Genomic DNA, 121,896 nt, shown 5'->3' with positions numbered 1-121,896 from the left:
ATGCCAGCAACTGTTTCTTGAAAGGCGTACAATTCTCCACTGTGGGCCTGACCTTACCTCAGCACCCCAGAGATATGCATTGTGATTCTCCCCCTGGAGCTTGCCTTTACTCCACATTTTTTTTTAACAGATTTATTTTGCTATAACTTACATACCATAAAACTCACCCCTTTTAAGAGTGCAATTCAGTAATTTAGTAAATTCAGAATTGTGCATCTATCACCACAATCCAGTTTTAGAACATTTCTATCACCCCCAAAGAGATCCCTTGTGTCCATTGCTGTCAATCCTCATTCCCACCCCCAGGCCCAGGCAACCACTAATCTAGTTTCTATCTTTATAGATTTTCCTTTTCTGGACATTTAATAGAAATGGAATCACACAATATGTGCTATTTTGCTTCTGGCTTCTTTCATTTTACATAATGTGTTGGAGGTTCATCCATGTTGTAGCATGTATCAGTAGTTCGTTCCTTTTTATTGCTCGGTAGTATTGCATTACATGGATATACAACATTTTGTTTGTTCATTCATCAATTGGACATTTGTTTCCACTTTTTGCCGGTTATCAATATAAATACTGCTATGAACATGTCTTTGAGTAGACAAATACTCTTATGTCCTTCCCCTTCCCTGTATCTTTTAAATGCCTGAAACATCTCACGGACTAGGGTCTTTCTCTCCACTGAGACATTTTCCCAGGTCACCGCTGGTCAATAATAATGCCATGGATTATCCTTGATTGTTCCACTCAGGCAGCGAGTTAGTTTCCAAACCATCTTACTGCCTATTTTCTCATACCATTCCCAGTACCACTATTATCAGTTCAGGTCCTCTGAGAAGCAGAAGCCAAGGTGAGATTAGACAGCTATTAGGAAAAACACCTGTGAAAGATAAAAAGGGAAATAACATTAATAAGCACAGAAAGTGTATAGATCCCCATGTGCTGATACCTGTGAAAGGAGAGAGAGAAGACAGAATTGGGTAGGAAGAGCCTGGCTACAGCTCAGTTCTGAGAAAGTCTTGGCCCCATCCCAGAGCAAATGTGGCCCACTTGGGGAACTCTGTGTTAGACAGTAGTAGGCTGGCTGTAGTACCCCTGCTGTGCTCAGTTTTTGGCTGGGAGTAGTGGGAGAAGCGCAGCCTCCTAGTGAATTCCATGGTAGATCACTGAAAACTGTTGGTAGGCTATGTTCCCTGCAGCAGGTTCTCTTAAAGGAAATCTCAGAATACCTCCATGGCCACTGCAGTTGATTCAGGGATGTCGAATATTTAAGTATAGAAATTAATGTTGATTTCTGGCTCTTTTAATTCACAAGAAAATTTTCTTCAAATCACTGGAAGCTCTTCTAATTGAGGAAAACCAAAAAACTAATGATACATTTTTTAAACATTGTGCTTTAAGTGAAGGTTTACAGAGCAAGTTCATTTCACAATCAATAATTTATATACAAATTGTTCCATGAGGTTGGCTGCAATCCCCGCAATGTGTCAGCACTCTCCCCGTTACCATCCTGAGTTCCCCGTTTCTATTTTTCCAGTTTTTCTGCCCCTTCCTGTGTCCTAATCTTTCCTTTTGGGCAGATGTTGCCCTTTTGGCCACATATAGATAATTGTTCTAAGGAGAAATTTCCTCAAGGGTGTTATTGTTTATTTTATAAGCCTGTCTATTATTTGGGTGAAAGGTTATCTCTGGGGGTGACTTCAATTTCAAGTTAGAAGGGTGCCTAAGGGCCATAGTGTCAGGGGTTCCTTCAGTCTCTATCGGACCAGTAAGTCCATTCTAACCAAGACCTTCTATTCTGATCCCAGTCAAAGTGGTTGATAGTGGTAGCCAGACACCATCTAGTTCTTCTGGTCTCAGGTTAGTGGAGGCTGTGGTTCCTGTGGTCCACTAGTCCTTTGGACTACTTGCTTTCCTCAGTCTTTGTTCTTCTTCACTCTCTTTTGTTCTGGACAGAGAAAGATCAATAATTGTATCTTAGATGGCTACTTGCAAGCTTTAAAAACCCCAGACGCTATTCACTAAAGTAGGATGTAGAACATTGTCTTTATGAACTGTGTTATGCTAGTTGACCTATGTGTCCCCCAAGATTATAATCCTTAGCCTTCAAGCCCAGTCCCATGAGGTGTTTAGTTATGTCTAGGAAGTTTTCATGACTGTGCCCACTGTGGGAAACCCTGGTGGCATAGTGGTTAAGTGCTACAGCTGCTAACCAAAAAGTCAGCAGTTTGAATCCAGCAGGTGCTCCTTGGAAACTCTATGGGGGAGTTCTACCCTGTCCTATAGGGTCACCATGAGTCGGAATCTACTCGACGGCAACAGGTTTGTTTTTTGGGGTTTGGTGCCCCCTGTGTTCTCTATTATATATATGAACATACATGCAACACATACAAATATGTATGTAGAAATATCCGTAGCCAAACCTGTATACGCATGCGGATGTATTCCCATGCGCCCTCATACACCTTGCAGAACTGTATAGGTTATAGTATTTACCATAAGCTGCCTTTTATTCTTGCATACCTCTCAATGTCTCCCCGTGCCCTGGTCATGTTGTGCTGACTTCTTCATTGTTGTATATTGCCTTTCACTTCACCAAAGTTAACACATGTCCACTATCTAGTTAGTGATTTTCCCTCCCTCCCCCTTCCATTCCTGATAGCCACCAAAGGATGTTTCTTTCTGTGTGTGAAGCTTGTCTTGATTTTTTATAATAGTGGTCTTATACGATATTTGGCCTTTTGTGATTGACTTATTTCACTCAGCATAATGTCCTCCAGATTCATTCATGTCGTGAGATGTTTCATGGATTCATCAGTATTCTTTATCGTTGTATAGTGTTCCATTGTGTGTATGTACCACATCTGTTTATCCATTCATCTGTTGATGGGCATTTAGATCGTTTCCATCTTTTTGCTATTGTGAACAATGCTGCAATGAGCACGGGTATGCCTATGTCTATTCGTATCACAGCTCTAGTATTTCTAGGATATATACCTAGGAGTGGGATTGCTGGATCATGTGTATTCCTATTAAGTGTATTTCTATTTCTAGCATTTTAAGGAAGTGCCCTACTGTTTTCCATAGTGCTTGTACCATTTTACATTCCCACCAGCAGTGTATAAGCGTTCCAGTGTCCCCATGACCTCACCAGCATTTGTTGTTTTCTGTTTTTTTCATCAGTGCCAAACCTGGTGACATAGTGGTTAAGTGCTACAGCTGTTAACAAAAAGGTCGGCAGTTTGAATTCACCAGGCATTCCTTGGAAACTCTATGGGGCACTTCTACTCTGTCCTATACTGTCACTATGAGTCAGAATCAACTCAAGGGCACCAGGTTATTCTTCCTGGGGAGGGGGGCGGTGGGTGAGATGGCATCCCATTTTAGTTTTTTTATAATTTTTATTGTGCTTTAAGTGAAAGTTCACAAATCAAGTCAGTCTCTCACACAAAAACTTATATACACCTTGCTATATACTCCCAATTACTCTCCCCCTAATGAGACAGCCCGCTCCCTCCCTCCACTCTCTCTTTTCATGTCCATTTCACCAGCTTCTAACCCCCTCTACTCTCTCATCTCCCATCCAGGCAGGAGATGCCAACAGAGTCTCAAGTGTCCACCTGATTCAAGAAGCTCATTCCTTACCAGCATCCCTCTCCAACTCATTGTCCAGTCCAATCCATGTCTGAAGAGTTGGCTTAGGGAATGGTTCCAGTCCTGGGCCAAGAGAAGGTCTGCGGGCCGTAACTACTGGGATCCTTCTAGTCTCAGTCAGACCATTAAGTCTGACCTTTTTATGAGAATTTGGGGTCTGCATCCCACTGGTCTCCTGTTCCCTCAGGGGTTCTCTGTTGTGTTTCCTGTCAGGACAGTCATCGGTTGTAGCTGGGCACCATCTAGCTCTTCTGGTCTGGGGCTGATGTAGTCTCTGGTTCATGTGGCCCTTTCTGTCTCTTGGGCTCATATTTACCTTGTGTCCTTGGTGTTCTTCATTCTCCTTTGATCCAGGGGAGTTGAGACCAATTGATGCATCTTAGACGGCTGCTTGCTAGCGTTTAAGACCCCAGACGCCACTCTTCAAAGTGGGATGCAGAATGTTTTCTTAATAGATTTTATTATGCCAATTGACTTAGATGTCCCCTGAAGCCATGGTTCCCAAACCCCTGCCCCTATTACACTGGCCTTTGAAGCATTCAGTTTGTTCAGGGAACTTCTTTGCTTTTGGTTTAGTCCAGTTGTGCTGACCTCGCCTGTATTGTGTGTTGTCTTTCCTGTCACCTAAAGTAGTTCTTATCTACTATCTAATTAGTGAATACTCCTCTCCCACCCTACCTCCCTCCCCCCTCTCTTAACTATGAAAGAATATTTTCTTCTCTGTTTAAACTATTTCTCCAGTTCTTTTAATAGTGGTCTAATACAATATTTGTCCTTTTGCAACTGACTAATTTCACTCAGCATAATGCCTTCCAGGTGCCTCCATGTTATAAAATGTTTCACAGATTCATCACTGTTTTTTATCGATGTGTAGTATTCCATTGTGTGAATATACCATAATTTATCCATTCATCCGTTGATGGGCACCTTGTTTGCTTCCATCTTTTTGCTATTGTAAACAGTGCTGCAATAAACATGGGTGTGCATATATCTGTTTGTGTGAAGGCTCTTATTTCTCTAGGATATATTCCAAGGAGTGGGATGGCTGGATCCTATGGTAGTTCTATTTCTAGCTTTGCAAGGAAGCACCAAATTGATTTCCAAAGTGGTTGTGCCATTTTACATTCCAACCAGCAGTGTATAAGTGTTCCAGTCTCTCCACGGCCTCTCAAACATTTATTATTTTGCATTTTTTGGATTAATGCCAGCCTTGGAGTGAGATGAAATCTCATTGTAGTTTTGATTTGCATTTCTCTAATGGCTAATGATTGTAAGCATTTCCTCACGTATCTGTTAGCTACCTGAATGTCTTCTTTAGTGAAGTGTCTGTTCATATCTTTTGCCCATTTTTTAATTGGGTTATTTGTCTTTTTGTAGTTGAGTTTTTGCAGTATCATGTAGATTTTAGAGATCAGGCGCTGATCAGAAATGTCATAGCTAAAAACTTTTTCCCAGTCTGTAGGTAATCTTTTTACTCTTTTGGTGAAGTCTTTGGATGAGCATAGGTGTTTGATTTTTAGGAGCTCCCAGTTATCTAGTTTTTCTTCTGCATTCTTAATAATGTTTTGTATACTGTTTATGCCATGTATTAGGGCTCCTAACATTGCCCTATTTTTTCTTGCATGATCTTTAGCGTTTTAGATTTTACATTTAGGTCTTTGATCTATTTTGAGCTCATTTTTGTCCATGGAGTGAGGTATAGGTCTTGTTTCATTTTTTTGCAGATGGATATCCAGTTATGCCAGCACCACTTGTTCAAAAGACTGTCTTTTCCTCATTTAACTGCTTTGGGGCCTTTGTCAAATATCAACTGCTCATATGTGGATGGATTTATGTCTGGATTCTCAATTCTGTTCCATTGGTCTATGTATCTGTTGTTGTACCAGTGCCAGGCTGTTTTGACTACTGTGGCAGTATAATAGGTTCTAAAAACAGGTAGAATAAGGCCTCCCACTTTGCTCTTCTTTTTCAGTAATGCTTTACTTATCCGGGGCCTCTATCCCTTCCATATGAAGTGGGTGATTTGTTTCTCCATCTCATTAGAGAATGTTGTTGGGATTTGGATTGGAATTGCATTAAATGTATAGATCGCTTTTCGTAAAATAGACATTTTTATAATGTTAAGTCTTCCTATCCATGAGCAAGGTATGTTCTTTCACTTATGTAGGTCTCATTTGGTTTCTTGCAGAAGTGTACTGTAGTTTTCTTTGTATAAGTCTTTTACATCTCTGGTAAGATTTATTCCTTAGTATTTTATCTTCTTGGAGGCTACTGTAAATGGTATTGTTTTGGTGATTTCCTCTTCAATGTTCTTTTCATTGGTATAGAGGAATCTAACTGATTTTTGTATGTTTATCTTGTATCCCGATACTCTGCTGAACTCTTCTGTTAGTTTCAGTAGTTTTCTTGAGGATTCCTTAGGGTCTTCCGTGTATAAGATCATGTCGTCTGCAAATGGAGATAATTTTACTTCTTCCTTGCCAATCTGGATGCCCTTTATTTCTTTGTCTAGCCTAATTGCTCTGGCTAGGACCTCCACCATAATGTTGAATAAGAGTGGTGATAAAGGGCATCCTTGTCTGGTTCCCGTTCTCAAGGGAAATGCTTTCAGGTTCTCTCCACTTAGGATGATGTTGGCTGTAGGCTTCGTATAAATGCCCTTTATTATGTTGAGGAATTTTCCTTCTATTCCTATTTTGCCAAAAGTTTTTATCATGAATGGGTGTTGAACTTTGTCAAATGCCTTTTCTGCATCAATTGATAAAATCATGTGATTCTTGTCTTTTGTTTTATTTATGTGGTGGATTACATTAATTGTTTTCCTAATGTTGAACCATCCCTGCATACCTGGTATGAATCCCACTTGGTCATGGTGAATTGGTTTTTTGATATGTTGTTGAATTCTATTGGCTAGAATTTTTGCATCTAAGTTCATGAGGGATATAGGTCTGTAATTTTCTTTTTTTGTGGTGTCTTTACCTGGTTTTGGTATCAGGCATATGCTGGCTTCATGGAATGAGTTTGGGAGTATTCCATCCTTTTCTATGCTCTGAAATACCTTTAGTAGTAGTGGTGTTAGCTCTTCTCTGAAAGTTTCATAGAACTCTGCAGTGAAATCGTCAGGGCCAGGGCTTTTTTTTTGTTGGGAGTTTTTTGATTACCTTTTCAACCTCTTCTTTTGTTATGGGTCTATTTAGTTGTTCTACCTCTGTTTGTGTTAGTTTAGGTAGGTAGTATGTTTCTAAGAAATCATCTCTTTCTTCTAGGTTTTCAAATTTGGTAGAGTACAATTTTTCATAGTAATCTGATATGATTCTTTTATTGTCAGTTGGGTCTGTTGTAATATCGCCCATCTCATTTCTTATTCAGGTTATTTGCTTCCTCTCTTGTTTTTCTTTTGTCAGTTTGGCCAATGGTTTATCAATTTTGTTGATTTTTTCCAAGAACCAGCTTTTGGTCTTGTTAATTCTTTCAATTGTTTTTCTGTTTTCTATTTCATTTAGTTCAGTTCTAATTTTTATTGTTTTCTTCTGGTGCCTGAGGGTTTCTTTTGTTGCTCTCTGTTTATTTGTTCAAGTTGTAGGGATAATTCTTTGAATTTGGCCCTTTCTTCTTTTTGGATGTGTGAATTTATTGATATAAATTGACCTCTGAGCACTGCTTTTGCTGTGTCCCAAAGGTTCTGATAGGAAGTGTTTTCATTCTCATTGGATTCTATGAATTTCTTTATATCATGCTTAATGTCTTATATACTCCAGTCTTTTTTGAGCAGGGTATTGTTCAGTTTCCAGAGTGTTTGATTTCTTTTCCCTGCTTTTTCTCCTATTGATTTGTACTTTTATGGCCTTATGGTCAGAGAAGATGCTTTGTAATGTTTCAATGTTTTGGACTCTGCTAAGGCTTGCTTTATGACCTAATATGTGGTCTATTCTAGGGAATGTTCCATGTGCACTAGAAAAGAAAGTATACTTGGTTGCTGTTGGGTGGAGTGTTCTGTATATGTCTACGAGGTCAAGTTGGTTGATTGTGGCATTTAGATCTTCCGTGTCTTTATTGAGCTTCTTTCTGGATGTCCTGTCCTTCACCAAAAGTGGTCTGTTGAAGTTTCCTACTATTATTGTGGAGCTGTTTATCTCACTTTTCAGTGCTGATAGGGTTTGTTTTATGTATCTTGAAGCCCTCTCATTGGGTGCATAAATATTTAATATGGTTGTATCTTCTTGGTATATTGTCCCTTTAATCATTATATAGTGTCCTTCCTTATCCTTATGATGGTTTCAACCTTAAAGTCTATTTTGTCAGAAATTAATATTGCTACTCTTGCTCTTTTTTGATTGTTGTTTGCTTGACATATTTTTTTCCATCCTTTGAGTTTTAGTTTGTGTCTCTAAGTCTAAGGTGTGTCTCTTGTAGGCAGAATGTAGATGGATCTTGTTTTTTAATCCATTCTGCCACTCTCTCCTTATTGGTGCATTTAGTCCATTTACATTCATGGTAATTATGGATAGGTATGAATTTAGTGCTATCATTTTGATGTCTTTTTTTGTGTTGTTGACAGTTTCTTTTTCCCACTTAATTTTATGTTCTGAGATTTTCTTTATATATTGTCTTTCCTCATATTCATCGTTGTTGATTTTGTTTCTACTGAGTCTCTATTTTTTTCTTGTATTTTATTTTGATGAGAAGGATAGTTTGTCTCCTTTGTGGTTACCTTATTATTTACTCCTATTTTTCTAAAATTAAACCTTTTATTTTTTTGTATCGCCGTATCTTCCTTTCCATATGTAAGATCTATGATTACATTTCTCAGTCCCTCTTTATTGTTTTAATGTTGTCTTCTTTTATATAATAACATTGCTGTCACCCTGTTTTGAGCTTTTTTTTTTTTAAATCTTGCTTTGTTTTTTTTGATTTCCCTGTCTTGGTTGACTTCTGATTGCTCTGCCCAGTGTTCTAGTCTTGGGTTGATACCTGATATTATTGATTTTCTAACCAGAGAACTCCCTTTAGTATTTTTTGTAGTTTTGGTTTGGTGTTTACAAATTCCCTAAACTTCTGTTTACCTGGAAATGTCCTCATTTTACCTTCATATTTAAGAAACAGTTTTGCTGGATATATGATTCTTGGCTGGCAATTTTTTAAATATGTCATCCCATTGCCTTCTTGCCTGCACGGTTTCTGCCAAGTAGTCCGAGCTTATTCTTATTGGCTCTCCTTTGTAGGTGACTTCGTTTATCCCTAGCTGCTCTTAAAATTCTCTCTTTATCTTTGGTTTTGGCAAGTTTGATTATAGTATGTCTTGATGACTTTCTTTTAACATCTACCTTATGTGGAGTTCAATGAGCATCTTGGATAGATATCTTCTCATCTTTCATGATATCAGAGAAACTTTCTGCCAACCAATCTTCAACAATTCTCTCTGTATTTTCTGTTATTCCTCCCTGTTCTGGTGCTCCACTCACTCGTAGATTATTTCTCTTGATAGAGTCCTACATGATTCTTAAGGTTTCTTCATTTTTAAAAATTCTTTTATCTGATTTTTCTTCAAATATGTTAGTGCCAAGTGATTTATCTTCGGGTTCAGAAATTCTGGCTTCTACTTGCTCAATTCTGCTCCTCTGACTTTCTACTGAGCTGTCTACTTCTGTAATTTTATTGTTAATCTTCTGAATTTCTGATTGCTGTCTGTCTATGGATTTTTGCAGCTTACTGAATTTTTCATTATGTTCCCAAATAATCTTTCTAATTTCTTCAATTGTTTTATCTGTGTGTTCCTTGGCTTATTCTGCGTACTGCCTCATCTCCTTCCTGATTTCTTGAAGGGTTCTGTATACAAATCTTTTGTATTCTGGCTCTGGTAATTCCAGCAATGCACTTTCATCTAGAAGATCCCTGGATTCTTTGTTTTGAGAGCTTGTTTATGTGATCGTGGTCTGTTTCTTTATGTGACTTGATATTTACTGTTGTCTCCGAGCCATCTATAAATTTTTGTATTAGTTTATGCTTGCTTACTGTGTCGTAGCTTCTTGCTTTGTTTTGTTTTGATATGCCCAGATCAGTTGCTTGAGTCAGCTAGGTTGATTATTTTCACCTTTGGAGGTCTGATGTCCTGTCCCCAGATGGCTAGAGCTGTAATCAGGTATATCAGTCTAGGAGTCTAGGAGTCCAGGAGTCCATTCGCTTTTCTTGTATGAATTCAGCTCCGGTGTCCAGGTAGCTGATCATCAAGTGTGTGGCACAGGCTCTGTCCTGGAGTCTTAGAGGGACAGGGGTGATTGGTGTATATACCAGTATCTGATTGCAGCAGGGGGTCATGCTCTGAACAAGGCAGGGGGCTGAGAACCAACCCCTGAGTGTCTCTGAGGAAAGCACATCCCTGTTCCCTAGAGCTTGCAGGTGGATGGGCTCTGTAGACGGACCATGGGCAACCAAAGTTTTTAGGTGTAAGGACTGGGAGGTACCAGTTATCCTTAGACCCCTGTTGCAGGTGGCTGGGTGACCTAAGTGGAGCTACCAGTCCTAGGTCCCTGATGTGGGTAGGTGAGGACCTTGTTTAACAGGCAGAGCAATGTCAAACGTCAAACACCCACCTCTCCACTGCACAGCTGAAATGGCTGGAGTCTGCCAACAAGGGCCTCTTCTCCTGAAATAGGCCCACACAGGTCCATGCCGATGGGAAAGGTGCTCAAAGTCCACAGACCCTTTATGCCTGGACAGGAGCCTTTTCTGTCCTGGGCTCCCCTGGTTAGTGGAGCTGGTAGATTATCTTTTCCCCTAAATGCAAATTTTTTCCTTCTCTAAGGCCGGGAGGATGGCTCTAGGCGCTCAACAGTGCCTATCTCAGGCCCAGGGAATTCAGCCGCTGAAGCTGGCTTGGGGGTGGGGGGCACGGTAAAATATACGCAAGTACTTAGCTTTTGCCAAGAGTGCCGTTCTTCTCAGGTTCCGGAGGTGTGAGTAGGCTGTGTGGCTGGCTGCTTCTCCCCAAGGAAACTGTGGCTGAGCGCTAGTACCAGCCCGTTGCCACCCTGGGAATGGTGCCTGAGGGCTCCCTGCGATTTAGGTCCGGCAACTCCTCTCTGCTTCTGGTCTCTTCCTCCCCCTGCCCCTCAGTTCGTTTTCTAAGCTTGTCTTTGAAGCTCACGTCTCCCAGCTTGTCACAAATATACTCGTTTCACTTGTTTTTTGGGGTCTTTGTTGTAGAGAGGGATCGCCAGAAGCATCTGTGTATTCCGCCATCTTGGCTCCCCTCATTGTAGTTTTGATTTGCACCTCTGTAATGGCTAATGATGACAAGCATCTCTTTGTGTGTTTGTTAGCCACCTGAATGTCTTCTTTGGTGAAGTGTCTGTTCATGTCCTTTGCCCCTTTTTAAATTGGATTGTTTGTCTTTTTGTTGTTGAAATGTTGAAGTTTTCTATAAATTTTAGAGATTAGACCCCTGTTGGATGTGTCATAGTCAAAATTTTTTTCCCAGTCTGTAGGTTCTCTTTACTCTTTTGGTAAGGTCTTTTGATGAGCGTAAGTGTTTAATTTTTAGGCATTCCCAGTTATCCAGTTTATCCTCTGCTGTTTGAGCATTTTATGTTTGATATTCTATTTGTGCCATATATTAAGGCCCCTAGCATTGTTCCTGTTTCTCTTCCATGATCTTTATAGTTTTAGGTTTTACCTTTAGGTCTTTGATCTGTTTTGAGGTAGTTTTTGTATATAGTGTGAGGTATGGATCTTGTTTCATTTTTCTGCAAATGGATGTCCAGTTTTGCCAATACCGTCTGTTAAAGAGACTGTCTTTTTCCCATTTAATGAACTTTGACCCTTTGTTGAAGATCAGCTTTCCATAGGTGGGTGGATTTACTTCTGGGTTCTCAACTCTGTTCCACTGGTCTATGTGTCTGTGGTTGTACCAATACCAGGCTGTTTTGACTACTATGGCTGTATAGTAGGTTCTGAGGTCAGGGAGTGTGAGGCCTCCGATTTTGTTCTTTTTGAATAATATTTCGCTTCTCTGGGGCCTCTTTCCTTTCCATATGAAGGTGGCGATTAGTTTTTCCATCTCATCATAAGAATGTTGCTGTCCCCGACACCCTTTTAACTCAGAACTGAAGCCACTCCAAAGTTTATCCTTTAGTCAAAGATTAGACGGCTCTATAAAACAAACAATAACACACTTGAGGAACATGTTTCTTAGTTCATTCACGTATATGAGATCAAAAGGGCAATACCTGCCCAAAAGCAATGATGAGAAGGAAGGAAGGGGCAGGAAAAATGGACAAATGGAAATGGGGAACTGGCGTGTATAAAGGGAGAGTGTTGACATATCATGGGGACTGGAACAACGTCACAAAACAATTTGTGTGTAAATTGTTGAATGAGAAACTAATTTGCTCTGAAAAGTTTCACCTAAGTGCACATACACACACACAAAAGAATGTTGCTGGTATTTGGATCAGGATTGCATTATATTTGTAGATCACTTTGGGTAGTATTGACATTTTCACAACGTTAAGCCTTCCTATCCGTGAGCATGGTATGTTTTTCTATTTATGTAGGTCTCTTTTGGTTTCTTGCAGTAGTGTTTTGTAGTTTTCTTTGCATAAGCCTTTTATGTCCCTAGTTAGATTTATTCCTAAGTATTTTATCTTTTGGGGGGCTATTGTAAATAGTATTGTTGTCCTGATTTTCTTCAACTAATGATATTTTTCTGGTGGTTATATTCATAAAACGCACTGCTGTCGAGTCAATTCTGACTCATAGCAACCATATAGGACAGAGTAGAACTGCCCCATAGGGTTTCCAAGAAGTGCCTGGTGGATCTGAACTGCTGACCTTTTGGTTAGCAGCCATAGCACTTAACCACTATGCCACCAGGATTTCCAGTTATATTCAATACTGATCATAATTCATAACTGAACATTCATAGCCAAACATAATCAGGTAAACACACACACACAAAATTAGAGATTTAACCACTTGGTTTGACTTTTATTTTTATTATTTATAATAATATATATATTATTTATTATCGATATAATGAAAACATGGGTATTTTTTTTTATGGGATGGATAGAAAAATTATATCAACAAATAAAAGTCAAACCAAGTGGTTAAATCTCTAATCTCTTGTGTGTGTGTTTACCTGATTAGGTTTGGCTACTACTTTTTCAGTTCTTCCATTCATCTGTATTAGAAATTTTCGGGTATGTACCTGAAGGCACAATGGTCCAAGAATGAGGTAATTTAGGCCTTTAAGGTACAAAGATAGGCAAAAACCAAACCTGTCAGTAGCACTCATACAGGATAAAACAGTTTAAAGTTTATATAAGAAGTATTATATACACCTCCTATATAAACTTTATGTTATATAAAGAGAGCTTATGTTAATGGGGGGAGGAATAATTTGGAAAAGGACAGTGAGAATGGTTGAACAACTTGAAGAATGTAATTAATGTCACCAAATTATACATGTAGAAATTGTTGAATTGATGTAAGTTTTGCTGTTGCAGTGCAGTGAATTACTTAATATGGTCCTCCTAGCCATGCATGGTCTTGTGATTCCTTCAAAATGATTGGGTGGGAATTTGTAAATAAGGTGCTTGTGGCCCATCAAGGGGATTGGACGGCATTGCTAATAATGCAAATAAGGTGCATGGAACCCTATGGGAGTGGGACCATGCAAATAAGGTGTATGAAACCTAATGAAGGGATTGGTCAGTTTTACCATCCCACTAGGCTTAAAAAGAGCCAATGCCAGAAGTGAAAGGGGGTACTTCACTACCACCAAGAAAGAAGAGCCGGGAATGGAACATGTCTTTTGGACCTAGGGTCCCAATGCTGAAAACCTCCTAGACCCAGAAGACAGAGAGCTGTAACATCGGAGATGGCGCAAGACAGGGAGAAGCAGCAGCAGAGAAATAGCAGCAACAGAACCAGGAGACAGGCGAGAGATGGTATGGTAGGCTTCCTGGCCCACGGAGCAAGGCAGCTGCAGTGGGCAAGCTGATCCACAAGCAAGAGAGCTGAGCACCTTTGGGCAGGAGACTTCCTGGTGGAGTAGGGTGCCCCTGGGCACTTATTGGTGAAGGTGAAGAGCTTTGTAACACTTGCTCAGCAAGGAAGAGGCCAGGCCAAGGGCTGAGTGAGAAGGCCTGTCCTGAGGGGGCCGAGAAGAGTCTGTCCTCAGGGGGCCAAAAGGTGCTCTGTCTGGCCAAGAGGAGCTGAGACAGCTGTCTTGCACTGAAGAAGGAAGACTTTGCCTACATGCTCCCTGATTCTGATCCCAAGTTGTAGCCTGTTGATCCTGATCCTGAGTTGTAACATGTTACTTCCATAACAAACCCCGTAACTGTGAGTATGGCCTGTGAGTTCTGTGTGGCCATTTCAACAAATTATCAAACCCAGCAGAGAAGCTGAGAGTGGTATGGGAGGGTAGGCTGGTGTCAGAACTGGTAAAAAGCTTGGAGAGAGGAGGTATGTCTGACCTCCATTTCATAGAAATCAGCCTTGGGCTGATGTTGATGGTGATTCTCCCCCATCGTGAAGTTAGACAAGGAGGACAGATGTCATCATTATGCCATTTTTACAGCTGTGTATATTTTCAACAACAATAAAATAAAACTAAAAAAGAGGTATCACTGCAAAGTGGCAAAGACTAATTCTAACTGAAGATTGATTTTCTTTGTTTCATTGGTTGTGTTTTTTTGTTTGCTTGAGTTCTGGGTTTTTGCTTTGTGTGTGAGGAGTCCTTTTAGAGGCTGCCAATTGTCTTGGTCTTAGATGAGCTAAAATTAGGGAAAAGTACTTTAAGAAGATGCATGATAAATGATTTTAGGAATAGTAAATAGTTCATTAATGCTGAAAAACTGGAAAGACTTGAATGCTAAGAGCTAGTCTCCTTTTCTTAGGTTCATATTCTTACCTCTTGGGGCCAGAAAAGGGAACATTTACATTAAATACAACAGAAAGATTTTAAAGGTCTAATTCCATCTGCATCTTGAATTTTATGGCTTATCAATTTAAAGGATGGAAAACATTTCCTACTCCTTTTTTCTCAGAAAACAAACTATTCTAGGATACCAAATTTTTGAAACTCCCCAAATGGAGATAGAAGGACCCTAATAGGATATGAGGCTTTGTCTGACATACACTTCACATAAAACTGGAAACAGCAGCTGACTAATCAGTTGTTCACATGCAAATTGTCCCCCCTAGGACTGACAGCAATCACAACCAGTGTTCTTACAGTTATGTGAAGCAAAAGACCATGGATGTTTCTCCTCAAGCATTTGTATCACAGTAAAAATAAATACCAGTCAAATATTGCAAATTACAAAACATAATGTAAAACAGTTGCCTTTACCTTTGGAAGTCTAACTTTGTTTTGATCAATGATGAACTTATCTTAAACTTAATGGGAAAGACAGATGCAAATGTTGAGGCTTTTCTTCACGACTACCAAGAGCTGAAGGAATCCTGGTGGTGCAGTGGTTAAGAGTTCAGATGCTAGGCAGTTCGAACCCACCAGCCCTTCCAAGGGAGAAAGATGTGGCAGTCTGCTTCCATAAAAAGATTACAGCCTTGGAAACCCTATGGGGGCAGTTCTACTCTGTCCTATAGGGTCACTATGAGTCGGAATTGACTCAACAGCACACAACAGCAACAGCAACAGGAAAGTAATGAAACTGATAAAGAACCTTGAAAAATAATTAGAGCAGTGAGCACATACCTATGCATCTCTCTTTACATAAATGCAATTCTGGATGCTGGAAACCACAAACCAAACAAACCCAATCCATTGCCATGGAGTCAATTCTGACTCATACAGACCCTATAGGACAGAGTAGAGCTGCCACCATAGGGTTTCCAAAGAGCGGCTGCTGGATTCAAACCTCAGACCCTTTGGTTAGCAGCCAAACATTTAACCACCGCACCACCAGGGCTCTGGATGCTGGAACACCAACCAAACTAAACCCAGTGCCATTGGGTCGATTCCGACTCATAGCGACCCTATAGGACAGAGTAGAACTGTCCGATAGAGTTTCCAAGGAGTGCCTGGCGGATTCGAACTGCCGACCCTTTGGTTAGAAGCCATAGCACTTAACCACTACGCCACCAGGTTTCCGGATGCTGGAAAGGGATCTACAAATCTAGTATTCAAGAATGAATCCTCTTTTTTTAAAAAAAATAATACTTCGATTTATTGGCATTGTCAATCTATCAACAAGACAGGCATTTTCCCCCCCCATGGAGTAAAAAAAAAAAAAAAAAAAAATCTTTTTTCAGGGAGTGAGATCATTTTTAATCTGCCATAACATGTGCCTACACACCTTCACCTTGGAAATGCAGCATTTTAAGCTTTAGTCAGGGTAGATGATTCCTTTTTCATTTTCACAATTTTTATGCTGTGCCCACAAGTATTCTCTGCATTTGCCTTGAACTCAGTCTTCAGTGCATCCTTTACTGCTTTTGCACAGATCTGGGGATAGCACATGTAGCTGAGCCCAGCCTGTCATCAATATGCCACCCTGATGTCATGAGCGGGCAGCCATGTTGGTCCAAATAGCGAGGACACTGTGACACCGTCAATGTCAGAGCAGCCAGCTGTCCAGTGGCAGAAGGTCTGAAATGAATCCTCTTGTCAGGGAAACTTTTTGAGTTCCCTGTAGTGTGAGTGGAAACCCTGGTGGCGTAGTGGTTAAGAGCTATGGCTGCTAATCAAGAGGTTGGCAGTTCGAATCCATCAGGCACTTCTTGGAAACCCTATGGGCAGTTCTACTCTGTCCAATAGGGTCACTATGATACTGTCATTATGAGTCGGAATTGACTCGACAACAAATGGGTTTTGTTTTTATAGTGTGAGTGGAGCAGTGGTTAAGAGCTTGGCTGCTAACCAAAATGCTGACAGTCTGAATCGACTCGATGGCAATGGGGTTTTTTTTTTTTTTTTTTTAATAGTTTGAGTAAGTTGGACCAATAAGCAACATCATGATTAATGGAGAAATGACGAAGTTGTTAAGGATTTCATTTTACTTGGATCCACAGTCAACGCACATGGAACATCTGTCAAGAAATCCAAGATGCATTGCATTGGGCAAATCTGCTGCAAAAGACCTCTTTAAAGTGTTTAAAAGCAAAGATGTCACCGTGAGTACTAAGGTGCGCCTGACCCAAGCCATGGTCTTTTCAATCACCTCACATGCATATGAAAGCTGGACAATGAATAAGGAAGATGGAAGAAGAATTGATGCATTTGAATTATGCTGTTAGTGAAGAATATTGAATATACCGTGGACTGCCAGAAGAACAAACAAATCTATCTTAGAAAAAGTACAGCCACAATACTCCTTGGAAGCAAGGATGGTGAGACTTTGTCTCATGTACTTTGGACATGTTATCAGGAGGGACCAGTCCCTGGAGAAGGACATCATGCTTGGTAAAGTAGAGGGTCAGTGAAAAAGAGGAATACCCTCAGTGAGATGGACTGACACAGCAGCTGCAACAATGGGCTCAAATATAGCAATGATTGTGAGGATGGCACAGGACCAGGCAGTGTTTCATTCTGTTGTGCATAGGGTCACTATGAGTCAGAACCAACTCCAGGGCACCTAACAACAACATGGTGTGAGTTATTGGATAACATTTGTATCTTCCTAATATTCAAGTTCCTTAACTTCATAGTACCAGCCTAGAAAAGAGCAAATAGTTTAAAAGCAGATAGCATTTGTGGGATTTTTCTGTGCCAAGCACTGTTAGGCACTTTACAAGGTATTCTCACAACCCCATGTGGTAGGTGCTATTAGCATACCTATTGACAGATGGGGAACTTGAGGGAAGAGAATAACCAGATAGGTTCTTCTCACACCGCTGCAAAGTAGAAGAGCTAAGATTTAAACATAAGGAGTTTGACTCTCTTTACTACCCTATACTCTCACCATATGTCAAAGACATTCTGGCCTCTGGAAGCTGATGAGTTATTTAATTATAAGATTATTCATGTATTTAATCTAGTACTGTCCTCAGCATAACAAGGGCTTTATCAGTGATCTGCCATGATACTTTAAGGAAAGCCTAGGATGGCTACGTCAAGGTACTTTTAAGGAGATCTTAGTGAGATCTATTCTCTTCCACCTTCCCTCCTTACCTTTTGCATCCACTAAGATTAGATGACGGAAGGGTGCTTAATGCCGTGCATCGCCTCTTAGTGTTGACCTATATTCTTTATGTATTTCCACTGCCTCACGTGTCTGTCAGTTTGTCATACTATGGGGGCTTGAGTATTGCTGTGTTGCTGGAAGCTATGCCACTGGTGTTCAAACACCAGCAGGGTCACCTGTGGCAGACAAGTTTCAGCTGAGCTTCCAGACTAAGGACAGACTAGGAAGAACAACCCAGTGGTCTACCTCTGAAAAGAATTAGCCAGTGAAAACCCTATGAGTAGCAGCGGAATATTGTTTAATATAGTGCCACAAGATGAGACCCTCAGGTTGGAAGGCACTCAAAATACGACTGGGGAAGAGCTGCCGCCTCAAGGTAGAGTTGACTTTAATGAGGTGGATGGAGTCAAGTTTTCGGGGCCTTCATTTGCTAATGTGAGATGACTCTAAATGAGAAGAAACAGCTGCAAACATCCATTAATAATCAGAATGTGGAATGTACAAAGTATGAATCTAGGAAAATTGGGAATGGTCAAAAATGAAATGGAACACATAAACATCAATATCCTAGGCATTAGTGAGCTGAAATGGACTGGTATTGGCCATTCTGAATTGGACGATCACATGGTCTACCATGCCGGGAATGACAACTTGAAGAGGAATGGCGTTCATCATCAAAAAGAACACTTCAAGGTCTATCCTGAAGTTCAATGCTGTCAGTGGTAGGATAATATCCAACCACCTACAAGGAAGACTGGTTAATACGACTATTATTCAAATTTACACACCAACCACTAAGGTCAAAGATGAAGAAACTGAAGATTTGTACCAACTTCTGCAGCCTGAAATTGATCAAACGTGATCAGGATGTGCTGATAATTACTGGTGATTGGAATGCAAAAGTTGGAAACAAAGAAGAAGAATTGGTAGTTGGAGAATATGGCCTTGGTGACAGAAACAATGCCAGAGATTGCATGATAGAATTTTGCAAGGCCAATGACTTCTTCATTGCAAATACCTTTTTCAACATCATAAATGGCAACTACACACATGGACCTCACCAGGTGGAATACACAGGAATTAAATCAACTACATCTGTGGAAAGAGACAATGGAAAACCTCAATATCATCAGTCAGAACAAGGCCAGGTGCTGACTGTGGAAGAGACCATCAATTGCTCATATACAAGTTCAAGCTGAAACTGAAGATAATTAGAACAAGTCCATGAGAACCAAAGTATGACCTTGAGTATATCCCACCTGAATTTAAAGACCATCTCAAGAACAGATTTGATGTGTTGAACACTAATGACTGAAGACCAGATGAGTTGTGGAATGACGTCAAGGACACCATACATGAAGAAAGCAAAGGGTCATTAAGAAGACAGGAAAAAAAGAAAAGACCAAAATGGATGTCAAAAGAGACTATGAAACTTGCTCTTAAACGTTGAGTAGCTAAAGCAAATGGAAGAAATGATAAAGTAAAAGAGCTGAACAGAAGATTTCAAAGGGTGGTTCAAGAAGACAAAGCAAAGTATTATAACGACATGTGCAAAGACCTGGAGATAGAAAACGAAAAGGGAAGAACATGCTTGGCATTTCTCAGGCTGAATGGACTGAAGAAAAAATTTAAACTCGACTTGCAATGCTGAAAGATTCTACAGGAAAATATTAAATGAGGCAGGAAGCATCAAAAGAAGATGGAAGGAATACACAGAGTCACTCTACCAAAAAGAATTGGTCAACATTCAACCATTTCAGGAGGTAGCATATGATTAGTATGGTACTGAAGGAAAAAGTTCAAGCAGCACCGAAGGCATTGGCGAAAAACAAGACTCCAGGAATTGACAGAATACCAGTTAGATGTTTCAACAAACGGATGCAGCACTGGAAGTGCTCACTTGTCTATGCTAAGAAATTTGGAAGACAGCTCCCTGGCCAACCGATAGTAAGAGATCCATATTTATGCCTATTACCGAGAAAGGTTATCTAACCGAATGTGGAAATTATCCAACAATATCATTAATATTGGTAACCCTAGTGGCATGGTGGATAAGACCTATGGCTGCTAACCAAAAGGCCGGCAGTTTGAATCCACCAGGCGCTCCTTGGAAACCATATGGGGCAGTTCTACTCTGTCCTATAGGGTCGCTATGAGTTGGAATCAGTGGGTTTGGTTTGGTTTTTATCATTAATATCACAGACAAGTAAAATTTTGCTGAAGATTATTCAAAAGCAGCTGCAGTAGTACATCGACATAGAACTGCCAGAAATTCAAGCCGGATTCAGAAGTGGATGTGGAACGAGGGATATCATTGCTGATGTCAGATAGATCCTGGCTGAAAGCAGAGAATACCAGAAAGATGCTTACCTGTGTTTTATTGACTATACAAAGGCATTTAACTGTGTGGATCATAACAAATTATGGATAACATTGTGAAGAATGGGAATTCCAGAAGACTAAATTGTGCTCATGAGAACCTGTACATAGATCAAGAGGCAGTCGTTCGGACAGAACAAGGGGATACTGTGTGAATTAAAGTCAGGGAAGGTGTGTGTCAGGGTTGTATCCTTTCAGTCTACCTATTCAATCTGTATGCCGAGCAAATAATCCGAGAAGCTGGACTATATGAAGGAAAATGGGGCATCGGGATTGGAGGAAGACTTGTTAACAACCTGCATTACGCAGATGACACAACCTTGCTTGCTGAAAGTGAAGAGGACTTGAAGCAATTATGGATGAAGATCAAAGACCACAGCCTTCAGTATGGGTTACACCTCAACATAAAACAAAAATCCTCACAACTGGACCAATAAACAACATCATGATAAATGGAGAAAAGATTGAAGTTGTCAAGGATTTCATTTTACTTGGATCCACAGTCAACACCCATGGAAGCAGCAGTCAAGATATCAAAAGATGCATTGCATTGGGCAAATCTGCTGCAAAAGACCTCTTTAAAGTGTTGAAAAGCAAAGAAGTCACCTTGAAGAGTACAGTCCGCCTGACCCAAGCCATGGTGTTTTCAATCACCTCATATGCATGTGAAAGCTGGATGACGAATAGGGAAGACCAAAGAGAAATTGAAGCCTTTGAATTGTGGTGCTGACGAAGAATATTGAATACTGCCAAAAGAATGAACAAATTTGTCTTGGAAGAAGTACAACCTGAGTGCTCCTTAGAAGCAAGGATGGGGAGAATGCATCTCACATACTTTGGACATATTATCAGGAGGGACCAGTCCCTGGGGAAGGACATCATGCTTGGTAAATAGAGGGTCATCTAAAAACTGGAAGACCCTCAATGAGATGGATTGACACAGTGGCTGCAACAGTGAGCTCAAGCATAACAAGGATTGTGAAGATGGTGCAGGACCCAGCAGTGTTTCATTCTGTTGTACACGGGGTCACTATGAGTTGGAATCGACTGGACAGCACCTAACAACAACAGTATTTTGACTGCAGGGTGCTTGTGAGGAACTTCCTAGTGCTATCTGCCAATTAAGACTCTGACATTTCAGTCCTTTTTCAGACTGTGGAACTTAGAGCTAAGATCTTTACAGTAGTGAACTGCTACAATGCAACTCCCAAGAGGGGCCATGTCACCTCCCAGAGGGTATTTTGCAAACTCATGGGAGCAATTTTAGTTATCACAATTATTGGGGGAGGTCACTACTGGCCATTATTCAACAAGGGCCCAGAATGCATTGATAGCCTGACATAATGAATACAGCCCAAAACAATTTACGTGTAGGTTAAAAAAAATTGCTTAGAATTTGAACTTGGAACTTCACTATCATACTGACTGTTAATGTTGTTGTTAGTTGCTGCTGAGTCAATTCCTACTCATGGCAACCCTAGGTGTGCAGAGTAGAACTGCTCCACAGGGTTTTCAAAGCTGTGACCTCTGAGAAGCAGATTACAAGGCCTGTCTTCCGAGGCACCTGTAGGTGGGTTCAAACCACCAACCTTTCAGCTAGGAGTCAAGCACTTAACCATTTGCACCACCCAGGGACTATTATACTGGTTAAGGGATACTAAATTTTCCAAGAATGCAACCTCTCAAGGGGAGATTAACTACTGGAAAAGTTCTGAAAACAAAGTACATTCACTTCAAAAAATCATTAAAGACAATGCCACTGTTGCTACTTGAGTGCACTTGTATTGCACTCAATGTAGATGTCATATTATGGAGTTTCTACATATAGGTACAAGCATTTGATTATTTCATTACATATTCTGGTGTAGTTGCGTCTGAGAATTTACATAATAAAGTGCATGTTCAATTTAATCTTATTTTACTTATCAAAAATTATCACACTCCTAAAAACCTGTTGGAGAGAAAACTCTTGGATGGCAGGAATCAGAATAACATCATCTGAATGGGAAAAACAATAAGGCATTCCTAGCTCTTCCCAAAACCCCAACCAGCTTCTCCAAATGTCACTAAAACACCCATAAACATCTATATAACAATACACCAAGGATTTTTATGAGAACAAAGTTAAAACACCAATAAACTAGCTCACCCACTAATGATTTTGTTTTAAGCATATGTTTTTACAGTATCAGCAGTACAGTACTTGATAAGAATTAAGATCTTTCAACACTAGCAGAAAAGAACTCTAAGACCCACAAGGGGATAATCACTCAGGAAAAGTGGGGTAGATGATGGCCATAAAGCACAATACCTTTAAATGTGAGCACAAGGTATGACCCTATTGGTGGAATAACTAAAATGGCTCTTTTTTGAGTAAGAATGTTTACAAGTTAACAAAGAAAATACTCGAAACCTGACTCTATGACTTACTAGTCCTTGGCTTTGGCAAGGTTACTTCACCTCTTCAATTCTTTCATCAGTAGAAGGGGATACTACCCCTCTGAGGGTGTCTGAAGGCCAAATGAAAATGTATAAAATAGCTCTGGGAGAAAGTAATCTCTGCAGGGACTAATTTGACTTTCATAATGGTGATCTACAAGTAGTCAGGTAAGATTATAATAAGGCATCGCCCACTAAGAGCACTTTGATCCTAGACCTTTCTAATACTTACCACCATACAATAATCCTCTTTAACCAGTCCAGACTTGCTTATGGTTGATTACAGCTGGGGTTGTCCAGAGACAGACAGATGGGAACTAGTAGGACAAGGTGATCCCATGCCTTTGGAAGAAGGGGTCCTCTTTCATACAGCTATGTTTTCTACATAAGGAAAGGAAAGCCAGGTGTTTTGGTGAGCTTCAAATTTTTTGCTGTGAAAGCTCATTCTGGTGTTAATGTTTGGGGAGCTCCAAAATGACTCTTTCTCTCACATATATACTAAAAAAAAACCTTTTTATTAATAGCTTTTTAGTGGTAGAAATAAGATTGTACTTCTGGGAGAAGGGAGCCTGCCTCCTGCCTTTTCCAAACATCTGAGGATCTTGGGTTCTGTTCTTGGCCCTTTCTGCAATAGCTCTACCTACTCCCACTGGTAACCTCACCCACTACCGTGGCTTCAGCTCCACTATATACGCTGTTCCCAAATCTATTTCTTTTGCCCTAACCTGTTTTGAGCTCTATATTTCCATCTATTGGACATTGTTGTTGTTAGTTGCTGAGTCGATTCTGACTCATACGACCCCATGTGTGTAGAATAGAACTGCTCCATAGGGTTTTCAAGGCTGTGTGTGACCTTTCCAGAAGCAGATTGCCAGGCCTGATTTCTGAGCTGCATCTGGGTGACCATTTGCACATGCAGAAAATCACGAATACCACTGTATTGTACACATGAAAAAATGTGGAATTGGCAATTGTATGCATGAAAAATGTGGAATTGGCAAATGTTTTATATTTTTTTTAATAACAAAAATGCATTTTGGGAAGTTAGTAAAGAAAATCAGGAATACTTAAATATTTGAAGTTGAGAAATTTCTTGCCTACAGGATAAATTCCAAAATCCTTAGCATGGGATACATTTTGACCCTAAACTGTATTTCTGGCTTTATTTCCCAGCACACAACATCAGGCATACAGAATTTCTTGCCATTCTGATATTCATCCATTCAACAAATATTTACCAAATGTCTACTATGAGCCAGGCACTTAGCTAAACTTTGGAGATATAGTTGTAAATATGAGTCCCTGCTATAAGGCTTACATTCTAATGGGAAAAACAGACATTAAACAAGTTAGAAAGTAAACAAGGTAATTAAAGATGCTGATTTAAGTTCTGTGAAAGAAATAAACAAGTTGAAGCATAGGAAAGTAGAAAAGACCCTGAAATGGGGAAAAGTGTGCAAGCCATAGTAGAGGGAAAGTGTAGCAAGAGCTTAACAGATGAGGGGAACAATGGTAGTGGCGGAAGAGGCTGAAGACATACGCAAAGCAGGGTGTGTGACTTTGAATTTTATTCTAAGTGCAACAAAAAGTCAAAGGTTTAGTACCTTCAACAAGTGCTGCTGGCAAAATTGGATTTCCACACTCAGAAGAATGAAGGGGGACACATACCTCATACCATACACAAAAATGAATTCAAAATGGATCAAGGACATAAATGTTAAAACTGAAACTATAAAGTTCTTGGAAGAAAACATAGGGATAAAACTACAAGACCTAGTTTTTTTCAATGATAGACTATCAAATACAGTAACAAATGTACAAAGAACAGAAGATAAAATAGATAATTGGGGCCTCATAAAAATCAAATACTTGTGTTTATCAAAAGACTTTATCAAAAGAGTAAAAAGACAACCTACAGACTAGGAAAAAATATTCGGGTACCACATATCCAGTAAGGGTCTAACATACAAAATATGTATAAAACGTCTACAACTTAACAACAAAAGACAAATTGGACAAAGAACATGAACAGACACTTCTCCAAAGAGGATATTCAAGTGGCCAACAAACACATGAAAAGATGTTCACTGTCATTAGCCATTAACCCCTTGCCATTGAGTAGATTCCGATTTATAGCAACCCTATGGGACAAAGTAGAACTGCCCTGTAGGGTTTCCAAGGAGCAGCTGGTGGATGTGAACTGCTGACGTTTGGGTTAGCAGCCAAGCTCTTAACCACTGCACCACTAGGCTCCCATTAGCCATTACAGAGATGCAAGTAAAAACTACAATGAGAGGACAATGGGTTGGAGAGGGATGCTGGTGAGGAGTGAGCTTCTTGGATCAGGTGGACACTTGAGATTATGTTGGCATCTCCTGCCTGGAGAGGAAATGAGAGGGTGAAGGGGGTTAGAAGCTGGTGAAATGGACATGAAAAGAGAGAGTGGAGGGAGAGAGCAGGCTGTCTCATTAGGGGGAGAGCAATTGGGAGTGTGTAGCAAAGTGTATATGGGTTTTTGTGTGAGATACTGACTTGATTTGTAAACCTTCATTTAAAGCACAATAAAAATTATTAAAAAAAAAAAAACTACAATAAGATATCATCTCACCCCTACTAGAATGGCAATGATAAAAAAAAAAAAAAAACAGAAAATGTAAGGAAGAAGTAAAAACATCTGTTTGCAGATGACATGATCTTATACACAGAAAACCCTAAAGAATCCACAAAAAAGACTACTGAAACTAATAGAAGAGTTCAGCAGAATATCCAGATACAAGATAAACATACAAAAATCAGCTGGATTCCTCTACACCAACAAAGAGAACATTGAAGAGGAAATTGCAAAATCAATACCATGTACGATAGCCCCCAAGAAGATAAAATACTTAGTCATAAATCTAACCAGAGACAGAAAAGACCTGTACAAAGAAAACTATAAAAAACTGCTGCAAGAAACCAAAAGAGACCTACATAACTGGAAAAACATACCTTGCTCACGGATAGGAAGACTCAACATTGTGAAAATCTCTTTTCTACCCAAAGTGATCTATAGATACAATACAACCCTGATGCAAATTCCAATGACGTTTTTTAATGAGATGGAGAAACAAATCACCAACTTCATACGGAAGGGGAAGAGGCCCCAGATAAATAAAGCTTTACTGAAAAAGAAGAACAAAGTGGAGGCCTCACACTACCTGATTTTAGAGCCTATTATACAACCACAGTAGTCAAAACAGCCTGGTACTGGTACAACAACAGACACAGAGACCAATGGAACAGAATTGAGAATCCAGACATAAATCCATCAACATATGAGCAACTGATATTTGACAAAGGCCCAAAGTCTGCTAAATGGGGAAAAAAAGTCTCTTTAACAAATGGTGCTGGAGTAATGGGATATCCATCTGCAAAAAAGTGAAACAAGACCCATACCTCACACCATGCACAAAAAAGCTAACTCAAAATGGATCAAAGACCTAAATATAAAATCTAAAACGATAAAGATCATGGAAGAGAAACAATAGGGACAATGCTAGGAGCTCTAATACATGGCATAAACAGTACACAGAACATTACTAACAATGTACAAACACCAGAAGAGAAACTAGATAACTGAGAGCTCCTAAAAATCAAACACTTATGCTCATCCAAAGACTTCACCAAAAGAGTAAAAAGACTACCTACAGACTGGGAAAAAGTTTTGGCTACGACAAATCTGATCAGCATCTGATGTCTAAAATCTACATGATACTGTAAAAACTCAACAAAAAAACAAATGACCAAATTAAAACAATAGGCAAAGGATATGAACACTTCATCAAAGAAGACATTCAAGTAGCTAACAGATACATGAGGAAATGCTCATGATTATTAACCATTAGATAAATGCAAATCAAAACTATAATGAGATACTTCTCACCCCAACAAGGCTGGCATTAATCCAAAAAACACAATAGAATAAATGTTGGAGAAGTTGTGGAGAGACTGGAACACTTATACACTGCTGGTGGGAATGTAAAATGGTACAACCACTTTGGAAAACAATTTGGTGATTCCTTAAAAAGCTGGAAATAGAACTCCCATATGATCCAGCAATCTCACTCCTTGGAATATATCCTAGAGAAATAAGAGCCTTCACATGGATAGATATATGCACACCCATGTTCACTGCAGCACTGTTTACAATAGCAAAAAAATGGAAACAACCAAGGTGCCCATCAATGGATGAATGGATAAACAAATTTATGGTATATTCACACAATGGAATACCACAAAACAATAAAGAACAACGAGGAATCCGTGAAACAGCTAATAACATGGAGGAATCTGGAAGGCATTATGCTGAGTGAAATTAGTCACAAAAGGACAAATATTGTATGAAACCACTATTATGAGAACTCAAGAAGTTTAAACACAGAAGAAAATATTCTTTGATGGTTACAAGGGTGGGGAGGGAGGAAGAGGGGTATTTACTAATTAGATAGTAGACAAGAACTATTTTAGGTGATGGGAAAGACAACACACAATACAGGGGAGGTCAGCACAACTGGACTAAACCAAAATCAAAGAAGCTTCCTGAATAAACCAAATGCTTTGAAGGCCAGAGTAGCAGGGGTGGGGCTTTGGGGACCATGTTTTCAGGGGACATCTATGTCAACTGGCATAACAAAATGTATTAAGAAATCGTTCTGCATTCCACTTTGGTGAGTGGCGTCTGGGGTCTTAAACACTAGCAAGCGGCCATCTAAGATGCATCAATTATTCTCAACCCACCTGGAGTAAAGGCGAATGAAGAACACCAAGGACACAAGGAAAATATGAGCCCAAGAGACAGAAAGGGTCACTTAAACCAGTGACTACATCCGCCTGAGACCAGAAGAACTAGATGGTACCCAGCTACCACCAATGACTGCCCTGACGGGGAACAAAACAGAGAATCCCAGATAGAGCGGGAGAACAGTAAGATGTACATCTCAAATTCTCGTAAAAATATCAGACTTAATGGTCTGACTGAGACTGAAGGGACCCCAGAGGTCATGGCCCCTGGACCCTCTCTTAGCCCAAGACTGGAACCATTCCCGAAGCCAATTCTTCAGACAGGGATCAGACTGGACTATAAGACAGAAAATGATACTGATGAGGAGTGAGCTTCTTGGCTCAAGTAGACACATGAGACTATGTGGGCAGCTCCTGTCTGGAGGCAAGATGAGAAGGCAGAGGGAGACAGGAGCTGGTTGAATGGACACAGGGAAAACAGGGTAGAGAGGAGGAGTGTGCTATTATATTAGGGGGACAGCAGACAGGGTTACATAGCAAGGTGTGTATAAGTTTTTGTATGAGAGACTGACTTGATTTGTAAACGTTCAGTTAAAGCACTAAAAAAAAAAAAAAAAAAAGCCAAACCCATTGCTGTCAAGTCGACTCTGACTCATAGTGACCCTATAGGACAGAGTAGAACTGCACCATAGAGTTTCCAAGGATCACGTGGTGGATTCAAACTGCCGACGTTGTGGTTAGCAGCTGTAGCACTTAACCACTACGCCACCAGGGTTTCACTTAGAGCACAATTTAAAAAAAAAAAAAAACAGAAAATATCAAATGTTGGTGAAGATGTAGGGATATTGGAACCCTTATCCACTGCTGGTGGGAATGTGAAATGGTAAAATCATTGTGGAAAACAGTATGGCGATTCCTCAAAAAATCAGAAATACAGCTACAATATAATCCAGCAATCCCACATCTAGGAATATAACCTAGGGACATAAAAGCTAAAAGTAGGGACATGAACAAACATATGTATGCCAATGTTCATTGCAGCGCTGTTCGAATAGCAAAAAGATGGAAACAACCCAAGTATGTCCTTTGGACTCAGGTCCCTGCTCTGAGAAGCTCCTAGACCAGGGGAAGATTAATGACAAGGACCTTCCCCCAGAGCCAAAAGATAGAGAAAGCCTCCTCCTAGAGCTGGTGCCCTGAATTCAGACTTCTAGTCTCCTATACTGTGAAAAAAAAATAAATTTCTCTTTGTTAAAGCCATCTACTTGTGGTATTTGTGTTATAGCAGCACTAAATAATTAAGACAGATAGAGTAAAACTGCCCCATAGGGTTTCCAAGGCTATAAATCTTTACGGAAGCTGACTGCCACATCTTTCTCCCTTGAAATGGCTGGTAGGTTTGAACCACTGACTTTTCAGTTAGCAGCTGAGTGCAAAACTACTGTGCCACCATGGTACCTCCTTATTGAGACTAGGAGACACTAATCCACTCTCCATAGTAGGGAGAGTGATCCTTTAAAAATCTGTTGGTCACACGCCTACTAAAACCAACCCCCCCCCTTTTTTTTTGTAAAAATATTCACAACAAAACATATATTCAACAATTTTTACATGTATAGTTCATAATGATTACGTACTTCACGTTATGCCACCATTTTCGTTATCTTTGCCCTAAAATTAAACACTTATGATCGTCAAAAGACTTCACCAAAAGAGCAAAAGAGAACCTACAGACTGGGAAAAAAAATTGTGGCTATGATATATCTGACAAGGGTCTAATCGCTAAAATCTACAAGACACTGCAACACCTCAACAACAAAAACACAAATAATCCATTAAAACGTGGACAAAGGATATGAACAGACACTTCACCAAAGAAGATATTCAGGTGTCTAGCAGATACATGAAGAAATGCTCATGATCATTAGCCATTAAAAAAAAAATCCAAATCAAAACTACAGTGAGATACCACCTCACCTGGACAGTGCTGGCACTAATCAAAAAAAACCAAAATAATAAATGTTGGAGAGGTTGCAGGGAGACTGGAACTCTTATGCACCACTGGTAGGAATGTAAAATGGCACAACCAGTATGGAAAACGATATGGCACCGCCTTAAGAAGCTAGAAATAGAAATATCATATGATCCAGCAATCCAACTCCTAAGAATACATTGTAAAGAAATAAGAGCCATAGCACGAATAGACATATGCACGCCCGTATTAATTACAGCACTATTCACAATAGCAAAAAGATGGAAATAACCTAAGCACCCATCAACAGATGAATGGATAAACAAATTATGGTACATACACACAATGGAATAGTACACAACGATAAAGGATAATGATGAATCCGTAAACATCTCACAACACGGATGAACCTGGAGGGCCTTATGCTGAGTGAAATAAGTCAATTACAAAAGGACAAATATTGTATGAGATCACTATTATAAGAGGTTTACACACAGAAAAAAAAATCTTTGATGGTTACGAGGGAGGAGAGGGGTGTGGAAGGGAAATCACTAGTAGACTAATGTTAACTTTGTTAAGGGAAAGACAACATACGCTATAGGGGAAGTCAGCACAACTTGACCAAGGCAAAGTCATAGACGTTTCCTAGAAACATCCAAACACCTTGAGGGACCAAGCTGCTGGGGCTGAGGGCTGGGAACTATAGTAATGGGGACAACTAGGTCAACTGGCATAACATAATTCATAAAGAAAATGTTCTACATCCTACTTTGGTGAGTAGCATCTGGGGTCTTAAAAGCTTGCGAGTGACAACCTAAGATACATCTATTGGTCCCATCCCATCAGAAGCAAAGGAGAATGAAGAAAACCAAAGACACAAGAAAAATATTAGCCCAAAGGGCTAAAGGACCACATGGACCACAGCCTCCACCAACCTGAGCCCAGAAGAACTAGATGGTGTCTGGCTACCACCACTGATCACTCTGACAGGGATCACAATAGAGAGACCCAGAGAGAACAGGAGAAAAATGTAGAACAAAATTCAAATTCACAAAAAAAGACCAGAGTTACTGGTCTGAAAGAGACAAGAAGAACCCCTGAGACGCTGGTCTCTGGACACACTGCTGACTGAGAACGGAGCCATTCCCGAAGACTACTCTTCAGACAAAGGTTAGACAGGCCTAGAAAACAAACAATGACACATGGGAGAAACATGCTTCTTAGTTCAATTAAATATAGGAGAATGAATGGGCAACTCTGCTCAAAAGTAAGAAGACAGGAAGAGAGAGGAAAACTGGACAAATGGACACAAGGATCCCAGGGTAGAAAAGCGGAGAGTGCTGTCACATTCAGGGGTTGCAACCGATGTCACAAAATGTGTATAAATTTTTGAGAAACTAACTTGAGCTGTAAACTTTCACCTAAAGCACAATTAAAAAAAAATGTAGGGTTGCACAGCCAATTTATGTAATTGCTACCAATAGGTTGAACACCCATAAAAAGTTGAATTGGCAAAAGTTGTGTGTTACATCTATTTACAAAAAAAAGAGAGTAGCTGTCGAGGCTGCTTATGTACAACCAGACACCTCATGGGATTTGGTTCCTTGGTTTGGAGGTTTAGGGTCATGGTTTCATGGACAACCTCGTAAGTTGGCCTAAGATTGTGTTTAGTGCTTCTGTTCTACCTCCCAGTTCATTGTGTAGTGCCTGGGGTTTAAAAAGCTTGCAAGGGGGCATCCAAGGCACAGCGATTGGTCTCTATTCACCTGGAGCAACAAAGGAAGAAGGAAAGTCGGAAATAGGAAGAGAAAATGGAATGCATGGCTAATTGCCTCCATGAACAACTGCCTCCTTTGCCATAAAACCAGAAGAACTGAATGGTGCCTGGCTACCGTTACTGAACATTTTGATCAAAGATTCTAGAGAAGAATCCTGGTCAAAAGGAGGAAAATTCTGAACAGAATTTCAAATCCTCATGGACTCCAGACCTTCTGGAGCCTTGGAAGCTGGATGAACTTCTGAAACTATTGCCTTGAGATAATCTTTAAACTGAAAACCAAAAATATCCCTAAAGTCTTCTTAAAACCAAACAGTAGTTTAGCTTAACTAGTAAAGAATGTTTGCCTTGAGCATTATGCTTTTTTAAGATCTACCTATATGGGATCAAATTGACAACAGCAACTGGAAAGATAACAAACTTAGGGGGCAGTGAATTTATGTTAATGGGAGAGGAACAACTCATAAAAAGGTGAGAAAGGTTACACAACTCTAAGAATGTAATGTGTCACTGAATTGTACTTGGAGAAACTGTTGAACTGGTGTGTTATACTGTATATATCCTCAAAAACAATGAAAAAAATCAATTAAAAAAAATTAGTAAGTGAACCCACAGTCCATTAGGGTCGGGGGACAGCCCCAGCAAGGAAAGACCCTCACTGTGCGTCCTGGCAGATAATCCGAAGAACTGACATGTAGCCCTTTAGATTCATGCATTCAGGGAAACTTACATGGGCAAGCAGATGCTCTCCAGTGGTGGCCGGCTGGAGTATTTTCCACAACCACCTAGCAAGAGACCCAAGCTTATGTACCATTCCAGCTAGGACCAAGGCTCATTGTTTTCTCCCACATCCTTGGGCAGTCAGTGTTCCCAGGGACTTCACATCCAGGCCCAGGTGTTTTCCTTCTTGTTGCTAAGGCATTCCTCGGCCTTGGCCGCTGGCCCAGTCATTGCCACTCCTGGCCTTGTACCTTAGCCTGAGTCCATCCCGAATTCATCCCCAGCACGCTTTGGCAAAGAGCAAAGCTGTTTCCATTAGGGAGGGGATGCATATAGCTGAATAGCATTACCCTACAACTGGTATTGAAGGCTACATTGCATTCCACAATTTGGGGAAATATGGGTTTTTCCTCAACTCCTAGGTTTTTACAGGTGAAATGACTGCACCATGCACAAAGAAAGCAAAAGCCTATTTCATTTCAGGCCATGAATTTCTTTTAAATTTTATTGCAGTAATATATATATCAAAAATTTTATCATTTTTAACCATTTTTAAATGTAGAATTCAGTGACATTAATTACATTCGTCATGTTGTGCTAACATCACCACTATCCATTTCCATAAGTTTTTCATCACTGTAAATGCAAACTCAGTACCCCTTCAGCAATAACATCCATTTCCTCCTCCCCCAGCCCCTGGTAATCTCAAATAACATTCTTAGTATGCATCCTAGATATTTCATGTAAGTGTGATCATACAACTTGCCCATCTGTGTCTGACTTACTTCACTCCACAAGTTTTCAAAGGTTCGTCCATGTGGTAGCATGTATCAGGATTAAATTTCTCCTCATGGCTGAATAGTATCCCATTGTATGCATATGCCACATTTTGATTATCCATTCATCTGCTGGACACTTCGGTTGTGTTCACTCTTTGGCAACTGTAAATAAACTGCAGTGAACATTGGCGTTCTGTTTGAGTCCAACCATGACTTTTTCCCCCTTAAGTCTCAAGAGGTGGTAGGGAGTAGTTTATCTTTTAAAAAATGTTAATACCTTTCTGATAATTGTATTTCAACAGCAACCCGACCTTTTAATTTCTTAAAAGAGATGTATTCCGTTCTGCAATACGTTCCAAAGCAACTTTTTGAAACAACATTGCTCACTGAACTTTTTTTTAATAGTTCTATCAGATAGCTATCAGATACCTCGTAACAAGGTACAAGACCTCGAAGTATTCTTCCATCCTCATTTCCTAGATAGGATGGAAAGCAATCTTTTAATAAAGAAATGAGGTCAGACTTCACTGTCTGCAGCTGTCCTCCGTGGCCGTAGTGAAGGTGGAGTCCCTGACTCCGCCTACTCCCCCATAGTTTGGCCGTCACAACGCGGCTGAAGCTGCCTCACGACCTGCCCAAGCTGGCTACCGGATCACTTCCGTCATCTTCCCGGCTAAGACCCGCCTCCGTTTGCGTATTTTCACTGCGCCGGATAAGGAATTTAGAGTTGGCTTCTGATTGGCCAACTTGACTGGCGACCTTTCCCCTCCGCGACAGTTTCCCGAGGTGCCTAGAGCCTGGGCGGCACGGACGAGAGCAACAACGAAAGCAGGATGGCGGACGTGCTGGATCTTCATGAGGCCGGGGGCGAGGACTTCGCCATGGATGAGGATGGGGACGGTGAAGACAGCGGAGACGGCTGCGGGGAGCGGGGGAGGAGAGAGGGAAGGGTGTATTACTAAAGCATAGTCTCCTTTCTCCCCGGCAGGGAGAGTGGGCGCTGGGGTCAGAGGCTCCACCCCCTATGGGAGGACTTGGGGTGGGACCGGGAAGGGACTGGGACTGCAGACAGTGGGATCCACACTTTAAATATTGTTTTGGTAAAAGGCCAGTTTTTACAAATGGGTTTTGCCTTTGTTACTCATTCCCTTTTTTTGCTTGGTTCCAGAGAGCATCCACAAATTGAAAGAAAAAGCAAAGAAACGGAAAGGCCGCGGTTTTGGTTCTGGTGAGTATTCGTTGAGAAAATGGGGTGGAGTGGTCCAGGAGGGCGGGAGCTACGAGTTTTGGAGACCCCCATGGGGAACGGTGGGGTAAGAGGGGAATTCCTGGTGATCTGATGTGCGTTTCTTATAGAAGAGGGGTCCCGAGCTCGGATGCGTGAAGATTATGACAGCGTGGAGCAGGATGGCGATGAACCCGGACCACAACGCTGTGAGTGAAGTGGAACCTGTGGGGTTCTGTGTCCTTAAGCAGTTAGGACCTATAAAATAAAACCGTGTAGGAACGGGGTCAGAGATAGCCTGAGAAAATACTGAAGTCTGCAGCCTCTTAGCTGCCATAGCTCAGCTTAAAGTTTTTTTTATGTCATGTCCTCAAAACCATCTACGTTCATCTCCCTCCCCCATCAACAGCTGTTGAAGGCTGGATTCTTTTTGTCACTGGAGTTCACGAGGAAGCCACTGAAGAAGATATCCATGACAAATTCGCAGAATATGGAGAAATAAAAAATATCCACTTGAACCTGGACAGGCGTACAGGATACCTGAAGGTATCCAAAATCAAATCTCATTGCCTTCCTTCCCACAGACCATTTTTTAAAACTTATAGTTTTTTCTGTCGAAGTATGAGTTTAGATTTGAGGAAAAGGATGTCCAGTAAGTCTTGGTGATGTAGAAGGGTTTTGATATTTGTTTTTTCACATCCTCTAGGGGTATACTCTAGTTGAGTACGAAACATACAAGGAGGCCCAGGCTGCCATGGAGGGACTCAATGGCCAGGATTTGATGGGACAGCCCATCAGTGTAGACTGGTGTTTTGTTCGGGGTCCACCCAAGAGCAAGAGGAGGTAAGGTGGAGAAAGGAGTGACTATCTTGGTAAGGGAATGTGAGCAGAAAGAATAAGGGCTTTATCAGACGTCACTCTGATGGACCCCCTTCTCTCCTCCTTTTCCCTAGAGGTGGCCGAAGACGCAGCAGGAGTCCAGACCGGAGGCGGCGCTGACAGGTCCTCTGTTGTCCTCCTGTTCTCTGTCAAGATTCCATTTGACTGTGCAGCCTGGAGAAATTGGGATGGAACTTACTGTGTTTATATTTAATTTCTTAGCCTTTGTCTGCCTTATGTTTGAGTTGTGAATAAATGTCTTACTTTTATTTTCTATATTTAAAATTGTTTCTCTGCACCAACATTGAAAGCTACAAATTAGTTTTTACAGGAAGGCAGTATCAGTCACTTGTGCAGGTACTCCTTGCAGGGACTGAGTTCCATGTGAGTTTCTACATTGGTCATTGTTAGATTGGAGACACTAATTTTTTTTTTTCCTCCGGACAGCTAAAAGATCAGGCATAGCAGCGAGACGTGCTTATAGTATTAAACACTATTTTTTCTGTTCCTATATATTCTGTTCAGAGCAAATGGATATTGTAGGAATGTCTCTTTAGTTTTTCCTGCCACATTTATTTGTGCTTTCATCTGTCTCAGGAGCATTCTGCCAGACCCTCCCTCCTTGAGGACTCTGTGCCTTCTTCAGCAGCCAAGTATGAAGGCCCCATAGAGTAGAAGATCCAGAGGAGTATTGAGGAGGCCAAAGAGGAAAAGGATGTGGCTGAGGCTGGGGGGAACTTCAGGTAGCATGGTGGGGGAGAACCAGTACCACTGACCCAGCAGGTAATAAGGCATCCAGCAGAGGAAGAAGGTCAGCAAAACAAGGAAGGCAAGTTGTGGGGCCTCCAGGTGGACACGAGGGTGACTAAGAAGCCGTGGAGTGCAAATCCACTGGCATCTTCTGAACTGAATATAGGATGAATTGATGGAGGAGCAGAGACAGTGAGATGGATCTCTCTCTTTCCACCATTGGAAATAAATGCTGCAAACTCCACTCCCCTTCCCAACCTAGGACTCTCTTACCCTCTCCACATATGGATTATGACTGACATGGTTGGAGAAAGGGTTTTCATCGAGGTGCTGTATTGTATATGAAGCCCTTAACGTTTATCTCCAGACTTTACAGTGTCAAAGAGTAAAGTAAAATACAGATCACCCTCCTCCTGAATCCTTGCCCAGCTAATTTGACTTCAGAGGACTAGAGACTGCTTAGATCAAATGCATTCAGTGAAATGATCAGCATCAGATGGTGGAGATGAGGTGAGGTCTCACTTTGGATTAGTCACTGATTGCCAGGTGTCAGGGAGAGAGCTAGGTAATCAGGCTAGAGGCAACAGCTTTGGGTGTGAGGATTAGGGCCTGGGATTAGAATCTCATCATGGTCCCCTTTCCTTGTCTGGAACTTCAACATACTGATGACTATGTGGCTATAGCAGATGGCCATGGCAGTCAATGGGTGTTGAAAGCAGCAGCAGAAGGTGAAGAGGTTATAGGCGGTCACTTGCCATCAAGCCTTTAAACTACCTTTGGTGACACACTGGGGGAAAGGGAATAGGCCAACTTGGCAGATGGTATTGAGTAAGAACAGTTAGAGTGGAGTCCTCAGATAAATAGAAATGATTCCCCACTGCCACCCTCTTAAACAGTTGTTATTGGCCCCCAACTTACGGTGACCCCATGCACAACAGAAGGAAATATTGCCTAGTCTTGAGCCATCCCTGTGCATCAGTGTGATTCAGACCTTTGTGATCAATAGGGTTTTTACTGGCTGATTTTCAGTAGATCAGCAGGCTTTCTTCCTAGTCTTAGTCTGGAAGCTCCATAGAAACTTTAGATCATAGCCACACATACACCTTCACTCATTGACTATTGGTGGCTATATGTGATCTCCCAATTCATCCGTAATCCCATATGAGTAGTCCTACCGTTGTCAGTTGCTGTTATTCATCTCTGACTCATAGTGGCTTTATGTGTAACGGAAACATTGCCTGGTCCTATACCTTCCTCGTGATTGTTGCTATGTTTGAGCCCTTTGTTGCAGCCACTGTGTCAGCCCACCTCATTAAGGGTCTGCCTTTTTTGGGTGACCTTCTACCAAGTGTGATGTCCTTCTCCAGCAGTCCGTCCCTCCTGCTGACATGTCCATAGTAAGTCAAACAAAGTTTCACCCTCCTTGCTTCTAAGGAACATTTTGTCTCTACTTCCTCCAAGACTGGTTTGTCCATTCTTCTGGCAGCCCATAGTATTGTCAGTATCCTCCACCAACACAACTTCCATATGTCTATTCTTTGGTCTTCCTTTTCCATCATCCAGTTTTCCCATGCATATGAGATGATTGAAACTACTATTCTTGTGTCAGTGAGCTGTGCGATGCTGAGCAATGGTTCATCCTTAGTGCCCTTTTTAAAGGTTAGAATTGTATCTTGAAAATCCATCTCTTCCACTTAATCTTGAATATGGAGCTGTCTATTAAGTTTGTTAAATCCTGAAACTCGAATCCAACTTTTCAAATACTGTTCTAACACCGTACTTTATGTAAAAGAATGCTATCTTCACCACCTCACCAACACTTCTAGCTGAAATGATTTTCCTGGCATGGCTGTGATGAATTCTATGGAAAAAGAAACCTTGTATAAAATAGGTGGCCCTTAGATTTCAGACCATTTTGCAGCCACTTTGTGAAGTATCCTTTAGTAATAGTCTTTTGTTTAGTAACTGTAATAGTGAAACAATGTTAAATAAACGTTCACATTTTCCAAATGCTGTTGGCTGCCTCTCTCTCTTTTTGGTAAGGTGCTGGATTTTTTTGTTTCAATCAGTAGGGTATTTTTTTTCAGTTTCAACCTTCAGGGTTAGTACCTTCATTCTGGTAACGCAGACTCACTATTCCTTTGATAAAAGGCAGGCTCAGTAGGTACCAGGTTCCTAGGTCAAAGGCATTTGGGGGTCATTTCAGGAGGCATGAGGGACTTTTAGGACAGGTGAAGAGTATCAGCCATAGACATACGCATTTTATGAACGACTTGGAATTATCAGTCTGCTCTGACCAACTTGGGTAGTGGTCTCTGATAAGGGCCTTTCCTCATCGCTATCTTGAGTTCATATATTCCTCTATCATGAGTTCATATATATTGTTTTATTTTTGGTGCTATGCCTAAAAGAGGAAACCCTGGTGATATAGTGGTTAAGTGCTACGGCTGCAAACCAAAGGGTAGGCAGTTCCAATCTGCCAGGCACTCCTTGGAAACTCTATGGGGCAGTTCTACTCTGTCCTATAGGGTCACTATGAGTCGGAACCACTTGATGGCACTGGGTTTTGGGATGCCTAAAAGTACTAGAGATGTTAGAAGAGCTACAAAAAGAGTGAAGGCTTCTGGACTTCAGTATGGTCCAGTGTCCTCTTATTTCTGCTTTTTCTTATTTTATTTCAAGTTTACTACCTACTTTCAAGTACATGTGATACTTGGTAACTTCAGCCTACAAAAATAAATCATTTCCAACTACCCACAGTACTCCCTCACATGATTATACCACATTTAAAAAAAAAAAAATTTTTTTTATTGACACTCTATTTTAAATATAGTTACAGCATATGGATAATGCAAAATTTACCCAAACCAAACCCACTGCCCTTGGAACTGATTCCGACTCACAGTGACCATAAAGGACAGAGCATAACTGTCCCATAGGGTTTCCAAGGCTGTAAATCTTTACTGAAGCAGACTGCCACACCCTTCTCCCACAGAGTAGCTTGTAGTTTCAAGTGCTTACCCACTGTGCCACCAGGGCTCCACAGTTTATCGAAGAAGACACTAATTTGGAGACAAAAATATCACCTTTTGTATGTGTATCACACTTGACACCACCGGTCTGCCATTGAAGCAATTATTGTCAGATTGTCAGGCTGTAAGAAAGAATGAAATTCATCTATTCCATCATCTTATGGCCCACAGATTTCAAGTGACTTTGCCAAAGTCAAAATAGCTTGTTAGTAGTACAGCCTAGACTGGGTGGGGGGGGGGGGAGTAGGAAAAAACAATAATGTAACAAAAACAGGCTTTTAATTCCCAGTCCATACCTAAAATTTGCTTCATCTAAACAAACCTTACTGTGTAATTCTACTACACTGTGGCAATAGGCTTCTTAAAGCTTGGGGTAACAGAGGTCCGTCTGTAGAACATACTGTTAGGAGTATTTTTTTTGTCTTACAGCTACAGTCAGACTGTATTTTAGTAGTTATATTTCTGTTTTTGAGGTTTTAAGGATGCAATCTTAAATCTGAATTTACCTATAGTACATTCTCATTGTATAGACTGAAATTAATACCCTTCTTAGCTTCCTTCCAGACCTAAGAATCCTCATTCTGTAGTCTCAGAGATGCTGCTTGTTCTATCCATACCTGCAACAGCCCTTTGTGACTCTGGTGGTGGTTTTTGTTTATAAGGACTGCTTTAGACTTAGCTTTTTCCTACATTTCTAGCTCCTTTTCAAGATTGAGATTCGAGCTATTCTCTGCACTTCTAGCTCCTTTCCAAGATTGAGATTGGATTTACTGGTCCTCAAGGTGAGGGGTTCCCTTTATATCCAATTTTGACATCCATTCCACAACAAAGCCAAGGTAAAAAGTACACATCTGATTATATCACTCTCTACCTTTTAATTGTTTAAGTTTCTCCACGGCCCTCAGTATACGGTACAAGTTTAATATATATGAGCTGGCCCTTCCCCTCCAAGCCCATTACTCACCATTTTTTTTTTACCTCACACACCTCCAACTTCCTCAGCAACCACTTTGAAATGCTCTATCCTCCACTCTCCCCAGCATTCTTGCTTTAACTTGGCTAACACCTATCCATTTTTCAAGAAGCAAATTTTAACATCTTGGCGAAGTTTTTCCTGACTGTTCAAGTCTGGGTCAAACATCCTTCCATTGTTCTTAGGCTCCTTATGCTTACCTTTAATTTTATACTTTTTCAACTGCACACAATATTGTAAACATCTTCTCATTTGTCTCCTGCACTGTTCCGTAAATTTTTTGAAGACAGGACTCTGTTGCTTATCAAAGAAATAATTTCACTGGACCATATGAAAACAGGCAAGGATGACTTTTATTCAAAAAGGACTATTGTAACGGAGGGGAAAGGAATAAATGGGGAGAAGATGGAGCACTGTGCTGGGGGAGGATCACCACAGCGGGAAGGGTGGGACACCAGAACTAAGTGTGAGCTCCAACTCCGGAAAGACAAAGAACTAAGTGCTTTTAAAAGAAAGTTGGGGGGACTGACTGCTGGGATGGGTGAGTGATTTACTAAGGTTGAGATTAGGGCCATTTTGTTCAGAATGTTTACTTTCCTTTTGACAAGGTCAGATGGATCCAGAAGACAGAGGTGGAGGGAGAAAAGAGTGAGGCTGAAGGAGACAGGAAGGTTGAGATAAGAAAGAAAAATGGCTCTTCTAAAGTTATTTAAAGAGATTAAGTCTCTCTTGCTCAGCTGGCTAACACCTATCCATCTTTCAAGAAGCAAATTTCACAGTAACATGCACAAGAGTGAGGGATTTCCTTAATAAAGGTCTCATATAAAATTCAACTTTCTCAGTCCCCCCTTTTGTTCAAAACAAGGATATTCATACCTTGTTGAATAATCTAGAGGGATTATAGATTTCTTGACTGGAGCAAGCAGGGTTTAAGAAATAGTCTCCTGATGACTCTTGCTGGCACTCAAAGAGGACAGTCCCTTGAAGCACAGTTAAGAACATACTTTAAGACTCTGTATATTTTTGAGGCTAGAGTCCCAGGCTTCTTGTAAGGTACCATCAGTTAAGAACACGGGAACTTCTCATTTGACAGAACAGTGCTTCCTCCCGCCCCCGGGCCAATATATCTACTGGCAAAACTTTACTAAGGTCTCAATTAATTTCAGTGGCCCCCTTTGGGCTTCTGGAACATTCCCAAACTAATCCACCTAAGAGAAGCCCTGAAACAAAAGGGAGCAAAATTTTTAGATGTACAGTGGTCTGCTTACTTGCCTGGTATAAAGGAATCCAAGAAATAGCTCAGTAAGTCAAACCTCAACAACCCTACTGAGGCTCTTAAAGTCTTCAGAAAAACTTTTCTGAGCCTGAATCCTCTCAAGAATCCTCCACAGCTCCCCCTTATTTCTACCCTAATGTCCCCTTATACGCCCTTCTCCCAGGCCCTACCTTCTGCAGATGAGGCTCAGGGTATGACTGGCACTTGCTCTCAACCGAGGCTGATGGAGAAAATAACATTTAAACCTTGGTCTCAATCTGAACTTCACGCCATATCCCCAAGAGGAGAGGGAAATATTTGCTGAACAATTTAGAATTGTCCTATGAGCATATTCTCCAGGATTCCTTGGTTATTACTGGGCCTGAAAATGCTTCCCTGTGGTTTGAAGAAGCCAAATGGACTTCTATCTCTGGGGACCTTAAAGGATCTCAGACCACCCGAGTCCCATCACAAAGTGTGAGAATTAACAGAAAAGTATATAGATGTCATCCCATCGGTTTACTCCACTAAAACTGATTGATTGCGTATTCAAATTATAAGCAACAAAGGGATAAAACTGTGGCAAACTTTTGACACCGCCTGGAAAACATGTACCAAGAGCATTCAGGGCTTGAACTTAATCAAATAGCCTCTGCTCTGGTCACAAGTTTTTTAAGTGATTTCTAATCTGAGCTTCGTGACACATCTGTTGTTGTTAGAAGCTCCTGATTCCAACTCACAGCAACCCCACGTAAAACAGAACAAAACACTGTGCAGTCCTGCTCCATCCTCACAATCACTGCCGTGTTTCAGCACACTATTGCAGCCACTGTGTCTATCTTGAGGGTCTTCCTCTTTTCTACTGACCCTCTATTTTACCAAGCATGATGTCCTTCTCCAGGGGCTGCTCCCTCCTGATAACATGTCCAAACTATGTGAGACTAAATCTCATCATTCTTGCTTCTAATGAGCATTCTGGCTGTACTTCTTCCAAGTCCATCATATATTCAATATGCTTCACCGACACCATAATTCAAGGGCATCAATTTCTTCTTCAGTTTTATTTCTTGTCCAGCTTTCCCATGCATATGAGGTGACTGAAACACCATGACTTGGGTCAGGCGCACCTTAGTCTTCAAAGTGACAGCTTTGCTTTTCGACACTGTAAAAAAGTCTCTTGCAGCAGACTTGCCTAATGCAATGAGTGGACTGATTTCTTGACTGCTGTTTCCATAAGCATTGATTGTGGATCCAAGCAAAATGAAATCCTCAAGAACTTGTCTTTCTCTGTTTATCATGATGCTGCTTACTGGTCCCATTGTGAGAATTTTTATTTTCTTTATGTTGAGGTATAATCCACACTGAAGGCCGTGGTCTTTGATCTTCATCAGTATGTGCTTCAAGTCCTCTTCATTTTCAGCTAGCAAGGTTGTGCCATCTGCCTATCACAGGTTTTTGAGTCTTCCTCCAATCCTGATGACCCGTTCTTCATATGGTCCAGCTTCTCGGATTATTTGCTTAGCACACAGATTGAGTAAGTATGGTGAAATGATACAATCCTGACTTTAAACCACACAGTATCCCCTTGTTTTGTTCGAACAACTGCCTCTTGGTCTACATATAGGTTTCTCATGAGCACAATTAAGTGTTCTTGAATTCCCATTCTTCGCAGCATTATCCTTTTTTGTTGTGAACCAGTCAAATGCTTTTGCACAGTCGATAAGACACAGGTGACACATTACAGAACAATTATGTTGACTGGCAAAATACAGATTATGTCCAAGCTCCAGATTAGCCCAGTGTGCCTTCCTCCAGCATCGTTTAAGGTTATGGGCTCTGAGATGACTGGAGGAAGAATCAAAAGACACAAAAGTGGTCATGCCGGAATGGATATTCTACTGTAGGGCTGAAAAACCTATCATATGATGCTGTTCAAGACAGTCCAGTGAACAATCTTTTCCAAAGCAACAAAAAACACGCTAATGAGAAGGGAACCAGCAACACTGAAAAACTCCATCATGGCTGTCGCATGGGCCAGTCCGGAAAATAGGAGACGGCATGATAAATCTGGACTTCCCAAAAGCAATGGCGAAGATATAATCCAGAAACAGGAAGCCAGGTGCTACTGCTTAAACATCACAAGCAAGGTGAGGATAATTATAATGAGAGGGAAGATCACAGTGGCAGCCAGAACGCTGAGTTGAGAAAATGGTTAATAGAACAAGGCATCCTTAGGGGACAAGATAAATAACAGGCAAAAACGGCAAAGTTCAATCTACGCAATCAAAAGAAATCAAGCATGGATGATCAGAAGGCTGAAGGCAGCCATGATTAAAAAGAAAAAAAAAAAAAAGCCATGATCTCTTGGCAAAGTTTCCAAATTTAGCTGTTTTTCAGACTTGGAATATAAGGACTCAGACAGGGTCCCCAGGAAGGACCCTGTAACACCATGGCAACTGTATATGGTAGAGATTTTCCCACTTCTTTCACAAAATGACCTAAAGCCATTTATCTGGCTACTACACACTGGGTATTTCCCATTCGCTAAACATTTCTACACTACTGGACACTGTATCCATACTCAGCGTTGAGTGGCCCAGGGAGCAGGTGTAGGCGATGAGCAGCCAGGTTAAACGGGGAGCAGAGACCAATGGGCTAGGATCATAATGTTTGCATGAAGCAGTCAGAGAGGCCAACGAGAGCCCAGAGCCATAGCCAGAGAGAAGCAGTGAGGAGCGCTGATCTCAGTCTGTCTGCCTGCTTTTGACTCATAAACTCTCCTGGCTTCTGTCAATGTCATGTACTCAGAGCCCCAACCACAGATGATCCCCTTCCTGTGTTTGGATCCAGATGTCTAACCTGTGGCCCTCTGCCATGCAGATGCACAGCTGTGTTTCCACTCCTGTCCTGAAATCTCATTGACAGACATGTCTGGAGGGTCAGCTTACTCTTCCACATCATCCCTCCTACACATCCTCCTCCCCAAACTGAGGGACAAAAGAGGGAGAGGGCCTTTCTGCAGCCCCAGCATAACCATTCCTTTCAAATTCTCCCATAACCAGGGCCACAGGGAGAACAAGAGAGGGCTAGGTACCACTGTGTCTGAGTCTCTTCTTGTCTTTCCATCTCTTCTTGACTCCCAGTGTCACTGTCACACTCTCTCCAATGTTTCGGTCTCTGGTTGATCCCAGCCCTGGAAACCTCAGTGGTAATTAAGTGGGTGGGGCAGCTTGCCTGCCCACACATGTGGTTTGCCATCCTTCCTTGCCAAGAGTCCCACCGCCCCAAAGTTTCCCACGACCCTCCTCCTTTCTAACTCACCCACCCTCCCAACTGCCCCTCTGCCTACCTCCATGGCTTCCTCAACCCTTGGCCCCCTCTAAAGGGCCCCGTCATGTCCTGGCTGATTCTTTCTTTCCCACCCCACACCTTTAAACTCAGAGCTGGTATTTTAAGAAACAATCTACAGGGCACTGGGGAGGAAAAAAATGCAGGCCTTCTTGTCCCTCCCAGGGTTCTCTCCCCCACTGTCTTACTGCTTCCTTTCAAGCAACCCTTTCTCAGGCCACCACCATAACCACAACTGGCTATAGCTCTATCCCAAGCCACATCCATTTTCAAAAGAATGTTCTGAATGTGAAATTTTTGCATCCGGGATACTGACAAGGGATGTATGACCAGCACTGTTGCTAATTGGTTAAATAAACTCAACAGTTCTGACCACATCAGTAAGGATGTCATGCCTCAGGCCCCTTGGACCTCCAAAAAACCTTTGCCACTGAGTCAATTCCAACTCACAGTGACCCTATACGACAGAGCAGAACTGCTCAATAGGGTTTCCAGGGCTGTAGATCTTACAGAAGCAGACTGCCACATCGTTCTCCCGTGGAGAGGCTGCTGGGTTGTAACCACTGACCATCTGGTTAGCAGCTGAGCACTTACCCACTGTGCCACCAGGGCTCCCTAGAATGCGGAAATAGGGAGGGAAGGGTAGACAACAGAAATCAGAATAGCTGCATGGAAGGTCTTTTCCATTTCTTCACTCCTCCAGGACTTAGAACAAAAATTTTAAATAACTGGACACAAATCTTATCCCAGAACCTAGACAGCTTCAGACCCCTGCTAGTTTCAATATTAAAGCCATCAAACGTGTGGGCATAAGACCCCAAGGTTGTACATGTACCAACACACATACAGTCTATAAAAATACAGAGTCACTGTTGACCTCCCACCCTAACGCCTAGAGAATCTCAACCCTAAAGGTCCCAATGCCAGGCCCATACACCTTCCACTCCCAACAGAAGCCAAGAATTAAGCTCCGTCACCGGTCAGGAACATCAGCGGCAAGGACAGGTGAGGCATGAGGGGGAGCTCCATGCCTGGATGTTCTTCTGTCCGTATGAGAAGTCTTCTGTGCCTCTGTCCCTCTCATTTTCTGTTTTCTTTACTTTCCCTCCCATCCTGCCCCCTCCCATTGGCAGCTAAAAATAAAGCTGGAAGGAATGGGAGGAGTGATGGTGGGGAACTGTGGGAAGCCCCAGACCAAGGGAAGCAGAACTAAGTGCTTTCAGTCTATAGTAGTCCCCCCTTATCTGTGAGGGATACGTTTCAAGATCCCCAGTGAATGTGTGAAACTGTGGACAGTACAGAACCCTAGGTATGTTTTTTCTATACATACATACCTACGATAAAGTTTAATTTATAAATTACACAAAGAGATTAACAATAACATAATAAAACAGAAGCACTTTACGTCTTCTCCTTGACGTGTCTGAAATGCCAGCACCTTTACTCTTGCTCTTTGGGGCCATTATTAAGTAAAATAAGGGTTACTTGAACACAAGCATGAACGAGGTTGACCGTAGGTAACTGAAACCACAGAAAGTGAACCACGGATTAGGGAAGACTATTGTATTTCTCTGCCTTGGTGCCGAACCCCAGAGGTCTCATCGCAAAATAACAAAGAGAACGCACTTCTTGACCACGTCTGCTGTTTCTTTCTTTTCCTGTTTTTTATCCTTTGTTGCTCCCAATTCAATAATGATTTCCTCAGATTTGGAATAGAAGATAGGAGCAGTAGATTCTGCAGACTCTTGTTCCATCAGTCGGCCAATCTCACAGGCATCCTGACTCAAATTCATGATAAGGGAAAAGAAATAGTACCTGGGATACACAGGGCACAAGGGTCAGTGAAAACATGTATACTTACTTTAAACATCCCCACTTCAACATTCTCTTTCCCCTTAGTGATGGAAGGGATTACACCAGAAACACTAGAAGTGAATGTTATTGCCCACTTTTAGAAATGTTCTCCCACCTCCCTAAAATTAACAAGTGTCTATGTGTACCTTAAGATCCTGGCTTAAAATTACCGAGTACTATCACATTAATATTTCTCTTTTTCATTTTAAGTATTCTTCTTTTAAAATGTCCCATAGAGGGTCGCTATGGGTCAGAATTGACTTGACGGCAACAGGGTTTTTTTTTGGTTTACAGTTAAAACAACTGACCTCTGCCACCACCAACTAGTTTTGTGCAAACAATGCCACCACTAGTCCTCAAGAGACTATTTCTTAAACCGTTTCGCCCCATCAACAGATGTATAATCTCCCTAGGTTGTTCAACAACAAATGAGCATCACCCATTTTGAACAAATGGGAAAGTGACAACATTGAATTTTACCTGAGCCCTTTGTGAAACAATTCCCTCACTCTTCTGTCTTCTTTAGAACAGGCCTTTCCTTTCCTTTCCTCTCTCATTCAGCCTAATACTTGTCTTCGTATGATAAAAAAAAGTATTGGGGATAGTTAATAAGTACTTATTTTTGTAATATCAAGTTCCCAAGTATCAGAAGTATTTGAGAGAAAGCTTTTTACAGTACATGGTAAATCGCAAATAAAACGGGCGAGAGGAATACTGTGACACAGCAGGGTAGGTGGAGAGGGAGACCATTTATAATAGTCTTCAACTCCACTCTAGCTGTTCCTGTTCCATACCATCCAACTAGCTAGCCCAGTCCACTTCAGTGTGGCACCAAGGGCAGCTTTAAGGCTGAATGGTAAGAGACCACCTATAACCTCTTCACCTTCTGCTGCCGTGGCCATCAGCTATAGCCATGTCGTCCTCAGTGTGTCCGTGCTCTGGACAAGGAAAGGGAACTATGGTGAGATTCCAATCCCAGGCCCTAATCCTCACCCCCAAAGTTGTTGCCTCTAGCCTAATGACCTAGCTTTCTACCTGACAGCTGTCAGTCACTAATCCAAAGTGAGACCCTCACCGTATCTCTAGCACCTGATGCTACAGGTCATTTTACTAAATGCATTTGATTCTAAGCAGTCTCTAGTCCTCTGAAGTCAAGTTAGCTGGACACGGATTCAGGAGTAAAATGGTCTGCATTTCCCTATACTTTTTAACACCAAAGTCTGGAGGGAGTTGTGGGGACTTCACATATAACACAGCAACGTGATCAGAAACCATTCCTCAGCATGTTGGCCACAATCCCTGGGGGAAGGGGATCACGCAGTCTCAAGCTGGGAAGGGGAAGGGGTGTTGCAGTATTTATTTCCAGTGGTGGGGGGAGCTCACTCTCATTGTCACTTCCCCTCCACTAATTCATCTTATACTCCTTTCAGAAGCTGAGTGGCTCTGAACCAAGGATATTTTCTAGATTTTCAGCCCCTTCCAATGGATCTGCGCTCCACTGCTCCTTAGACAATCACCCTCATGTCCGCCTGGGGGCCCTGTGACTGGCCCTCCTTCTCTTGCTGACCTTCGTCCTCTGCTGTACACCTTATTACCTGCTGGGTCTGTGGTACTGGTTCTCTTCCACCATGCTAAGAACCCCCAGCCTCAGCCACATCCTTTTTCTCTTTGGCCTCCTCAATGCTGCTCTGGATCCTCTACTCTATGGGGCCTTCACACTTGGCTGCCGAAGAGGGAACCAAGAACCGGGCACAGGGTCCTCCAGGGAAGAAGGGTCTGGCAGAATGCCCGAGACAGCTAGAAGCACACACGAATGTAGCAGCAAGTAGGGCATGAGAAACAAACAAACAAAAAAAAACATTCACTACAACATCCATTTGCTCAGGACAGACTATACATGAACAGAATAAATATTCTCTAATACCACAAACATATCTCACTGCTACTCTTGGTTTTTTAACTTCTAAGAAAAATATACCCAGCAGCGTCATTTAAGACTACATCCAATGTAAAATCTCGCATGGAATTCAGTTCCCAGGAGAAGTAATTTAATAATCACCCATACTACCTTATTGTAAATAGCACCCCAGAATTTTCACTTCCAGTTACAGCAGAAAACAACTTTAAATACAAAAAACAAAACTGGGACATTTATTCACAACTCAAACACAGGCGGGGGAGGGTGAGGGATTAAATATAACCACAGCAAGTTCTAGCCCCGCTCAACTTCCTCAAGGCTGCATGATCAAATGGAACCTCGGCAGAGAACACCTGGACAACAGAGGACCTGTTAGCACCACCTCCAATCTGGACTTGTGCTGTGACTTCGGCCACCTCTAGGGAAAAGGGGAGAGAAGGGGGCGCATCAGAGTGATGACATCATATAAAGCCCTTGTTCTGTTCCACTCACATTCCCTTACCAAGACAGTCACTCCCCTCTCCACCATACCTCCTCTTGTTCTTGGACAGACCCCAAACAAAACGTCTATCGACACTGATGGGCTGGCTGTCCCATCGAATCCTGGCCACTGAGTCCCTCCACGGCAGCCTGGACCTCCTTGTATGTTTCATACTCAACTAGAGTATATCCCTGGGGGATGTAAAAAGACAGATCTCGAAACTCTCCTATGTCACCAAGAATCACTGGGTATCATCTTCCACATATTTAAGTTCAACTTAAACAGAAAAATCTACAAGCTTAAACAAATTAACGTATGTCATTTAACCCTGTTGTCCATGTAACACATTTGTTTTTCTGTATCTGTTTCTTTACCATGCCTAAAACAATCAATTTCCGATGTCATTTCCTTCAACTTTTCTCTTGGTGAAGCGTATCAAATACAAAGGAACACGCCACTAATTCTAAGGGTTATATGGGAAGGCAGGCAATGAAATGTCACACACCTTCAGATATCTTGTTCACCTGTTCAGGTTGAGGTGGATATTTTTTATTTCCCCATATTCTGCAAATCTGTCATGGATGTCTTCTTCGGTGGTTTCCTCACACATTCCAATAACAAAGACAATCCAGCCTTCAACAGCTGTCAGTCTGGCAGTGGGGAAGACAGAGATGGTCCAAATGCAAGGAAAAAAAAAAACTCTAGATAAGACTGTGAGAGTAAAGACACTGCAGGCTCCACTGTTTTCTTACGCTATCTCTGACCTCATTCCTACACGGTTTTATCTTACAGGTCCTAACTGCTTAAGGACACAGAACCCCACAGGTTCCACTTCACTCACAGCACTGTGGTCCGGGTTCACGCCATCCTGCTCCACGCTGTCATAGTCTTCACGCATCCGAGCTCGGGACCCCTCTTCTGTAAGGAATGCACACCAGATCACCAGGAATTCCCCTCTTATCCCACCATTCCCCATGACTCTGCAGGGGGGTCTCCAAAACTCGTAGCTCCCGCCCTCCTAGACCACTGCACCCCATTTTCCCCACACTCGCTCACCGAAACCAAAGCCGTGATCTTTCCGTTTCTTTGCTTTTTCTATTGATGGTCACAAAAAACAAGAGAATGAGTAACAAAGACAAAAACCATTTATAAAAACTGCCTATTTTTCAAGACAATATCTAAAGTGAGAATCCCACCGCCTGCAGTCCCAGTCCCTTCCCGGTCCCAGCCCGTCCTCCCAAAGGGGGTGGAGCCTCTAATCCTGGCTCCCACTCTCCCCTCCGGGGAGAACGGAGACTATGCTTTCCTAGGACACTCTTCCCTCGCTCCTCCCCCGCTTCCCGCAGCCGCCTCTACTGTCCTCACCGTCCCCATCCTCATCCATGGGGAAGTCCTCGTCCCCGGCCTCATGAAGACCCAGCACCTTCGATACCCTGCCTTTGTTCTAGCTCTCGTCCACGCCACCCAGGCTCTAGGCACCTGGGAAACTGTCGCGGAGCGGAAAGGTCCCCAGTCAAGTTGACCAATCAAAAGCCAACTCTAAATTCCTTATCCGGCGCAGTGTAAAATACGCAAATAGACGCGGGTCTCAGTCGGGAAGACAACGGAAGTGATCCGGTAGCCATCTTGGGCAGGTCGTGAGCTGGCTGCAGCAGCAGCACTGTGACGGTCAAACTATGGGGGAGTAGGCGGGGCCAGCCACTCCCACTTAATAAAGCCACGGGGGAGGACGGTTGGCAGTCAAGTCCAGCCTCATTTCTTAGAGAATTGCTTTCAGTCGCTTTTTACCCCATGTAGCATATGGGGGTTGAAGGAAGTTTTTCCTGTCAAAACTTTCAGGTTTATACCGTTTCCGAGGAGCAGTATAATCTGTGAAAACAGTTTTTTGTTTTTTTTTTAATCTTAAATAGTTCAGTCAGTAATAATGGGTCAAAAAGCTACTTTGTAATGCACTGCAGCACGGAATATCTTTCTTAAGCTAACAAACCTTACTGCTGTTGAAATACAATTGGTGAGACCGGTATCAATGTTTTTTTAAGTTAAACTGCTCCCAAACTCTCCTTACCACCTCTGAGGAGTCATGGCCTTAAACATGCATGGTATAGGTATTCCATGTCTGAAAACCTAGGGTTTAGGCAAAATGCATTTATCACCAAAATTGTGTAATCCCAATGTAGGCCTTCAACACTAGTGGACCGCAAGTTCAGTTATTTATTTATTTATTAATCAAACCTATGAATGCTTGTGATTATGGCAGGACAAATAATTGCATTATCTACAATCATTTCTGTTATGATTGGTATCAGAGACAGTGCTATGACAGTACAAAGTGAATTTCTAATAGGACTCAGGAAAAGGAAGATGAATGTTAGGAAGGGCTTTGCATTAGAACTAGGCCTTTAAGGCTTTTTCAATCAAAGCAGTTGTACTGACGCTAGGAGATACTAATCCACTCTCCTCAGTAGGTAGAGTGATCCTTTTCAAAATCAGTATTCACATGACTACTAAAAATCTTTCTCTTGCTTTCTGTTGGATTTAGAATAAAAATTCAAACTTGCACAGCCTGCTCTGCCTATGTCTCTAACCTCTCCCCCACTACCATTCTTCCCCTCACCTGTGAAGCTCTTGCTACACTTTCCCTCTACTATGGGCTTGCATGCTCTTCCCCATCTCAGGGTTTTTGCACCTTCTGTTCCTGATGCTCTTTCTCCATCTCTTCACATGCCTGACCATCTTCATCCTTTAAGTCCCAATACTACTCTCACCTGAAGGCATCTTCTCCACCTTCCTATTCTTCAACCTGTTTATCTTCATCAAACCCGTTGCCGTCAAGTTGATTTTGACTCAGTGACCCTACAGGACAGAGTAGAACTACCCCACAGGGTTTCCAAGGAGCTGGCTGGTGGATTCGAACTGTTCACCTTTTGGTTATCAGCCTGAGCTCTTAACCACTGTACCACCGTGGCTTCTTATTTCCATCACAGAACTTAAATTAGAATCTTTAATTACCTTGTTTACTTTTAACTTGTTTAATGTCTGTTTTTCCCCTTAGAATGTAAGCCTCAGAGCAGAGACTCATAAATTTACAACTGTATCTCCAAACTTTATCTAAGTGCCTGGCTCATAGTAGACATGTGGTAAATATTCATTGAATGGGTGAGTATCAGAATGGCAAGAAATTCTATATGGATGATGTTGCATGACTGGGAAATTAAGCCAGAATTACAGTTTAGGGTCAAAATGTATGCCACGCTTAGGGTTTTGGAATTTACCCTGTAAGCAAGAAATTTCTCTACTTCAAAAATAAGTATTTATGATCTTTAATATGTGCAAATAGTCTTTTACTATTTTTTTACTTAGTATTTTTCCTTAAATAGACTGACTTTTTAAACATAAATTTACATTAAAAGAAAATTTTAATATTGCTACCATAAATGGAAAACTATTATTTTTCTACTAGAAATTGAAATAAAAGCCTAACAACTAAAACTAAAAAATGTTTGTCTATCTACCATCTAAAATCATCTCAGGTAACACCAAGGATTCACATCTAAGACTTTAGGAAATACTGCTGAATGTGAAGATGGGTAAATGATGGTTTAAGCAAGTGTTTTAGAAAGAAATCTGTGGGTGATGTGGAGGGAGTTAAGAATGGAGACAGAGACCTGTTAGGAAGCTATTACAGTGGTCCAGCCCAGAGATCCTAAGGACATGAACTGTAGGAGATAGAGTGACTGGATAACAGTAGGGAACACGAAGTGAACCTGAGGTTTCTAGCTTAGATAACTAGGTAGGTAATGATTCCAATAACAGATATGGGGAGTCAAAGAGGATCAAGTGTGGAGAAGATGAGTTTTATTTTTAACATATGAGTTTAAAGTTCTTGTGGCATATTCAGGTGGTAATGTCCAATAGGTGGAAATATAAAGCTCAAAACAGGTTAACACAGAAGAAACAGATTTGAGAATAATGTATATAGTGGAGTTGAAGCCATTACGCAGGTAAGAATGCCAGTGGGAGTGGGTAGAGCTATTGGAGAAAGGGCCAAGGACAGAACCCAAAGTCCCCACAGGTTTAGAAAAGGGAGAAAGGGCTGGGCAGGCTCCCTTTTCCCAGTAGTACAATCTTATTTCTACCTGCCCCCCCCCAAAAAAAAACTAATAAAAAATTCACTTTTAGTATATATGTGAGAGAAAGGGTCATTTTTTTTTTTTAACTCTTCTGATATATACCCATTGCTGTTCAGTCGATTCCGACTCATAGCGACCCTATAGGACAGAGTAGAACTGCTCCATAGGGTTTCCAAGGAGCAGCTGGTAGATTTGAACTGCTGACCTTTTGGTTAGCAGACATAGCTCTTAACCACTGCACCACCAGGGCTCCAATAGGTTTCAAGAAAGAGTCAATCTGGCTCACTAGACAAAATTCTATTTTTAATTGTATAAAGTTATACACATAAGTACATAGAAAATACTGAAAAGATAAGAAAACCCTTTAACACCAAATGGACAGATTAGGGTACAATTTTTCTCAAGTTCTTTGAGATCTTAATGGTTGGTGTTCGAGAAAAATAATAAGCCCAGGAAATCCAAAGAAAAATTCTTGCCATAATTCATACCCCTTAACACTTCTTCCCAGAGAAAGGAGCATAGGAGAATTTGGAGAGTTTATGACTTCTGGGTTATGAACAACAATAAAAATAGAATAGACACACCTATTATTTAATGCAGATTAGTAGCCTCTACTCCATCCTCACATGTGCTTCATAGAGAGGGGCTTGAAGAATTCAAGGAAGCCCCTTTCAAGCACTAACACAACCGTAGCTGGATTACTTTATATCTGACCCCCTATGTCCTGATCACCAAGATGATTTCAAAAGCAAGAAAGCTGCCTTTCGTCTTGTCCATATCTGATCCACAATAGCAAACTGAGAGCTACCTCCTATTTCTAAAAGCAAAGTCTGTATAGTTGTTAAATGGAAAGCCCAACTGCAGGAGCAATAAACTTCCCCAAGCTCAATTTAGAAAATACACCGAGCAATATATTATAAAGCAGATCACAGAAATAAGGAGAAAATATATCTTTGATAAAAATCTCAAAATATTCTCTAAAAGGAGAATTTCCCATGAGAGAGGAGGGGGAATATCACAGTATTAAAACACAACTAGCTGACCATTGATTCTCTTTCCCCCTTGTAGTCTCCCAAGGTTCCAATAAGGAAATGTCATAATACCAAAGTCTCACCTAACTTTCCGGATCAACTCATTTTCTAATAATCAGTGTGGAGGAAGAGTAAAACATTGAAAACAAATGAGAATCTAAGGTTACATACATCTACGGTAGTAAATAGCAGCAACTTGGTGGAAACGAGTAGAACATGGCCCTTACCAAATAGGACAGATAATGTTTCCAAAGAGTAAAATGATGGGAGGAGAGGAAGAAGGAAGAACTAAATACAGGGCTTGACTAAGCTGGGTGAGCAGTGGAGGACGAGTAAGAAAGGAATATTTCAAGATTAAGCAACTTTAACCCTGACCTCTTCTGCAGTGTGGAGTGCACCCAGAAATCTGGAGTACTGATATGGTATAGATACACCTCGGGGGCAACCTAGATAGTAAAGCCCCATGAATTATGTTTATAATTCCTTTTGTTCCTGGGAACTTTCTCAGGAGTAATTTAAAAATAAACCAGATAATAAGGCAAGCCTCAATAATAATGAAGCCTAAAAATAAAGTAGCATTTGGAGGTAGGGAAGGAGTTGGGTGGTAGAGGTGGTGATGGTGGGGTCTAGGGTGGGAAAGATCTAATTACTGGAGGAACAACTTGGTACCAAGCCAAGCAGGTTTAGCTCAAGGCTTCATACTCATGCTCTGTTTGAATCTAAAAGAAAGCAAGAATGAGGGTGAGTGTGGGGCACATACTCCTTATTCAGGCTACCTGTCCTTTTAAAAGATGGAGATGTGAACACTTAGTCAATCATTCTGTGCTACTGAAATTTGGGAGTATGAGAGCCAGCAAAGCTCCAAAGACAGCCTTCTCATAAATTGGAGTGGGGATGTTTCCAATGAAACTACATCCAAATGCTGGAAATAAGAAATGGGATTTTTTAGCACATAGGAATCCAGGTGTAGAATTTATACATATATATATATATATCTATATTTGAAAGTATAAAATTGAGAAAGTATGTACAGAAAGCATCCTAAGTCTTAGAAAGGAGACATAAAAAAGGACCAGGAGAGGATGGGATGTACGTGGGTAGATGCTTAGCAGTTGGAAGAATGCATATTGCCCAACTGCCCAGCAGCCAGCATGAGAATATCTTTCTTCTCCTTGTGGAAGCGCAGCTCCTTGCCTGCCAGCCTCGCTTCATCCAGCTCTCGCTCAGTGGAGGCCAGCTCTCTAGACAGTGCCCCGGGCACACTCTGCTCCCGGCTCACCCAGTCCAATGCCATTTGGTGGCGAATATCATCATCCAGAGCTCGGTGTGAATAATGTGCCAACACCTCCTGGTGGGGGAGGGGAATGTGAAGGTCACCAACAAGGTAAAGGTTCATATCACACTGATCAACTGGGCCTAGAAACTCTTAGCCTTGGAGTCTTAACTGAAGTCAGCACCTAAAGCCTCCTAAGTTGATTCTTAAAGGGAACTTCCCAGTTGGGAAGGCAAGACAGGCAAAAGAATCACAGATAAGATTTGAATAGGAAAGATCATAGGAGTGAAAAGAGTGCTTAAGTAAGGCTTCCAGTATTTACAGCCTGGTAGCCAAAGGCCTGTATATTTCTAACAGCAGCCACCTGAAAATGGTCCTCTGCCAGACTCCCCCACCCATAAAATCTCCTTACCTGCCGAGAGCACTGTCTTTCCCTCATGGCCTTAAGGCTGCCATTCCAGTGCAGCAGTTGGAAAACGGTCATTAGCTCCTGGGGGAAGAAGATATGAAGTGCCAGGACAGTGATTTTAAAGTGTGAGGATACATACGAATTACACGAGGAGCCTTTTACAAAATGTATTTGTGAAAGCTTTTCTCATTACCAATTACAATATGACCCTGGGAGAAGGAACATATTTATAATCTTCTCTCCTTCCTTCCCAATTGAGTTTCAATGAATTAGAGATAAGTAGGACTGGACTGGGTTTTTTAGGAGGCATTAACCATTTCTCTGATTGGAAATACTAGATCTTAACTTTAGAGGAATTATGGGGACTACATGTTTTTAAAAATCCTCATTAAAATCAGAAGGCACCTATTGTTGGGCAAAGACAGCTTGCTTAGACGGAATGTTATTTATATTTGAAAAGTATCAGGCAGTGAAAATTAGATTCAATGCAAAGTTTTCTAGACAGAAAAATTTAAGGAGGAGTTGGAATGGCTTACTGTTCCAATGAGACCCATTCACAGGGAGAACCAGTGCACAAAGTATATGAATTTTTTAAAATGCATTTATGTAGTGCTTTATTGATTATAAAGTACTTTTATGCAAGCAATTCTGAACAGTGTTATGGCCTGTGAGGTTACGCATCTGAGGAAAACAGGGAGCAAAAGGGAATGGGAAGAATGGCTCAATTAGGGTAAAAGAATGCAGGCCATGGAAGCAGGCTAAGCCAGGTTATTAGAGCCAGGGAAGTAGGTGGAACAGTACCTGGAACTCCAACATTGACTTGCCCTTGTTGGATTCCAACATGAAACGAAAAGCACCAATCCCTGTATTTGGGTTGTCAGCCTCCTCCCTGTTGCCCTGGTAACAGAGGAAAGAAGACGACAAATAGGTTTTCAGTCAGGACTTTTATTACCTAGAGCAGCGATGTCCAATTGAAATACAATGCAAGCTGCATATTTTTTTTCTTAAATTGCACTTTAGGTGAAAGTTTACAGTGCAAACTAGTTTCTCATTAAACAATTAATACACATATTGTTTTGTGACATTGGTTGCCAACCCCACGACATGTCAACGCTCTCTCCTTCTCAACCTTGGGTTCCTCATTACCAGCTTTCCTGTCCCCTCCTGCCTTCTTATCCTTGTCCCTGGGCTGGTGCCCATTTAGTCTCATTTTATTTTATGGGCCTGTCTAATCTTTGGCTGAAGGGTGAACCTCAGGAGTGACTTCATTACTGAGCATGTCTGGGGGCCATGCTCTCGGGGTTTCTCCAGTCTCTGTAAGGCCAGTAAGTCTGGTCTTTTTGTGTGTGTGTGTGAGTTAGAATTTTGTTCTACATTTTTCTCAGCTCTGTCCAGGACCCTCTATTGTGATCCCTGTCAGGGCAGTCAGTGGTGGTAGCTGGGCACCATCTAGTTGTGCTGGACTCAGTCTGCTGGAGGCCGTGGTACTTGTGGTACAAGCCACATATTTAATTTTAAGTTTTCTAGTAGCCATATTCAAATAAAAATAAACAGGTAAAGTTAATTTTAATAATATATTTTCTTTAACCCAATGTAAAAAAAAATTTTTTTTAGTCAAAATATTATTTCAACTGTATATAAAATACAGTGAAATATTTTACATTTTTTTCTCATACTAAGTCTTAAATCTTGTGTCTATTTTACACTTACAGCACACCCCAAATAGTACTAACCACATTTCAAGCGCTCAATAGCTATATGTGGCTAGTGGCACCCCTAGTGGTCAGCACCCCTAGAGGGCTCCAAGTCCATCACACATTTTAACTGGAGTGATAAAAAACCAAACCCTTTGCCTTGGAGTCAATTCTGACTCATAGCAACCGTATCACTGGGGTAATAGATAAAGGTTAATCTGATTTTCCCTGTTTTACAAAGGGGAAACACTGAGGCACAGAAAGAGCCCTGATTTAGCAAAAAAAACAGAATGAGTACATTAAGCACAGAGGATTAGACTAGCCTAGAGGACAAATGGGTAAATGCATTTTAAAGGGAAACAGTAGGAAGCAGAAGCATGGGAAATTCTGGGTACCAGTTTAGCCTTCTGGACATTTGCCTAGTGTGTCTTCTATTGGTTACCTGACCCTGCAGGGGTAGAACTACGACATGTTGTCCCACTTTCAAGCCTAATGTATATGAAAAGTAATACACTATAGATGTTACGAGAATGGACTAGTCATTTGGCCTTGGTGAAGTCATTTAACCTTTCTGTCCCTCGGTTTCCTCATCTGTACAATGGGAATAATCACAGACACACTTTATAGGGTTGTTTTGAGGACTAAGTAAATATAGTAAAACTTTGCCAAAATGGATAAGTATGATTTAAAAACTTCAATTGTATAAAATGTGGGTACATTATTGTACTGGACCTGATGTCCAGTTACACAATCCAAATCCATCTGGTACCAGCTGTGTTTTGGTGCCATTTGGTGGTGTTTTTTCTCTCCGGCTTAAATATTACTGAGGGTAATTCTAGATCCTGGAGCTGGCTGGGACTTTCAAAACAGAGGCATCTCCTAGTTTATTGATGACCCTTTTATCAACCTGTACTAGGCGAATAGGGCCAGGAGACTAATGGGAACACAGGTAACCAGCTTCTTCCCCCATTTCCTGAGAAGTTGCCCTCTCTTTTCAGCCAGTTCCACATATTCCCTCACCCCTAAGCTAATAACACCCAAAGAATGCCAAGGAACATCAAGGAATGCCAAAGAACTTCAGAGGTCACTGACAAGGCAGGACTCCCTCTAGCGCCACACTCTGAGTGTGGACTTGGAGCCTCCTGAACTGTGGGAAAATAAACTCCTGTTCTTTAAAGCTACCCACTTGTGGTATTTTTTGTTACGGCAGTACCAGGTAACTAAGACATCCTTGATCTACGGAATCAGCTAGCCCTGAAATCTGCTCTGCGTGTGGACTTCTGTCATGTTAGATAATAAATTCCTTCCTTTACTTACTTCCCTAAGTCAGCTCGAAGTGATATTTTCTGTTACTTGCATCTAAAGGCATCTAAACAGGCAACATGTGCTAAGCACTTAAATAGATTATCTCTTTTATCCTCGTAATAACCCTACATGATAAGTATAATTTTTATCATATTTTCTAGGTGAAGAAACTGAAATTCAGATTAAATAACTTGCTTAAAGTCACATGGGTAGGAGAACCATAATTTCAAAACAATCAATTCAGAGTCCATGCTCATAATTATTACATATCCTGTCTCCATTATCCAAAATAATGTTTCATTTTATAATATACTAGGTGACTTAAGAGTAGTAAATGTACTTTACTAATTTTAATTGCCTTTAATTAATACAAAAAAAAAAGAAAGAAAAACAGATGGGTCTTAGGTAACAGAGGAAAGTCCATCTATGATTTTAAATGCTTAACAAATAATCCACAAAACAGATAACTGAGGCAATTTAGTATATGCAGTTACATCTTCCACAACAGTTAAGCACTCAGCCGCTAACTGAATGGTTGGTAGTTCAAACCCACCCAGCAGCTCCATGGGAGAAAGACCTGGCGGTCTGCTTCCATAAAGATTATAGCCTAGAAAACTCGATGGGGCAGTTCTACTCTGCCACATGGGGTCATTATGAGTCACAATCTACTTGATGGCACCTAACAACAACAACAACAATTATAAGCCAAAAAAGCAAACCCGTTGCCATCAAGTCAACTCTGACTCACACCAACCCTATAGGACAGAGTAGAACTGCTACATAGGGTTTCCAAGGAGCAGCTGGTGGATTCAAAGTGCCCACCTTTTGGTTAGTAGCCAAACTCTTAACTAATGTGCCACCAGGGCTGCAACTAAAAGCAAAGGGAAGAGAAATAGAAAATTGGTCTGACTTTATTGCATTATCAATGAATTTGTGGGGAGGGAGAAGGCACTTTTAATTTCTAAGATGCCTAAGCTAGAAAAGGTATAGAAGTCTGCTCATGTTCCAGTCTTGGTTCTACCACTTACTAGCTACGTCACTTTAGGCAAATTACTTCACTTCTGTGTTTTTTATTTTCTCATCTGTTTTAAAACAGGGGTAATAATAGTACTTATACCTTATACCTCATAGGATCATAGTTATGATCAAATAAGATAAAATACATATAATTACCTAAAACAGTACCTAAAAAAAAAACAGTACCTAACACAACGTAAATATTCAGTTAGGATTACAAAAACCAAACCAAACCCATTGCCATCGAGTCAATTCCAATTCTTGGAGTAGAACTGCCCCACAGGGTTTCTAAGGAGTGGCTGGTAGGTTTGAACTGCCAGTTTTTAGGTTAGCAGCCAAACTCTTAACTACTATGCCACTAGTGCTCCCTATTAGGATTAGATATGGTTATTATTGTCATCATTATTTCAAGGAACAGGTATTATTTTTAAAAAGAGTACATAAATTATCCTCCCCATCCTAGAAAGGAAAAAACTCAAGATGCTGTATCATAAAGGGACTCTTTATTAATAAGATAAAGTAATGAAGGCAAGAGACAAGTGAGAAGAAAAAAGAGGCACATAAAAAAAGAACACCGAGGGAAGAAGGAACTAAGTCTTACACCAAAATTGGGAAAAGCAAATTCAAGCTCAAATTTTATTTTGGCATATCACTAAAATTCCATAAATCTTGAATTAAAGGTTTCTAGATACCTTTTTTTTTTTTTAGATACCAAAGGCACGCAACGAAAACAACAAAACAACAACAAATACATAAGCACGCAGAAAGAATTAGAGACTCAGACATACGGCGCATGTAACACAAAGATTGACAAAGAATAAACAGGAAGAACAGAGACATAGGCAGGAAGGAAAAGAAGAATTCATTCACTGTTCCCCGGCAATTTACAAGACTCAACAGGCCAGTTCTCCCATCCCCCCTCTCCTTCCTTCCAACTCCAAATAACTTACATTGAAAGATGCCAAGGCCTCAGAGACACTCTTCTCAATGAACTCATCAGTGATTCTCCGGGAAGGATGTTCATTAAACACAGAGTTCATTAGTGCAATCTTTGCTGCACTCCGCCGGGCCTCAGCTTTTGTGGGGCAAAACTAGGCAGGGGAGAGAAAGAGAAGATATATGTCTATGTGTGTCTGAGAGAGAGGAAGGAGCAGTGGGAGGGAAACACTTGAGATAGAAGACACTTGGACTGCCTTTGGATAAATCAATTGTGTTCAACATACTCTCCGAAATTTTGATTGTAAAATGGTTGGGGTGTGTGGAAATACAATTTTGATTCAACATCCTGAAGCCATTAAGGAGCTGGAGAATGCTGTAGCCCATGCCAAATTGAACGCAGAATAAGGAAGGCTGCTGAAGTCAGCATATAATCAACAGACATGAAAAATACCCCCGTTTAAATTGTCAACAGAATTAATCACTCAAAAGCCAGATTCTGGCCATACTGTAAGAAATCTGTACCTTGTTCTCTTGTTGTATGGACAGGCAAGGTTTTCTTGGATCCCTCTACAAAACCCATGATTAGAACAAAGCCATGCCGAGACTGCTTCTGCAGAGGGGGCCTCCAGTCTCTGTGGGAGGCGCCCGTCTGGATTCTTGGACTTCACTTTTAGCTGCGAGCTTGCATTTCCCCAATAATGCAGTAAGCCAAAGGAGCTACCCCTGAACAGGGTCTAAGGTCTGAAGAAGGAATTTATAGTCTTTTATATTTTCGGGTGGCTAGGGTAGGAAAAGCTGACCCAGGGAAACCAAGAAATATTCATGTTTTTACACTGCATCCAACACAGGGATCATAGAACAAGTCTGATTTTGAGAAGTTTTAAATTACTTAATTTCAGATCCCTAGGAACCGTAAACCCACTGCTGCTGAGTCGATTCCGACTCACAGCGACCCTGTAGGACAGAGTAGAACTGCCCCATAAGGTTTCCAAAGCTGTAAATCTTTATTGAAGCAGACCGCCACATCTTTCTACTGCAGAGCAGCTGATAGGTTCCAACCACCAACCTTTTGGTTAGCAGCTAAGTACTTTAACTACTACACCACCAGGGCTCCTTTGGCACCATAGTATTCCTTTATAATTCATCTTCACTGGCTGCCTCAAAGGCCTCTGTGTCCTTTGTCCCTTAGGATTAGGATCAGAGGAAAGGAAGAAAGTGAAGTTACAGTTTAAAGAAGTAGACTGGGATATATTCACTAGTTAACCATTCTTAATATTAGTAATTCCCGATATCCTTTAGCTGACAACTCTCTCTGAGACAGGAGCATATGGAGCTTGGTACACTGACCCTAAGTCTTCTTGCTTCTTCAATTTCTGTTTGTACTTCTTTCTCTATTCATTAGCCTACTGCCCAGCCTACTATAATAGTGGTATTTTTTAAAAGATCATTGTAAGGAATACCACCAGGAGAAATTTCATCTGCCAAAGTAGATATAAAAGTATAAGCTAAAAGAAGCCAAGATAGACAATTCCACTCTTTCAGAAAACAACAGAAATCAATTACTACACTGGTCTAATAATAGGCATCACCATAAAATTTTCAAATCCTTATTCAATGATGTGAAGAGGTGAGAGGAGAAAGGAAAGAGCTTATTCTCTGAGAAAAGAAAGCATAAACATAAGTCATTCTGGGCATGTATTTACTTCTCTGAAATGGCTGGGATTCTGAGGGAAAAAATTAGTCACCTGATTTGAAATGAACATTTTTTAGGATTGTTTCTGTTTGAGGAAGGAACTGAGCTGCAATGGGATTCATTTATACAACAGATATATTAAGTGCCTACTATGTGCTGAGCATGGAGTTGGCCAGTATAGATTTTAACACTAAGAAGAAAGAAGACAGGCATAATCTCTGTCCCTATGGAGCATACTCTACTAAGAGAGACAATCAATTATAATATGCTGTGATAAGTGATAATGACAAGGGAAGTTCATGGTACTATGCAAGCACATAGCAGGGGGCCTAATCTTGTTTAAAGGTTGTTTATATAAACCGTATGGAAAACAGAACAAAGGTGTCTGTTTTCTTCTCTAAATTCCTGTTCAGACCCTAGGCTGACAATTCAGAAGGCTACCTTCCTGTCTGCAATGTACAAAATCCATCTTTGATGATAATACCCACACTAGTCAAATGTCTCACTACTCTATAATAGCAATAACTTTTTTCATCATCATATATTATAGGTCTTTCATATAATTGTAGAATTTTAGTACTAGAAGAGGCTTTAGAAATAACCTAGCCTATCTCCTTCATGTTATAGATGGGGAAACTAAGGCCCAGAGAAGCGAACCTGAATTGCCAAGCTGGTAGTCAGGAAATGGAGATTTGAATCTCCTAACTTTTAGATGAGTACTATTTCTATCATACATGGTCCCTCCCCTTTAATCTCTTAGAGAACCCAGACATTGCTTTCTTTAGTAATTGCCTATGGAAAAGGACTAAAGGTATTTTAAATCCTCAAAAAGAGATGACAAGAGGTTGGAATGCAATAATGGAAGCTAGCTCAGAAGAAGGGCTGGGGCTAGTGGTCTGATATATATTAAGTAAAGGCATAGTCATAACTGCTCAGATTCAAATTGAGTTTGAGCTTTTGAAGCCTCAAAGAAAACCATGCTACTGAGGTTCTTTTGTGGTCAAATGGGCCTCAGATGCTTGCCAGAGTGATTTCCCCAGAATTGGTCAGGTCCTCAAATACCTCATTTCAGACAAAGATTTAATGGCCAAAGTGATGGAAAAAGCCATTAGTTGCACCTAAGCACTTATCTTTGCTACTGCCACCTGGAAACTCTTACCTGGAAACTCCCAAAGCAACTTCCCCCAGGCAGGGTGACATAGCAGACATATGGAGGGCTGTTGGAAGGCACCATCTCATAAACCACTAGGGCCCCATTCTTCAAGTCAGCCCCACGGGACTGCTTCATCTGCCAGAATTCCTGAAGTGCCTCCACCACATTCACTACAAAAAAAGAAGTAGTAAGTTGAGCAATGAAAACACCTCCAAGTGGTGTGTACTTCAGTAAGTACCTGCACCTACATTAAGAGTGTATCCCTTAGCTCCCCATCTATTCCTATTTCAAAGTATTTAAGTTAATAAACCTAGACTATGAGTAAATACATTCGTACAGGAAGAAAAGACCAGAGTATGCCTACCCTCCTCCTACACTTCCCTAATTCTCATTTTGATTAGTCCTAGACACCAAAGGAGAATAAATATTGGAGGCAGAGTTTCCAAGGTCAGCAGACCATTGTCACTACCTAATGAAATGCAAGTAGATGATCCCACAATTAGTCAGAAGACCTAGAATAATAATTGCTGCTATAATAATAAGTGCTAACACTTAGTGAACGCTTAATAAATGTCAGCCATTTCTCTAAGTGCTTTACCCACTTAATTATATTATTCCCATTTTACAGATGAGGGAACTGAAGCATAGAGAGGTTAAATAATTTGCACATGGTTTTAATATCTAGACTGCAACAGAACTAGAATGCAAATGCAGGCAGTCTTGGTTACAGAGTCAATGTTCTTAAGCATTGTGCCATACTCCCTCTCAATGAAATATGGCTCTATTAGTCATTCTCCAGACTATGCTTCCTGGGACCAAACCCGTGGTCAGATCCCTTTTCCACCCTGGTTACCACCTCATATGCGCTGGGAGAGAGTCTCTTCTGGGGGTCTGTAACTCGGTATAAATAATGTTTAAAGGAATTGTCTGTTGGGTTGGAAGACACTCCTCCATCATTGTCTCATGCTCCTTTACATCTTGCTGGGATGCCAGAATATAAGACCCCGACTTCTCTTTACCTGGGCCATTTCTTGAGGTTGTGTTTGCAGCAAGAAACTTTAAAGGATGAAGTAATGTCTCCCTCTGCTTGCTATAAAATGGCAGATTCCCCAAGCTCAGTGTTCCTCTCCTGTAATACAACACACAGCATGCGAATGCATTCATCTGAGCCCTCCATGTTGGACTTGGGAAGCCAAGAGAACCAGTGCAAACAAGCATGATGCTCATGCTATTTGTTTTGCTATGAGTAATAAAAGTACTTTGTCTCAGGCCTAGAAGTCCTGTGACTTCTGCCAACATTCATGAAATGGTAATCAACTAACTTGTTAGTTGTAGGTAGGGTAAAATCAAATTCTAGACCTGTCACTGTATCCCAGAACACTTCCTCCTATCCCCTAACACTTAGGCTCAATCATTCCACAAATATGTATTGAGCACCTACTCTGTGGTAGACTCTGTGTTGGATGCTAGACTACAAAAGTGGTCAAAACCACACATGGTTCCTTTCCTTATGTATCTTACAATCTAAAGAGGAAGAGAGATGTTAATCAAATAATCTCAAACAACTGTAAAATTGTAACTGGGGTAAATGCTATAAAGGAGTGGTAGACAGTGGAAAATGTTCTAGAAGCAAAGACCAAAGAAAGTTACCCTGAGGAGCTGATGTTTAAGCTCGGATATGAAGGATAAGTAGGAATTCACAAGGCAAAGAGGTGGGAGAATAGTGCTGTGAGCAGAGGAAACAGCATGTGTAAAGGCTCTGTGGCAGCAAGGAATGTGGTGAGTAAAGGAACTAAAAAGAGGGCCAGTGCTGCTAGAATAGAGAGTGAAGGGAAGTGTAAAACAAGATGAGGTTGCAAAAGGAAGTAGGGACAAGACCATGTAGGGCCTTGTAGACCATGTTAAGGAATGTTGGCTTTATCCTAAAAGCAATGGGAAGCCGATGAAGGGTTTTAATGGAGAGATGAAACTGGTTTGCCTTTGGAAATGATCACCCTGGGTTCCAAACGGTTTTAACTAAAGCCACATAATAATTATCACACACGCTTCCTGATATCTTGCAACATGGCTATTCTCTTACTCTTAATCACAACAAACCCAAACCAAACCTGATACTGTCAATTGTGACTCCTAGTGACCCTGTAGGACAGAGTAGAACTGCCCCACGGGGTTTCCAAGGCTGTAGTATTTACAGAAGTAGGCTGCCATATTTCTCTCCTGAGGAGCGGCTGGTAGGTTTGAACTACTGACCTTCTGGTTAACAGCTGAGCCCTTAACCACTGTACCACCAAACCAAAACCAAAACCAAACCCGTTCCCATCAAGTCATGACTCATAGCAACCTGTAGGATTGAGTAGAACTGCCCCATAGGTTTCCAAGGAGCAGGTGGTGGATTCAAACTGTCGGCCTTTTGGTTAGCAGCCAAGCTCTTAGCCACTGCGCCACCTCTAATCACAACAAGGACTCATTTATTCCTTCTTTCATACTGCATCAGTTCAGGTCTGCCAAGAAGACTCCAAGATGGGATAGACGTGCAAGAGATTTATTGGGGAGGGAGTAAGAGAAGTCAGGGAGAGCCTTCAAACTAAATGAAAGTCTGACACCTTTGGAAAAAGAGAGGGAAAGGAGAAGGATTGGGTAGGAGAGTCTCAGACTGCAGTGTGGTTCCAAGAAAGGTTTGGCCAGGCCGGTAGGAAGTCTTCGAGCCAAAGCAGTTTCACATCTCACCAGAATGTGCTTGCCTTAGTAACCCCACTATGTTCAGTTACTGGCTGGGAGCAGCCTTCAGGAAGCGTGGCCTCAGTGGAAACATGGTCATGGACCCCAAGGGGGCAGCAGCTGGGGCTGTCAGTCAGTTATACTCGCCACAGCAGGAGGTCAGAGCAGCACATTTTCACGGTTGCCACACACATCAAGCAAAAATTTGAGCACTTAATAGGTGCATGGATTTCTACTAGGCATTCCAAAAAAACCAAACCAAATCCTTTGCCCGCGCATTGATTCTGACTCATTGCAACCCTACAGAACAGAGTAGAACTGCCCCCATAGGGTTTTTTTTCAAGGCTGTAAAAAGGCTGTAATCTTTACAGAAGCAAACTGCCACATCTTTCTGCCACAGGGTGGCTGGTGGGTTCAAACTGCCAACCTTTTGTTTAGCTACGGAACGCTTCTAACCTCTGCACTACCAGGGCATTTGGGTTGCAAAAATGAGTAATAGACATTCCCTGCCAACAAGGTGTTCAAAACCCAGTGGCCAATAATAGAAGTTATCTCACTTGGTCTGCAACCAGGTAAGTACCCTACATACTAGCCAGAGTTTGAAACACAGCAGAAGCTATTTTCTAATAACCTATATTTAACTGACTTTTAAGAATGTTCATTCTTCCATTAAAAGCCACCATGAAAAGGCAACTCGGTCTTTCCCACCCTTAGTTTTGGCACGGGCTCTTCAAAGGTCACTGCTGCCCAGAAAGCTTAGGCATCTTTGTTCTTTCCATTGAGATCTTTTCAGCCCCAGCTACCTCTTTGAGACAATTCTGCACAATGCACTGGGCGACAGCTCTCCTGACATGCAAACAACAAGGAGAATACTGGAATAAAAAGGAAGGAGGAAGAGACCACTATAATAGGGAAGGTTCTATTAAAAAGCATATGTCTATTCTATGTCCAGTTGAATCCCTTTTGGCACAGAGTGCGGAGACCATTTTTTAATGATTACCAAAGCCAAAGGAAATGGGAAGTCTTATTTCAGAAATGTGAGCATGAAATGGAAAATTGGTCAAAGTGATCAGCAAAAAAACAATTTGTTGTGATCTGCATTTGAAAGTGCTCATAGACTCATTCATTTTAGAGCTGGGAAGGGCTTTAGAGATCGACTACTCCAAATTAGGCTAAAAAAAAAAAAAAAAGGAAGGGTAAAATGACTTGCTCGAGGTCACAGAGCTGAGGCAGAGCTAAGGCATGAATCTAGATATCCTGATGCCAATGTTCTCTCCTATTTAGGAATCTTAACCTAGGGTCCAATGTCCAGTCCATGGCTGAACTTTATGGGGGTCTACAAGCCCCCTAAACTGTAAGTAAAACTGTGTGTGAGTGCATTTGAGCATTTCTGTGTGTGGGGAGGGATGCCATAGTTTTCATCAGATTATAGCAGTGTGAAACCATTGGTATAATGGTTTACGTAGGATGGTTAAAGAACAGTGAGGTGGAAGGGTGGAAGTGACTGAGCATACATATCTGACAGCTATACTTGCTTTCTGGAAGTCACTGACAGGTGCTGGGCTGAAAGGGACAAGCAAATAGTGAGGGATATTTAATTGCTTGTACCATGGTGTTGAACGACAACAAAAAAGAATAATTTGGTTTTCATCCTTAAGAAAAAATACTAGATAGCTGTCTAAGTGAAACGAGAGGGACAGATCATATATCTACCACAGAAAAACCATTAAAACAACACATGAAACCACAGTAAACATTTTACAGCATAAGAATAAATATAATTTTGTGGTGGGGGGAATATGGATAAACATGTAATAAATAGGTAATGAAACTGAGAGTTAAGTGAGAAGGTTCTCCCTGATCACATCTGAACGACGAGAAGAGGCTGGCCTGGCTTGATTCACATTACTACGGAGGATAGAGAGGTTGGTTAACAATATTTCATCTGACACTTCAACTTTTAGAAGGTACCACTGAATCATCCAAATATTCCACATGCCTTCTATCACCTTCATATTTATATCACGTTTGTTTCAACAAATATGTATTCAGTACTCACTATGTGCACACAGCTGTGCTGATCATTGAGAACAGGTTCTTCCTGTCTAGGAATGTATTATCCAGTGAGGAGTCAGGCACATTAAAATACAATTACAACATATTTTTCAGTGTATATCATGGATTGAATTGTGTCCCCCAAAAAGATGTGTCAGCTTGGTTAGGCCATGATTACCAGTATTGTGTGATTGTCCACCATTTTGTCATTTGATGAGATTTTCTGTGTGTTGTAAATTCTATCATTATGTATGAGGTTGGTAAAATGGAATAAGGGCAGTTATATTGATGAGATCTATAAGATTAGATAGCATCTTAAGTCAATCTCTTTTGAGATATAAAAGAGAGAAGTGAGCAGAGAGACATGGGGACCTCATGCCACGAAGAAGGCAGTGCCGGGAGCAGAGCGTGTCCTTCGGACCCCGGGTTCCTGTGCACAGAAGCTCCTAGTCCAGGGGAAGATTGATGAAAAGGACCTTCCTCCAGAGCTGACAGAGACAGAAAGCCTTCCTCTAGAGCTGACGCCTTGAATTTGTATTTTTAACCTACCCTAGGCCGTGAGAAAATAAATTTCTCTTTGTTAAAGCCATCTACTTGTGGTATTTCTGTTACAGCAGCGCTAGATGACTAAGACAGTGCATTTCAATGCAGAGAAAAATCAGTCTTCCACAGCACTTTTACCCACAATTACTTGGTGTTACTTAAATACTGTTTTTTCCCAAAAGATTCTCTCCTGGACCCATTCCAGGAAGACTGTTTGCGACACACAAGGGACCTGCTGAATGTAAAGAATAGAAAAGCCACAGAACTTGATGTTTTATTTTGGTTGCTCGTGGAAACCACTGAGTAAATTTTAAAAAGAGATCTATAAAATACATGCAACTCCTGGATAGAGCAAACACCACTAACAAGAATTTAAATATAATAATGCAGACCGTTTCTTCAATAACTACAAATCCAGAGCTACCCTTAAGGAGGATAGCTACTCACTATTACTTGTAACTTACAATAATAATGTGAATTAAGCCAGGCTGCCCTATTTTCATCATCCGACATGTGATCAGGGAGACCTTCTTACCTCTCAATTTGAGACAGTAACTCATTCAACAATGGGGGGAGAGTAGAGACCCAGAGTGAGCAGATTCTTTGGAAGAGAGGACTGCAAAGCAACAGTGACTTTGAGAAGAGACTGTGTGTGGTATGCTGAAAATGCCCCCCCTCCCCATGTCCACGACCTAATCCTTAGAACCTGTGAATGTTACCTTATGTGGCAAAGACTTTGCAGATATGATTAGGTTAGGGATCTTGAGATGGGGAAGATTATCCTGGATTATCCAGATGGGCCCTAAATGCAATTACAAGCGTCCTTATAAGAGGCAGGCAGAAGGAAGTTTGATGACACACACAAGAGGGGATGGAGATGTGGCCACAGAGGCCTATACGGTATTAGAGTGATGCAGTCACAAACCAAGAAATGCCGGCAGCCACCAGAAGCTGGAAGAGGTCTGATGGATTCTCCCCTAGGGCCTCTAGAGAGAGTGTGTCCTTGTAGACACCTTGATTTCAACCCAGTAATACTAATTTTGGACTTCTGGCCTTAACAACTGTAGGAGAATAAATTTCTGTTGTTTTAAGCCACAAAGTTTGTGGCAATTTGTTGCAGCAGTCACAGGAAACTAATACAAGAAACAACCGAACATTTCCAAAAACAGGTCAATCAGTTTAACTCCACAATCATTTATAGGCAAAGAAGCTGTCTGTGTTTCTGAGGAAAAAGAAAAACTAACTACAAAATACAAGATTCATTTGTTCAATCTAGGGAAGTAGTTGGGCAAAATCTCTAATCACATAGCCATACTTTGACATAAAGACAGAGAAATAACTCAAAGAAACTGGTTTGAAGAGGGCAATGCAGCAGTTATAGAACAAGGAAAGTGACTTTGCAATTTAGTCAGTCATGCCAGTTTAGGGATTGCCAGCTGTCAAACATTAGAAGAATGGGGCTATATGTCACGTGGGGGAAAAAATGGCAAAGGAAATAGTAATATCTACCATATCACAGTTTTCAAAGCACTTCAAAATGAGTAATAATAGCAACTACTCATTGAATACCAAGTACTGTATGCTTGACATTCATGATGTCATTGAATCCACACAAAAAAATCAAGATTGGTATTATAATACCCATTTTACAGAAAAGAAAGTAAGGAGCAAACCACAATCGGCAGATCTAGGATTTAGAACCAGTGTCTGTTTGGCTCTAGAGCCAGCCAACACTTTCTATTTTGCTGTCCTGCTTCATTGCACTATTAATCCTCACACTTGCTCTGTAAAGTGGACTATGAGCTCCACAAGGATAAGGGCTGAGTATCTGTCCTGCTCATCACTGCATCTGATGCTCAAAAAGTATTTGTCAAATGAATAAATGCAACAGATGAGGCCTACGGATATGAAGGAATTTATCCAAGATTACACAGCTACTATTTGGCAGGGCCAAGTTTTCTGATTCCACTATAAACTGATTAAGAATCTACAGCATACCGAGCTGTGTGTGTCTTGGGGGAGGTAGTGTGATAATAACAAGACAAACGGGTGAAATACCTGAAGAGTTTTTATATAAATGGTGAGATCCTACATGAGTGAAGGTAAGTTTAAAGACTGTGGCTGCAAAGGGTGAATTTAGAGCACTTGGGAAGATAAAAGATATGAATTAAAGATGATGCAGTAAAGCATTGCTGGGTTGGGGAATGGTCTGGGCAAAGGCCAAAGTAAATTGTATTCAGAGGAATAGAGCCAGCTCCCAAATACCATGCCATCAGTCACATGGGTATGTGGGTACATGCCAATGGCAGTTTTGCCTATTAATCGAAGCAGAGTAAGTGATTCCATGTGGTGAAGGGCTTCTGGGCTAAATCAACAGAAATTCTACTTGCCTGAAACTGAACTATCTGCCAAAGTCTCTCAACGTACTGGCTGGACATCCAGACTGGAAATGAAAAACTCAGGAATAATGAGAAGGCCTGTGGTGGGAGGTGGGGAGATTGGAGGAGAGACTCATCACAGAGTGGGCAGCCTGACTGGTTGCTCTTTGCCAGCACAGTCCCCTCCTAGGGAAATGAAAAAGTTTTCACAGGATGCTCAGATTAGAAGCCAGACCAGAGGCTCTCCAGGTAACACAGACAAGAAAAGGTATACTCCTATGCAATTTTAATAAACTTCTGTAAGTTTCCAAGAGAAAGGCATCAGATTTAGGGTTACCCCTCCTGGCTACTCCTATGTCCAAAGGTAAAGACCTTCCCATGGTCTCCAATTTATAGGGACCTGAAGCAGCAGGACAATTGCTGATGGCAGTTCCCTCGCATAGCCCTGTTAAATCTAGGAATTAAACTTAAAAAAAAAAAGTATATTCCCTCTTAATGAGTTTCAAAATCATACCCATGTTGCATCCCCAGCACCTCAGAGTACCTACAAAACAAAGGGAAACTGATGGTAAGTGAATGATTGGACATATACCAAAATAGATCTAAAAATCTGTTCACAGGAGTCTTTGGGCTTATATCATCAGTATTTGAGAGTGCAAGAAAACAAGACAGCTTCTTCCCAAGAAAATATGAACCAACGAATTTGAGTTTTATTGAAATAATAATTACCATTTAGTAAGTACACATCATGTGTCAGGTGCAATATCTCAGTTTAATCCTCATCATAACCCTTGAGGACACTGAAGCTCACCGAGGCGAAGTCACTTCCCTAGGGGACAGTAGCTGGTAAATGACAGAGAATTAATCTGGGCTTGTCTAGACCTGTATGACTCCAAAACCTCTGTGTGCTCTTTTCACTACCAAAACAAAAACAAAACAAACAAACAAAAAACCCATTGTTGTGTAGTCTATTCCAACTCATAGAGACCCTATAGGACAGACTAGAACTGAGCGGCTGTTGGACTAGAACTGCCGACCTTTGGGTTAGCAGTCAAACTCTTAACCACTATGCCACCAGGGCTCTATTTTCACTACGCTTCCGCTAAAAAAAAAAAAAAAAAAAATTCATTACTGCCCAGGGAAAGCCTTGCGATCTTTCTCTGTATTATTGTTAAAGACGTAGTCACTTACAGGCAAGCAATAGTGGCCAAGCACACAGAATTCCAGACCTAAATTCTGTATCACATTCGCCTATTACCTGTTACTTAACACTCTTACTTTTTACTCGCTTTACTTACAGTGTAAATTTGGAACTTGAACTCAGACAGGGAATTCTACACTAGTTAAAAACAAGAAAGAAAACCCTCACATCTCCTTCTCAGAAACCCTAGAAATTAGGAATCTTCAAGATAAAGATTTCTAATGGAAATAGGGTCTCCGCCTGGCTTATTTACACAGAATTTAACATCGAGGGAGCCAAGGTCTGGGTTTTTTTTTTCAGTTCCTGGCCAAAGGCCAGGAAAACAGAGCCAGCCAGACAGAGAGGCCCAAGTAGAGAGGGTCTATACTACAAAAGACACCAAAGTGAAGTACTAAGTCACAGAAAGCTGGTGTGGGCTTGATAGTATGGGTCCTAGATTTAAAGGCACAATTATTACGAGTAACTTGTGAAGGTGGGAGGGTTACCGAATTCTCCAGAAAATCTGAAGCTGTATTGGAAACTTCAGAGTAAAGTAAGAAAGGAATGAAAAAGTCAAGGTTAAGGAAATGGAGTAAATGAACAGGGGAGTGCAGAATTGCTGAGATCGCAGAAGACAGATTGAGAGGGTACGGACAAGATATGTCTTCTATCTGAGATATAGGATGAGATCCACAACAAAGGGGAACAGAATCCTTCCCAAAGTTAGAGAGGTGTAAAGGCGTTAAGGGAGCAGAAGGAATTCCATTTCTGAAGAAGAAAGGGTTAGGAAGAGGGTTGCATCTGAAAAAAGGGATCCCTGGGGAATATAATAGTAATAAAGGGGGAGGGGAGATTTAGACGTGTGTATGAGTGTGTGCGTATGTGCGTGCGTGTGTGTGTGTGTGTGTGTGTGTGTGAGTATGTGTGTAGCCTGAAGGAAACTCCCCAAAAGGAAATGCATGTACGGGCTCGGCGCCAGGAAAAGCGATCCAGAGGACTGTAGGATGGAGGCTCCCATACCGAAGAGGTCCCGCAGGAGGCCAGACTCGCAGACTCACCTCGGCCGTAGCCCTGCGTGTGTTTGGCGAAGCTCCTCACCACAGCCTCCACGGCCTCCCGTAGCACCGCGGGGCTGCCGGAGGCGCCGGGGGGCAGGGGCAGGCCGGGGCCCCCAGACAGGAGCAGCGGGGGCGGGGCGGGGGGCGGCGGGGCCGGTGGCGGGCCCGCTGGGGGTGTGGTGGCGGCAGCCGCGGCCCCGGTCACTCCGGGCCGTAATGCCCGCAGAGTGCCCCTCCCGCCGGTGCCCACCCCAGGCTGCAGCCGCTGCGCCCGCATCGTCTCCATCTCGGCCTCCAGTGGAGTAGCCGCCGGGAGCCTGCCAGCCTGGCGAGTTAACGGTCTCAGCACCCCAGCCAGCTAGAGGACCGAGGGCGGTGCCGCGGCCCAGCCATCAGTCAGGCGGGGGCGGGGACAAGCCAGGTCCTATGCCGATCACTGGGGGGGGCGGGAGCTGGCGGGCTCCAGCTCCGCCATAGGCAAATCATTGAGGAGGGCGGACGTTCTGAGCAACCGATTGTAAAGAGAAAAAGCGGTATTCTCCTTAAGGGAAAAGCATAGCTAGGGTGCGTCTCTGGAAGTCCTGTGGTGAGTACTGGAAAAGGGGCCTGACTCCTGGGACCGGGCTTGAAGGAAAAATAGGACTGAATCCAACACGACTCGGGGAAGTGTAGGCAGAGTGAGAGGATTTTTGTAAATCACTTATCTGGCCACTTCATTTTAAGATGTAAATGAGGAAAACTGTAGCTCAGATTAAGTGACGTGACTTGTCCAAGATCCCATACAACTGGTGGTAGGGCCAAAGTAAGGAAAGATAGTGAGCACGTATTAAATGTTAGGCACTGTGCAATGTACTTTGTTGCGATGTCTTACTTAATAATCACAATCACTAACTAGATTTTGTTATTAATGGATAGACATTCAGAGGGGCTAAATTGCCCAAAATTCAATAGCTAGGAAATGGCACAGGAGGGTTCATTCAGACAAAGGTCTTTTGACTCCTAGTATTTTGATCTTTTTGTATGCCACATTGTTGGGTAATTTTCTCATTTCACCTATTCTAAGGATCCGTGGCGGTGCGGTGGTTAAGTGCTCAGCTGCTAACCAAAAAGACAGCTGTTCAAACCTACCAGCTCCTCTCTGGGAGAAAGATGTGGCAGTCTGCTTCCATAAAGATCACGGCCCAGGAAACCCTACGGGGCAGTTCTACTCTGTCCTATAGTGTTGCTTTGAGTTGGAATCGACTTGATGGCCAGGGGTTTTAAGTAATAAAGAGTAGAATGGGCAGTTCCCTTTACTTCCCATTACAGTCGGGAAGAATTAGAATATATACAAAACATAACAAACAAACAAAAACCAAAGAAACATAAACCCCAGCAAACTGAGAGGTCCAGGGAGTAGATTAAGACAGGTACTCTTGTTATAAAAATGGTCAAGTTGGATTCCCTCTAATTACTGTTACACACACATTACACACCCTTTGTCAGCTGACCAACATGTCATTTTTACCTGGGTGAGGTTATACTAACTCCTCTCTTCTGTCTGCCCCCTACAGTGGCTCAGAAATCAAGGAATGGAAAATAGAGGCCAAAAGTAGAAGAAAATAGGTGAGACACACCTGGTGAAATGGAAAGTAGCCCTCAAGAGAAACTCCAAGTGGTCAAAAAGTAGAAGCAGTTAATCCACTGAGTTATATCTGCTGAGGGACTCTTTGTAGGAATCTAAGCTTAAACGTTTGAGGATGGACATAAGGGAGACTGTGGGAATGAAAACCTATCAAATGCCTTAAAACCTTCAGCAGACAGGACACTTACATTTCCTTTTGCAACTACAGTTAGTTGGTCTCCTGGAAAGAAGGTGGCTGGAGCCTGTAAGTATCCCCTACGTTGTTATAGCTATAGTCAGCAGCATTCTCCCTTCTCATTCCTCATCCCCCCCCAAACACACACACCCTGCATGCAGAAGAGTGACAAAACAGAGATTCTGAATACATTTATTTGACATGTCAAGTGGAGACAGGAGTAATTTTGTGTTACTCCCCACTTCTACCTGTAGGAGTGTTCATAAGCTCAGACAGAACAGAAGAGCAGCTTAGAGCCCATGACCCATCCCCTGGGAAAATGAGACGACCTGTTGTAATGGATTGGTTGGTGCAATGGGGTGGGAATAAAAAGCGGGAAGTTGAGAAGGCAAGCTGAGAGCAGAGGGGCAACAGCAGAACCGAGGCTAGAAATTGCTGCAGGAAACCTCCAAGAAGAGCAAAGAGGAAGGTATCCTGGAAAGTGGGGCTTGCAGCAGAGTGTGAACAAGGGACCTGGCCTGGAGAGAGAAGCAAGACCTGTAGAACACGGTGGGATATTCATGAAGAGGGTAGTGTGGGCAAAATCATGATGGGGTCTGGTCGTAGGGCACACATGGAAAGCAAGGGATTGTTATTTAGGTGACGTTTTCAGCAGGAGGCCAAAGAGATCAAGGATGACCCCCAAAGGAGGGGTTTCCCTACTGCTTCTGAACAAATGCGGTAAGTTTGGGGCCCATTTGGAGCCCTAGCACAAGTGATCCTGTGTGTTTACCAGTGTACCATGCTTGTGGGTACACAAGTAATCTCACATGCATGTAAAGTGACCAGGGAATGAATGCATGTGTCTCTATGCCCAGCAAGTAGAGAATTGACCCTTCTCAAGCAAGTAAGAGTACTGTGCTTGTGGACACATGTTTACCCATGTGTACGTGTACTGTGCCCATGAGCACATGTAAGCGACCCCTATGTCCATGGTGTGTGTGAGCTGGTTCCCCCACCTGTCCCATCAAGGCCCTGATACCCACCCTCCCTGGCTCCTCTCACTTCCCTCAGCGCCCTGGCTCCCCTGGCCCGCCTAGACTCTGGAAGCCCCCTAGCAGGCGGATCTGCTCAGTCTGCATGGAGTGGCGCCTCACCAACTTGCGCTTGGTCCTGGGAGAACCTGGCGCCCCCGCTTGGGGAGGGGCGGGCAATGAAGGCGCCCGACCTCCGGGTTGGGGGCGAATGTCGGGGATGGGAGGATGGGGGCTGACGTTGAGTGGGGGCAGGAAGCCCGGCCGCGTTTGAGCGATGTGGTCCAGGAGCAACGTCCCCGAGCCCCTCCGCTCCAGCAGCCCAGGACTCCGCCTCCGCCCACTCAGCGGAGATACAGCCCCTGGCAAACTCTCTTGGGACTGGCGCGGAGAGGGAGCCGAGCCGGCTGGAGGGAGGGTCAGCGGGGAGGCGCTGTAACGGCGGCGCTCTAGGGACAGGCGGCTAGACTCTGGCGAGTCGGGGCAAAGATGTCCGGGGGTGTCGAGCTCCACCGGCTCCATTCGACTCAGTTTCTGCCTCAGCCCTGAAGGGGCACCAGACTCCTGAGCCTCTGGCGCGGTGTTTCGGCGAGAGAGAGCCCAGCCTCCCGTCACTTTCTCCGCCCACGGAGGCGGATCCTCCGGGCCTTCCGTGCTGTGACGTCGAGAAAGACGGGGTCGACCGGTCAGCGTCAGGCCATTGAACTCAGCAGTCAGGCGTTCGACCCCCGGCCTCCCCTCGGCAGGCGGGACTGGTTGGGGAGGGGCCACTAGGCCCCAGGGCTCGGAGTTGAGCCTTTTGAGTGGTTTTGGGGGGTGACGGGGTGGCTTGGGAAGAGGTTCAGAAGGGGAGGGGTCATCGGGGGGCTTAGGAAGAGGGAATTCAAATACGTCCCGCTTCTCCTCTTCCTCTTGAGCGCGAGGGGATAACAACCCCCGCCCTCCTCCTCCTGCAGTTTGCAGTTGGATTTCCGAAGGCGACGTGCAGGCCCCCGGGCTAAGGGCAACTGCAGCAGGTTCCTCCACCCCCGGGGACGGTGGAGAATTGAGATACTGCCGGGTCTTCTTGGTGCCCGAAGGCGAGGTGTCGGTTGTGATGATGATGACTTCCGTGCCCTTGGCCTTGCAGGCATCCAGCAGCGTGGCAAGGGTCTCTCGGTCCCCGCGGTCCAGTGCGTGGACAAGCGCGGAGGCGCCTGCGTGATCTCGGACAGAGGGGTCTGCGCCGTGGGCCAGGAGCAGCGAGGCTACGGCGGCACCCCCACCTCCGGCGCAAGCGTGCATGAGCGCCGTGCGCCCCAGGCGATCTGCGATGTTGGGGTCTGCGCCTTGTTCCAGGAGGTAGCGTACCATGCGCGCCTTGTTCTGGGGGTCGTCGTACCGGGCCCGACAGGCCGCCATTAGTGCAGTCTCCCCCTGGGCATCACCCTCATTCACGTAGGCGCCCCCCTCCAGAAGCAAACGGGCCAAGCGTAGCTTACCCTGACCCACGGCCCGAAGAAGAGCGTGGCCCTCCGTGTGCAGCATAGCTGCGTCTGGGACGAGGGCGCTGATGAAGCCGGGACGAGGACCTGCCGAGGATTGCTAGGGTCGTGGGAGTGGTGGTTGGAAGAGGCCTGAGGGTTCAGTGGCAAAGCCGATCCCTGCGAGAAAGAGAGACCTTATAGACGGATTCAGAAAGGGAAACCAAGGCACAGATAGAGGGATCGGGCGTCAGGCAGGGCAGAGATCCACGGAACACAGTCCTTCCTAACTCATGCCTCTAAGCCGCCCTTACCCCCACCCGACGCATGCTTGAGGAGGTGGGAAGGGTGCACCCGCACTGAAAGATGAACGCGCGTGCAAATGCGTACGTGCACGCGCGGGGATATCCGCACCCCCACCCTCACCCCACGGCTTATCAGACCTTTCCAGCACCCCCCTTTTATTATCTGCACTTGGAATACCCCTTCCTAGGATGCTGAACGCCACCTACCCACACACATGCACCCATATATTCACACACACATTCCCATTCCTAACCTCTTTTAGGTTGCCACAGCCCCAGATATTGAGTAGGGGGAGGGAAGCAGCTTTAGAGCGGGTGGGGAGAATTGGGGGTTTCTTTTGCCCCTGCTGATACGTTCCCCATCACTCCTTGCTCTTTCCCCTCCCAGGCTATGCGCTCAAATAGATACCTGAATGTCCGCAGAACCTCCGCGGGGCCAGGACTGAGGCCCGGGCCACGGGGCAGCCAGGGTCGGGGAGCCGGGTTCCCGGGGGCCCACATGGCGTGGGGGGGCACCCAGATCCCCTTGGTGTCAGCATCTGCGCCCCGGCGCCGGATCCTTGTCCCTCCTCCCGGTGCGCCCCGGGCACAGCGCCGACTCCGGAGGAGAAAGGCTGGGGGGGGGGGGCGGGCGGAGCTCTGCCATGCTATTTATAGCCCTGTCTCTGCGGGTGGGGGCGTCCGGCACCAAGCTGTTCCCCCACCCAAGTACACATAAACCCTCAAAACCTACAGGCTCCAATCCTGACTTCTCTCCCAGTCGACCTCCCCTCAGCCCCAACAAACCTAAGTGTTCTTTAAGGAACTCCTCTGCGAACCCAGACCCGGACCATCCCGATTCCTCGCTGAGCTTCAGCAGATTCCCTTTTTCGGCGCTTCGTGTGTTTATATACGCCTGTGCGCCAGACCTGACCTGCCACACACAGCACACGGCATACTGTGCAGAGGGGTGGAGAGAACCGGAGTCCATACTGTGCAGACAGAGGCAGGAGATCTGGTTGCCTTCTTGTAGTTTAAATGTCACAGAGCAAGGTCCACCAGGCGTCAGGCACAGCGGTACATCTCCATCCCACCTCCCTCCAAATGGAACACACATCACAGACAAGCTTCGACCTCAGCTCCCTTGCATAGACCTCTTAATATGGGGAGGGTTGATATATGGGGTCATTTTTAGGTATACCAAGGGGCATTCTCAGATGCCTCCTTCCTCATATCCTTGGTGGTGGTGGGGGGGGAGGGGGAATAGAAAAGCGGCATGAAAAAGAGCTAACCTTGTAATACACTCTCTCTCATTGCATCTCTTTAATCTCGGCCTTGCTTAGGTTCATTATTTTTTCATCTTGCTTGAAGGTCTCTGTCCCAATCGCTCCTTATGTGTCTTCTCTCTCCATATTTGTCGCTATGGGTCTCTCCCACTGTGTCTGTGCCTCTCCTTGCCACCTGCCCTGTTTCCTTGGTTACCATAGCATCCATCTGCACATTTTAGGAATGAGTTTGTGTCCAGTTGGGAGGCACCAGGGGAAGTGAGGGATGAAAAACTATCCCAAGGATTTGGAAAGCTCACCTGGTCCTGTGATATCGCAGAGGCTGGAGGCCACAAGACACAAGGTATTAAAATAATGTGTTTGGGAAAGAGGAAAGAAATATTTGCAGGGAAGCTACAGATTTTATGAGCTACTATTTTCTGAACACCAACTACATGCCAAGTGCTTTACATACATTATCTCCAATCCTCACAGCAACTGTATAAAGTAAAAATTATTGTCTTCTTGTTACAGATGAGGAAATTGAGGCTTAGTAAAGTTATGCAAGTTTTCCAAAGCCTCACAGTTATGTTTTTGTCCTATTCCAAAGACGGGGCACTTGCCACTACACCTACAGCCTCCCAGTCCAGAGTTTTCACTCCCAGGATCATTTTCTCTGGCATCTGGGGAATTCTTCTTGACTAACACTTGGATTTTATCTTTACTTTGACCTCGTCCTCTGTTTCTGTTTCCTATGAGAGTAGGAATCCCATTCCACCCTGTTCCCCTTTACACGGCACTAGGAAAGCAGTGGCAAATGCAGGAAGCACGGGGTTCTGCCCTGCCTCCCCAATATTGGTTCTCTGATCCTTCCCCAAACCTGCTTCCCGTTTTCTTATAGACACGGCAGCAACCCACAGAAAAATATTTTTAGAAAAGAAGTATCCATTGGTGGTGCTGAAGGGGGCAGTGTAGCAAAGAAAAGAAGGTGGGAGTAATGGAGAAGAGGCCAAGCTGTGAAGCCAGGGTCACAGAGACTGATCCCTAAGAGCAGTTTCATAGAGGTTCATTTCTCTGTTAAGGCCCTCATTGTTTGGCCTCTCAGTGGGGCCTCTCTCGCAGGAGAGTCCCTCGGTGAAATCTGAGTGTCAGGTTCCTCTGTGAACTCCTGCTAGCCAGGTGCTCCTCCATCCGGAATAAGGACGCAAATAAGTGACCTCTGGTTGATTCCGCAACCTCATCTCTCTCTGCACCCCGTTTGCCAAGCCTAGGTTGAGGCTGGCTCGCTTCCTCCCTCCTTCTCCGCTTCAGCTCAAGTGGGCGGACTTTCCTCCCCGGCTTCTACTAGATTGGCCAGGAGAACACACCAATGGGGAGCTCAGAGAGGCGGGCCTAGGACGCCAAGGGCCGGAGGACGACAAGCAAATATCAAGTTGGCAGAGGTGTGGGCTTCGCGTGGGGGAGGGGCGGCAGGTAAGGTTCGGACCGGGTGACGTTGATCCGGTTCGGTCCCACACTTACCTGACTAGCTCCCCGGGCCTGGGCTGCGAGATAGACAACACTTTCCAGCGGCCTGTTGGATCAACCCCTTTAGCTTCCTGCCCTGTATCCCTTGGCTCCCATTACTCTGTCGATTCGTGCCAGTGGACCGCACTTTTGTTTCGCGCAATAGGGAAGAGGTATTAAAGCAGAAGCGAGAAAGGCTCACTCCTGTACCTCTGACTCTTTGCAATGGTATCAGCCCCCCCTCACCCCCGAGTCTATTAATATTATTTCCCTGTCTGAGAGCCTAGCGAATTCCTGTTTGTCAATCGAGACAACTCAAATACTACCTCCTACCTGTACCTTTCCTGGACCCCTTTCTTGCAGAATTAATTATTCCCCTGTCTGACTTTAGATAGCATTTTTGCATACTGCTTGCATACGCATGCATATACTCACTTTCTTTTAATGTTTCTATTCTCAGACTCTAGGATTTTGGAGGGCAAGGACTAGTACTTAATACATACTGCCCGATGAGAGTTAATTGAATGGAATTGATTTCCAGGAACTAGCACTCTTTTTAAGGAGACAAGATTTAAACTCGTGTATGCTGTCCTTTATTGTAACTATAGAACAATAAAAGACAATACAGTATATAATCAAATGCTCTTAAATTCATGGTTCATAATATGATTGTTTCCACAGTCCAGAGAAGGGAGAGAGCAAGGAGGACTGGAATGGTGTGGGGAGGCATTATTAATCAAAAGATCTCAAGCTTGTAAGGGCGCTTAGAAATCATGTATTCATTTATTCTACCAATATTTATTGAGCACTCACTATATACCAGGCACAGTGCTAGACAATGGGAATCATAGCGAATCCTCTACAGTAAGCATGAATCCTTTCTTTGATAAATCGTATTTGGTACATTGTTATCTAACCTCTATTGAAACTTTGGTAAAAGAACTCACTACGTTGCTTTGCAGGTCTTTTTATTTTTGGATATTTGTTTTTCAGTCAATATCAAACAAATGTCCTAAACAAGAATTATATAGCTCAATGAAATGTATTCCAGACTTTATTGGAAAAGAGGGAGATGTGCCCTGCCTGGTAGCTTTCTTAAAAACAAAGAAAACCATTATTTTTGTTTTCTAATTATAGAAGTATTTTAGTTATCTAGTGCTGCTATGGGGAAACCCTGGTAGCATCGTGGTTAAGAGCTACGACTGCTAACCAAAAGGTCAGCAGTTTGAATCTACTAGGTGGTGCTTCTTGGAGACCCTATGGGGCAATTCTACTCTGTCCTATAGGGTCACTATGAGTCAAAAGAATCCTCTCGCCCGCAGTGGGTTTTGTTTTGTTATTGGTTTTAGTGCTGCTATAACAGAAGTACCATAAATGGGTGGTTTTAACAAACAGAAATTCATTTTCTCACAGTTTAGGAGTCTAGAAGTCTGAATTCAGGGCACCAGCTCTAGGGGAAGGCTTTCTCTCTCTGTCAGCTCTGGAGAATGGTCTTTGTTTCTTTTCAGCTCTGTTCCTGGGTGATCTTCATGTGCCTTGGCATCTTTCTTCCTCCATCTTCCTGCTTGCTCGCTTTCCTTTAATCTCTTTTGTGTCTCAAAACAGATTGATTCAAGATACACCCTACACTAATCCTGTCTCATTAATATATCAGAGACAACCCATTTCCAAATGGGATTATAACCACAGGTTAGGAATTAAACACATATTTTTTGGGAACACAATTCAATCCATAACATTAAGTAATATACATTTATGTAAAGAATTTGGAAACATAAAGGTATAAAGAAAAATACCTGTTATTCCATGGCCATGATGTAGTGATAACCATTATTAATATTTCAAAGTCTCCTTTCCATTTCATTTCTGTATAGCCACATAATAAATACAATTTTATATCATGTTTTCCCCGACTTTACATTATATTGTAAGCATTTTTCTGCCTTTAAAAATTATTTAAAGTCATGATTTTATGGCTACATAAATAGTCACTATGAGTTGGAATCGACTTGACGGCACTGAGTTTGGTTTTTTTTTTTAATAATAGTCTAAAATGGATTTTTTTAAACCATTCCTTTATTGTTGGATCATTTAGATTGTTTTACAATTTTTGCTACTATAAATAACTCTTTGATAAATATCTTTGAACCTATATTTCTGACTCATATCTAATGGTTGCTTTAGGATGGGTTTTTAAAGTAGGATTACTTGATTAAGTATTAAAAAAACAAATGCCATCAAGTTGTCAAAGTAGAACTTTGCTCCATAGGGTTTTCAGTGGCTGATTTTTTGGAAGTAAATTGCCTGGCGAGTCACCTATGAATGAACCTGAACTGCCAACCCTTGGATTAGCCGCCAAGCGCATTAACGTTTGTACCACCCAGGGATTAGGGATATAAGCATTTAAAAAACTGTTGTTACAAATTATCAAATTGCTTCCCTGAAAGACTGTATTTGTTTATAGTCCTTCCAGGGAGGCATGAGTGCCCATCTCATAAAACTCATGACAGTGTGATTATTATTTAAATCTTTATCAGTTTGATAGATGAAGGGTGGTTTTATTGAACATTCTCTTATTGTCTATTCATGTCCTTTGCCCATTTTTTCTGTTGGGGTGATTTTTAAATTTGGATTTCCAAGAGTTCTAGTATAATGAGAATGTTAACTCCTCACCTAGTGTATTACAAATATGGCAGACTGTAAACATTAGAGTGTCCCAAGGTTCAGTCCCTGGATCTCTCCTTTTCTCTGTTCACATTCACTCCTTTAAGGATCTCATCGAGTCTCATGTCTTGAAATATCAAAATATCACTTATATACAGATGACTCCACTAGATTCGAAGCTCCATTTAAACCCTGTGGATGCAGCAGATTTTTGTCCATTTTGCTCACTTCTGTATCCCTAGTACCTAGAACACTGCCTGGCACATAGTAAGCACTCAGTAAGTATTTGTTTAATGAATTAAAGTGGGATTATATTAGTCCAATTTTACAGATGAGGAAACAAGTTTAGAGGTGTTAAATAAATTGCCAAAGACCTCATAGCTAGAAAATACTGGGATTGGGATTCAAATCCATGTTCTTAACGACTACACTGTGCTGACTGCCTTAAATTCGACGTAATTGTTAAAAGTGTTTTTCTGTTGAAACCTGTTTCTTAGTAGCTTCCACCACATTACACTAGTTACCTACTGCAGCTTTAACAGAAATACCACAAGTGGATAGCTTCAACAAACAAATTTATTCTCTCACAGGCTAGTAAGCTAGAAGTCCAAATTCAAGGTGCTAGCTTCAGGGGAAGGCTTTCTCTCTCTGTAAAAAAAAAAAAAAATGTAGGCTCTGGAGAAAAGTCCTTGTCATCAATCTTCCCCTGGTGGAGGATCTTCTCAGTGCAGGGACCCTGGGTCCAAAGGACAAACTATGTTCCCTGTGCTTCTTTCTTGGTGGTATGAGGTCCCCTTGTCTCTCTGCTTGCTTCTCTCTTTTATTTTTAAAAGAGATTGGCTCAAAACACAACCCAATCTTGTAGATTTGAGTCCTGCCTCATTAACATAGCTGCTGCTTAATTGCACCTCATCAACATCATAGAGATAGAATTAACAACACATAAGAAAATCACATCTGATGACAAAATGGCAGACAATCACTGAATACTGGGGATAATGGCCTAGCCAAATTGATATACACATTTTTGGGGGACACAGTTCAATCCATGACAACAGGTAATGTGTGACTGGGAATAAGTTTGTGTGTGAGATGTTGTGGTTTTGGGGGAGGGGGCAGTGCGGGGATGAACAATAAAGAGGGTTATTGTTAAGGGTGAGCATATAGGTTCCAAATCTTTTTTTCACCAACTAAACTTTTATGAACTTTGAATTGCTACTCAAGTTTTATTCGTTATTAATATGTATTTTTTAGAAGGTTTTAGATTTACAGGAAAATTGAACAGGTAACAGAGAATTCCCATATACTCCCAGTGTATAGTTTTCCCTGTTAGTGATATCTTGTATTAGGTATTGTGCATTTGTTACAATTAATGAACCATGATTGATACTTTATTATTAACAAAGGTCCATACTTGATTCAGATTTCCTTAGTTTTTACCTAATGTCCTGTTTGGGCTCCAGATCCCATCCAGGATAACACATTACATTTAGTTGTCGTGTCTGCTTAGGTTGCTCTTGGCTGTGACAGTTTCTCAGACTTTCCTTGCTTTTGATGACCTCGACAGTTTGGGAGGCACTGGTCAGGTATATTGTAATGTGTCCCTCTATTGGAATGTGTCTGATGTTTTTCTCATGGTTAGATTGGGGTTTTGTATAGGTTTTTGGAAGGGGGATGACAGAGGTAAAGTGCCATTTTCATCACATTGTATCAAGGGTATATACTATCAACATGACTTATGACTGTGGTTATTGACCTTGATCACTTGGCTGAAGTAGTGTTTGTTAGGTTTCTACTGTAAAGTTACTTCTCTTCCCCCACCCCTTCCCTACTGTACTCTTTGGAAGTCTCTATACCCTTAAGTGTAGGTTGCATGTAGGGAGTTATATTTCCCCTCTGTCTTGGTTATCTAGTGCTGCTATAATAGACATATCACAAGTGGATGGCTTCAACAAACAGAAGTTTATTCTCTCAGTCTAGGAGGCTAGAAGTCCAAATTCAGGGTGTCAGCTCCAGGAGAAGGCTTTCTGTCTCTGTTGGCTCTGAAAGAAGGACTTTCTCATCATCTTCCCCTGGACTAGAAGCTTCTCTGCGGAGGGACCATGGGACCAAATGATATGCTTTGCTCCTGGCTCTACTTTCTTGGTAGTATGAGATTTCCCTGTCTCTCTGCTGGCTTCTCTCTTTTATATCTCAAAAGAGATTGACTTAAGACACAATCTAATCTTGTAGATTGAGTCCTGCCTCATTAACATAACTGCCTCTAATCCTGCCTCATTAATATCATAGAGGTAGGATTTCCAACACATAGGAAAATCACATCAGATGACAAAATAGTGGATAGTAATACAATACTGGGAATCATGGCCTAGCCAAGTTGATAGATATTTTGGGAGAACACAATTCAATCCATGACACTCATTTAGGATAGAATATCCACATAATTTATTTGGAATTCTGCATGGGATTTTTGTCTCTTCTCCCCCATTTAGTAATTTATTCAATCATTTATATCAGTATGGACACATGGACATTTACTTATACTTTAGGTTATAATCCAGGACAACTTTATTTTGTTCTTCAAATTGCTCTGGCTTTGGCCACTGGGAACTCTTTCAGTTAGTGATCTTCTTGTAAGTTTCATTTTCATTTGGTGACTTTAGCATCCATCATAGCTGCCTCTTACTGGTCCCTCATGATTGATGATAGGAGCCAGAGTTCAATTCAGTAGAAAGGGAAACTTTCCAATCACCAGAGTTGACCACAATGGAATGGGCTTCCTTGGGGGAGAATGGGCACCCTGTCTTTAGGAAAATGCCATCAGAAGCTGAATGACTAACAACTTATAGAGTGGAGTCCTGCATTAGAAGAAGTTTTGAACTGGATGATCATAAATGTTCCTTCCAACTCTAGGATTCTGTTCTTCTAAGTGGTGTTTGACGAGATCAATTTAATTGTAATCTCTCATTTCCCCTCTGTTGACAGTGAGACTGGTGACTCCTCTCTGTGCCTCCGCTGTGCCTGGCACCCTGCCTTTCTCATGGTGACTGCTTAATAAATGTTTTTCTGACAGTCAATACATTGATTGAATTGGGGTCTAGTTGGGTTTGGAAGGCCAGGCAGAGAAAGAAGTCAAAGGTCATATATGGAAATGCAGATGATGACAAATATTAAACTATTTTAGGGATATAAGCCAAACCAAACCCATTCCATCAAGTCAATTTCGACTCATAGCAACCCTACTGGACAGAGTAGAACTGCCCCATAGCTTTCCAAGTAGCAGCTGGTGTATTAGAACTGCTGACCTTTTGGTTAGCAGCCAAGCTCTTAATCACTGCACCACCAGGGCTCCATTTCAGTGGTATAGAGAAGTTTTATCCAAGGGACTAACCACTCTCTCCATTGTGTTATCATTACACTATATTGCAGTTATCCATCCTGTTGGGATGTACTCATCCATGTTTATATTGCCAGCAACTAATACCCTGTCTGACACTGTGCCTTCTCAGTCAAAATTCATTGAATGACATTGGCTTTTCAGGTCACTGGGAGAGAAGAGTGGTGTCTTGTATTTCCTTGGCTTTCTACCCATTTTACTGTACTCATTTTTATCTTTGTTTTTGTCTTTATCAGGTTTATCTCTCTGGATCTCTGAATACCCAGCCCCCCCACCCCGCCATGGCCAGCCGGGGTGGGGGCCGGGGTCGTGGCCGGGGCCAGTTGACTTTCAACGTGGAGGCCGTGGGCATTGGGAAGGGAGATGCTTTGCCTCCACCCACCCTGCAGCCTTCTCCACTCTTCCCTGTGAGTGTCTCCCCTCCCTTCTCAAGACTACCATGTGCCCCTGGCTGACTGTATTTGATCCTGGATTCCTCCCGGGGCATCATTAAACTATCTTCATCTTGCCCCTCCCTGTCTCTATCCTCCCAGCTCACTTGGGATGTTTTCCAGACAAGGAAGTGTCTACCCATACTTCTCACATTCCCAGCTCCCCAGCTTTCAGATTACTCTGTCCTTCCTGCTCATTCTCTTTTGGCCCTGTGTTCAGTGGTGAGCTGACCACTGTCCCCTGCCTCCTTAGCCCTTGGAGTTCTACCCAGTGCCTCTGCCCTCTGGAGAGGAAGGGGAATACGTCCTGGCACTGAAGCAGGAGCTACGAGGGGCCATGAGGCAGCTCCCCTACTTCATCCGGCCAGCTGTCCCCAAGAGAGGTCAGTTGGAATGCTAGCTTCACATTCTGAGTGCCTCCCATGGGCGGTGTGCAGTACTCAGCACCACTGGGAGCCAGAGGAGCCAAAAGAGGCACAGGAAGTTCACTGTCTAACAGGGGATATCATAATAATTACTCTTGCATTTGAAATGCAATACAGTATTCATCGTTTGTATTGAGTCTCAGAATAGTCTTAGAAGACTGGGAAGAATCGTGATGCTCATTTCACAAGTATAAATGAAGGGATGAATGAAAATATAACCTGGGCACCAATCAGGCAGAAGGAGGGAGCTGGTGGTAGGTTTTTAAGAACCTCTGCTAAGAAAAGCATTAACCCTTTAGTTAGTGGTTTATCAGGAGGGACTGGAGAAGAGGGAGCACTTAGAAGGCTCAGGACAGTGGATATTTACTAACTGGTAAGGAAGTTCAATATTTCAGTATTTTGATCACTGTGCTTTCCCACTGTAGCCCTGGAAGGTGTGGCTCAGAGAGATGAAAGACTTGCCTAAAGCCACCCTGTTATCAAGGAGTAAAGGAAAGACTGAAAAGCAAGTCTGGTTTCTTGCTCTCTAGTATACTTTCCACTACATCATACTACTGCTCAAGACAGCCATACTTCTGGGATAAGGGAGGAAAAAACTCCAAATCTATTGTAATTTTGGGTGGCAGCAGTGGTAGAATTCTCGCTTTCCTTGTGGGAGGCCTAGGTTTCAATTCCCTGACAGTGCACCTCAAGCTCAGCTACCACCCATCTTGTCAGTGGAGGCTTGTGTGTTGCTATGATGCTGAACAGGTTTCAGCGGAGCTTATAGACTAAGATGGAGAAAAATCGGCAACGAAAACCCTATGGATCACAATGGTATGAGTTAGGGGCAACTTGACTCAACAGCAGCTAACAACAACAGTATACTTTCCACTGTGACATACTACCTCTCAAGATAGCCATACCTTGGGCTAAGGAAGGGAAAAAAAAAAAAAACTGTTGTAATTTTGTGTGGCAAAGGGGCTGGTTATAATTGTGTTGAAGGTTTATACTGAAGCTGACCTCCTGGGCCCTGGGCTTGGGGTGAGAGAACAAATAATTCCTGAGTATTGAGAGGGCTGGACCCTTAAGAACAACATTGTTGTAGGGCTCTGAAGGGATAAAGCTTTGACTCTTGACTTCTGACCCCTCAGATGTGGAGCGTTACTCAGACAAATACCAGATGTCAGGGCCAGTTGACAATGCCATCGATTGGAACCCTGGTAGGTGATGGACCCGTTCATTGAAGGCTCTTCTTTCAAATGCTTGAGATGCCTCAAGCCACAAGCTACTCCCTTCCCACCACCTCTTCTCTCACCCTGTTCACAGTGTCTGAGAAGAGGAGCCCTTAGACGTACTCCAAAACATCCCAGACTCTACCTGAAAAACCTATTTAATAGCCTCCATCCCTCTGGAGGCATCCAAGCCACAGTTTTGTTCAGAGCACCTTTGACCGAACCCCTTTGTTCCCCACCCTTACCCTCACCTTTCCTTCCCTTAAAACCAGTCATCATTCATAGGAGACCCCAAGTAGGGTCCCACTGACATCCACATTCCTCCTATTGCCAGACTGGAGACGTCTACCCCGGGAGCTAAAGATCCGGGTGCGGAAGCTGCAGAAGGAGCGTGAGTATATCTGGAAAAATGGGAGAAGGGAAGTTTCCTTTATCAGCTGTAGAGCTGAGGCAGCTGATGGTCTTGTCTGCTTTCCCAATTCCTACTCAACTGTCTAAATGCCGTTGTTGGATGTCTTGGTGTCCACATGAGGGCAGCAGAATGACATGGTCCTGGAAGGAGGGTGAGTAAAAGGCTAGCAAGGAGGTTTGCCCTCTGATGGCTCACCTTTTGATTTCCCTACCAGGGACCACCATCCTACTTCCCAAGAGGCCCCCTAAAGCTCCAGAAGATAAGGAGGAAACAATACAGAAACTGGAGGTGAGGAGGAAATGTGCATAAAGACCACCCGGGCCCTAGATCCATTCCCTCTCCCTTGGCCTGTGTGTACCTCAGTTTTTCCCTTCTGGGAGCTGAATCTGGGTATCTCTTCCTATTCATCTTCACATAAGACCCTGGAGAAGAAGGAGGAAGAAGTGACTTCAGAGGAAGATGAGGAGAAAGAAGAAGAAGAAGAGAAGGAAGAGGAAGAAGAAGAGGAGTACGATGAAGAAGAACATGAAGAGGTGAAGGACTGCCTCCCACCTTTGGCTCTCCTTCTTTCCCCTCATAATCTCAGGGAATCTCAACTCCTTTTCCATCAGGAATATTCTCTTCAGAGGGTTGGAGGGCCAAAGGGGATAGTGTCCCCAAAGGGTAGGGGTTTCCCCTCACTTCATCTGTCCCTAGGCTCTTCTCAACAGTAAGCTTCAGCAGGAAGGAAAGGCTCAGGCCTGGAATGATGTGATGGAAAGGAAGGAAGGGGCCTGGTACACAGGGAGGAAAGAGAATGCCAAAAGCATGCCTGACTTTTACCTCTTTTTACCTTATTTTAGGAAACTGATTACATCATGTCATATTTTGACAATGGAGAAGATTTTGGGGGTGACAGTGATGACAACATGGATGAAGCTATATACTGAAGAAGGACCCTAAACAATATCCCAGATTTTCATATCTTTCTGGATTTGAAATGCAGAGAATAACCATCCCTAGTATTTGGTTTTGTGGATAAGCAAGTCGTTCTTCTGACTCTTCTCAGAGTCCAGATAACGTTTTTGGTGCCTGCAGGTGGGAGTGGAGATGAAAACAGGTAGCCCTCTTTTCTATACTTTTCTCTCCCTTTGCCCTTATATCACCTTTGATATCTTGTGGAAAGGGCAAAGGACCAATGTCCTAAATGTATAAAAGGGAGAAAGGAGAATCAAAAGAAGAAAAACCTGGGATTGTTAGATTTGAGACAGCTGTATACATACCGCTACCCATTTTTACAGCTCTTTGTGGAGCTAATTGGGGGTGGGAGCACTTAGGAGGAGTTAGGCCAGTTTTATATTTTTAAATAAAATGTTTTTATTTGTCTTTCTGTCCATGATAAGAACCTGGGGGAAGAAGGCTGGAAGAATGAAGGGAATGCCTTGGTTACAGCCTTCCTGCCCTTTGCTTCTTCTTCCCCCACCCCTGTGGTGGGACACACACTCCTAATCTAGCCCTGCCAGGCACCTGCAGGGCTGCACAGAGTGAGTTGTAAAGACGGAGAACAGCCCATGCCCTCCCTGCATGAAGGCAGCAGACCAGCTGGCTTCTGAGCCCCTGGTTCTCAGGCCTGCTGACTGTCTCTATTCACATATGTTCATAGAAACACAGGCCGTCTCTTTCCCATACGTGACCTTGATCTTGTCCTTGTTTACAAGGAATAATTACAGCTATTTTTATAGTGAGAGTCAAGAAAGCCAGGTGCAGGGAGGGAGTAGGGAGGAGGTGCTGACTCTTCTTCAGCACACTTACTCCTGTTTCCAGGCCCTGGAGACCCAAGTTTGAAAGGTAGACCCATAAAGGGGAAACCCCCTAAATACCCTGTTTTCCACTTGCAGAATAGGGTGACTGAGTTGCAGTTTCTCTTCTGGTTCTTTGTGGGTTTTAGTTAGCTTTTCTACTCCCTTCTCAGCCTTCTCTCGTTGGGGTGGGGGGAAGGGGGAGAAGGGAGGGGTAGGCGAAGTTGCTTTACAGGAAGTAAGGAGGGTGAGGAGAAGGGGAGTGACAGGGACACTCACAGCTCTGAAAGATGCTTTATTGCCCACACAGCTCTCCCTTGCGTGAGGTCACTTCCCTAGGTTCTGATTGGCTTCTGAGAAAGCCCCAGATGAGCTGATTGGTTCCAGCCACTTGACATGCAGCAGTCACGGGCGATCCGCGTGTCCAGAATAGAGACTGAAAAAGGAAGCCGGCAGAATTGTCTGGGGTGCTGTCGTAGTGACCCTATTGAGCATTTGAAAGCCACAAGATGGGATACAGAGAGAAAACCTTCAAGAAATTTCCCAGCAGCAGACTGAATTTCCTATTACATCAAGTGATAGACTGGTAATCTAAGCTTAGATATTTCTGATCCCGTTGGGTTGGGTTGTAAGGAATGAAGAGAGGCTGTGTCTCCATTGAGAGAAAGCACCTTGAAAGCCTGACTGGGGTGTGGTAGTAACTGTTAAGATAGAAGCAGCCAAGAGAACACAGAAGGAAACAAGAATAGAAACAGAACATTCCAGAGTTATTGAGCAATTTATGATGATTGATTTGTTTCCTTTTCTAGCTCACTGAGGTGTTGTGTTGAGTGAGAAAGGGCCAGGGGACCTGTCAGTGGGGTTTCCCAAAGTCATACTTCAGCCTGTGATTGTAGTCAGGGAGAAATCAACAAGAAACAAAAAAAAGTAAAAGTCATTAAAAATTCTCCTTTTGCTCTTAGCCCCTACCCAGAGTTATTGAGCAATTTGTGATGATTGATTTGTTTCCTTTTCTAGCTCTCTGAGGTGCTGTGTTGAGTGAGGAAGGGCCAGGGGACATGTTATTGGGGTTTCCCAAAGTCATACTTCAGCTTGTAATTGTAGTCAGGGAGAAATCAGTAAGAAACAAAAAAAGTAAAAGACATTGAAAATTCTCCTTTTGCACTTATCCCCTACTCCTACAATACACACACACACACTAGTCCTAACCCTGTCAACTGTATCTCTATATCTGTGCCTATGTTAGGAGCATGTTTGTCCCCTAAATCCCACCTAAAGCAGGCCCAGGAACTTAAAAGACTAGGAACAAAGAAGATCCCAGAGGAGAGACAGTAGAGGGAGTGCACCACATCCCCGTCCCCTACCTTTATATACACAAATCATTTCCCATGAAGCTGGAGAAAGGAGGACAAAGGTTGGAATGACCAATAGGGATCAGTTGTTCTGCCTCAAAAACAAAGTGTCAGAAAGATTAGACTATTCTTAGACTCTGCCTTGTGTAGCTTCCTGCCCCTCTTGACAGGTGATCTTGCTGAACAAAGCCAGAGACAAGGGACCCAGCAGCTTCCCCAAATTCCAGAGCAGTTCCAGGCATGTGCTAGACTGTTTCCACTGACCTCTACCCTACTTTCCATAGGCACTATTGGGCAGGCTGAGTCTTAAGGCCCAGTAAACAGAGCCAGGCTCCACTTCCCTCTAGAGGACCACCTGAGAAGTTAGGAGTCGAGGCCCTGCTTGCAAACATTTACAGAGGACCCATATGGTGCTTGCTCAGCCCTGTACTTCCTGCCTGCTAGGGCCTGCTTACATTGAACAGATTGCTCCCATACCCATAACCTACTGGAAACCCTTGTGACTTAGGGGTTGAGAGCTACATCTGCTAACCAAAAGGTCAGCAGCTTGAGTCCACCAGGCACTTGGATACTCTATGAGGCAGTTCTGCTCTGTTCTATAGGGTGCCATGAGTCAGAATCCACTCGACGGCAATGGATTTGGTTGTTGTTTTTTTTTTTCCACAGCCTACTGGCTCTAGGCAGCGTAGGTTCTCTGGCAAGAATCCTGTCCTTCGCTACCCTGTATTTCATCTCTAGCTTACTGATCCCCTCCTACCTTGGGGAGAGTGGGGTCTGAACTTAGGCATAGGGACCGGAGGAGTTTGAGGGAAGGTTGAATGGGAGACTGGGGTGCAACATGCAGTTTAAAAGATTGGGAGTGGAGAACAAAGAAAATTGGAGGGTCAGAGGTCAGGTGGATAGGGTGATTGGGCACCCATGGTTTGGTCAGGAAGAGTTCTAATTTATGCCTTGATTCGTTTTTATTGTATTTGAACTTTGAAAGGAAGGAAGGGTGGTGTGTAGGTGTCAGCTGGTTAAGAACTAAGCCTAGGAGAAGGGCTGCTACCTCAACCGGACTGCCCAGGGCAGAGGGCAAAGTACTGTTTATGGTCCTGGTCTCACCACTCCATAGGTTTGTGCCCTTGGGAAAGCCATGTCAAGTCTCCAAACCTCATTTTCCTCGTGTATGAACAAGAATTTGATTAGATGTCCATTAGGAATTCTTCTAGATCTCACACAATGGGGCTGATGTTGATCCACTTGATAGTCCAAATGGTTCTGAGAACAAAGTTCAGGACATGTCCAGTTTTTGCTGAAGTCATTTCATCTGGTGGATTTTCCCACCTTATTTTCAGCCTGGGCAAGCTAAAGATACCTCAGGCATCTGGCCAGTTAGCAAAGAGGGAGTCAACTCCTGCTGCAGAGTTCAAAGTCACAACCCATAAGCCAGGACTCAAAAGCAAGCAGAACACCAAGAAATTTCTGACTTAGGAAAGGGCGGTGGGGCAGGTCCTCTCCATCTCTCCTTATATACATCATGTCTGGCCAGATGACAGAGAACAAAAATGAGCTAGACAGGAATAGCATTATTAGTTAATCTGGCCAGACCAATGGTAACGCCTTCTCCATTGCCCCTTCCCCTGCTGAGGCCTACCTTTTTCCCCAAGGTCATTCTGGGAGCAGAAAGCTGGAAATAAGTTCAGGTTTCCTAGCATCACCCTGAAAGGCTTTTGCCTTATTCCCAAAAAGCCTTAATTTGTCTTAGTATCCTGGAGGGCAGGGAAGTTCCCCAACCCACCCCAATGAGAGTTAGTAGGAAGAGACTGATTTAACTCTAACTGCAGGACCTGAGAGTGCTATCCCCTTAGGAACCCAAGACTCTGGGGAGGGAATCCAGGGGTTCCGCAGACCTAGTCCTAACCAAGGCAGGGAGGGGCTATGTCCTCCTGAATGCTAAACCTGGGACTATTCCCTGTTCTCAAGCTTCCTTTCCTGCCAGGATCCTCAGCTGGGCTCCCCAAAGCTTGGACTCCTGTCCATTCTTGAATCTTCCCTGTCCTGTGATTCCATTTCTCTTAGTGTAATATGGAGGAAGGACAAGAATATATGAATCTTGTCTCTAACATTCTTCATTACATTCAGGTAGCATTGCTAGTCCTGGAATAGGAGGGAGGTTGATTAGACCTGCCTTTGCCTTACCAAAGTGGGGGAAAGAAACCCAAGTAAGTTGGGGACACAGATTTAGGGTCTCTTCTATCTTAGAGATGATGGAAAAGCTCGATATCATCAGTCAGAACTAGGCCAGGGGCTAAATGCAGAACAGACCATCACTTGCTCATATGCAAGTTAAAATTGAAGCTGAAGAAAATTAGAACACATCAATGAGAGCCAAAGTACAACCTTGAGTATATCCCATGTGAATTTAAAGACCATCTCAAGAATAGATTTGACACGTTGAACACGTTGACTGAAGACCAGATGAGTTGTGGGATGACATCATACGTGAAGAAAACAAGAGGTCATTAAAATGACAGGAAGGGAAGAAAAGACCAAAATGGATGTCAAAAGAGATTCTGAAACTTGCTTTTGAATGTCTAGTAGCTAAAGCAAATGGAAGAAATGATGAGGTAAAAGAGGTGAACAGAAGATTTCAAAGGGCGGTTTGAGAGGACAAAGTAAAGTACTAGAATGACATGTGCAAAGAACCTGGAGTTAGAAAACCAAAAGGGAAGAGTACACTTATCATTTCTCAAGCTGAAAGAACTGAGGAAAAAATTCAAGCCTCGAGTTACTATATTGAAGGATTCTATGGGGAAAATATTAAAGGGCATAGGAAGTATCAAAAGAAGGTGGAAGAGATATACAGAGTCACTATATGAAAAAGTATTAGTTGATGTTCAACCATTTTTGGAGGTAGTGTATGATCAGGAATCGATGGTACTGAAGGAAGAGGTCCAAGCTGCCCTGAAGGCACTGGTGAAAAACAAGGCTTCAGGAATTGGCGAGATACCAGTTGAGATATTTCAGCAAATGGATGCAGCACTGGAAATGCTCATGTGTCCATGCCAAGAAATTTGGAAGACAGCTACCTGGCCAACTGACTGGAAGAGATCCATATTTATGTCTATTCCAGAGAAAGGTTTTCCAACTGAATGCAGAAATTATCGAATAATATCATTAATATCATACACAAGTAAAATTTTGCTGAAGATCATTCAAAAGCGGCTGCAGCAGTATGTTGACAGAGAACTGCCAGAAATTCAGGCTGGATTCAGAAGAGGACGTGGAACAAGGGATATCATTGCTGATATCAGGTGGGTCCTGGCTGAAAGCAGAGAATACCAGAAACGTGTTTATGTGTGTTTTATTGACTATGCAAAGGCATTCAACTGTGTGCATCATAACAAATTATGGATAACATTGCAAAGAATGGGAATTCCAGAACACCTAACTGTGCTCGTGAGAAACCTGTGCACAGACCAAGAGGCAGTTATTCGAACAGAGCAAAGGGGATACTGCATGGTTTAAAATCAGAAAAGGTGTGCCTTAGGGTTGTATCCTTTCACCACACTTAATCAATCTGTATGCTGAGCAAATAATCCAAGAAGCTGGACTATATGAAGAAGAATGGGGCATCAGGATTGGAGGAAGACTCATTAACAACCTGTGATATACAGATGACACAACCTTGCTTGCTGAAAGTAAGGAGGACTCAAAGCACTTACTGATGAAGATCAAAGACCACAGCCTTCAGTATGGATTATACCTCATCATAAAAAAACAAAAATCCTCACAACTAGACCACTAAGCAACATCATGCTAAATGGAGAAAATATTGAAGTTGTCAAGGATTTCATTTTACTTGGATCCACAATCAACACCTTTGGAAGCAGCAGTCAAGAAATCAAAAGACTCATTGCATTGGGCAAATCTGCTGCAAAGGACCTCTTTAAAGTGTTGAAGAGCAAAGATGTTACCTTGAAGACTAAGATGCACCTGATCCAAACCATGGTAGTTTCAATCGCCTCGTATGCATGTGTAAGCTGGGCAATGAATAAGGAAGACTGAAGAAGAATTAATCACTTTGAGTTGTGGTATTGGCAAAGAATATAGAATATACCATGAACTGCCAAAAAAATGAACAAATCTGTCTTGGAAAAGTACAACCAGAATGCTCCTTAGCAGCAACACTGCATTCACATACTTTGGACATGTTATCAGAAGGGACCAGTACCTGGGGAAGGACATCATGCTTGGTAAAGTAGAGGGCCAGCAAAAAAGAGGAAGACCTTCCATGAGATGGATTGACACAGTGGCTGCAACAATGTGTTCAAACATAGCAACAATTATGATGGTGGTGCAGGACTGGACAGTGTTTTGTTCTCTTGTACACAGGGTCACTATGAGTTGGAACCGACTTGACGGCACCTAACAACAACTATCTTAGAATAAGAGAAGTCCTATTTGGAAAGGGATAGAAGCCTTAGTACCTCATCCTCATTATGCTGTGTATGGCTGTAGATGTAGCCATTCTGGAAAGTAACTTCCCTCCCTCATCTAAAAATGTCAAGTTAATGCTTTTACTCCATTTTCCTTGGGCAGGGGTGGCAAGAGGAAAAAACAAAGATAGGCTTAGTGTGATGAAGGGCAAGTGCTGACTAGCGCTTTTCTAAGCCCTCCATTTCTGTTCCCCAAGCTTGTCTCCTGGCCCCTAGATAATCTTTCCTGTCTGACCATACTTGGCTACTTTCGGCCCCTCACCTCTCCCTTTCTTGGCCTGGCTCCTATTTTGGTTCTTGCTTTCCACCCTGAGCCACCACCAACTCTAACACCTGTCCAGAGATATCAGGATGTCTGCAAACTTCCTAGGATCTGGACTGGGCCAGGGCAGGGCAGGTGGCCTAGGACCAGAAAAGCTTCTCACTCAGACTCATTCTTTGGAATCGTTTAGATTCCTTTCCTCTTCTTGATACTCTTGCTTTCTCTTTGCCTCAGGTCTTTAGCACCGTGCTGCTTAAATTGAGTTATTCATGGGTTGGGGTGGTGAGGACTATTTGAAGCCACAGGATACATATGGCACATCTTTCAGAGTGTCAATTTTACTTTTAGGATTTGGTGGGGGAAGATAAATCATTTTTATGTTATAACCAACACAGATATGTAATATAAATAAAAATTTGCATTCTTTAAAAGATAAATAGATACTTCAAGGACATTTCTGGCTTATGATGGGTTACTTTGGACTCCTCCAGGAGCCCTGGGGAAAATGGTTCACTTTCTCTAATAACAGAGGTCCTGCAGAAGAAATATTTGAGAAGCTCTACTTAGAGCAGAGGTGACAAATTGAAGACAAATCTGAATACCAGACAGGGTCAGGCCCATATAATGGAGCGAAGTGGGTACGTGCAGTGTAATAGGGAGTGGTGAGAACTGGCAAACCAGATCCTGCCTGGCCCTTTCGGCTCCAGCTGGTTGAGGCCATGAGGGAATGTGGGCCCAGTGTTACCATATATAATATATAATTGCTTTTAAAAGAAGCCAGAACTGCAGATTTTAATAAGATTTTTTTATTTTTTAAATATTTGCAACCAATTCAGAATTTTAGGGAAAGACTGTACAGGTTGATCTAAATGTCTGCAAGCTGATTTGGCCTATGGGTCCCAGTTCACTGCCTCTGGCTTAGGTTTCCCCCAGCCATGCTTCTGTTCACCAACCTCAGCTAAAATTGAGACATACGAAGAGAAACATAGATCACAGGGTGATCTCCCCACCCCAATCTCAACGCTCCTCTGCCTTCCCATCAGCCTTGGAGCACCTATGTCAGGGGACACAAAGCAGGGAAGGCAGGATCAGAAGGGATGGAGAAATGTAGAAAAAAACAAGGGAAAAAAAGTAATCAATCTTTAGATATGGAAGGGTATTCAGTTTAAAGGCCATGGGAGGATAAAGTCCCAAATTGGGAATTTTGCTAATTTTTGTCTTACCTTCCTCACCACATTCCTAACCTCCAGACCTTCCCCATAGTCATAAGGATTTTCTGGGCTTGCCAATGATCTACCTCCCTCCCACCACCTCCACGTCCCAGGTGACCTAGTTTTCCAAAACCAGACTCAGCAGATCTTGCCTTGTCAAACTTTTTAACCATTTCCAATCTCTCTGACCTCTGCTGACCTTTTTTCCACTTTCCAAAGGTTTATGAAGTCCAAACCTGGCCTTCTAAGGTCTCAAAGTCTGTTCCCAAGAGTTGGGGGCAGTGAGGAACATGAGGTTGCAGGAGAGTTTGGAGCTCTCCTGCAGGACTGCTTGGAGAGGTAGAACTGCAGAGAAGGTCCTGGGTACTACTGGCAAGATCAAATCCTTCTCTGGGGGGAGCAAAGGAGCCATGGGCCTGCCAACCACCCTTATTCATATCTACAGGGTACAGAGCTAAAAACATCTTGGGGTCTGGAACAGAAACCAAATCTTACTCAGGGTTGGAAGGTATGCCAAGTATGAAAGGCAGGGAATGAAGAGAACTGGGAGAACAAAAGATAAAGGGTTAATCATGAATGTGGATAGATGATGGAAGAAGTCAGAATTTAGAGAGGTGGATGGGGAGGAGGGGCACACTGAGCTACAGGACCATGTAAGGGAAGCACAGTTCTCACGCTCCTGAATGCCCCACCTCCCAGCAACTGAAATCCTTCCTCTGTCCAGGAGGTTAAAAATATCAAAGCTGGGTACCCAGCCAGACATTACCAAGAACTTGTTTACTGACCATTTGATTGATTTGAAGAGGTAGTCAACAACTCCATCACCCAAAAAGGAATGAGAATAGAACTTGCTTGACATCCCAGGATGAAGGGCACGTGAGATTCACAATTGTGTCCCCAGGATCTGTCAGAGCTCCTCCTTCTCCCATCATTCTGTTGCTTGGAGATGACCAATCAATTGTTACTCAGAACAATCCCAGCCTTCAGAGTCTGTTCGTTCTTTTCTCCTTACATAACAGACCCTGGAGAGAGTTGGGCAGGGTCAAATCAAGGAAGAGTTCAGAACAGGACAGGAATAGCCTAAATAAGCTAAATTGGGCCTCATCAGTGGGCCTGCCTCCATTGACCTTTCTGCTACTCAGTCTAGTCTACTTCAGGGTAAAAAATAAAATGAGATGTAATACTTTGGAACAAGGAGTCTGAGAGTTCTTTGTAGTATCACAGGACCCTCTATTCCTCAGTTTATCACTCCAAATCGGGAGCTTTCCCAAGAGTTGTATACTGAAAAGTTAAGAAATCTCAATTAATTTCCAGATTTTCCTGACAGGGTTTATCCAGAGGCCTGTGAAGCACACTGGAAGTATGGGAAAGAAAATCCTAGTGCTCCCAGAGATATACTATGGGATACCGGGAATATGCAGAGGGCCAGTATGGGTCCTAGGATGGCAGTCCCAATAGCAGGCTTCCTGTCCCCTGCCACAATTAACTCTAGACTGAATCAGCTTCTATATGCTAACCTCTTCCCTAGGCTCTTTTTTGCTCCCCTAGAAAGTAAGGGAATCAAGAGGAACAGAGGAAGAATGGCCTTAACTGCGATTAGGTGAAGAGGAAGAACACCTTGTGGTGTGCCTAAGAGTTAACTTTCCAAGGTGGTGGTGGAGGGAGGGTATGTCTCCTGTTTTATTTTAGAAAACAAGCACTTACTTGGCATTGTTCTAACACTTCACATATATTAACTCTTTTAATCCTCATAACAATCTTTTGAGGTAGGTATTATTATTATCCCTATTTACAGATGAACAAACGGTGGCACCAAAAAAAAAAAAAAAACCCATTGCCATTGAGTCTATTACAACTCACAGTGACCCTACAGGACACAGTAAAACTGTCTCATAGGGTTTCCAAGGAGCACCTGGTGGATTCAAACTGCCAACCTTTTGGTTAGCAGCCGAACTCTTAACCACTATGCCACCAGGGTTTCCAGCTGTGGCACAGAGAGATTAAACAAGTTGCTTAAGTTCACACAGCTGGTTAAGTGGTGGAGGTGGGATTTGAATTTAGATAGTTTGGCTCCAGAGTCTGCGTGCTTAACTAACATAAATAAATAAATAAACCCACTGCTGTCGAGTTTATTCGAACTCAGTGACCCTATATTATTTTTCCTTAATAATATAGGCAAGGCCCCTGGGTGGTGCAAAAGGTTTGCATTTGGCTACTAACGGAAAGATTGGTGGTTTGAATCTACCTAGTGGCACCTTGTAAGAAAGACCTGGCAATCTACTTCTGTAAAACTGAAAACCCGTGGAGGGCAGTGCTACTTTGACACACATGGAATTGTCATGAGTCAGAGTCAACTCAATGGCAACAGATTCGTTTCTTTTTGGTAATAGTACAAAAAGGCTAATCCCTGAACTTTTTCCAGGTTATAAATTCACCTGGTGAGCCAGGACCTGCAGCCCTGGGCCTGTAGCCATCTCTGAGAGGGAGGATTTCAGTTTAGGAAATAGGGATAGAAGCGAAGTCAGAAGAGAGAAGGAAACAGAAATCTCCAGTCTCCCAGTCCAGAACTATTGAGGTCAGGATGCTTGGGGGCACAAACTGTGGTCACTGAAACCCGTTGTTATCCAGTGGATTTCAACTCATAGTGACCCTATAGGACAGAGTAGAACTGCCCCATGGGGTTTCCAGGGAGAGGCTGGTGGATTCCAACTGCCAGCCTTTTGGTTAGTAGCCAAGCTCTTAACCACTGTGCCACCAGGGCTCTGTGGCCGTTGAAGGATCCGAAATAATTTCCTTATCCACCTTATATATTCCATCATCTTGTCACCTACAGATGGTCCAAGGAAAGAACTCTAGGAGGGGTCAGTAGACTGCTGAAAAAACTGGGTAAAGGTCACTCCTTCATCCCACTTCATGCCCTTCAGCTTCTATGCGATCTTTTCTTGCTGGCCATGTACTTAATCAGATCGTTCTCCACACTTCCTTCCCAGTGCCTCCACCCAAGTTAGATCCTTGTGTTTCCATCTCTTCAGAGGTATCAAAGTAGCCAAGGACCCTGGTTATGGAAGTACCTACCTTTTTCTTGTTAATTTTACTTTCTCTGGCTCTTTTCTCTCTCTAGATAGTTTTCTTTCTGTCCCCTCTCAGATCTTCCTAAACCAGATTGGGCCTGATGAATAAATGACACTCAGAACTGGATCTCCTCTGATGGCTGTACATGTAGGTTACAGTTCTTTAAAAATTAAAAGGCGTGGTGATAGTTGCAAAAATGGTGAATGTAATTAACGTCACTGAATTGTACACGTAAAAATAGTTGAAATGGCAAATGTTTTGTTATACAGATTTTACCATGACAACAAAAATTAAATGGCTTATGAGAAGAGCTTGGGAAAGGAACACTCAAAATATCTACTCATTTAAATGGAACAACAGCTGTGCTGGTAATGGGAATTGTACTTGGGAGGCTGTATGCAGGAAATGTCCTGGGGTGGGGTAGAAGTTATATGTAGAAAGAAAAAGGAAGTAGAGTGGAGCCTTTTGTGTCCTAAGGGAGAGACAGCTATAGCTAGGGGAACCGCTAATAGCTGCCTACTTCCTTCCTCAGACTTTGCTGTGCTGTTCAGTAGGGTAGTCACTAGTCAAGTGAGGCTATTAAAATTAAAATTAAACAAACGTTTTAAAATTCAGTTTATCAGTCACAGTAGCCACAGCTTAATAGCCACAAGTAACTAGTGGCTACCCTGTGGAACGGCACTGATATAAAACATTGCTTTCATCATCATAGAAAGTTCTTTTGAATAGTCCTGGATTAGGGGTGGTAGGATATTAGGAGATGCATATGTCCTGGCCTTTTCAGGGTCAAACCTCTAACAGGCGTTGGGTGTGAGTTATCTATCATCTTCCCACCCTCTCCTTCTCATATCTTGTACCAGTAGCCGAGCTGAGTACACAAACAACCAGGCTCAGGCACTCCTGCTCCACCGTCTCTCCATCTCCTTGTCCTGCCCTCTAGCTTTCTAGCCTGCTCTTGTCCTTGCTCCACTTCTCCAGTCCCTGGAAAACAAACTGCAGAAAAAAAATTTTCCATCAACTTTGACCTAGTTTCCTGGTCACAAATTGGAAGGGGAGGAGCCCCTAGATTCTTGAACAACTGAGAAAGGGAGGGGCAGAAATAAGTTTATCGAGTGAGTCACCATGGCAACAGGAGAGCTAGAGACTGACACATTAGTAAGGAAAAACTGGGACAGAGCAAAAGAGCTACTGAGAAAGAATGGCAAACGAAGGGAATTTGAAATAGAAAAGGATCTTTTTTATTTTCTGTTCAGTTCACACTGATTTTATGTAGCACTTCCAGCAGTCTGATGTTTGGAATTAGTATGTGGAGATCCATAGAAGAGCTAGCCCCCAAATACGGGCCAGGACTAGATGTCTGCGAGGGTTTAAAAGTAAGCCAGAAATCAGAAAGTCCATTGATCTCCACCATCTCAGGGTTTTTCACCTTAGTCATTCCATTAGGAATAGTAAAAATCACTTCCATTAGAGGTGGAAGTGTGGTATCAATCTATTATTACCCTACAAGGAAGAAATAAGAACTGCAGCGCATATCCTAAAGGATGAAGGTGGGGCCGAACATTCAGCAAACATTTGCTGAGTTATGATTATGTACTTGGATAGGAGCTATGCTAGGAACTACATGGATAAAAATGGTAGCTGTCTTCAAAGAATTTAATGCTCTTAACTCTAAACCCTGAAGTCCTGAATAGTTATCCTTATAGGAACACTAGTGGTGTGGTGAAGAGCTGTGGCTGCTAACCAAAAGGCCGGCAGTTCAAATCCACCAGCCACTCCTTGGAAACCCCGTGGGGCAGTTCTGCTCTGTCCTATAGGGTCACTATGAGTCAGAATTGGCTCCATGGCAAGGGTTTTACAGTCAGCCAATATAACCAGGTTTGGTTAATGCACTCAGTAGCTAACCCAGAAGCTCCTCCGAAAAGCCTGGCAACCTACTTTCAAAAAGTCAGCCATTAAAAACCCTATGGAGTTTTACTCTGACACACATGGGGTCACCTTGAATCACAATCGACTTGACTCCATGGCAGGCAGTACTCTGGGAAGAAATCCTATGATGAAACTGATGAAGAAGGGAATCTGGATGCTTTCCTTCTGAATTCCTTCACAAATCTTACTTTCCTCTATTTCAAGAGTTCATGCACTCCAAAATTGGAGAAACTTAGTAATGATTAGCTATGGATGTAGGAAACAAGCTTAGACTACCAGAAGACTCAGTACAGGGATGGCAAGGAAAACTAAATGTAGCTCAAATTCCTTCCCTCTTCACCACTCTTAACACCCACTGTGACTGAATTCTTTAGGGTCATCAGGGATTGTCCTCTCCACAGGGTTTTCAATAATGTGAATTACGACGTAGGGGGAAAGCACAAAGCACCTTCACGTAACCTTCTTTCTAGTAACTTCTCCAAGGCCATCTCACAGACAAACATTTCATCATTTAAAAACTTTATTTTTTTTTTTTTTACAAAGAACATCCCCACTTAGGGTGAAAATATATCTGGTTAAGTACAAAATATAGTTTTTAATCATACAAAAAGATATACAATAAAACAGAAAAAAACAAAACCACCTTCAGCCCACAAACTTTCTAGCTGTAAAAGGTAGAGCTCCATAAAAGGTAGAGCTCAGTGCTCTGACACAGGACAGTGAACAAAGTGCTATGGCTGAGAGTGATTGACCAAGTGCTAGGGGTACAGTGAGAGGGGCTGTCAACATTCCGGTCTCCTGACACTTGGTAGAAAAGGGGCCCAGTGGTCGTTGTGAAGACCTGCCCTCTGGTTTCTCATGGCAGTATCCAGAAGCTCTGATCACAGTGTTGGGGCACCTTGATCTAGAGTCCCTCCTTGGGTTTGGAGAAGTCACAGTGGGCAAGGCTGGCAGCAGCAACCATTCTGATTAGAGTGTCAGAATTACATAATTCTGTACACTGGAACAAAGTATCAAAAGTAGTAAGGGAACACTTCTCTTTTTGTCATTGTGTTTACTCCTAGAGACATGGTAGACCATTCAGCTTATATTAGGGATGGGGGCAGGGGATAAAAAAAATTTGAGAGAAACTAAAGTGCTAACACCACCACCTTACTATCAACTCTAAGGAATCACATGAAAAAGAGAAACATATTCTCCCACATGAAAATGTTTGCAGCAGAATACAGTGCAACAGATTTTAAAAATGGCTTTTAAGACATTTGGTGGGACATAATTACCACAGCTTTAAAACCAGGTCATATAGCACGTTCTGAGAAATGACAACTTACAGCTCATTCCCTTGAATTCACAGAGAACGCTCTCTTTAAAGTCTGATCCATATCAGCTCTGAATGATTTTTCTTTTTTTTTTCCATAGTAAGTATACAAGGGTAACACTGATTTTAAGAACCTCCTTTTCCCAGAATTTTGGCCACTATTTTGTTTTCATTTTCCTAGTTGTAAAATCAGCTCCGTTCTACATGGCACAGAAGTTCAAGGTCTGATGTTGTTATAACAATCTGTAATACCCCCTCCACAAAAGACTTGGGAAGACCACGCCAGGAGGCCATTTCTACACTTGACTCACAACTAATGAAAATGCCTCAATTTTCAAGATCTGAGAAAATCAGACAGGCCTGAGTTTTTCTAGTGTGTTTTAAAACCCACCCAGCAAACACCCCTACGTCACAACACCGGCGCTGGCTAAGGACGAGTTCACACTGCTTAAGGCCCCAGAGATGGTCTGCTGATCACCTCCTACATTGGTGAGTCAGAGGCTGGGGTGGACCCACACCCCACTATAGAGACTACTGAGTCTCTGAAAATTTAAGAGTCCAGGAAGAGACGCAGAAAGAAGTAGGTAGATATAGCTGCTTCTTTTCCTTCACATGCTCACTGCACATTGTTGTTAACGATGCAGGGATCCACCTGGGAGGAATAAAGAAGAGACCACTTTAGTATGGGTAAGAACTAAAATAGAAACCTAAGTTTAACAATCCCTCCCCAAGTCAACATCGTATAGAAGGCTTAGGACAAATGATGACAATTCTCACCTCAGCATATGTAGGTGGTGGCATGAACTTGAACTCAGGAGCATACATAAAAATAGGGCTGTCTTGAGAACTATCCAGGTCATCTAGCAAAGGGGTGGTGGGGCTCTCCAATCGGTGATCTTCAGCAATGATATCCATATAGCAAGGAGGAGCTGGAGACAGAAAATATGGAGATGAAAAGCCTCGCCAAGAAATGCCTGGCTGTTAAAATTTACAAATCCAAGCAACAGGCCAAAATGGGGAAGAAAAGGCACTAGGTCTAGCTCACCTTCTGGGGTATCGGGGATGTGTAGATCTACCCAACTCATCTCAGAGCTGGTTTGGCTGGCCATGCTGGATGTCCGGCTGCTCAGACCTGATCTGCTGCCAATTACTAGGGGCAGATCAAGAATGACTTTCTTGGAGCCAGGAACACTAACATAGATCTATAAAGGAAGATGACAATTTGTTAGTCTAGAGGTCTGGAAAAGAGTCCAGTGTTTTAGAGACAACTGAACAGTTCTTTCTTAGAGCAACCCCCACCCACTCACCAGTAAGAAGTATTCAACTCGAAGGATGTTGCAGCCCAGAATGGAAGGCCTGATCTTCTGCACCCGAAGGCTCTTGCCACGCCATGATGCACACGTGCCTGAGATAATATGATCGCCTCTGACTGATGACAACTTCTGCGTCAGCACCTTGGTTTGGCCATTGGCAAGGTAAGTGTGGCGGGCTACAATGGCAGCTTTGGGGATCACAATGCGGGAACATGTATTCTCAAAGTCAGCATGTATGGAAATCTCATCACCTAGCAATGAGAAAAATAAGTATTTATTAACTGATACTCAGTATAGTTAGTGACATTTCCTCTGCCTCCTCCAGCCCGCAAAGCTAAAGTTCCTGGTATTATGGGTCTACTCTCTTTAGGCATTAGATTTTTTTACCTTCACAGAATCCTTTTCTGTCAATTCTGGCAGAAACAGACACCTGCCCATCAGGAATGAACATGCAGGAAACTCTCTTCTCCTTTTTAGCAGACACAGGTGCCTACAAAAAAAAAAAAAAAAAGGTGTTTTAAGAATCTCTAGACATGTTTCCCCTGACTCTCTTTCCTTTCCACTCCTTAGAGGAGACAGCTTTCCCTCCCACCTTGGTGACCAAGACTTTAGATACACTTCAATCTAATGTCCAAGACACCTGACTTATCACCACCAAGACCTAGGAGGGTAGAATCTTAAAATGAATCTCACCATTAAATCAGGAGTATTGACATCCACTAGATCCATCACTTCAAAGTTTTTCTTTGTCTCTTGAGTTGGCTGGCTGGGGCGATCAAGAAAAGCCTTCACCCAATAATCTACACACCCGTATTTTCCTTTAAAGGATGTTCCCAGAGGCCTGTGTCAACAAAAAGTGAATGATTATTTCTAAAACGTTCACCAGAAACAGTAAGTGATCAAAAGACGAGAAGATTTTTAGAGATAGAAGAGTTCAGCTGTAACCTACCCCTGAGGAAGCTCAAAGCCAAACTTGTACTCATATTTGTTTCCAGGTCTCATGATCACCATCTCATTCTCACCTGAAAGGAGAGAAAAGTGAGCAACCATTAGGTTTCTTGTTACACTTAAAATGCATCTGTATGAGAACAGATGCTTCGGTAGCATGTAAGGATATTGCAGGACCCCCATTTTCATTCCTTATATTCTTAACTGAGAGATTCTGATGCATTTCTGTTGGGCAAAAAATTGCAAAGCCCTGCATTGTTCAGACTCAACCAGGACAATTAAGCCACTATCATCTCAAACTAAATGCAAGCAAACAGTAAGCAACTTTATGCACACAGATTATCTTTTAATAGCTGAAGCAACACCCCTCGGGATGACCTTTAGCACACAGCACCATGATAAATTGTGTTTAATCACCCTTTATTGGAGGGAGAGAGATTTGTAAAATAAGACTTGAAAAATAAAAAGGAATCAACACAAATTTCAAACCACTCAGCCTAAGCAGCTTAGAATATATAGTATAGATTAAATTTATTAATTTGTTTTCTTCTCTCATCAGCTTTCACCCTCCAGACCTTGCTTAACAAAGAACCAACCCTGGGACACTCCCTCAGGGGAGCAGAAGCAGACAGTCGTTCTTACCTGTCGGCTGGTCTTCCAGGAGAAGCGTGTCTTCGTAGCGCAGGTACTCCAAGGACTGTTTGCACTGCTGAGGGCCCTGCATCCAAAGGACTTTGGCCACTCCGCAAGCCAGGACCCTGACGGCTTTGACTCGAGTCACTTCACACACCTCCACTATGACCCGGCCAGCCACCTTCTCCCCACTGCCGTACACCTTCTCAGGGTCGTTAAAGACCACCTCAAAAGACTTGACCTTCTTGAACATCACCATGATTGGGCTGGGTGGGCTCAAGTGTTACAAACGGGGAAAAACAAAAAACCCGAGATCCAAGAAGGACCTTTTGAGATTTCACTCTAAGAATTGAGGATGCCCTTAAGCAGGTTGAGCTTAAAGACAAGAACAAAGAATCCCACAAACGACTCTCAACTTCTAAGCTTCCTAAAAGGCGTCAAAAATTCTTTACCTGCTGGTAATGCCAAAGCATCTAAAAAGAAAAATAAGTCCTTTCTTCCCTCCAATAGCTAAAACACAGCTCGGAATCTCGGCGGGATAGCTAACTGCAACCCAACGGAGCAGACGCGACGTACTTTCAACAAGCAACCGGAAACTGCTTTATATAGTAGCTTGGCCTGGCACGGCCAGGCGCTCGCCGGCCGAGAGGCTCGTGCTGCCCTCGTGCACAGCCCTCTCATTGGCTGCCCGTCCCTTGTTTACCAGGAGTCCGACCAATCAGCGAGGTCGCAGAGGCTCGTGGACACGGTGTGCTCCTGGCGGGGAAATTGGTTGCTGTGCCCCGCTGCCTCTCAGGGAGGCGGGGGCGGAGGGGCTGCCGGGCGGCTTCACTTGGGCGCAAAGGAGGGAGGGCCTCGCCGACTCGTAAACCTATCCGAGGGCGAGTGGCCGTCGGAGGGCGGGTGCGGATGCTTCGTGTTTGTGAGCGCCGTTTTGAGGAAAAGGGAAAATGTGCTTATGAGAGAATTTTGTGCCTAGACGTAGCCAGGCGGATTAATAACCGTTTATCCCCGTTCTCATATCACAAGTCCTGTGAAACACAGGCCCACAGCCCCAAGAAAACTTTGCGATTGGGGCGGAGGGAAGGGAGGGGTGGTGGGTATCGTTCAGGAAGATCACTTTTCTCCTCTTGCCCCGCATCTCTGTTAATAAAAACCAACCAAACAACAACAACAAAAAACGGCTGTCTTTGCAGACAAGAAGAACTTGTCACAAATTTTAAATAAGCCTTTCTTCAACCGTACTGGGAAAGCTGGTGTATGGGATTCGCCTCGGGGCTCTGGAGCTGTGTGCCTGCGCCGGTTCCCACTCCCTGTGCCCTGAATTCTGACCTGTTCTTTGGAGTGGAAATACTAAGGGTGTGTTTGTATCCTGTTGCTTATCCCTCATCTCTTCAGTGTCTACCAGCAAAATAGGGGAACACAGTGTTCAAGTTCCCCGTTTACCTCACTACCTCTTTAGTAAGGTGTGTCCTTTAGGCTCTGGGTATCTCTCCCTGCTTCTCTGGAAAAAAAAAAAAAAAGGATGCTCCACTCTTTTCATTTTCTTTATGAATTGCTTTCACTCTTGACTCCATCGCCTATCCAACTCACTAAATCAAAATTCCACCAGTATATCTGTTGCCCCACACTCCTCACAGCGTTCAAGTTACTTAAAAGCGAGAAAATCGTCCTGTTTATAACCAGTCCCAGTGGGGAGATGGGCCTACCCCTGTTTGAAGGAAGATTTTCCTTGTCTTTTAAACGTTTTTTTTTTTCTTTCTAAGCAATTTAGAAATCAGTGAGAAGGGAAAGAGAAAAAAGAAGGTTCACTAGAGCAGTATAAATTTAAGCTAAAGAGGACCATGTCTTCTTACTCTGTGTTGGTTTGTCTGTCTGAGGGGTTTTCCCTTAGCTGGCCATGAGTTGCCTTAGGAGGTGACTCCTGAGAGATTACTCATAAATGTAAGAAAAACTTGTTTGCAGTGGTGCAGGATTTCTCCTTTTTCTTTGGTTCCTGGTCCGCTCTCATATATGTGTTGAGGAATCAGGAGATTATAACCTCATGCTTTGTGCTGGAAAGAAGAACATAATGTCCCCAATACTGAGATGGAGAAGTAAATAGAAGCGTCACCCATCCATTAAAAAAAAAAGAATGTATGAAATTCCTACCCACTCAGCAATAAGAAGGCTATTCATTGTTGTTAAAGATCCTTTTTTCTTCCTTATACACCTTAACTGAGTTGACACCCTAAGGCTAACAAGTTATAACTCAACCCCAATATTAAGTAAGTGCAAGAATTAGGAATCATGAAAACAACAGCCCTCAGGAACAAAAAGGGGAACATGTTGATCCTTAGGGCACGTGGGTTTGAGGCAGCACCCTGTTTTAGAAAGTTAAGCAACCAGCTAGGCGTGAGGTGTTTTCAGTCAGTCAACAATATTGATTTGAGTTATTGTGAGCAGGTAAAGTAATTCGAAAAATTCAAAATTGTGGCTTCTGAAAGGATTTTTAGTTTGATGGGTATGGAAGTGTACATAAATATGAAAAGAACATAAAATGATTACAAAGAAATACACAAATCAATACTGTTTAAGAGTGTAATATGTAACTACATAAATTTTGAGGGGATGAGAGGAAGTGGGTAGTAATGAATCAGGGTAGTGTTAATTTGTGATATCTTGGAGAAAAGGAAACACTATTTATTTGGGCACATCTATGAAGTGCTAAAGGAGCCCTGGTGGCACAGTGGTTAAAGCGCTCAGCTGCCAACCAAGCAGTCACTCCACAGGAGAAAGGTGTGGCAGTCAGCTTCCGTGACGGTTTGTAGCCTTGTAAACCCTATTGAGCAGTTGTACTCTGTCCTATAGAGTCACTATGAGTTGGAATCAACTTGACTGTAATAGGTATGGTATGAAGTGCTGAATTTTTTAGTTTTTAAAACTCCTACAACAATTCTCTCTTGCTCTGCTTCCAGTTTCTTCTTTCTTTCCTACTTTGCAGAGCTCAGTACGGACCACTTGTTTGCTCTGTGTTATGCCTGGGTTCCCTTGAATGCCAAAAAACTATTTAGCTTTGGCAGCAGCTGCTGTCTACCAGAAATATAGCCAAGGCATGTTCTGTAATGGAGCTCTCCTGGAAAGGGTTGTTTACGACCTTTTACCTTATAACCTGGTATTCTGGTAAATATCTGCGCCTTGATTCTTCTTTCTCTGTTCCTGGGTTCAAGAAAAAAACCTTGTAAACTCCTTTCCTGAAAAGAGGGTACAAACACTTGTAGAGTATAGAAAAAAGGCACAGGAGGAACAACAAAGCAGGGCTAAATCCAGGGGCTTTGCAAATTAGATTATATTTACCTGTAATTTCCCCCACCCTATTCAGTCCCATTGCCAATAGGAAACCAAGAGGTGATCCTTGTTTGTTTGCTTTACTGGAGATGATTGGATAAAGCCAAAGCTTTTAGGGTGGGAAGTGCCCTCAGCTCTTTGTTGCCAGTCAGAGACAAGTCACTAGTTGCATTTCTCTTTTCTTTAACCTCTGGCCTGAAAAACATTTAGAACTCTAAAGATTCATAGTTCCAAATGCAAAACAAGCGCCTTTCTCTGTCGCTTTAATCACTTCTGTCAGCTCCGCTCTGTAAACTTGCCTTTCACTCTTGTTCCCCCCTTCCCTATTTTCCCTTAGGGAATGTTATTTTAGAGGCAAATAAGGGCTTGAATGGGAGTGTGGAATTCAACACTGCCCAACTGTATATTACGCTCCAAGACATAGATAAATAAGAATATATTAATATTTGCATAGCATCTTAGAGTTCAAAGTGAATTTTTAGTAATTGTCATTTATCGAGCATCTATAATAGACAAAGTCCTTTACATAATAATCTCCCCCAAAAATCCCCAAACCCATTGCCGTTGAGTCAATTCCTACTCATAGCAACCCTCTAGGATGGAGTAGAACTGCCACATAGGGTTTCCAAGGCTGTAAATCTTTACAAAAGCAAACTGCCACAACTTTCTTCCTTGGGGCAGCTGGTGGGTTCAAACCGCCAACCTTTTGGTTAGCAGTTGAGCATTTTAACAACTGTGCCACCAGGGCTCCTGTATAATAATCTCAGTGATGCTCTCTTTATAAGGTTATCTTGTTCCAGAAAGGACTTAAGGTTAGATTATTTCACTTAATTCTCACAATAACCCTGAGACTCAGGGTTGATTAGGTCAGGCTCAGAAAGCTTATGCAACTTGCCTAAAGTCATAGATCTCATAAGTAGAGCCAAGATTTTGCACGCAGACCTGTCTGATCTACAGTATGTACTCTCTCTACTTATCTTTGTTGCCTCCCAGTGTTTTAACACTTGTTTGATCTTCCCAACAATCTTGTATAGCATTCGGGGCAGTTATTAGACTCATAGAATTTTAGAGATGGAGGGAGCTCTAGCAGTCTTTTCTTCCCCCTTGCCTTAGTCATCTAGTGCTGCTATAACAGAAATACCACAAGTGGATGGCTTTAACAAAGAGAAATTTATTTTCTCACAGTCTAGTAGGTTACAAGTCCAAATTCAGGGAGTCAGCTCCCGGGAAAGCCTTTCTCTCTCTGTCGGCTCTGGAGGATGGTCCTTGTACTCAATCTTCCCATGGTTGAGGAGCTTCTCAGGCGCAGCGTCCCCAGGTCCAAAGGACACTCTCTGCTCCTGGTGCTGCTTTCTTGGTGGTATGAGGCCCCCCATGCTGCTTGCTCCCCTTTCCTTTCATATCTTGAGAGATAAAAGGTGGTGCAGGCCACACCCCAGGGAAACTCCCTTTACCTTGGATCAAGGAAGTGACCTCAGCAAGGGTGGTGTTACAATTCCACCCTAATTCTCTCAACATAAAATTATAATGACAAATTGGAGGACAACCATACTATACTGGGGATCATGGCCTAACCAAGTTGATACACACGTTTTTGGGGGGACATAATGCAATCCATGACACCTCTTAAGCAATTTATTTTGGTTAAGTGACTTGCCCTCAGACACACAGTAACTGGCGGAGTGACAACCCAAACCCAGGACTCTTAATACTTCGAGTTATTTTCTTTAAGATGCTTTTTGGGGGCTTTTTGTTTATTTAGTTTAGCTTTAATTGTTTTAAAAAAAGATTTCATCTGGAAACCCAAGTTTCATGTTTATTGGGCTCTATTTTTCTATCATGCTAAGGAAAAAATGGATGTCTAGGTATTGCCCAGCTTCTTCAGGGTAACATGGGGAAACGGGCTGAATGAACTTGTGTCTGGTCAGAACTATGGCAGGCTCATTTAAGATATTTCTTAAAGTTCTCTTTACAAATGGTAAAAAAAAATCTTATATCCCTTCTCTTGTTATCACGTCATTTTTTTTTTTTTTCTCTTTACTTTCAAAAGGACTAAACTTGTCCTTTTGTAGTCTGGCTTCTGCTATCTCTGAAATGGTTTTCTTCAAGGTTCTAGAGGAAACCAGAGTAGTTTTTTAGGCCTTATTCCCTTTTACTTCTATGTAATTTGAAAACTGCCATCTTTAAAAATTTTGAACATTTATTTTGACTTCTGGACTTCATTTTTTTTTTTTTCTCTTTTGCTAGTTAACTCTTTTTCCCTTTGTACCCAGAAAACTTCCCGCAAGGGTTTATTCCAAACCAAACCAAACCCATTGCTGTCAAGTTGATTCCAACACTGTAGGACAGAGTAGAACTGCCTTACAGGGTTTCCAAGGCTGTAATCTTTATGGAACCAGACTACAACATCTTTCTCCCACAGAGTGGTTGGTGGATTTGAACCGCTGACCTTTTGATTAGCAGCTGAGTGCTTTAACCACTGTGCCACCAGCTCCTAAGGGTTTATTTATCCTCTTTTTCTCTTTCTTTACACTTTACTCTTCAGTTTACCCATGTACATATCACTTTGTGTAAATGATTTTAAAATCTATACTATACCTCTAGCCTGTCTGCAAATTTCCAAGCTGGTATCTCAAATTCAGCTTGTCCAATAATGAGTTTGTAATCTTCCTCATGTGCTCAATTCCATTTCTACTCCAGCCTTCCTTGTTTCTTTTGATAAAGCCGTAATTTATTCCCCCGGTTATCAAGGCTTACAATCCAGGAATCACCTTTGATTCCTTCCTCTCTAACAATCAACTGTCAAATTCTGTAGAGGCCATCTTTCCAGTGTTTCTAGAATCTGTTTCCTGTTTCTTATCCCACTGCCATCACTCTGGTTCATGCCCTGATACTTTTGCCTAGATTATTTTAATAGTTTAACTGACATTCATGGTATAATCTGTAGACCACAATTGGATTAGGCTAACAAAAATTTGAGTCCCTGGCTGTTTCTGTAAGCAGCCCTGGTGGTGCAGTGGTTAAGTGCTCAGCTACTAACTAAAAGTTTGGCTACTGGAACCCACCAGCTGCTCCGAGGGAGAAAGATGTGGCAATCTGCTTCCGTAAAGATTACAGCCTTGGAAACCCTATGGACAGTTCTACTCTGTCCTATAGGGTCTCTATGAGTTGGAATTGACTGGTCGGCAGTGGGTGGGTCTGTTTCTGAGATGCTCACTCATTGCTTACAGGATTAAATATAAATTCTTCAATCTGGCTTTTTAAAGTCTTCATAAACTGACCTTGGCCAGACTTTCCAGTCTCATTTCTCCCTATTCCCTCATGTATGTAACCTAACTTCAGCCAAACCCGTGTACTCATTTTTCCCCTAATGTATCCTTCTCTGGCTTTGTGCGTTTGCTTATGCTTTCCTCCATACCTGGAATGCTTGACCTTCCTTCCACATCTGTGCTTTTTGAATTTCTACCCACTCTTCGGGAGACAGCCAAATGATATTTCCTCTATGAAGCCTTTCTTGATTCCCAGTCCCTTTGCCTTTCATCCGCAACCAGATATGATTTCATTCTCCTTTGAATACCCCATACCATGTTGTTTATATTTCTCGTATAACATTTATATTCTGCCTTCTGTAAATTATCTTTTCTCTCCTAAATAATGAACTTCTAGACATCAGCAACTATGTTCTTTTTTTGAAAATCTTTGTACTCTACATGTTACGTACCAGAGCACATTTCACAGTGTAAATATAAATATAAATTGGACTGATAGATTGGGGTATATCTTTAGATTAGAACAGGCCACCAATTCAAAACCTAGTATTGGACTTTAATCCCCAACCTCAGTCCCCTCTGCTATACTGTAACATACAATACCAGTCCCTCAAAGCCTGTGGCCCAATTATGTATCAGAGCAAAGGGGTGAGGCGGTGAGAGGTGATGGCTTGTTTTTCTATGAGGGAAAATTGGACTGTTTATATGTTTATAAGCAAGAGGAAGATGGGACATTTCGTGCTTACTCTAACTTCCCCTTTTCTAAGAAATTCTTTCTTGCGCAAGTCAGGAATCCACTTAGCTCAGTCCTGCCACCACATGGGAAGATGAATGTACTGTCAGTATCCTTGTTACTAGGTGCCCTGGAATCAGTTCTGACTGAAAGCGACCCTATGTACAACAGGACAAAACACTAACACTGCTCGGTCCTGTACCATCCTCACAATCATTGTTATGTTTGAGCCCATCGTTGCAGCCACTTTTTCAGTCCATCTCATTGAGGGTCTTTCTCTTTTTCACTGACCTTTTACTTTACCAAGCGTAATACCCTTCTCCAAGGACTGGTCCCTCCTGATAACATGTACAAAGTACATGATACCAAGTCTCATCATCCTCGCTTCTAAGGAGCATTCTGGCTGTACTTCTTCCAACACAGTTTTGTTTATTCTGGCAGTCCATAGTATATTCAATATTCTTCACCAACCCCATAATTCAAATCCATCAATTCTTCTTTGATCTTCCTTATTCATTGTCCAGCTTTTGCATGTATATGAGGTGATTGAAAATACCATGGCTTGGGTCAGGTGCACTTTAGTCCTCAAAGTGACATCTTTGCTTTTTAACACTTTAAAGAGGCCTTTTGCAGGAGGTTTATCCAATGCAACGTGTCTTTTGATTTCTTGACTGCTGCTTCCATGAGTATTGATTGTGGACTCAAGTAAAATGAAATCCTTGACAACTTCAGTCTTTTCTCCATTTAGCATGATGTTGTTTATTGGTTCAGTTGTCAGGATTTTTGTTTTTTTCATGTTGAGGTGTGATCCATACTGAAGGCTGTGGACCTTGATCTTCAGCAATAAGCGCTTCATGTCCTGTTCACTTGCAGCAAGCAACGTTATGACATCTGCATATCCAGGTTGTTAATGAGTCTTCCTTTAATTCTGATGCCCTGTTCTTCCTCATATAGTCCAGCTTCTTGGATTATTTGCTCACCATACGGATTGAATGAGTATGGTGAAAGGATACAACCCTGAGGCACACCTTTTCTGATTTTAAACCATGCAGTGTCCCCTTGTTCTATTCGAACGACTGCCTGTAGGTTTGTGTACAGGTTCTGCACAAGCACAATTGTTTTGAAATTCACATTCTTCACAGTGTTATCCATAATTTGTTATGATCCACACAGTCGAATGTCTTTGCATACTCAATACCAAAATAAACCAAACCTGTTGTCATTGAGTCCATCCCGACTCATAGTGACCCTATAGGACAGAGTAGAACTGCCCCATGGGGTTTCCAAGGAGCTGATGGATTAGAACTGCTGATTTTTTGGTTAGCAACCATAGCTGTTAACCACTATGCCAGCAAATCTCCTGCATAGTCAGTTCAGCAAAACACAGATAAACATTTTTCTGGTAGTCTTTGCTTTCAGCAAAGATCCATCTAATATCAGCAGTGATATCCCTCATTCCACATCCTTGTCTGAATCTGGCTTGAATTTCTGACAGTTCCCTGTCAACATATCTCTGCAATCATTTTTGAATTATCTTCAGCAAAATTTTACTTGCATGTGATGTTAATGATATTATTTGATAATTTCCGCATTCTGTTGGATCATCTTGCTTTGTAATGGGCATGTATATGGGTCTCTTCCAGTTGGTTGGCCAGGTAGCTCTCTTCCAAATTTCTTGGCATAGATGAGTGCGCCCTTCCAGTGTTGCATCCATTTGTTGAAACATCTCACTTGGTATTCCGTCAGTTTCTGGAGCCTCGTTTTTCGCCAGTGCCTTTGATGCAGCTTAGACTTCTTCCTTCAGTACCATCAGCCCTCGACCATATGCTTCCTCCTAAAATGGTTGAATATCAACCAATTCTTTTTGGTAAAGTGACTCTGTATTCCTTCCATTTTCTTTTGAAGCTTTCTGTGTTGTTCAATTTTTTGCCCATAGAATCTCAATATTGCAACTCGAGGCTTGCATTTTTTCTTCAGTTCTTTTGGCTTGAGAAATGCTGAACATGTTCTTCCCTCTTGGTTTTCTAACTCCAGGTCCTTTGCACATTTCATTATAATACTTTACTTTGTGTTCTCGAGCTGCCCTTTGAAATCTTCTGTTCGGCTCTTCTACTTCATTTTTTCCATTCACTGTAGCTACTGTACATTCAAGAGGAAGTTTTAGAGTCTCTTCTGACACCCATTTTGGTCTTTTCTTCCTTTCCGGTCTTTTTAGCGACCTTTTCCTTTCTTTATGTATGATATCCTTAATGTCATCCCACAAGTCATCTGGTCTTTGGTCATCAGTGTTCAGTGCATCAAATCTATTCTTGAAATGGTCTCTAAATTCAGGTGAGATATACTCAAAGTCACACTTTAGCTCTCATGAACTTGTTTCAATTTTCTTCAGCTTCAACTTGAACTTGTGTACGAGTAATTATCTGTTCCACAGTAGGCCCCTGGCCTTGTTCTGATGATACTGAGCTTTTCCATCATCTCTTCCCACAGATGTAGTCGATTTGATTCCTGTGTATGCCATCTGGCGACGTCCGCATGTATAGTCGCCATTTATGTTGTTGAAAAACGGTATTTCCGATGAATAAATTGGTCTTGCAAAATTCTATCATGCAATCCCTCGTGTCATTTCTATCACCAAGGCCATATTTTCTAACTACTGATACTTCTTTGTTTCCAACTTTTGCATTCCAATCACCAGTAATTATCAGTGCATATCGATTGCATGTTTGATCAACTTCAGACTGCAGAAGTTGGTAAAAATCTTCAGTTTCTCTACCTTTAGCATTAGTGATTGGTGCATAAATTTGAATAATAGTCATACTAGCTGGTCTTCCTTTTAGGTGTATGGACATTATCCTATCACTGACAGCATTGTACTTCAGGATAGATCTTGAAATGCTCTTCTTAACGATAAATGCAACACCGTTCCTCTTCAGTTGCATTCCCAGCGTAGTAGACCATATGGTTGTCTGGTTCAAAATGACCAATACTAGACCATTTCAGTTCACTGATACCTAGGATATCGATCTTTAAGTGTTCCCTATCATTTTTGACAACTTCCAATTTTCCTTGATTCATACTTTGTACATTCCATGTTCGGATTACTAATGGATGCTTGCAGCTGTTTCTTTTCGTTTTGAGTCATGCCACATCAGCAAATTAAGATCTCAAAAGCTTGATTCTATCCACATCATTACGGTCGACTCTACTTTGAGGAGGCAGCTCTTCCCCAGTCTTATTCAGAGTGCCTTCCAACGTGAGGGGCTCATCTTCTGGCACTATATCAGACAATGTTTCACTGCTTTCAATAAGATTTTTACTGGCTAATTTTTTTCGGTGGCTCAGTGATTAAGATTTTGAGCTGCTAACTAAAAGGTTGGCTGTTCAAAAGGACCAAATGAACCAGAGACTCCACCAGCTGGAGACCAGAAGAACTAGATGGTGCCTGGCTGCCACCAATGACTGCCCTGACAGGGAACACAACAGAGAGTCCTGGACAGTGCAGGAGAAAAATGTAGAACAGAATTCAAATTCATGTAAAAAGACCGAACTTAAGAGTCTGACAGAGACTGGAGTAGCCCCCAGAATTATGGCCCCTGGATGCTCTGTTAACCCAGAACTGAAACCATTCCTAAAGCTCACTCTTCAGACAAAAGATTAGACAGGACTATAAAACAAAAAATAATACACATGAGGAATGTGCTTCTTAGTTCAATCAAATATACGAGACCAAATGGGCAGCTTCTGTCTAAAAGCAGGATGAGAAGGCAGGAAGGGACAGGAACTGGTTGAATGGATGCAGGGAACCCGGGATGGAAAGGGGGAATGTGCTGTCACATTGTGGGGATTACAACTGAGAAAAAAAGGAAAAAGGAAAAAAAAAAAAAGTTGGCAGTTTGAATCCACTAGCTGCTCCTTGGAAACCCTATGGGACAGTTGTACTCTGTCCTATAGGGTCGCTGTGAGTCGGAACCAACTTGATGGCAATGGGTTTGGGTTTTTGTTGTTGCTGTTGTTCCAGCCTGAGGGTCTCGTCTTCTGGCACTATATCTGACAATGTTCCGCTGCTATCCATAAGATTTTCACTAGCTAATTTTTTTCAGAAGTAGATTGACAAATCCGTCTTCCTAGTCTGTCTTAGTCTGGAATCTCTGCTGAAACCTGCCCACCATGGATGACCCTGCTGGCATTTTAAATATCAGTGGCATAGCTTGCAGCATCACAGCAACATGCAGGCCACCACAGTATAACAAACTAACAGACTCAAGATCCTTAGTTCAAGAATTGTCTCAAACACACGTGAGCTTTTTTGAGAGCTGAAACTTGACCCAGACCACTCCCCTGGGCAAAGATGATTCTTCTGTCATGAAAAGAAGGAGCAGAGGAAGGAAAAATGGAGTTCATGACTAAGAGGAAGAAACAATATATTAAACCAATTTTCTGTTTTTTTTTTTTTTTAATCCAAACTGACAATACTTTCTTTGTGAATAGCATTTTACAGTGTAGATTTTCTTTTTCTTTCAGTTGCTGCTGAGTCGATTTCAATTCACGATGACTTGATGTGTGTTAGAGTAGAATTGTGCTCCATAGTGTTTTCAGTGGCTGATTTTTCAGAAGATGGTAGGGCATTTCTTCCAAGAGTGCCTTGGGGCGAACTTGAACCTCCAATCTTGCAGGTAGCAGCTGAGCATATTAGCCATTTGTACTACTCAGGGACTCCCCAGTGTACATAGAGCTATAAATATGTGCATTATAAAGCAATTGCTCAAATATTTGATTCCTTCCAGGTGGGCAGTCAGATATCATCTTTCGTTTCACAGACTAGATTCATGGAGCTTAAGTGACTTGTCTACGATCATACAGCTAGGATAAAATTCAAGGTATTCTGACTTATAGTTCAAAGAACTTTCTACTACTGCCTCTCTGATCATTAAAAAAAAAAAAAGTTGGCTTTGTAATGCTTTCTCTGATTTCTCCATGTAGATTTAATTGCCACCTCTTTTTGAATTCCTACAGCATGTTGGGCATACATTATGAATATTGATCACTTCTTTTGTAATGACCTGTTTATGTGTTTCTTCCCACTAAAGCGAAGGTAGGAACCACGTTGGCATAGTTCAAAAATTCTGAAGAAGGGTCAAAATCAATCCACAGGGTTATTTTAGCCTGATCGACCAATATGTAACATACATAGCCTATCCCTTTGCTCATCCCCTGGTTTTGGTTTCTTCTCCAACCGTGGTGGTATTCACCTAAGGCTGTAGGCTTGGTGTTGGTAGATGCGGAACCTAAAAATAAAAGCATGGCAGAACATTCTCTGTTTCACGTACTGTAGTTTTAGCAAAGGACCTTTTAATTCTTGGCTGAAATGAGGTGGGGTGGGAAGGCAGGATGAAGAAGCTGGTTAATCTAATTTTTTAAAAAATCTGGTTTAAAAAGTTACTGCAAGGGAGGAGAAGAGGAAAAGCGCTGTATCAAAAGATTGACTGCATGAAACCTTTGCTATTAGGACGTTTCATTTTTTTTTTTTTAATCAGTAGCGGAGAATGATTCCAAAATAACCCTGAAGTAGAGGTAAAATCTAGTTATCCTTTTTGGTTTCCCTTTTAGTTTCTCAAAGTTCACCTTCCATTCACAGACAAATTTTATCTCAGGAAACATATGTAATTTATTTCTTCCTATTAATTGTTGGGAGGATGATGAATAAATCAGTTTGGGAGTAGTCAGGAAAATTGAGGAAGATCTTTTATTTTCTAATGTTCTGCCTTCTTCCCCTTCCTTAGTACTGGTGCAGTTTCCTGGCACTAATTTTGCAAATCATAATTACTGGGCCATGGATATTATCTGTTTCCTTGAGAAGAAATGTGGGGAGGAACTTACCATGAAGTATACAGGGTGGTTAGGGTGAGTAGAGAGGTGTCGGGTTGATCTGAGAAGCAGTTGAAGTGGCCTCAAGTTTAAGAAGTTAAGGGGAGAAGCTCAGGACTGGCCCACGTGAAAATGCTCTACTTTTAAATAAAAATAATGTGACATAATGAACTTAAAAATCAAACAATTAAATGCTTACACAAGAAATAGCAGTCCTTAGGCCCCTCTACTGAGGCAATCTCTTCCAGTCCTTTCGGTTTTTTAAAATCTGGTATTGACTTCAGACTTATAAATGATCTTATTCTTATTTTATCTATTAATTTAGAAATATTAGCCATAATCTACCGTCTTTTGGTTATAGTAATTGAAATTTAGTTCTCCACATCACAGTCTATCCCCACCTTCCCTTTCCCCATACCTCATCCTTTCCATAGGATTAGTTATATCACAATTTTGGCTAGATCAGTAGTCAATGTTTACGTTATTATCACTGTGTAAATAATATCCATTGTTGAGTCAAATAGTGTATTTTGATTATTTCATGTCTTGGAATAACCTTTTATTTGTCGTGAAGTTAATACAATAATTGTCTCATTAAAACGATTTATTTAGTTTACCATGCACCTTTTTTCAGTTTATTCCAAAAATGCGCCATTAACTCTGTCAAACGGTCAAATGCTTATTAATTTTTTTCCCCAAATGGTCAACGTATCAGATCACCTTAACAGATTAATGTTCTTTTCCCTGGAAACCTTCCCACCCACCAGCAGTGATTCTTTTAGTCACTAGCGCCATCTGCTGCCTATTGGTGAGAATGTCGGTCTGAAGGAAGGAATTTGGCCCACGTGTTTTTGTCAGGATTTGGGTTAACTTTTTTTTTTTAGTAAGGAAACCCTGGTGGTGGAGTGGTTAAGAGCTATAGCTGTTAACGAGAAGATTGGCAGTTTGAATCCATCAGGTGCTGCTTGTGAACTCTGTGGGGCAGTTCTACTCTTTCCTGTAGGGTCGCTATGAGTCGGAATCAATCGACTTGATGGCAACAGGTTTTTTTTGCTTTGTTTTGTTTACTGTTGGAGAACGTACCTTCTGCCATCGAGTCGATTCCGACACAGAATCATTAAATATTCTCTTTACTTTGCCCCATAATACTGTCCTTTTCTGTATTTTTCTAGAAGAAGGAAATTTTCTGTTCTAATCTTCCTTTTCATGCTAATGGCCATTTTAAACCCTTTGCCTTCTGCCTGATCCACCAAAGAAAGAAGGAAATGTGGCTGTTGTGGATTGAATTGTGTCCCTCAAAAAGATAGGTTGAAGTCCTAACCCCCGTCCTGTGAATGTGACCTTGTTTGGAAATAGAGTTTTTCTTTTGTTATCAAAATAAATGAGGTCATACCAGAGTAGGTTGGGTCCTACTTCGAATCCCTTCTGAGTAGAGTCTTCTAAGAGGGGAGAACAGACCTGGAGATAGAGTCACACATGGGGGGAGGCGCCACGTGAAGGTATATTCACAGGCAGCAAAGGAACATCAGTAATTGTCAGCAGCTACTAGAAGCTAGGAGAGAATCAAGAATCACGGAAGTTTCTCAGAA

The 121,896-nt window shown here is 42.5% G+C and overlaps 6 protein-coding genes across 11 annotated transcripts; 2 read left to right on the top strand and 4 right to left on the bottom strand.

Moving 5' to 3' along the window:
- Nucleotides 1-458: 458 nt before the first annotated feature.
- On the bottom strand, nucleotides 459-73,305 carry LIX1L (limb and CNS expressed 1 like). 4 transcript variants are annotated; one of them, XM_064282340.1, is made up of 13 exons: nucleotides 72,947-73,305; nucleotides 63,021-63,184; nucleotides 60,180-60,320; nucleotides 56,015-56,110; nucleotides 55,217-55,294; nucleotides 49,850-54,879; nucleotides 49,427-49,465; nucleotides 49,212-49,288; nucleotides 48,876-49,012; nucleotides 48,421-48,561; nucleotides 32,662-48,307; nucleotides 31,887-31,941; nucleotides 459-883 (listed from the first exon to the last, which is right to left on the bottom strand). In XM_064282340.1, the coding sequence occupies exons 1-6, from the start codon at nucleotides 73,230-73,232 to the stop codon at nucleotides 54,637-54,639; spliced, it is 1,008 nt and encodes a 335-aa protein (XP_064138410.1). In that variant the 5' UTR covers nucleotides 73,233-73,305; the 3' UTR covers nucleotides 459-883; nucleotides 31,887-31,941; nucleotides 32,662-48,307; nucleotides 48,421-48,561; nucleotides 48,876-49,012; nucleotides 49,212-49,288; nucleotides 49,427-49,465; nucleotides 49,850-54,636. The 4 variants fall into 4 exon arrangements, with proteins under 4 accessions (XP_064138410.1, XP_064138408.1, XP_023396802.2 ...); XM_064282338.1 differs by lacking the exon at nucleotides 31,887-31,941 and adding an exon at nucleotides 22,861-23,009; XM_023541034.2 differs by lacking the exon at nucleotides 31,887-31,941.
- LOC111748544 (ATP synthase subunit epsilon, mitochondrial-like) lies at nucleotides 14,445-17,604 on the bottom strand. Its single transcript, XM_023541046.2, is given in 2 exon segments — nucleotides 14,445-16,257; nucleotides 17,589-17,604. Coding segments are annotated over 2 exon segments (267 nt in total). The 3' UTR covers nucleotides 14,445-16,006.
- RBM8A (RNA binding motif protein 8A) lies at nucleotides 33,441-37,519 on the top strand. Of its 2 annotated transcripts, none has more exons than XM_010601324.3 (6): nucleotides 33,441-33,555; nucleotides 33,824-33,883; nucleotides 34,015-34,089; nucleotides 34,290-34,426; nucleotides 34,587-34,723; nucleotides 34,834-37,519. In XM_010601324.3, exons 1-6 carry the CDS (start codon nucleotides 33,489-33,491, stop codon nucleotides 34,877-34,879), a joined length of 522 nt encoding a protein of 173 aa, XP_010599626.1. In that variant the 5' UTR covers nucleotides 33,441-33,488; the 3' UTR covers nucleotides 34,880-37,519. The 2 variants fall into 2 exon arrangements, with proteins under 2 accessions (XP_010599626.1, XP_003422011.1); XM_003421963.4 differs by having other exon boundaries at nucleotides 34,012-34,089.
- Nucleotides 73,306-75,310: 2,005 nt separating the features above from the next.
- On the bottom strand, nucleotides 75,311-86,585 carry ANKRD34A (ankyrin repeat domain 34A). 2 transcript variants are annotated; one of them, XM_064282337.1, is made up of 2 exons: nucleotides 80,292-86,585; nucleotides 75,311-77,401 (listed from the first exon to the last, which is right to left on the bottom strand). In XM_064282337.1, the coding sequence occupies exon 2, from the start codon at nucleotides 77,283-77,285 to the stop codon at nucleotides 75,795-75,797; it is 1,491 nt and encodes a 496-aa protein (XP_064138407.1). In that variant the 5' UTR covers nucleotides 77,286-77,401; nucleotides 80,292-86,585; the 3' UTR covers nucleotides 75,311-75,794. The 2 variants fall into 2 exon arrangements, with proteins under 2 accessions (XP_064138407.1, XP_010599627.3); XM_010601325.3 differs by lacking the exon at nucleotides 80,292-86,585 and adding an exon at nucleotides 77,936-80,178.
- A 33-nt stretch (nucleotides 86,586-86,618) lies between these two features.
- POLR3GL (RNA polymerase III subunit GL) lies at nucleotides 86,619-90,184 on the top strand. The gene is made up of 7 exons (XM_064282341.1): nucleotides 86,619-86,744; nucleotides 87,022-87,151; nucleotides 88,327-88,395; nucleotides 88,742-88,798; nucleotides 89,034-89,107; nucleotides 89,239-89,352; nucleotides 89,662-90,184. Exons 1-7 carry the CDS (start codon nucleotides 86,619-86,621, stop codon nucleotides 89,746-89,748), a joined length of 657 nt encoding a protein of 218 aa, XP_064138411.1. The 3' UTR covers nucleotides 89,749-90,184.
- A 14,114-nt stretch (nucleotides 90,185-104,298) lies between these two features.
- TXNIP (thioredoxin interacting protein) lies at nucleotides 104,299-107,697 on the bottom strand. Its single transcript, XM_003421964.4, has 8 exons — nucleotides 107,123-107,697; nucleotides 106,482-106,554; nucleotides 106,226-106,373; nucleotides 105,920-106,022; nucleotides 105,527-105,783; nucleotides 105,265-105,421; nucleotides 104,997-105,148; nucleotides 104,299-104,871 (listed from the first exon to the last, which is right to left on the bottom strand). The coding sequence occupies exons 1-8, from the start codon at nucleotides 107,370-107,372 to the stop codon at nucleotides 104,836-104,838; spliced, it is 1,176 nt and encodes a 391-aa protein (XP_003422012.1). The 5' UTR covers nucleotides 107,373-107,697; the 3' UTR covers nucleotides 104,299-104,835.
- Between the last annotated feature and the right edge of the window lie 14,199 nt (nucleotides 107,698-121,896).

This window comes from Loxodonta africana, chromosome 3, assembly GCF_030014295.1.
Source record: "Loxodonta africana isolate mLoxAfr1 chromosome 3, mLoxAfr1.hap2, whole genome shotgun sequence".
Lineage (NCBI taxonomy): Eukaryota > Metazoa > Chordata > Mammalia > Proboscidea > Elephantidae > Loxodonta > Loxodonta africana.
Note: the sequence above shows the minus strand (reverse complement) of the source record. Positions and strands in the feature narration are given on the sequence as shown.

Coding starts and splice junctions, on each gene's coding strand:
- RBM8A (XM_003421963.4), top strand. CDS start 33,489: ATGGCGGACGTGCTGGATCTTCATGAGGCCGGGGGCGAGGACTTCGCC. Junction 34,427..34,586: donor GGCGTACAGGATACCTGAAG/GTATCCAAAATC, acceptor CACATCCTCTAG/GGGTATACTCTAGTTGAGTA. Junction 34,724..34,833: donor CCACCCAAGAGCAAGAGGAG/GTAAGGTGGAGA, acceptor CCTTTTCCCTAG/AGGTGGCCGAAGACGCAGCA.
- LIX1L (XM_064282340.1), bottom strand. CDS start 73,232: ATGGAGACGATGCGGGCGCAGCGGCTGCAGCCTGGGGTGGGCACCGGC. Junction 60,321..63,020: donor GTTGCTTTGGGAGTTTCCAG/GTAAGAGTTTCC, acceptor TCCCCTGCCTAG/TTTTGCCCCACAAAAGCTGA. Junction 56,111..60,179: donor AGGCCTTGGCATCTTTCAAT/GTAAGTTATTTG, acceptor CTCTGTTACCAG/GGCAACAGGGAGGAGGCTGA.
- ANKRD34A (XM_064282337.1), bottom strand. CDS start 77,285: ATGCTGCACACGGAGGGCCACGCTCTTCTTCGGGCCGTGGGTCAGGGT.
- POLR3GL (XM_064282341.1), top strand. CDS start 86,619: ATGGCCAGCCGGGGTGGGGGCCGGGGTCGTGGCCGGGGCCAGTTGACT. Junction 87,152..88,326: donor GCCAGCTGTCCCCAAGAGAG/GTCAGTTGGAAT, acceptor CTGACCCCTCAG/ATGTGGAGCGTTACTCAGAC. Junction 88,396..88,741: donor TGCCATCGATTGGAACCCTG/GTAGGTGATGGA, acceptor TCCTATTGCCAG/ACTGGAGACGTCTACCCCGG.
- TXNIP (XM_003421964.4), bottom strand. CDS start 107,372: ATGGTGATGTTCAAGAAGGTCAAGTCTTTTGAGGTGGTCTTTAACGAC. Junction 106,555..107,122: donor CCTGGAAGACCAGCCGACAG/GTAAGAACGACT, acceptor CTCTCCTTTCAG/GTGAGAATGAGATGGTGATC. Junction 105,422..105,526: donor GAGTTGAATACTTCTTACTG/GTGAGTGGGTGG, acceptor CTTCCTTTATAG/ATCTATGTTAGTGTTCCTGG.